Source organism: Hypanus sabinus, chromosome 24 (genome assembly GCF_030144855.1).
Source record: "Hypanus sabinus isolate sHypSab1 chromosome 24, sHypSab1.hap1, whole genome shotgun sequence".
Lineage (NCBI taxonomy): Eukaryota > Metazoa > Chordata > Chondrichthyes > Myliobatiformes > Dasyatidae > Hypanus > Hypanus sabinus.
In genome coordinates, this window is record NC_082729.1 from 26,673,998 (window position 1) to 26,818,176 (window position 144,179).

General features: G+C 42.7%; 1 protein-coding gene across 1 annotated transcript; it reads left to right on the forward strand.

The window, feature by feature from the left end:
* Positions 1–23,795: 23,795 nt before the first annotated feature.
* LOC132380720 (C3a anaphylatoxin chemotactic receptor-like) lies at positions 23,796–24,743 on the forward strand. Its single transcript, XM_059949710.1, has one exon. It carries the CDS (start codon positions 23,796–23,798, stop codon positions 24,741–24,743), a length of 948 nt encoding a protein of 315 aa, XP_059805693.1.
* The last annotated feature ends 119,436 nt before the right edge of the window (positions 24,744–144,179 follow it).

The following is a 144,179-nucleotide window of genomic DNA, read 5'->3' on the forward strand; positions in this document are numbered from 1 at the left end:
CTAAAGGGTTAGTAAAGAAAAACTAAAAGAAAAGGGCCCATTGAAATTAAACAGACTGAAGTCCACAAGTTGGAGCTCACGGTTTCACTTCCGCTGGTCGTCCATCGATTTCCCGGGCCGTTGTCAACTTTCTGCCCCACTCCGAGGCCACTACGTTCTGGTGTCTACGAACTCTCCATTCTGGCATCTTCTCTCTCCATCTTCTGCCGAACAGAAAACTCATATTACCTGGGTGGCAGGCATACAGTGTAAAAATACACTCCCCTCATTGTACAGCCCACATCTCAAAACACCCGATAACTCTAACCATAACCCAAACACTGCTTCTACAGAAAGACCATTACATTAGCTGTGAAACTTTTCCCAAGGAGTTACTCTTACCCTCCGCCCCCAGTAACTTCAGTGATGTCCTCATGACATTGAGATAATTTACCAACCATGCATGCAAAGAATAATGTTTAACCCAGGTGTGAAAGGCTGTGATATAGAAACCCTGGATGATCTCCTCAATCTCTCGTACAAGACGAAGGGCTTGCTGCTGCTGCTTCGGATCCATAGCACTGTCTTGCAGCATCTGCAGCTGAACGCATCTCACGCACATGTAATTATCCGTGGGCGCTCAAGACTCCACAACATCAGGAGTGTATAACCCGCAAAGGACTTTTAAACTACTGAAAGTGTGCCGGACAAAACAAGAAGAAAGAGAAACGTATCAAAAACTGAAACACACAAGTTACCCAGAAATGCCAGTTCCATGCTGACGACTCCTTTGAGCAAATGCCTGAAAGTCCAGTTTCACTGCTGGCCGATCCCAATAATCAGCGCTCCAGCAATGCTGACTCCGCCTGTGCAAACATTCACATGATGTGTTATCGTCCAGGAACGTGGAAACGAACATGTTAGAGAAACTCTGAAAAATACAGTAATTTCTTCTTTGAAAGTCATTCCATATAAGGCTAGTAGGCGGCAGCGATCGTTGTTCAGGGAGAGAGGAGGTTTGAACAATGCACGATGGGGAACAGTACGCGACGATGGATGGGGCACTGACGACACCAAGGTTGTTTACAATCAGTTGGGCTGTCCCTCTGCCGCAGCAGCAATACCGGGGGCACGCTTCGGACAAGTGAGCGGGTATATCTGGATTTACGATGTTGCATGCAATGGAATTGAATCCGCCCATGAGGAATGCTCCTTCCGAGGGTAGGGGATTCATAACTGCGGTCATGGAGAGGATGCAGGAGTGAATTGTACAGAAAGAAGGCACAGAACAAAGAACATCTTTGTTTCTGCTTTCTCTATACTGGGAATAACAACGGCTCTATATTACGTGGGTAAAATGATGATAAGTTATGTACTGATGCATGACGTTGTTAAGGCATGCACAACTTAATTAACCATAGTTCTGCACCGCTTAAAATGCTGGAGAGTTTCATTTGGCAAATTTTTATGTCCTAGTTGGTCGAGCATACATATAAAGATTCCTGTTTAATATAGGATAAACATAGTACTGCACAATACAGACCCTTCGGCCCAAAATGTTGTGCCGACCCTTAAACGCTGCCTCTCCCTCCACCTTAAATTCCTCCATATACCTGTCTAGTAGTCTCTTAAAATTCTCTAGTTTGTCTGCCTCCACCACTGTCTCAGGCAGTACATTCCACGCACCAACCATTGTCTGAGTAAAAACCGTCCTCTAAGTTCCTTGAACTTTCCTCTCCTTACCTTTAAGCCATGAATTGAGTAGTTCAAAGTAACAATATACCATCCATGATGAATTGCACTGTAAGGTAAATTGCCACACTGGCCTAATTATGCTTCCGTTTCTGATTGACGTTTCCTCTAAGATAAGGCCCACACACAAGTCGCTCAATGTCTGGGTGATGGGAATAGAGCATTCTGTGGTTCCCCGTGTCCCGAACTCAGCATTAAATCCGGAACAACAAATCACAATTATGGACGTGTTTGCTGCTTGTCCTTATTGTTTTTGTTGACATGATACCACAGAGAGAGACAAATTTCATCATCATGTTAGTGCGCAATATCCCTTCATACGATTATATTCACTGGCTGACGAAAGGCATGCGTACAGTATATGTAGGTGATTCTACTGCACCGCATGTGATGTGGATTATGATACTATTGCCTTGTATATGGACTGCTGTTAGCACTGCAACTTGCCACATTCCAGTGGATGGAGAGCAGAACTGGGATATCCACAGACATCTGTTTCTGAAGGTGTGATCATGTGTGAGCACACTCTGTTTTTATACTTTATAAGGCGTTGAGAACAGTATTGTAACCCTTTTTGATTCTGCATCCCTGATGCACTGGTAGCTTTGTTTTTATTGTTCGATCATCTGACCGCCTTTCCTGACAGTCTGACTGCACGCTATCTTTGCTCTTTTCACCATCCACGCTGTCCTGACCCCATTCCCTTCGGTTTGCATCCCCTCTGCAAAATTAGTTTGAATCCTCCCCAATAGCTCCAAGAAAGCAGTGTGCGAGAATGTTGTTCCCCATCAGCATTTACTGCAACCCTCCCCTTATGTACAGGTCATACTTCCTGTAGAAGAGTTCCGAATGATCCAAGAACCTGAAGCACTTCACTCCTTGCTCTAAATACTCAGCCAGGCATTTATCACCGTGGGTGGCTGTGCAGCGATTGAGGGCAAGAAAAAGAGTGGCAGATACGTTCTGGTCGGGGATTCCAGGGTAAGCGGAATAGAGAGGAGCTTCTGGAGCCGCAAACGTCACTCCTGTATGGCGTGTTGCCTGCGGCGTGCAAGGGTCATAGAGGTGTCTCGGAAAGGCTGCAAGGCATTCTGAAAAGGGAGGTTGAGCAGCCAAAGCTAGAGATAGTGAAGAAAAAGTAAGAGTAGAGTGCATAAAAGTAAAAAGCAAAAATCCCATAGGTTACTAGATTCTAAAAGGAGAATGAGTATAGAGGCTTTTTATCTAAATACCCGTAGTATTAAAAACAAGTTAGTGAACCGTGGCACAGATCAGTGCCAAGGTATGTAATTTAGTGGCCATTGCAGAAAAGTGGTTGCACTTGCAGTGGATGACTGGGAATTCAATACCTAAAGGTATTGGATAATATGGACAGATAGGCAGGGAGGCAAAGAAATTGGGGTGGTGCTCTTAATCAAGGATGAGATCAAGATTATTGTGAGAGACAATATAAGATCCACGGAACAGAATGTTGAGTCATTCTGGGTTGAGATTAAGAATAGTAAAGGGAAAAAAACCACTTGTGGGTGTTTTCTATAGACAACAGTATATACTATAGAGTATAGTATAGAATATAACAATAGACTATAGAAACTAGATAATAAAAATATTGCAATGGCAGAGGCGATTAACCAATAAGTAACTGAGGATTGGAAAAACGGAATGGCAGTTGTCATGGGGGATTTTAACTTCCACATAGATTGGGTAAATCAGCTTGCTCAAGGAAGTCTTGAGGAGGACTTCAAAGAATGCATCCTCGATTTATTCTTGTTACTGAACCTGCAAGGGAAAAAATGCTATCTTAGATCTAGTCCTGTGCAATGTGACAGGTAACATTAACAATCTTGTAGTCAAGGATCCTCCTGGAAATAGTGATTGTAGTATGATTGAATTTCGCATACAGATGGAAGATGAAGTAGTTAGATCTAAAACTAGTGAATTATGCTTGAACAAGGGAGACTACAACAGTATGAGCGAGGAGTTGGCTAGTGTGGACTGGGAGCATAGGCATTTGGTAGGACAGTTGAGGAACAGTGGAATACTTTCAAAGAGATTTTTCACAGTGCTTAACAAAAGTACATTCCAGTCAAAAGTAAGGACAGTACGTGTGGGGAGAGCCAGCCTTGGATAGCTAAGGAAATAAAAGTTAGTATCAAATTAAAAGCTCCTGTACAAAGTCGCAAAGAGTAGTGGGAGACTGGAGGATTGCGAAAACTTTAAAAAGCAGCAACGAACAACTAAACAAGAAATAAGGAAAAGGAAGATAGAGTATGAAAGTAAATGAGCACAAAATACAAAAACAGATAGCAGGCTTCCGGTGAGGCAAGAGGCAAGATGGCAGCACAGCACTGAGCGCTGACATATTCACGTTCTTATTCGCGTTCCTTGGGGCTCGTAGACGGTCTTAATACAAGTTTGAGTTGGAGCAAGATCTAACTAAAGACATGAACTCAAAAATGATTCAGATTCAACCAAGAAACTAGATACAGTGGCATGCAAAAGTTTTGGCAGCGCTGGTCAAAATGTTCGTTACAGTGAATTGTTAAATGAGTAGAAGATGAACTGATCTCCTAAAGTCATAAAGTTACAGATGAAACATCCTTTTCAACATTTTAAGCACGATTAGTGCATTTTTTTATTATGAACGATTTTAGGGTGAAAGAAACGAAAAGAGTACCATGCAAAAGTTTGGGCACCCCAAGAGATTTGAGCTCTCAGATAAGTTTTACCAAGGTCTCAGACCTTAATTAGCTTGCCAGGGCTATGGCTTGCCACAGTCATCGTTAGGAAATACCAGGTGATGCCAATTTCAAAGCTTTATAAATATCCTGACTCCTCAAACCTTGTCCCAACGATCAGCAGTCATGTGCTCCTCTAAGCAGCTGTCTAGCACTCTGAAAATTAAAATAAATGATGTCCACAAAGCTGGAAAAGTATAAAAGAAGATAATAAATCGTTTTCAGTTAGCTGTTTCCTCAGTTCGTAATGTAATTAAGAAACGGAAGTTAACAGGAATGGTGGAGGTCAAGTTGAGGGCTGGAAGACCAAGAAAACTTTCCGAGAAAACTGCTCGTAGGATTGCAGGAAAGGCAAATCAAAACCCACGTTTGACTGCAAAAGACCTTCAGGAATATTTAGCAGACTCTGGAGTGGCGATGCACTTCTCTATTGTGCAGCGATAACTGCACAAATATGACCTTCATGGAAGAGACATCAAAAGAAAATAATTCCTGTGTCCTCTCCACACGGTTCAGCATCAGATGTTTGCAAAGGAACATCTAAACAAGCCTGATGACCTTTGGAATACAAGCCCTGTGGGCTGATGAAGTTAAAATAGAACTATTTGCCCACTATGAGCAAAGGTACATTTGGAGAAAAAAGGATGCAGAATTTCATGAAAAGGACACCTCTCCAACTGTTAAACATTTGGGTGAATCGAGGATGCTTTGGGCTTGTTTTGCAGCCAGTGGCGAGGGCAACATTTCACTCGTAGAGGGAAGAATGACTTCATTTAAATACCAGCAAATTCTAGAAGCAAACATTCCACCGTCTGTAAAACAAAAAAGCTGAAGATCAAAAGAAGGTGGCTTCTACAACAGGATAATAATCCTAAACACACCTCAAATTCCACAATGGACCACCTCAAGAAGCGCAAGCTGAAGGTTTTGCCATGGCCTTCACAGTCCCCCGACCTAAACATCACCGAAAATCTGTGGATAGACCTCAAAAGATCAGCGCAAGACTGCCCAAGAATCTCACTGAACTAGCAGCCTTTTGCATGGAAGAATGGGCGAAGATACCCCAATCAAGAACTGAAAGACTCTTAGCTGGCTACAGAAGGCACTTACAAGCTGTGGCATTTGCCAAAGGGGGTGTTACTAACTACTGACCTTGCAGTGTGCCCAAACCTTTGCTTCGCGCATTTTTCCGTTATGTTGAAACTAAAAGGTGGAAGTAAATAAATAATTTTGCTTAAAATATTAAAGATATGTGTCATCTTTAACGTTATGCCTTTTGGAAATCAGTTCATCTTTATTTCACTTAGCTATTCACAATAGCAGAAATTTGACCTTGGGTGCCCAAACGTTTGCATGCCACTGTACCAGCAGACGGCACCAAGCCAGTAAACACAAAGTGCACTGGAGATGATGTGGTCAACACGGTCAACACGCTGGAGGAACTCAGCAGGTCGGGCAGCATCCGTGGAAACGATCAGTCAACTTTTCGGGCCTAGACCCTTCGGCAGGACACCAAGCTAGTGATTCATCCGAGGAAATAGCTGTGCTAATTAAGCAAACAATGGCCATGGAGATGGGATTGCTGCAAGAAACGGTCGCCCACATGCTAAAGAAGTTGCTGGAAAAGGCCCTCGACCCCATACAGAAGCATGTGGCAGAGAATAGCAACATTCTCCGGCGTTAAAGGAGCAAGCGGAGATTCATGCGAAAAAAATTAGCACGGTCTTCAACAAAATAGACAACATTCAGGTTAGCTTACGCAAGAATGAGAAAGATACTAACTCCTGTCTCGCGGAGGTGATTAAGATACAGAAGAAGTCAAACGACTTACAGGATAGATCCAGGAGAAACAACTTACCGACAGGCGGTGAGGGCGATTGATCCGAGAGGCTACCTCGAGGAGATGCTGCCTAATTGTATTCCAGTGCTCAGGAACTACCACAACACTCCACTGGGGATTAATAGAGCACATAGGATCTTTTCCAACAGCACTTCAAGACCGCGGACCATGGTTTTTATGGTTCTAGGCTACACTGACCGGCAGGCTATCCTGGAGGGCGCGAAAAAAGCCAAACCTACTCTCCCTGATGGCACCCAGCTGCAGTTCTCTGCTGACTATAGTCCTGGTACGATGCAGGAACGGCAAGAATACAAGGAGATCCACGCTAAGCTTCGACAGAAGGAGATCAACTCATTCCTGACATACACGGCGATTTTGAGAGTGAATATCAATGGCATTAAGATATAATTTAACTCAGCAGAGAAAGCGAAAGAAGCCCTGAAATCATTGGTGCTGGGAGATATGAAGGAAGACCCTGGGCAAAGTCCAAACGCCCCGCAGGAGGAGATAGAAATGCATTAAGTGCTCCGACCAGCCTGTATGTGCAATCCAACATGCACGGGCAAGTTAACTCAAAGGTGTGAAGTTTTCTGGTTATTCTTTTATTGGAAAGTCACGCGATGCACTTTTGTATTTATTTAATTAAGGGGCCAGTTTGTTTCTGCGTATTGCAGGTCAGAGTCTTAAGGCATTGGCTCAGTTACATTGTTAGTACAAGGGTAACATGGTAATATGATATAAGTCCACCTCGAATATACTTTTTTATCTTTTACTTTCTAAGGTGATATTCAACACACCCAAATGTCATGCTTCATCAAGAATGAAGCTGAAAAACAGCAGTTTGCTCTAAAAACTCAAGTTGTACATATTAATTTTGGGTTACGTCCCCAGTAGACTTGTTTACGTTCCTGCACGCGAGATGACGTCACTGACGTCATCGTTTAGTGACGGTCTATTAAAGCAACAGTCTCCCACAAGAGAACTGTTGGGGTTTTGGTTATGTGTTACACTATATTTGAGACGGGAATGGTTTTAATTATATAGGTTAATGGGTTTGACCAGGTTTCTTTTCCTTGTCACTTTCACTTGATTGCCTATGAGAACCGTTTTGCCTTTCTAATTTGTTGGTGCTGGAGTGGGGCTCTTAATATTCAGTTTTTGACAGTGCTAAGTGACACTCACAGATGTTACAAAGTAAGGGGTTGAATGGGCAGGTTATGGGAAGTGGGATTGGAAGGGGGTAAGTCAAGGCCACCAACTTGCAGCAACAGATGCAGGTGAAGATGAGCAACACAGAAAAATTAGAAAATCTTACTATGTTAAGATTTAATGTTAGAAGATTAACCTACAAGTGTTTAGGACAGAAGAAAAATGCCTAAAATTTAAAAGCGTATGGTGTAAATCATCTCCATTATGGAACAATAATCATCTTCCCTCTTGGAGGAAACCATTCATCAACAGAACTTGGGAGGATAAAGTTATTACTACTCTTCAAGCTATTAATGGGGCAAGTACTATCCTTAGCTTTCAAGAATGGATATTTCGATATAATATTGATAAACAGTCTCTTTTCTTCTACTTTAGAGTAAGATCAGCTTATAAGGCCTACGGTTGTTCCCTGAAGGTCAGAATTAAAGAACCATCCCATTTTAAGCTGGATACAGAGTGCTCCAAGACAGATAGTGTAATATATCAATGATAAATTAAACTCCCAGAAATATACACACACAACAGGAATGAAAGCCCGGGATAGGGACACAAGCGATTTGGGACAAAACTTAGACTAGGATGCGATTTGTGATAATGCTGCTGTTGCTTCGAAAACCTCGAATTATCGGTATGTACACTTGAAATTTAGTCATAGAGCATATCTAACACCGAAAATTAGATATCAAATGGGACTGGTTCCAGGCCTATATTGCTCATTTTCCCCCATGGCTCTTTTATACAAATATACAAAGCGGAAGAGGGTGGATGAAGTCAATGTAGGTCCCTTGGAAGACGATAATGGGAAATTGATATATGATGATAAGCAAATGGCTGCGGTTTTGAACGATTATTTTGTGTCGGTCTCCACGGTGAAGGACACGTCTAATATGCCAAAGAATGAATCATGACTCGCAAAATGTTGGCTTGCAGGTACAACAGGTTATTAAGATGGCAAACGAAATTTTGGCCTTCATTGCTAAAGGGATTGAATTCAAGAGCACAGAGGTCATGCTGCAGCTATACAGGGTATTGGTGAGGCCGGACCTTGAGTACTGTTTGCATTTCTGGTCTCCATACTTGAGGAAGGATATACAGTACTAGCTTTGGAGGCAGTGCAGAGGAGGTTCACCAGGTTGATTCCAGGAATGAAGGGGTTGACCTGTGAGAAGAGAGTGAGTGCGCCTGCGACTGTACTGGCTGGAAGTCAGAAGAATGAGAGGGAATGTTATAGACACATATAACATTTTGAAAGGGATAAATAGGATAGAAGTAGGAAGGTTGTTTCCATTGGTAGGTTAGACTAGAACAAGGGGACATTGCCTCAAGATTCAGGGGAGAAAATTTAGGACGGAGATGAGAAACTGTTTTTTCCCAGGGAGTGGTGAATCTGTGGAATTCTCTGCAAAGGGAAGCAGTTGAGGCGTCTTCACTAAGTATATTTAAGATATTTTAGATAGATTTTTACATAGTAGGGGAATTAAGGGGTATGGGGGAAAAGCAGGTTGAAGTTTATGGACAGATAAGTCATGATCTTATTGAATGGCGTGGCAGAGCCGATGGGCCGTGTGGCCTAATACTCTTCTATTTCTTATGTTGTTATATTCCACCCCGATTTCATGAGAATTTTGGATATGTGCATGAATCCTGGAGTTATGGAGGGAAATGGTTCAGCCGTTGTCCTCGTCAGCAGGAGGCAGTTTAAGCAATTCGGTAAGGACCAGATGAGCGGATGAGCGTGAGGTTGTGCTGGTTTTCTAGGACTCTATCATCCAGTAAACATCCAGATAAAAATTTACTGTATATGCACTCATGAAAAGCTAACTTTATAGATATAGCCATTCCCCTCATTCAATAGACAATAGACAATAGGTGCAGAAGTAGACCATTCGGCCCCTCGAGTCTGTACCGCCATTCTGAGATCAAGGCTGATCATTCACTATCAATACCCAGTCCCTGCCTTGTCCCCATATCCCTTGATTCCCCTATCCATCAGACATCTATCCAGCTCCTTCTTGAAAGCATCCAGAGAATTAGCCTCCACCGTCTTCCGAGGCAGTGCATTCCACACCTCCACAACTCTCTGGGACAAGAAGCTCTTCCTCAACTCTGTTTTAAATAACTGACCTCTTATTCACAATCCATGCCCTCTGGTACTGGACTCTTCCAACATCTGGAACATATTTCCTGCCTCAATGCTATCAAATCCTTTAATTATCTTAAACGTTTCAATCAGATCCCCTCTTAATCTCCTCAATTCCAGCGTGTACAAGCCCAATCTCTCCAATCTCTCTGCGTAAGACAGCCCTGCCATCCCAGGAATCAACCTAGTGAATCTACGCTGCACTTCCTCAATTGCCAGAATGTCCTTCCTTAAACCTGGAGACCAAAACTGTACACAATATTCCAGGTGCGGTCTCACCAGGGCCCTGTACAAATGCAAAAGAACATTCCCCTTGTAACAAAGGCCAACATTCCATTTGCCCTCTTCACTGCCTGTTGCACTTGCTCATTCACCTTCATTGACTGGTGAACTAGGACTCCTAGGTCTCTTTGCATTTCTCCCTTACCTAACTCGACACCGTTCAGACAATACTCTGCCCTCTTGTTCCTGCTTCCAAAGTGGATAACTTCACATTTATTCACATTGAATGACATCTGCCAAGTATCTGCCCATTTACTCAGCCTATCCAAGTCTCCCTGTATTCTCCTAACGTCCTCTTCTCATGTCACACTGCCACCCAGTTTAGTATCGTCAGCAAACTTGCTGATATAGTTTTCAATGCCCTCATCTAAATCATTGACATAAATCGTAAAGAGCTGTGGTCCCAATACAGAGCCCTGTGGTACCCCACTAGTCAACTCCAGCCAGTCCGAGAAACACCCATTCACTGCTATCCTTTGCTTTCTATCTGCCAACCAGTTTTCTATCCATGTTGAAACCCTGCCCCCAATGCCATGAGCTCTGATTTTACTCACCAATCTCCTATGTGGCACCTTATCGAATGCCTTCTGAAAATCTCGGTACACAACATCTACTGGCTTACCCTCGTCTAACATCCTTGTTACACCCTCGAAAAACTCCAACAGATCAGTCAAGCATGATTTGCCCTTGGTAAATCCATGTTGGCTCGGCCTAATCCTATTTCTGCCATCTAGATGTGCCGCTATTTCGTCCTTAATAATGGACTCAAGCATCCTCCCCACGACTGACGTTAGGCTAACAGGGCGATAGTTCTCCGTTTTCTCCTTCTCTCCCTTCTTGAAAAGTGGGACAACATTAGCCACTCTACAATCTTCAGGAACTGATCCTGAATCTAAGGAACATTGGAAAACGATTACCAATGCATCCGCAATTACCTGAGCCACCTCTTTTAGAACCCTCGGATGCAGACCATCTGGACCCAGGGATTTATTAGCCTTCAGTCCTACCAGTCTACTCATCACAGTTTCTTTCCTAATGTCAATCTGTCTCAATTCCTCTGATATCTTATGACCCTGGCCCATCCATACATCTGGGAGATTGCTTGTGTCCTCCCTGGTGAAGACAGATCTAAAGTATGCATTAAATTCTGTTGCCATTTCCCTGTTTCCCATAACAATTTCTCCCAATTCATTCTTCAAGGGGCCAACATTGTTCTTAACTATCTTCTTTCTCTTCACATAGCTAAAAAAGCTTTTGCTATCCCCTTTTATATTCCTGGCTAGACTGAGCTCATACCTGATTTTTTCTCTCCGTATTGCTTTCGTAGTTAAGATCTGCTGTTCCTTAAAACTTTCCCAATCATCTGTATTCCCACTCATCTTAGCCCTGTCATACTTCTTTTTCTTTAATGCTATACAATCTCTGACTTCCTTTGTCAACCACTGTGGCCCCTTCCCCCTCTTTGAATCCTTCCTTCTCATTGGAATGAACTGCATTTGCATCTTTTGTATTATGCCCAAGAATATCTGCCACTGCTGATCCACTGTCTTTCCTGCCAGGGCATCTGCCCATTTAACTTTGGCCAGCTCATCCCTCATGGCTCCGTAGTCTCCTTTATTTAATTGCAACACTGACACCTCTGATCTGCCCCTATCCCTCTCAAATTGTAGATAAAAACTTATCATGTTATGATCACTACTTCCTAATGGCTCCTTTACTTCAAGATCACTTATCAATTCCTGTTCATTACACATCACCAAGTCCAAAATAGCCTCGTTCCTGGTTGGCTCAAGCACAAGCTGTTCCAAAAATTCATCCCTTAGACACTCCACAAACTCCCTATCCTGGGGTCCAGCACCTACCTCATTCTCCCAGTCCACCTGCATGTTGAAATCTCCCATAACGACTCCATTACCTTTAGCACATGCCATTGTTAACTCCCTAATCAACTTGTACCCAATATCCACGCTACTGTTTGGGGGCCTGTACACAACACCCATTAGGGTCTTTTTACCCTTACTGTTCCTCAGCTCAATCCACACAGACTCTACTTCCCCTGTTCCCAAGTCACCTCTTGCTAAGGACTGAATCTCATTCCTCACCAACAGGGCCACCCCACCCCCTCTTCCCATATTTCTGTCTCTACGATAGCACGTATACCCTGGTACACTCAATTCCCCGGCCTGATCCCCTTGCAGCCATGTCTCCGTTATCCCAACAATATCGTAGTTCCCCATTTTCATCTGAGCTTCAAGCTCATCTGTCTTATTTCTGACACTACACGCATTCAAGTATAGAATTCTTAGCCCATTCGTACATTAGCTCATGTCGTACAGAAACCGATTAGTGAAAAATACCAGAAATATGGTAAATTAAAAGAGGAAATTCAAAGTCTATGTAAGATGAGGAGGGTATCCAGTCTGAATAAAAACATGTACAACTGGTATCAACCCAATGTCACTATATAATATTATATATTTTGACAGATAGCAATAATGCAAATTCATCCATGATGAATTGCACCGTAGATTAGATGGCCACATTGGCCTAATTATGCTCCTGCGTCTGACTGATGTTTGCTCTAAGATAAAGCCCACAAGTCGCTCGCTTTCTGGGTGATGACAAAGGAGCATTCTGTGGTTTTCAGTGACACGGAATCAATATTAAATCCGGAGTAACGAATCACAACTATGGACGTGTTTGCTGCTCGTCCTTATTGCTGTTGTCGACATGACAGCATACAGAGACAAATGTCATCGTCATGTCAGAACACATTATACATTCGCTGGCTAAAGAAAGGCATGCGTACAGAGCGTGTAGGTGTATTTGTTAACGGAATTTTGTTAGTTTTCTGGGGTTCACATAGGATCTCTATTTCGCACATTGCATATAAACCTTTAAGGCGTTCTGCTGAACTTCCAAGTCCCTTTTGCATCTCATATTTTAATCTTACTCTGTTTAGAAAATAGTCCACAGAATTATTTCTACTGGCGAAGTGGAAGACCATGCATTTTCCAACGTTGTATTTAATTTGCTGCTTCCGTGCCCATTCTCCAAAACTGTCTAAGTCCTTTTGCATTCACATTCTTTTGAGTTATATTACCAGCGTAATTTTCCCAATCTACCTGCATGTTTAAATTTTCTCTTACTATCATAACATTTTCTTTTTGGTATGGCATTTCAATTTCTTTTGTATTCTGCAGCCTACGTTGCAGTTACTGTTTGGGGAGCTGCATATCCTGCATAAAGGGTCCAATTCCATTGCTGTTTATATACTCAACCGACAAGGATTCAACATCTTCCAAACCTATATCACATCTTTCTCAGTATTTGAAGCCATTCCACAGCGGCAGAAGATTGAGGCAAGATTTAGTGGAAGTATTTAATGCAGCCGTAACATTTGAGGTGGTTGGAAGCAAACAACAGGGAACGTTTAATTGGAGTAAGGGGAATATTAGGCTATCAGTCAGGAACTTGAAAGCATGAATTGGAAACAGATGTTCTCAGGGAAATATATGGAAGAAATGTGGTAAATATTCAGGGGATAATTGCATGGTTCTAGCTAGGTGCGTTGAATGAGACACGGAAAGGGTGGTAGGGTAAAAGGACCGTAGTGTACAAATTATGTTCTGAATCTAGTCAAGAAGAATAGAAGAGCTTACGAAAGGTTCAATATAAAATAAACTAGGTAATGATAAGGCTTTAGAAGTGAAGAAGAAGAAGAAGGTGAGAAGGCTTTTGGAACGCTGGCCTTTATAAATCAAAACATTGAGTACAGAAGTTGTGATGTAATGTTAAAATTGTACAAGGCATTGGTAAGGCCAAATTTGGAATATTGTGTGCAGTTCTGGTCACCGAATTATAGGAAAGATATCAATAAATTAGAGAGCGTGCAGAGACAATTTACTAGGATGTTTCCTGGGTTTCAGCACTTAAGTTACAGAGAAAGGTTGAACAAGTTAGGTCTCTATTCATCGGAGCGTAGAAGGTTGAGGGGGGATTTGATCGCGGTATTTAAAATTTTGGGAGGGATAGATAGAGTTGACGTGAATAGGCTGTATCCATTGAGAGTAGGGGAGATTCAAACGGGAGGACATGATTTGAGAGTTAGGGGGCAGAAGTCTAAGGGAAACACGAGGGGGTATTTCGTTACTCAGAGAGTGATAGCTGTGTGGAATGAGCTTCCTGTAGAAGTAGTAGAGGCCATTTCAGTTGTGCCATTTAAGGTTAAATTGGATAGGTATATGGACAGGAAAGGAGTGGAGGGTTATGGGCTGAGTGCGATTAGGTGGAACTAGGTGAGATTAAGAGCTCGGCACGGACTAGGAGGGCCGAAATGGCCTGTTTCCGTGCTGTGATTGTTATATGGTTATATGGTTAATGATAGAGATCTAGAAGATTATAAGGCTAGCAGGAAGGAGCTTAAAAATGAAATTAGGAGAGGCGGAAGTGGCCATGATAAGGTCATGGCAGACCGGATTGAGGAAACCCCCAAAGAATTCTACAAGTATGTTAAGAGCAAGAAGATAAGACTTGATAGAATAGTCAAGTGCGACAGTGGAAATATGTATATGGAACCAGAAGAAATAAGAGAGGTACTTAATGAATACTTTGCTTCTGTATTCAATACCGAAGAGCATCTTGACCACTGTAGGGATCACTTACAGCAGACTGAAGAACTTGAGTATGTAGATAGTAAAGAAGGGGATGTGCTGGAGCTTTAGGAAAGCAGGAAGTTGGACATGTCACTGGGACGGGTCGCGATGTACCCCAGGCTAACGTGGGATGTAAGGAAGGACATTGCTGAGCCTCTGGCGATGATCTTTACATCATCAGTGGGTGAGGTTTCGGATTTTTGGAGGGATTCGGATGTGGTTGCCTTATTCAAGAAGGAGAGTAGAGATAGCCCAGAAAATTATAGAACAGTGAGTCTTACCTCAGTGGTTGTTAAGCTGATGGAGAAGGTCCTCAGAGGGTGGATTTATGAACATTTGCAGAGATATAATATGATTAAGAGATGTCAGCAAGGCTTTGTAAAAGGCATGTCGGGTCTGACGAGACTGATTGATTTTTTTATCAGCATGAGACTAAACATATTGACGAAGGAAGAACAGTAGATGTAGTGCATTTCAGCAAGGCATTTGACAAGGTACCCCATGCAAGTTTGTTTGAGAAAGTAAGGAGGCATGGGATTCAAGGGACATTGCTCTGCGGATCCATTACTTGATTAGCCACAGAAGGATAAGAGTGGTTGTAGAGGGGCCATATTCTGCATGGAGGTCGGGCACCAGTGGTGTGCCTCAGGGATCTTTTCTGGGTTCACTACTCTTCGTGATTTTTATAAATGACCTGGATGAGGAAGTGAAGGGATGAGTTAGTAAATTTGCTGCTGACACAAAGGCTGGGAGTGTTGTGGATACTGTGCAGGGCTGTCACAGGCTACAGCGCCATATTGATAGGATGCAAAACTGGGCTGAGTAGTGGCAGATGGAGTTCAACCCAAGTAAGTGTGAAGTGGTTCATCTTGGTAGGTCAAATATGGTGGCAGAATATAGCGTTAATGATTCGACTCTTGGCAGTGTGTAGAATCAGAGGAATCTTGGGGTCCAGGTCCATAGGACACTCCAAGCTGCTGTGCAGGTTGACTTTGTGGTTTGAAGGCATATGGTGCATTGGCATTCATCCATCCTGGGATTGATTTTAAGAGCCGAGAGGTAATGTTGCAGATATAGGACACTGGACAGACCACACTTTAGGTCCTGTGCTCAGTTCAGCTCACCTCACGATAGGAAGGATATGTAAACCGTAGAAAAGGTGCAGAGGAGATGTTGCGTGGATTGGGAAACATGCCTTATGAGAATCGATTGAGTGAATTCTACCTTTTCGCCTTGGAACGACAGAGGATGCGAGGCGCCTTGATAGAGGTGTAGAAGATAATGAGAGGCATTGATTGCCTTCATAGTTAGAAGCTTTTTCCCAGGACTGAAATGGCTAGCATGATAGTGCATATTTTTAAATTGCTTGGAAGCAGGTACAGAGGAGATGTAAGGGTTATGTTTTTTACGCAGAAAGTGGCGAGTTCATGGATTTGGCTGCCGGCAACGGTGGTGGAGGCGAATATGATAAGGTAATTTAAAAGAGACCTGGATAGGTAGACGGAACTTAGAAATATAGAGGGCTATGTGTAGCACCAGGTAATTTCTAAGGTAAGGACATCGGTACAGCTTTGGTTTTCACTGTTTCTGTAACAATTATGCTGAGTATAGATCGAGTAATTGCAATCAAATTCTTTTCGCAGGTCAGGTGGGACTATAAATAGAGTTGATAAGTGTGTAAGGTAAAGTGTTTCAAGGGATCTTGAGGGGAAACGTCTTCATTCAGAGGATCATGGCAGTGTGGAGCAACCTGCAAACAGAAGTTGTGCGTGCGAACTCGATTTCAATGTGTATTAGAATTTTGGATATGTGCATGAATGCTAGCGGTATGGAGGGCAATGGTCGAGGTGTTGTGCTCGGTAGCAGGACGCAGTTTAGATAGTTCAGCAGAGACTAGATGGGCAGAAGAGTCTGATGTAGTCCTAAAGGTTCCTACGACTCTATGATAGAATAATCATCCAGAAAAAAAGCATTACTGAATATGCACTCATGAACAATTAACTTCAGAGATATAGTTATTCCCCCTCACACATAACTTACAGAAACCGACAAGTTGAAAAACACCATAAATTTGGTGAAATAAAGGAAATTCCAATACTACGTAAACAAAAATGTGTACAGCTGGTACTCTCCCGATGTCACTTTGTAATACATTATGTATTTTGACAGACAGCAAATATTCACATGCTGTATTATGGCCAGGAGCGTGGAATTAAGCATATCTGTAAGTGAAACTCCGAAAAACACAGTTATCTCCATGTCGCAAAGTAATTTCTTCTTTTAAAGTCATTAAAGAGCTCGATATAAAGCTGGTATACAGATACAGATATCGTTATTCAACATACATAACATACAGAAATCAAGGAGTGAAAAACACCAGAAATATGCTGAATTAAAAGAGGAAATTCAAAGAGTTTGTAATGTACAGGATATTCATTGGCTCAACAGAAACATGTACAACTGGTATCGTATGACTTCGTTTCACTAACAGCCTCTCGCTTCATCACCTGCAGAACGATAGTCCCAAGCCCAATTTAAGTGTCCCTCCCCTCAGCTCTAACATCAAATTGGATGCCACCCGTTACTCCTCACCTCCCATGTTCAACAGTTACCGAAACAGTCTGAAAAGTGAACAGATTCTCTTACAGGACTGTTAAAGGAATTCCTATAGCATAACAGTGAAAATATATAATATTGTAGCGGTGTGTTACACGCAGCGCTGCAATAAACGACACGCAGTCGGTGAGTGGCAGTTGCAAAAGAAATTTATTCAAACTTCGCGGCCTCGCTTTAAAGCCTTCCTGATCCCGCCCTCCCCGGGCGGGAATGCTGTAGGGGGCGCGTATTCACAGTCCCGACCCCGCGTGGGCTTTTCCCCTTGCTGGTGAATCAGACTTGGCGCCCTCTTTGGAACTGGCCTCAATGCCGGCGCGCACAACTTTGTGAGCCGGTTCGAGTGCGCTGGGAAGCGGGTCGCCACAATATTTTATATAAATATGGAATTTAAAAAGTTTAAGGGTAACATGAGGGGGAATTTCTTTACTCAGAGAGGGGTAGCTGTGTGGAATGAGCTTCCAGTAGTAGAGGCAGGCTCGGTATTGTCATTTAAAGCAAAATTGAATAGGTATAATGACAGGAAAGCAATGGAGGATTATGGGCTGAGTGTGGGTCAATGGGAGTCGGTAAGAGTGAGCGTTCGGCATGGACTAGAAGGGCCGAGATGGCCTGTTTCCGTGCTGTAATTGTAATATGGTTATATGAAACAGGACATTACATCTGTTTCGTTTTTTTTTTGACATGACAGCATAGAAAGACAGACCTTGCCGTCAGTTTGCAGCACAGTATCCCTCCATACAACTAAACTTGCTGGCAGCCGCAATGTAAGTGCAGTAAATGTTGATAGATGATTTCTCTGCAGCAGATATGATGGGGATTGAGGCATTTTATTGTCTGATATACGGACTGCTGTTTGCTGCTGCGAAAACTTAATATGTTCCGGGTTATGGAAAGCTGAACTACATTTTTCACTGGTACCTGTCTCTATTGACAGTAAGATACAAGAGCAGAATTGGACCATTGACCAACGGAGACAGATCTACAATTCAGGCATGGCTGATCCTTTTCCCCCATCCTCATTCCCTGACGCCGACCTTCTTCTTGTACCCTTTGATGCCGTGGCTAATCAAAAACCTATCAATCTCTAACGTCTGTACAGCTAACGACCTGGCCTCCACTATTTCACAAATTCACTACCCTCTGTCTAAGGACTTCCTCCGCATCTGTGTGTTAAATGGACGCCCTCCATCAAGAGGCTGTGCCCTCTTGGCCTAGTCTTCCCAACCATGGGAAGAAGCCTTTCCACACCTGCTTTATGTGTTCTTTTCAACATTCAAAATGTTTCAGTGAAATTCCACTTCATCCTTCTGAATTCCAGATAATACCGACCCAGAGTTATGTGAAGTTCCATGAATTTTCTTTGTGAACCTCATCTGAACTCTCTCCAGTGCCAGCACATCAGTCCTCAGATGAAGAGCAATTGTCTGGTTATGAACTTTGGGAGATGAAATAAAAGAGATTATTTTCTAAATAGAGAGAAAAATGAAAAACAGTGGTGCAAAGGGACTTGGCAGTCCTTGTGCAGGATTCCTTAAAGTTTAAGTTGCAGGTTGAGTTGGTGGTGAGGAGTGCAGATGTGATGTGAGTATTCATTTCAAGAGGACTAGAATATAAAAATAAGGATATTTGTTGAGGCTCTAAAGCGAGGCCTCAGTTGGAATATTGTGAGCAGTTTTGTACCCCGCCCCCCATTTTCTAACAAAAGATGTGTTGACATTGGAAAGTTTCAAAAGAATTTCATGAAAATGATTCCAGGAATGAGAGGCTTGTCATATGAAAAGCATTCGATGGCTCTGGGCCTGTACTCACTGGAAATTTGAAGAATAAGTCTTGACCAAATTGAAACTCAATGAATGTTGAAAGGTCTCTTTCAAGTTGTTGTGGAGAGGAATCTTCCTATGGCGGAATGTCGAAAAACCAGAGGTCGTAGCCTCAGAATAGAGGGGTGCTATTTTTGTATGGAGATGAGGAGGAATTTCTTTAACCAGAGTTTGTTCAATCTGTGGTAATCGTTGCTGGAAGCGGCTGCAAGGGCTAGTCTTTAAGTATATTTATGGCAGAGGTTGGAAGGATTCTTAATTGGTCAGGGCATGGAGGGATGCGGGAAGAAGCCAGGAGATTAGGGCTGAGAGAGAAAATGTATCAACAATGATGAAATGGTGGAACAGACTCGATGGGTCAAATGGTCTAACTCTTCTCCTATATCTTATGGTCAGTGATAGGAGGCAGGAAGCAGAAGATGGCGGTTGAAGGTTTTCTCTCGGAATGGTCGCTGGTGACTAGTCAGCTGCCACAGGGTTGGTCACAAATTCACCAGGCGAGATCAGTAACTTTGTGGATGACACAAAATGATGCATTCTGGGAAGGCATACCAACACGGAACTGTACTGGCAGTCGTCAGGTGAAATAGGCTCATTTACAAGGAACCTGTGGATCAACGTTTTTATTTACATAGTAGGTGGTAAGTAGATGCTCAGTAGATTCTGTCAGAGGAAGTGGTTGAGGCAGATACAGCAGTGTCCTTCAAGAAGCACTTGCATAGATTTGGTTCCAAGCAATGTCAGTTTTATACCTACAGAATTGTTAGATTAGTGTGCATCATTGGGATGGTGAGGATTGGAGGAATATTGGCCAAATTCAGGAAATTGGGACAAGCTGAGTAGTCACCATGGTTTTCACGAATTGTGGGTGGAAAGGCCTGAACCTGTGCTCACTTGCTCTGTGACTCTCTGAGAGTCTATGACACGAGATGGAAGCTCTCTTTGACATTGTTTGTAAGTATGGGGTGAAGGGCGATAACATGGAAGGACAGAAAATGGGTTAGTAACAGAGAAAGACAGACAAAGAGGCATATGAGAGAGGGAGGGAGATGATTGGGAATACACAGTGAGGACAACTGAGAAGTAGAGGGACAAAAATATGGTCGGAGAGTGAAAAGAGAAAGACACATAGAAGGGAGGGAAGAGGATGAGGGAGAGGAAGAAATGTTCAAGGGAGACAGAGTGGGGGAAGACGGGAGATTGAGTGGTGTTATACAGAATGGGGGGGGGTAGACAGAGAGGGAAGGAGTGGAAATCACAGTGACTAGAGACAAAGACACATACCCCAATTTATAGCACCATATTCCACCCCAGCACTACCCCTAAGTCCTCGGTGCCTGACCTGACCTAGTCCTCAATCTCACCTCTTCTACAGTCGCCATTTTACTCCTTATATCTATTATCAATTTCTGGTAAAGTTCAGGATTTAGTTTAGGGACTTCGAGTTAGTTCCTGCAGATCCTTTCTCCAATAAGGAACTCATAAATGTTCACAGTACTCCAAATGCCCTCTAACCAATGTCCTAAAAATTCAGCATGACATCATTGCTTTCATATTCCAATCCTATTGAAATGAGAGTATCCCTCACTGTTTCCCTCCTCTGCCATTTCTAGTCAAGCCACAGACTTCGAACTAGCAGTCTGCAGACTGTTGTAATGATATGAATGGAGAATGGAGGTCTCAGCTCACCCCCACTGACTAAATGTTGCCACTCACCCAAGTATATATTTACCAGTAGACAAGACTGGAAAAATGTAAATGAATCACTTTTTTTTCCGTGAAAGGAGCATTCAGGTCCCAGGATGGTGGGACGGGAAGAGGTCGGAGAATTGTTAGCAGTTTTAGGACCTTTAACGAGGAAAATATTTCCTGCCATTGGAGGGAGTCTACAGGAGATTTATGAGAATGATCCCTGGAATGAAAGTGTTAACGTAAGAGGATCGTTTGAATTTTCCTGGTCTGAAGTTGCCGGAGTTCAGAGAATGAAGGGGGAATGAAAGAGGTGCCTGTATTTTTCGTAGATTGATCATGATCTTTAAAGAATCACGAGGTTCTGGTATGGTTCTGGAGCAATAGAAAATTACTAATGTCACTCGACTCTTCAAAAAAAGAGGCATTGAAAATAAATGATAGGCCAGTTGGTCTGACCTCAATAGTTTTGAAGGTGTTGGAGCTTATTGTCAAGGAGGAGGTTTTGTGGGTACTTGGAGGAAAAAGATAAAATAGACAAAGCTGTCCTTAAGGGGATATCCTGCCTGAAAAGTCTGTTGGAATTCATTCAGGAAATAGCAGGCAGGACAGACAAAGGATTGTCAGTGGAAATTGTGTACTTTGATTTTCAGAAGGTGTTTGACAAGGCGTCACACACAAAGCTGCTTAACAAGATAAGAGGCCGTGGTATTACAGAAAGTTACTAGCATGGATAACACAGTGGCAAAGAAGTGGCAGATAGAATAAAGTGTCAGGAAGAAAATGTTCATGCACATTGGTAGAAGAAATAAAAGGGTGGACTATGTTCTGTGTGGAGAGAAAGTTCAAAAACCTGAGATGAAAAGGGACTTGGGAGTCCTTGTGCAGGTTCCCTGAAGATTAATTGGCAGGTTGAGTCACAGGTGATGAAGGCAAATACAACATGAACATTCATTTCAAGAGGTCTATAATGTTGAGGCTTTTAAAAACACTTGTGAGACTTCACTTGGAGCATTGTGAGCAGTTTTGGGCCTCTGATCTTGTAGAAAGAAGGTGTTGACATTGGAAGTGTTCAAAGGACGTCCAGGATTGAGGGTCTTGTGATATAAAGTGTATTTGATGTCTCTGGGGTTGTACTCACTGGAATTCAGAAGAATTGAGGCTAAAATTAGTTGAATGTTGAAAGGCTTCTTTTGAGTGTGTGTGTGGAAATGATGCTTCCTGTGGTGGAGAGTCTAAGGCAAGAGGACACAGTCCCATCTTTTTGAATGGAGATGAGGAGAAATTTCTTCAGCGAGAGAGCAGTGAAACTGTGGAATTTCTTGCCACAGCCAGATGTGGTGGCGGAGTCTATCGTTATCCATAAGGCAGAGGTTGATAGATTCTTGATTAGTTAGGGCCTGGCGAATGCAGGAAATTGGGGCTGAGAGGAAAAGTGGATCAGCCATAATGAAAAAGCTGAGAAGAGTCTTTGAACAAATGGCCTAACTCTGCTCCTATATCTGATAGTTTTAGAGGATGGCGGTTGAAGGTTTTGTCTCGGAATAGCGGCTGCTGACTAGTGAGCTGCCACAGGGTAAAAACGAGCTCTTTCAAACCTAGTGGTAAATGGGTACAGTTTTACGATGATGAAGAGCGTTCAGTTCAGTTCGAGGTAGTTAGTTGAGTAACGTTGTAGTGAGTGAGAGTGGTGAGAGGTGATGCTGTCGATCTTCCCGTTTCTTCCGAAGTCCTGTTGTATTCACTGACTAGAACCATGATACGTACGACCGTTCTTCAGTGGGGGAATTAACACCCAGGCAAGAATGGACACACTAATAATTCCCCACCAGTCACACCTTTTTCACACTGTGAGTCACTGATCGATCCTTCAAAACCCCACCTTCTTGTGCGTGGAACAAAGCTCGTTCAGTGTCCTAACGGTATGTGTCGTGGTTTGTCTCCCTGTGTAACAGCGGACCTAGTTTTTATCACCTCATGTTGAACACCAGCTGTCCATCAACCAGCTCTGCTCTCCTGTTTCTTCAGGAAATTTACAAGCAGGCAAGGGACATCAGAGAAAGGTAAGCAATTTGCAGAGAAACAATAACATCAATTATTCGAGAAGTTTCTTCCTTTCTATTTCAATGCGATGGACGTCTCCTTCGCTTTCTCTCTCTCTTAATAGCAGCTCAGTTCATAGGGTCTGTTCTGGACCCCGTTTCAAACTAGGGTTACCCAGGACAGAAAGAATTCGCCCGGTTTGAAACCATTACGGTCGGAGCCCATAACAGTCCATTAGAGAAACGGAGGTGCAGAAGGAGCTCGGTAATGTCAGAGATCTAGACGATCATAAGGCGACTCGGATGGACGGTAGGAGAGCCAGAAAGGGCAATGAGAAGGCAGGCAGAATTAAGGAAAACCCAAAGGCTTTCTATAAATATGTTAAGAGCAAGTGGATAACACATGAAAAAATAGGACCGATCAAATGTGACAGTGGGAAAGTGTAAAAACACAAAATGCTGGCAGAACTCAGCAGGCCAGTCAGCATATATGGGAGGAGGTAGTGATGACGTTTCGGGCCGAAACCCTTAATCAGGAGTGAAGTAATATGGGATGGTCAAGGGGGAGATAAGATCTGGGGGGAGAGATGAAGTAGAGAGTACCCAGAGCAAACCCACACGGTCTCGGGAACTAGTATTAGTGGTTGGAGCAACCTGATCACTCGAGTCCAGTGTAATATCTTCCGGGCTGCAGAGGCCGATCCAGGACCCACAGATCCGCGGTGTTCGGGTAGACACCCTTCATAGGGAACGCCTCCGTGTGACTTTGTTTCACCTGGGAAGGCTAAAACACGAGCAGCCACCACACGGTGTTTGACAGTTCTGGGCGGTCAGGGTCCAGTGGCGAGTAATGAAAGAAGATCGTGGTCTCTGCGCTGCAGCACTTACTTCGTCTTCACTGCCATATTATGTGTCCTGCTTCAGTTCCGTGTGGCCACCTTCCTTCTTCGTTCTCTCCTTCCCTCCTCAATAACTTTTCGCTTAATTCAACGCCCCTCTAACTTCCACAATTTTTCCACAGGCAGTCCGGACAATGTCGCTCTCTGAGGGAGTGTATAATTCGACGCTCACTGGGAATCTCAGCCACAGCCATGCCACGGCCGGAAGATTCAGCATGGAGTGGAGAGCACCTTCCGCCATGTCAATGGCCATTTTCGCGCTCACCGTCCTACTGGGCGTCCCGGGCAACGGATCGGTCATCTGGGTGACCAGCTTCAAAATGAAGAGTAAGGCCCACACTATGTGCTTCCTGAACCTGGCTGCGGCTGACCTGATATTTTGCCTGTCTCTCCCAGTGTACATGTTGAATATCTCCGGGCTTCTCTCTTTGGAAGGTGACAATACCTTTTATACCCTTTCGTCATTGTTTTCAGCAATTACGCTTCTAAACGCTTTAGCCAGCGTATATCTGTTATGTCTGATCAGCATCTATCGCTGCCTGGCAGTTAAACGGCCCGTCTGGTTCCAGCAACATCTGAGCCTCACATTGGTACGTGAGACCTGCTTCGTGGCCTGGGTGATAACCACTGCCATAAGCCTGCTTGTATTCTTTCCTCAGCGTCATTTCGATGTTGTGTACATTTTGCCTGCCTTCAGCTTCGTCTCCACCTTAGTGATTATGATCATTTGTAACGCCGTCGTTGGCTGGAGGCTGCAAGGGGAGAGGTTCGCTAAGTCCAGGAAGCCCATACGCATGATCATGATCGCGGTCGCCGCCTTTGTGATCTGTTGGCTCCCCCTCATAATCTGCATCCTCCTACCAAACGACTCCAAAATTGTTCCTCTGGACTGGTACATGTTCACTGAAGCCCTGGCCTCATTCAACAGCGCCCTCAACTCTCTTATCTACGTCTTCGCCGGAAGCGTCTTCCGTCAGGTCTTCAAGCGCTCCCTGTTTGCCTCGCTCCAGCTGGCTTTCACCGAGCATGAACGACAGGGTGAGATCGAGAACCGCAATCCCACCTGCAATAGGAATGACTGACGGAATACCTCGTAGACCCTCAGCGGACCAAGATATCGTGACCACAGACACAGCCGACGGTCGGCTGCAAGTATGATCAGTGCATGAGACTTTCCTGCACGCTTATTCTCATCTCTCAGAACATAGAGTATAGAACAGTATAATACAGGGAGAGGCCATTCGGCTTAAAATGTACCGGATCAATTAAATCACTCAATTAATGGCCGATTAATCTAATCCCCTCTGCCTACACAATTGAAATATCCTTCCATTAAGCTCAATTTACTGATCTAAACATCTCTTAAAAGTCTAAACTATCTGTCTTTACCACGAACCCAGTCTGCGCAACGCCAAACATCCACCACTCTCTGTGTAAACTATTTGTACCTCGCATATCCTTTGGAATTACGCCCTCTCCTCTTAAATGCATGCGCGTTGATGTTAGACATTTCAACCTTGGTTAAAATATACTCTCTGTCTATGCATTTCATAACCTTCCAAAACTCTATCAAATCTCTGCTCTCTTGGAGCCGGCCCAATTTCCAGTCCAATATAACAATCCTTGGCCTCCTGCTCTGTCGAGATGAGGCCACACTCAGGTTGGAGTAACTACAACTTATATTCTATTTGAGTAGCCTCCAACTTGATGGCATGAGCATTGATTTCTCAAACTTAAGATAATGCCCTCCCTGCTATACCATTCCCAATCCTTTATTTTCCTTTCTCACCTTGCGTGGCCATCGCTTCCCTCTGTTGCATCTTCTACCTTATCTTTCTCTCATGGGCTCTTGTCCTTCTCGAGCCTTGTATGTCTTTCACCAATCAACTTCCCAGCTCTTTATTTCATTCCTAACCTCCCGGATTCAAGTATTACCTCCTGTTTCTCTCTCGCCTGTCCCCACCTTGTTAATCTACCCCTCATGTTTTTTTATCACCTCCCCCTCCCCCCCGTCCTGAAGAAGGATCTGAACCTCAATCGTCGACTGCACATTTTTCCAAGATGCTGCTTGGCCTCTTGTGTTCCTCCAGAAAATTTTATGCGTTTCTCGGATTTCCCGCATCTGCAGATTTGATCCTTTCCACATCTACTCTGTCTATGCCGTTCAATATTCAAAAGGCTTTAATGACATCCCATTTATCCTTCTGAATTCCAGACAGTACAGACCCGGAGCTATCAAACGTTCCTCGTATGATAACATTTTCATTACCGGAATCATCCTTCTGAATCTTCTCTGAGCCCTCTCCAATGCCAGCAATTCTTTTTCCAGATGATAGGCCCAAACTGTTCACAATACACAAGTGAGGACTCACCTGTGCCTTAAAAAGCCCGAGCATCACATCCCTGCTCCTGTATTCCAGACCTCTTGAAATGAATACTCTCATTGCAAGTGCCTTCTTCGCCATCGATTCTACATCCAAATTAACCTTTAGGTGTTCCCTTCGCACCTCTGAATTTTCCGTTTTTCTCCCCAGTTAGAACAATAGTCCTTATAGTTTTTACTGCTACCAAAGTGCATGACCATATATTATCCAACATAATATTTCATTTTCTACTGTCATGCCCATTCCCCTAATCTGTCTAAGTCCGTCTGCATCCTATCTGTCTCAATACTAACTCCCGCACCACCAATCTTCGTATCATCTTCAAACTATTCCATGATCTAACTTATTGATATACAGCATAAAAAAGCGTTCCCGGCACCAGCCCCTTTAGAATGCCTCCACTCACAATTTTTTTTTTGTATCTTAAGCTTCCTGATCGCTTCCGGTTTATTACATAAACCCAATCCAAAATAGCTGATCGCAAAGTAGGCTCAAAGACAAACAGTTCTCCAAAACAATCTCTTAGGTTTTCAACAAACTCACTCTCTTGAGATTCATTTCCAACCTGATTTTTCCAACCGACCTGCATGTGAAATCTCGCATGACTATCATAGTATTGTCCTTTTGACACGCCTTTTCTATTTCCTGTTCTAAGCTGTGGTCCACATCCCAGCGACTCTGGGGGCGCTTTTGTATACCTTCATCAGCGTCATTTTACCCTTGCAGTTGCTTAACTCAGCCGACAATGATTGCACATCTTCCGATCCTATGTCACATCTTTCTACTGAATTGATGCCATTCTTTACCAGCAGAGCCGCGCCACCCCCTACGCCTTCTGCCCTACCCCTGTAGTACAAAGTACAGCCGTGGATATTTAGCTCCCAACTGCGACCTTCCTTCAGCCAAAGCTCAGTGATGAACACAATATCGTACCTGATAATTTGTTATAATGCAACAGGATCATCTACCGTATTTCAGATGCTCCGTGCATTGAGATACAACATATTGCGGAGTGTATTTGCTACCATTTATAATTCTGCATCTCTAATACACTGACACTCACCCTGCTGACTGCAATTATGTCTAATCATCTGCCTGCCCTTCCTGACTGCACGCTATTTTTGTTTTTTTTTTCTTTGTTGCCATCGTTGTATCACGGGCTTTGAAAGTCATCATCACTCCAATATATAAGGTATATCAATGCCATTTGCCCAGGATAGAGGTTAACTTTGAGAACCTTTTAGAGGGAAAGTACTTCAACAATGTTAATTTAGATGGAGGTGGAAGAAGAGTCCAAAGTGTTTCTCACCATAGATGCTCACAAACGGCCTTATCGTTGTAATAGGCTTGCTTCAGAGTAGCATCTGCACCAGCTCTCTGGCAGAAAGCTGCAAGTACTGCAAGTCTCCCAGGCAGTTACATGCCATCATTTCTACCAGTAGAGATGATAACGAACATCTCCAAAGCCCCTGACACCGTTGAAGAGAGTAAAAAAATATGGGGCTCTGAGCACAACACATATACTGTGCATCTCTGCCCACTCTCTGTCATTTGGATTTATTGATTTAGAATTCAAGTGGATATGATGTCACCACTGACTCTACCAGTCATCATGTCTGCTGACAATGTTGGAACTCAAGTGTGGAGGAGATACAGACTCTCAATGCAGAGATTGTGACCAGAGTTATTCATCAAAATTCCAACAAAATAGCAGTCGCTTGGCCGATTGTCACTGTGAGACATAACATTCTTCAGACTAGGACCCCGCGATTAGCTCTAATTGGGAATCCACTAAAATAATATAAATAGCTTGGAATTCCCAATCCTATCAAAATAAACTGAACAAGTCTAAACAGAAAGCAAAGGATACGGCATCAAAAAGAGAGAGTCATTTGAGAAAAAAAAAACACGAAGAACTGTCACTCTTAAACATGTCTCTTTCAACAACAGTTAACAAATCCTTTTTTCTTTTTCAATCTTTTTATTAAATTTCATATATAAAAAAACAACACATAATAATGAACAGATTACAAATTCAATAAACTTGAAATTACATTAGTAATAGGATAATAATATCCTATTAAACATCAATCGACAAAAGGTACATAAAACAATCAAGTCTATATAAATATATATGAAAAAAAAACAAAAATAATCATCGAAAAAAGAAAAAAAAATTGAAATTATATATGAGAAAAAATATATATTGAAAGAAAAATACTAAACTAAACTAACATGGGCAATAATAGCATTTTATAAATATATAAAGGTGTCAAGAAAAGAACTCCGGAACTCCATACCTGAACAAGGATAAGTAGAGAAAAGGATCTGAAATAGGCCAAATTAATTCATATGAAAGTGTCGAATAAATGGTCCCCAGGTTTCTTCAAATTTAATTGAAGAATCAAAGATAGTGTTCTGATTTTTTCCAAACTCAAATAAGAAATGGTTTGGGAGAACCACTGAAATGTAGTAGGAGGATTTACTTCTTTCCAGTTTTGTAATATAGACCTTCTGGCAATTAATGTTACAAAGGCAATCATTCGTCTGATTGAAGGGGAAAGCTGATTGCCATCTTCATTTGGTATACCGAAAATTGCAGTAATAAAATGGGGTTGTAAATCGATATTCCATACTGAGGAAATGACATCAAAAATGTCCTTCCAATAGTTATGTAAAGTGGGACATGTCCAAAACATGTGAGTCAATGAAGCCACTTCTAAGTGACATCTGTCACATTGAGGATTAATATGCGAGTAAAATCGGGCAAGCTTATCTTTAGACATATAAGCTCTATGTACAATTTTAAATTGTATTAAAGCATGTTTAGCACAAATAGAAGAGGAATTAACCATTTGTAAAATTTTTTCCCATTTATCTGTTGATATATTACATCGAAGTTCTTTTTCCCATTCTTGTCTAATTCTATCCGATATTTCTGGCTGTATCTTCATAATCATGTTATAATTAAAAGCTACTTATCCCTTCTGACAAGGATTAAAAGTAAAAATCAAATCTGAAAAATCCGATGGACTTGAATTAGGAAAAGACGGAAGAATTTTATGTAAGAAATTTCTAATTTGTAAGTATCTAAAAAAATTAGATTTAGGTAATTCAAATTTGTTGGATAGTTGATCAAAAGACATCAAAATACCTTCAAAAAAAAGATCACGAAAACATTTTATACCTTTCCTTTTCCATATACTAAAAGCTTGATCTGTCAATGAAGGTTTGAAAAAAAAATTACATAAAATAGGGCTGTCCAGAGCAAAGTTTTTCAGATTAAAGAATTTACGAAATTGAAACCAAATTCGTAGTGTATGTTTAACAACAGGGTTAGATATCTGTTTATTGAATTTGGCTAAATCAATAGGAAGAAAAGAACCAAGAACGGAAAATATAGAATATCCCTTAACCTCACTACATTCCAAATTTACCCACTGTGGGCACACAGGTGAATCCAAATCTAGTTTCCAGTACATTAGGTTACGAATATTATTCGCCCAATAATAAAATCTAAAGTTAGGTAAAGCTAGACCACCATATTTTTTAGACTTTTGTAATTGCCGTTTGCTTAACCTAGGATTTTTATTTTGCCACACAAATGAGGAAATTTTTGAATCAATATTATCAAAAAAAGATTTAGGAATAAAAATTGGTAAAGCTTGGAATAAATATAAAAATTTCGGTAAAATCATCATTTTAATAGCATTAATCCGACCAACTAATGATAAAAATAAGGGAGACCATCTTGTAGTAAGTTGTTGAATTTGATGAAGCATAGGTAAAAAATTCAGTCCAAATAAATCTTTATATTTCTTGGTGATTTTTATACCTAAATAGATAAAGTTATCAGTAACAACTTTAAATGGCATCCTATCACTCAATAAGGTTTGCGCGTTTAAAGGGAATAACTCACTCTTATCTAAGTTTAGCTTATAACCAGAAAAGCTATCAAATTGAGCCAACAAGGATAAAATAGCAGGAAGAGACCTACTAGGATTAGAAATATATAACAACAAATCATCAGCATAAAGCGATAATTTGTATAACTTCTCATTACGGGTAATACCAAAAATATTAGGAGACTCACGAATAGCAATAGCTAAAGGTTCTAATGCAATATTAAATAATAAAGGACTTAAAGGACAACCTTGTCTCGTACCACGAGATAATTGAAAAAAAGAGGATCTATAATTATTTGTAAGAACAGAAGCAACAGGTTTATAATATATTAATTTAATCCATGATATAAAGTTAGGACTAAAATTAAAGTTTCTCAATGCATTAAATAAATATGTCCATTCCACTCTATCAAAGGCTTTTTCAGCATCTAATGAGATAACACATTCTGGGGTTGTAGGTGATGAAGTATAAATTATATTAATCAATTTTCTAATATTAAAAAAGGAATACCGATTCCTAATAAAACCAGTTTGATCTTCTGAAATAATCTGTGGTAATACCTTTTCTAATCTAATGGCTAAAATTTTTGTAAGAATCTTAGAGTCTACATTTAATAATGAAATAGGGCGATAAGATGCACATAAAGTAGGATCTTTATCTTTTTTAAGAATTAGAGAGATAGTAGCTTCATAAAACGATTGAGGTAGTCTCTTCTTAACAAACGCATCATTAAAGATTTCACATAGCCAAGGAGAAAGCAATAAAGAAAAAGTTTTAAAAAATTCTACAATAAAACCATCGGGACCAGGAGCTTTCCCTGAATTCATTGATGAGATAACCTCTCTTATTTCATCCATAGAAATAGGAGCATCAAGCAAGCTACAATCTTCATCTATCAGTTTAGGAATATTCAAGTTATTAAAAAAAATTATCCATCGTAAACCGGTCACCGTCAAATTCTGATTGATATAAAGATTTATAAAAATCTTGAAAAGTGTTATTGATTTCTTTATAATCAGTCGTTAAATTACCGTCTTGTTTACGAATTTTAATAATTTGTCGCTTAGTCGAAATAGCTTTTAATTCATTAGCTTACAATTTACCAGTTCGATCACTATGAATATAAAATTGAGCCCTAGTCTTAATTAATTGATTCTCAATTGAAGAAGATAATAATAAACTATGTTCCATTTGAAGCTCAACTCTCTTCTTATAAAGTTCTTTGGTAGGAGTAACGGAATAAATCTTATCAATTTCTTTAATTTTATCCACCAATAAAGCTATATCTGAATATCTTTGTTTTCTTTTACCAGCGGAATATGAAATAATTTGTCCACGAATAAAAGCCTTGAAAGAGTCCCAAAGTATTCCTTTATCAATCTCTTCATTATAGTTTGTTGAAAAAAATAAGTCAATTTGTTGTTTTATGAAGGTAATAAATTCTGGATCATGAAGCAAAGTAGCATAAAGTCTCCAAGATCTAGTATTGAAAGAAGAGTCCGGAATCTTGATAGATAACTTCAAAGGCGCATGATCCGAAATAGCAATAGAATCGTATTTACAATCAATAACATCTGTTAATAAACGATGATCAATAAGGAAATAATCAATTCTAGAATAACTATGATAAACATGTGAAAAAAATGAAAATTCTTTATCTTTAGGGTTCAAAAACCGCCATATTTCAGTAATTCCAGAATCAACCATAAAAGAATTAATAAGTAAAGCTGATCTATTCGGAAGAGTTCGAATAGGTTTAGATCTATCCATCGAAGGATTCAAACAACAATTAAAGTCTCCACCCATAATCAACATATATTCATTCAAGTTAGGAAGAGAAGTAAATAAACGTTTAAAAAAATTCAGGACAATCAAAGTTTGGAGCATAAATATTAACTAAAACAACTTTCCGATTAAAAAGTGAACCAGTTATCAACAAAAATCTACCCTGTGGATCCGAAATAATTTCATAATGTGTAAACGAAATAGAGGCGTCTATAAAAATAGACACACCCCTAATTTTAGCGGTACAATTTGAGTGAAATTGTTGACCTTTCCAGAACCTAAAAAAACGTTGATTATCCTCCCTCCTAATATGGGTCTCCTGTGCAAAAATAATATTAGCGTTCAATCTATGGAATACTTTAAATATTTTTTACGTTTAATCGGATGATTTAAACCATTAGTATTCCACGAGATAAAGTTAATAGATTTATCCATCATACCAATTTTAGTTGTGTGTATCATAAAAGGTTAAAAAGACACATAACCCACAATTTAGGAAGAAGGAAAATTGATTCAGGAACAACCGGAGATCCTGACACCTCAACAATATTAACAATTTAAAGTCAGCCCATAAACTAAAAGCAAAAAAATAAAAAGCAAAAGCGTGAAAAAAGATCCCTCCCCCCTCCCCCCACCCTTTGAAAGAAAGCCAAGCGGCAGGCGCATAAACTAATACTAAAATTACCCCCATTTCAAGATGGCAGCTCCCTAAGAAAATTTTTTTAAGAAAAAACTATATAACACCCTAATTAAAATATAGAGTTGCAAAAAAAAAATATATATATATATATATATACCTACATACATATACATACATACACATACACACACACATCAGTCAAGTCAAGAAAAAAAACCAAAATAGTAAAACCAGAAAAATCATTAATAAAAAAAATGAACATTAAAGTTTAAAAATGTAATACACCTTTAAAAAAGAAATTCCATATTCAGATACAAAGATGACGTTTCACAAGCCAAGACTTATGGGAAGAAGAAACGACATTTTGAGAAAGCCATATTACAAAATATGAATATAAATTCAGCAATCAAAAAAGTTATCAAAATAGAATTTTTTTTTTAAAAAAAAGATTTAAAAGACACTATAACATATATAAAAAAAAAGACTAAAAAAAAGAATTCAAAACCTTTGTTCCATTTCTAAATACAGGCAAGCAAATAAACGCTTATAAAAAGTAAAGACTCATGGGAAGAAGAAACGACATTTTGAAAAAATAATTCATGATTACAAAATACAAACGTGTATAAAAAAGGATATTATAAAAATTAAAACAGCATCTATAAGCAATAATAATAGTAGTAAAAAAAAACCCAGACCTATAGCCCAAAATAAAAAGTTATAACCCAACTTCCAGGGTTAAAACTTAAAATGAAATGGCATCCTCTCTCCAAAAAAAAAACCTTCAATGTAACTCATAGTTCAAGTTGCACTAGAGGATCGATATTCTTCAACAAATTTCTTCGCTTCTTCAGGAGTGTTAAAAAAGTGTAGACTGTTGTCGGGCAGCACAATTCTAAGCTTCGCTGGATACATTAAAGCTTGTTTAAATCCAATCGAATGAATCTCTGCCATCACTGGTTTAAAAGCGATCCTGGCTTTCATTACTTCATACGAATAGTCCTCAACAATTCGAAATGAGTAATTTTTGTAGGAGATCATACCTTTTTTACGAGCTAACCGAATTAGAAGCTCTTTCTCACGAGGATAATGAAGGCGAACAATCACCGCTCGTGGTTTATCAGGCACAGACGAAAACCTCGCAACTCTAAGAGCGCGGTCGATAACAGGTTCATTTTTCAAACCTTCACCACCGAAAATTTCCCACAGTAATTTAGAGAAAAATTCAGTTAAATCACCGGACTCAACTTTTTCGGGAATTCCGATGATGCGCAAATTCTGTCTGCGAGAACGATTTTCAAGATCAGTAATTTTAAACTTATACTGATCTAAAGTTTTAGCAGTCGACTCTGTCTTCTTCTCTAACACTTCAATTGTACGTGCTTTTTCACAAATTGATTGTTCAAGAGTCGTGATCTTATTTCCAAGCTGCTGAACCACTAACGCCTGCGACTGAAACTTAGTTTCAAGCGATTTAACAACTCCTTCAAGATCGGATATTTTCGAAGTAATCCTCCTTTCCAAATTTAACAGTTTACTGTCCAATTTACCTTCTAGTCTGCCTTCCAGACCCGCCAGTTTAGTATCCAGTTTAGCATCCAGTTTAGTGTCCAAAAGAGCAGAAATTGCGTCGATGGATACAGGATCCTTAGCCGATTTCTTACTTGTAGCCATTTTAGGTTTGACAAGATTAGATCAAATATTATTTTAGGAAAAAAGGGTCAATCAAAGGTAGCAACTCATATGATTAAGTTCGAAAAGATCTAATTAAAGGGTGATTATAGTTGAAAAAATAAAGAGCGCCTAAAAGGCAGATGCTTACGTCGCCATCTTGAAACTCCACCCCCAACAGTTAACAAATCCAAGTGCTCCAGTACTCTTAAAGGTCAATACTTCTGGAACCCTGCAGAGTCACGAAGTGCTGGTGACACCGACAAATCCCAATAGATGTACCGTGGAAATCATTCTGACTGGCTGCATCGCCATCTGATGTCGAGGGCCAGTACAGCGGAAAGCGTAGTGGGTCAGCAACGGCTGAAGCAGAGGCAGTCAGCCCCGAAACAGCAGCATTCGGACAGTGGTCGGCGGTCTCTCCCTACTGAAGGACCGTATTTGTGCCGATACTCTCCTCTTACACAGATTAAAAGGGGTTCCCCATCTTCTCAGATTTATGCAATTATTGGGCTGTATTTTGTGTTGGTTTCCTTCAGCTTTTTATGTTTCTTTCTTGTGGCCGATTGGCGGCGGAGGGGCCGACCTGTTAATGGTTGTGTGTGAGAGGCTCCGTTGGGGTATTCGGTTGTTATTTTGTTTGATATTTTTTTTACTGCGGGCGAGGGGGAATAATGGGCCTTCGAGTTTTGTTTATTTTCTTTTTCATGCTGGGAGGGCTGGGAGAGTCGATGTCTTTTCTTTCATCAACACTCATGGTCTTTTGGTCTTCAATGGCTCTCTGGCGTAAACAAATATTAGATTTTGATCATACATGCAGCGATAATGAGTGATAATAAGACAGACCACAATGATACGTCTAACTTATACTGAGTCAACACCCAGCACTATGTCAACAAGTCACAATTTCACGCAGGCGGCGACCCCTGCTGTTTGCCCTGGGGTTGAGCACTGGGGATTAGGGCGGGGCCACAAACATCCAAAGCGCCATCCAGCCGACGCCGATTTTTAAAGTACTTGGCTTCTTCCTCCTCAATGGCAGGTCCCAACAGAACCATTCCGCTCAATGGTATCTCCCGTTACCGCGCTCTTCCACCCCTACCGCCCCTACTCAGCGGTCACTTCCAAGCCTTGACCCAAACATGGCGACGAGACAGCTGGCCGTTGCCAATATAAACAACCGCTTTACTTTGGTGGATACAACACGACCAGGTGCTTCGGCACAACGAAGTGGTTGAGGGGTCGGGCGGAGAAAATGCCGATTCACCCGTTGGGAAAACAGAGGGCAGACACGAACACTGTGGGACCGCGGCCACTTTCCTGAAGTAGACAGACGCGGTGGTTGGAGGCTTCTGGGAAATGTAGTCTAAATGCTGCTGCTAGAGGGCATTCGCTGCGTTGCGGAGGATCTTGGGGAATATTATTAATTAATTCGGAATACTCAAACGCACATGCGCTATAGTGAATGAGCTCTTTGGGAGTGTTGTAGCTTCCTTTGAGTTCTAGTTTCACAATATTACAAGGTATCGTTGGCTTCTGCACGTTAAATTAGAAATGTCCAGTTACTTTCAGAAGACTCTTGGCAGTGTGCAGGATCAGGGGGATCTTGGGGTCAGAGTTCATACTACGTTGGGAGGAGCTGCGCAGGTTGACGCCGTGGTTAAGAAGGGATACGGTGTATTGGCCTTCATCAATTGTGGAAATGAAGTTAAAAGCCGAGAGGTAATGCTGCAGCTATATCGGACCCTGGTCGGACTTGAGTACAGTGCTCAATTGTGGTTGTTTCACTGCAGGAAGGATGTGCAAGCCATAGAAAGGGTGCAGAGGAGATTTACAAAGATGTTACCTGGATTGGGGAGCATGCCTTCTGAAAATAGTGTGAGTGAACATGGTCTTTTCTCCTTGGAGCGACAGAGGATGAGAGGTGCCCTGATAGAGTTGTATAAGATGCTGAGAGGTATTGATCTTGTGGATAGTCAGAGACTTTTTTCCCAGAGCTGAAATGGTTGCCACAATATAACCCAGATTTACGGTGCTGGGGAGAAGGTACAGAGGAGAAGTCAGGGATACGTTTTTTCACGCAGAGTGGTGAGTAAGTGCAATGGACTGCCGGCCACGGTGGTGAAGGCAGATATGATAGCATCTTTTAAGAAAATTTTGGATAGGTACATGGAGCTTAAAACAACATAGAGCTGTGGGTACGCCCAGCAATTTCTAAAGTAAGGATATGTATATGTACTTTGTGGGCCAAAGGGCATGTATTGTGCTGTTAGATTTTTATGTTTCTGTTTTTCTATGAAATCCTACAAGGCCGGTAATATATTCCCCATTCCCAACAGCCCTCCAGAAAGATGGGGGTGAACTGCGCCCATGAATCGCCACAGTCTGTTGAAAGCGGCTGCTGAGGGTTCAGGTCGGTTGACAGTGATCGATTTGATTTAAGCTGGCCGTGATCGAATGGCAGAGATGACCTGATGGGCCGCTAACCTAAATCTCATGCCTTAAGCTCTTATGAAGTTGGGATAGCGGATGGATCGGAGGTGGGGGACACAGCTGGTGGTAGTGTTCTCTGCTGCCCCTCGCGGGAAAAGCAGCGGGGTTACCGGTGTTGTCCGGGCGGGAAAGCTCAGTGGATTGTGCGAGCATACACTGCCCGCTAGTGCTGGAGAGTGGTGTCAAACGGCATGGATGGGATGCCGAATGAGTGACAGGTGAGGATTTACCTGTCAAGGTTGTTATCCCTGAGCTTTCCCAAGTCTAGAGGACTGGTCGATCACTCTCAGTCTGGGGTCTATCCTTTGAATTGTTTGGCACGGGTGTCCCTCACGAGAGCCGAAGCGTAAACCTCTGACTCCAGCCGACATAGCTCGCCGGGCCATTGAGGCACGCAAGCCCCCAAACCGAATGGCTGTCTTCTGGTGGTCCTCTTGGACGGAGGTATGGTAAAGAGCAAAGTCTTGGGGAGGGGGCAAGGTCAATGAATGTGAGGATTCGGCTAAGGTATGAAAAGGCACGAGAGAGTCGGCTCAGTGATGGGCACTGCAACAGCGACTCCTAAGATCTGGCACCGAGTGAAGTCCGCTCTACATTCTCCCACCCCATTTTCTGGTGGCCAGACACAGAATGAAGCATCCTCCGAATCGTTCCTTCACACATTCACCGAGGCAGACGCACAGTGAATCTTCCTCCAAGCTGTTCCATCACACACTGCCGGAATCAGGCACAGCGTGAATTTCATGTGCCAGGCACAAAGTGAAGATCCACTTATGCCGCCCCATTATCCACGACCAGCGTCAGGCACAGTGAATTCCACTGAGGAAGAAAGCACTGATAGTCACCATGTACTGGCTATGAAACACTTGTTCACGTACTGATTCTGAATTCTGCAACATTCATGAATTGACTAAATATAGTCTCAGATTATATTTTTTTACTGTCTGACTGTATTTGCAGATTTCTTATATGCACTTACTAACCTATATAACCTTTTGTTATGTGTTGATGTTGCTATTGCATTTTGTACCTTGACCACAGCGTAAATCTGCTCCTTTTGGCTGTATTCATGTATGCTTGATTAACAATTAAATTGCGCTATAAAATGTGGATGCAAAGTCTCATGGCCTCGTTTTTAACGTTGCGCAACGTAATTCTAAAGCGCCATCACCCTGGAGACAACATCTCAGGGATTCTGCTTCGCGGGCCCTCGGCCTAGCGATATTGGTGGAGACGGGTATGGTTTTTTAATCGAGATTGTCCTCCAAATGGAATTTGGCCTCCCTACTTTTATACAAAACAAGCATCCTCTCCAATTGTGCTAGTACTTTCTGGTAGGTATGGACGTAAACACCTGAGATTCCTCAACATATCATTGCTCCCCTACTCCACCCATTTATTGCAAAAGTACCTCGGACGTTTATTCTTTCAAAGTGGAATTCCACATACTCGACTGCATGAACCTAGACAAGCCATTTCTCTGCACATATTTGCAGTTTACTTACAAACATACATCCCGACGAACCCTGATGACACTAAGTAGCCACTTTATTAGGATACACTAGTTCACCAGTCCCTTAATAGAAATATCTATTTATTATCAATCAAATGGCTGCAAATCAGTACATAAAACAGAGTGTGAGAATGTGATTTAAAATAATTTGAATTTAAGAGATCAGACATTAAACAGACATTTTTGAACATCAGATATTAAATGTAACTTTGAAACCTTTGATGAAACATCAGGAGATTTGAAACTTTATCACATCAAATTGTCGTAGAAGTTACTTTGACCGTGGGATGATTGTTGGAGTTTTGTGTATCTTGATACTGCTGAACTGCTGGGATTTTCACCCACAACATTCTCTGAACGTTCCAGGGAATGGTGTAAGGAACAAAAATTAAAAAAAAACAGTGATCGTTAGTTTAGTGGACAAACAAGCCTTGCTGATGTGAGACGTCACAGTAGAATAGCGAATCTCGTCCAACCTCTCAGGACGGGGGTAGTCGCTGACTGTACGTCATAAATCCTATAGGTCCACTCGTTGTCTTTGTGCATCTCTCTGATATATGACTGACACCTGCAACGTCTCCACCAGCCCCCTCAACTAAAAGCAGTGGAAAACCATACACTGGACTGAAAGACTCCTTTTCGAATTTTTCCTCCAGATATTTTCGGTTCAGAAACATACTGGTGACTGCTGTGACTATATTCCCAACAATCCAACATTTCCGATTATTTTTATTGCGTAATTTCCAACGTAAATCAACCCATGAGCCCAACTCAATTTTAGTCCAAATCCGTTTAAGATGTCATAAGGAACAGAACTCCAAACACCGTTATTTGCTCAGCTTCCGCCAGTAAGACTCCGCTACACCCGGACCCTCCGTTTTCTGGGGAAAAGACAGATCTGATACCAAGAATCCAAGCTCAAATTTCAACGTTAATTTATTAACAAGGTATGTGCCACCATCTACAGCCCTAAGATTTTTTTTTCTCAAAGCACTCACAGCAAATACAAAGAAACAAAAATCAAGCAGTGGAAAGCTGCATACCAACAGACAGACCAATAACCAACAAATTGTGCGAATACGAAAAAAGGAAAACAAATTAACAATGAAGAAATACAAATAAATATTGACAAGTTGTGTACAGATTTCTTGAAAGTGACAGGTTGACTGATCTGTTCAGTGTTGGGGTTAGTGAAGTGATCTAGTCTGGTTCGGGAGCCTGGGATGGTCGACGGGTAGCACAGTTATAGATTGGCATGTATGATTGTCTAGGCCACTGGTCGCCAACCACCAAGCCGATGACCGGTACCAGGCTGCAAAGCATATGCTACCGGGCCGCGAGTAAACGATATGATTTGATGATATGAAACGATATGAGTCAGCTGCACCTTTCCTCATTCCCTATCACGCTCTGTTGAACTTGAAATAACCGACCAAATCATACCAAATAACACAGTAAACCTGAAATATCACTAACATATAGTAAAAGTAGGAATGATATGATAAATACACAGCCTATATAAAGTAGAAATAATGTATGTACAGTGTACTTTCACTTAACAGAATCGGGAAGAGTAAGGCAAAACTGGATTTGAAGAGAAAAAAATAAGCACGTGCAAACATGCGCACGTAATGTATGCACGTGCCATGCATACACAAGCAGATGCCCGCGCAGGGCACCATGATCACGGCAGACTTTTTATAAGGTAACACAGGTGCTTCGTATTTGTCTGCTACTTTTGCCCTCATTTGAGAGTGAGAAAGTTGACAACCCTAATTGAACACCCGCCCCTCCACCCACCGTCGGCCAGTCCGCAAGAATATTGTCAATATTCAACCGCTCCGCGGTGCAAAAAAGGTTGGGGAACCCTGTCTTTCACCATCAACATCTCAGCTCTTTTTAAAATATTGGTGTCTGCAAGTTTTGTTTCTTTTCTTTTTCGAGCCGGTTGGGGTAGGGGAGGGGGAGTTGATATGTTTTTTTTTCATCAACCCACATGGTCTTTCAGTATTTAATGGCTGTCTGTAGTAGACAGATATTAGAATTTAATCATACATGCAGTGATAATGCGGAGATAATAAGACAGGTAAGAATGATACGTTGAAATAATACTGTGTCAACATCCACCATTGAAATACCCCATGTCAAAAAGTCACGTTACAACTTCAGGCAGTGGGCGACTCCTGCTGTTCGCCCTAGGGTTGATCACTAGGGAAGAGAGCGGGGCCACGAACGTCTGAAGCCGCCACTCAGCCGACTCCGCTTTTTAAAGTACTTGGTTACTTCCATCTGTGTTTCCCTTCTCTCCTCAGTGGCAGGTCCCAACAGTACCACTCCGCTCATTTGTATCTCCCCCGATTGAGCCTCTGCTAACCCCACCGCTTCCACACAGTGGTCGCGCCAGCGCCTCCAACCCAAGCATGGCGACGGGAGAGGAGCCGTTGCCAATAGCGACAACCGGTTGCACTTGAATCTTTTGCTTGATACACCTTGACTGGATGCCTTTGCACCACAGACGAGCTGAGGGGTAGGGTAGAGTAAATATACAATCCGCCCGCTCGGAAATCAGACGGTAGGCACGAGCATGCTTCGACTTCCCTGAAGTGAAAATGGCGCTTTCGGTGGAGGATCCTGCTAAATGCAGTCTAAAATGTTGTTGCTGACAAGGCATGCGCTCCGTTGTGAATTCTCTTGGGAAATGTAGTAACTGTTACTGCTTCAGCCGCGCATGCTCTATTGCAGATGGGGTTAATTTCAGAAATTAACCACGTGGCCTCTTTGTATACTTCTCAAAACTAAAAGGAAATGTTTTGATCTTCACTGCTTTCTGAGTAAAATATTATCTCATGATGTCAACAACTCAACTTCCTGATATTGAGCTTCTTGGAACTTCAAACCGCGAGTGTCTCAACCGAGGTGGACTAACTCATCTCGTCGGCTCATTCAGAATAAATAACCTACTTTCGCAAAAATCAGCCTCCAATTTCCGCACAAAAGAAAACAACTGTTCAATATACCTCGAACATTCGAGGAATTCCACCGTCCGTCACTGTGCAAGACCGGTTCAAGATTAGTTCCTTGCGCTCGAGAGAATTTAACGTTTGAGTGCAAGTATCCAAAACTGCTGAGGACTGGGACGGAGCAGGAGATTCTAGGGAAAGCTGAGATGAATTTCCACGGGATTTACAATAATTTTGAAATGTGACTGCTGATCTTACTACTTTCGGGAGGTTTATCAGGAGATCCCGTAGTTAGCCAGTGAAGGCAGGGCAGTGGGATTGTCAACGTGCAGTTCAGTGAGGAGAACATCGGAGATTACAGAGGCTGGGCTTGATTTCTATGCGGTCGAAGACGTTGACCGATGACCTGACAAAAGTAATTCAGATCACAGACACAGAGATAGTGCAGACAGTCAGAATAGTTTTCCCATGGTGGGAACAAACATTGAGAGAAAGGCTTATATTTATCTTCAGGAATATAATAGATAGTTTATATTAAATTTTAATTCGATTTAGAGAGACAGCCCAATAACAAGCCCTTCCGCCCCTCCCAATTACACTCAATTGATCACTTAACGTATTTGAGCCTCAAGCCTTCGCCGGATGAAAGTCTTGTCAGATGAGGAAACTTTGATGGTCCTTGGCTTCTCTCTGAAATGCAGACGAATGAAGGGAGATTTCATTGAACCCTGTTGTATGTTGGAAACCCTCCATAGGGTCGATCCGGAGTAATACTGTTTCCTATGTTGGGGCAGACGACACAGTCGCAGAAAGAAAGGCAATCCTTTTAGACGGGAGATACTGGGGGATTTCAAGCCCGGGAGTGGAAAAAAATTGGAATTCAGTGACACGGGCAGCTCTGTTTTTTACCTACTTTTAAGGCGGTAGAATCTTGATTGGCCATGGCACGCTGGGATATGGAGATTGGGCAGAAAATAAATATGGCGGAGCAGAGTCGATGGGTCAAATAGCCTAATTCTGCTGCTATATCTTACGGACTTATTTTGGTGAAAATCGGAAAATGGTAGACATGGCATGTTCGGCCAAGGGCCTTTTTCTGCAGGGTATCTGCATAAATACTGGTAGTGATAATAGTAGTAGTGCTAGTAAAGGTAGTAATGATGGAAGTGGTAGTAGCTTCTAAGTTGATGGGAGCCAGAGATGGAGTAGACAGACAGTATCTTTTTCCCCAGTGTTGAGATGGCCACTACCAGAGGGCCTGCATTTAAGGTGAGAGGAGCTAAGATCAAAGGGGATCTGAAGAGTAAGATATTTTCTTCAGAGTGCGGTGGGTGGCTGGAATGGGCTGCAAGACGTGGTCGTGGAGGCAGACATATTTGGCACTGGTAAGAGACATGAATGTGAGGGAAATGGACATTGTGTTACGTTGGCCATGCGATGACTAACTTAATTGGATCAGTAAAATATGGTGGACTATTTCTGTGCTGGATTCTTCTGTGTTGATGTAGGACGCTGTAAAACGTTCTGGGCACACTTCTGTAGCGAGGGAGGCTTCGACCTTTTCACAGTACTGTACTTAATAACGTAAGCCAGAGAGCTCCTTTCTGAACCTGGCGAGCGGAAGCAAAAGATGATGGGAATGGCGAGGGCCAAGCGCCACGGGAGGGATGTGCGAAAAGTACCAGAGAAGGAGCGCGAGGGTCGGTGTTGGGGGTTGGGGTGGCGGTTTCTGGCTCGGGTACAGACGCGCGTAGCCCTAAGATACGAGTCAATTAATTTGATTCGAAAAAATTGGTTTATTGATCATTACAGAATTACTCTCTGATGTTTCCCGTTTCCTCCCCTCTCCCTTCCCCTTTTCCAAGCCATGATTCCATTCTCCAAGCTCTTTTCCCAGTCTCTGTCCACAACAAGAACACATATCAGAATCAGGTTTATCACCTCTCAGATATGACATGAAATATATTTCTGTTTTGGTGGAAGTGCTCTACGTCAAATTTCTAAAGTACTGTGCAGTAAAAGGCCCTTCCGGCCCAACGAGCTGTACAGCCCAGCAACCCACCTGTTTAACCCTAGCCTAACCACAGGTAAGTTTACTAAGGTCAATTGACCGAAGAACCAGTACGTTTTTGGAATGTGAGAGTTCAGCGAAGTACCCGGAGGATTCTTGCACGGTCACGGGAGGTAATATTAGTGGTAGGAATAGTTTGCTCATTCGAGTCCAGTCTGATGTTCTCCTGTGTGGCTGTCTTTCGGTGGGTCCTCGGCTGGTTGTACAGATTGATCCAGGATCCACATAACTGCGATCTGAGGGTGGATTCCTCAAATTCTACACTTTATAGCAATTTATAATCTGGTGACGGTGGTCGTTGATTCCTTGCTGATCTCTGTGCTTGGGGGAGGGGAGGGATGGTTTTGAAGTTCGAACGTTTTCCTGTCATTTATTCTTTGGGGATTTTTCTCTCTCTTTTTGGATGCCTGCAATGTGTAAGGATTTCAGGTTGTGCACTGTATACATTCTCTGACGTTACTGAGAAGCATAGAACCATTGACCCCTCCGAATGCATTTATCTCTATTTCTCCCTCTACACATAATCTCCAAAAGGGCAATATCTCACTCTTGTCTGCATCAGCTATTTCTAGGTCCAAATCATAGCTGTATCTGTACCAATATACACAGAATGGCCAATTCATCAGCTCTACGAGGGGAACCCTGTGTGGTCTTCTGCTGCTGGTCTTTTGCCACTGAAAGAATTGACGTGTCGTGCATTCAGAAATGTTCTTCTGTGCATCGCTGTTCTAACGTGCGGTTATGTGGTGTACTGCCTGCTTCCTGTCAGCTTGCACAAGGCTGGACATTTTCCTGTGAACTCTCTCGTAAACAAGACATTTTCAACCACAGAACAGAACGTTTTTTTTTTCACTCATTTCTCTGTAAACTCCAGAGACTGTTGTCAGTGAAAACCTCATTCAATCCGCAGTTTCTGAAGTACTCAAACCGCCCTGTCTGGCCTGAACCATTATTCCACGGTCAAAGTCGCTCAGATCACATTTCTTCCCCATTCTGATGTTTGGCCTGAACAATAACTGAACCTCTTGACCATGACTCCATGTTTTTATGCATTGCGTTGTTGCCAATTAATTGGTTAATAAGATAATTGCATAAACGGGTAGGGATACATCTGTACTGAATAAAGTAGCCATTGAGTACAGAACACTATCTCATACATACATGTTTTAAAAATCCTGCTAAGTGGAGATGATTTGAAAGATAATGATTTGTTGAATTTCTAATTATCACGATAATGCTATGAAGAGCAGCAAACAGTAAAAAGAAAGAAAATCAAATCAGTATTTGAGATTACCACCCTTTCCTTTTCAAGCTGTATCGATTCTCAGACTTGTCAACACTAAAATGATACATCAAAGTTATATAAATCCGATTTGACTCATTAAACCATCCCGGACAAAATAGTTGGTCTGGTAGATTATATGAATGGCTTTCCGTCCAAACTGGAGTGGAGCCAATGATCAACTCCAGTAATCCCAAGTGCGAAGAAAATTCGGCTGCAGGATCTGTTATGATTTTCATTTTACCATCAATCCAATACCGACAGTTGATCAATAAACTTTGATCAGGATAGAAGTTATCTTTGGAAACCATTCTGGAGGAAAATACTTCAGCAAACTGTTCTTAGCTGAGGCCTACATAGCGATGGACACGGAAGAAGAGTCCAATGGTTTTCTCGCCAAAACAACCTACAAAGGCCCTGATCGCTTAATAGGCTTGTTTGTAGAGTTGCATTTCCACCTGCAGTCTGTCAGAAAGCCATGGACCAGGTGCTGGACTCTGCCGCGGAACTTAGATTACATCATTGTTAGCGGTAAGGGTGACAAGGAACATCTCCAAAGTCTCATGACAGCTTTAAAATAGATGAAAATATTGGGGGCTCTGAGCACGATACCAATCTGAATTCTTTCAATCAAGCAGCCTTCAAAGGTGGCTGCTGTTGTTTGCAGAATCAGTCCGCACCATCATGGGCAGAAATGCGGACGCCACCAAGAATATCTTCAGAAGGACTGCAAGCATCATTGAAAACCCTTACCACCCGTGGTCAAGCCCTTTTCTCGTTACAACCACGGGAGAGGCGGTACAGGTGCCTAAAGATCCACACTTAGTGATTCAGAAAAAACTTCTTCCTCTCCGTCATCTGAGCAGCCAACGAACATGACCTCACTAGTTCTTTTTATTTTACGCACTAGTTACGTATTTTGTAATTTGTATTATTTGCAGAGTAATGCTACAACAAATCAACAAATTTCACGACAGCTAGATTGCGGTGATAATAAGCCAGAGAAATCGATACGCTCGAATTTTATAGTGCCAACACCCACCATTCTAATTTCCCATGTCAAGAAGTCACGTGACAACTTCACGCAGAGGCGAACTCTGCCGTCCGTTCTAGGGGGAGCACAGGGCAAGGACGTGGGTCCACGAACATCTGAAGACAGGACCCACCCGACCTCGCTCCATAAAGGAATTTCTTCTTCCGCCAGTCTGTACCTTCGCTCCTCCGTGGCAAGTCCAAAGAGCACCCTACTGACCAACGGCATCTGCCGGCTCCTTCCCTCAAAGTTCGCGCCCACCCTTCCAACCCAAATATGACGGCGGGAGAAGAGGCGGCGGCCGACGGCGACAACCGGCTGCATTTCTATCCATTGGTTGATCCACCTCGACCGCCTACCTCGGGGCGGGGGAGAACATAAAAAAGCTGCGCGCAGGGTAGGACAAAGGTGGATCCATACGCCGGGAAAACAGACGGCAGACAAAAACACGACGGGGGCAGTTGCTTCGTACTTCGTGTAGTACGCATGCGCCCTGTCGTGGAGCCGCCTGAGGAATGTAGTCAAATAGTCTGTATCCTTAAATAATTTTAAATTGGTTATTTTTTTATTGAACTTCTTGTCCGTTTGTTCTGCTATGAATAGCAGCATGCTCGGGTAACAGGAAAGAGTGTTGTCCAGAGACACTGACGTTACGCCAATGGCATTTAGGCAGCATTGAAGGTCCTACGTCTCTGGCAGTGTTCATCATCGTCTCAGTAGCTGTTTCTCGGTTTTCTCTACTGTTAGAAATGCAGGGTGGGGAATCAGAAATACCATCGCGCTCAGCGGTAGAAGGACCCTTCATTGCTGTTTCCATAACAGTTTTCTTGTACTAGTCAGGGTTAGCCCTTTGCTGAACTCCCGAGTCTGGAGGTCCTGTGGATCACTGTTAGTCTGAGATCTATCTCGAGATTTCTTTGGCATGGGTGACCCTATCAGGACTCAAAGCGTTGATGCCTAACTCCAGCCAACATAGTTCTTTGGGCCATTGAAGCACACACGCCTCCAAACCCCACGACGAGTTTCTGATCCTTTTGAAGGGATGAGATTAAAAGATAAAACGGAGGGTGGTGGGGTAAATTCATCTCCACTGGGCGAAGTGAAATCAAGAGTCAGCCGATGTGTTTGAAAGCTCGAGAGAGAGAGAGACGGAAACTCCGCCGGTGACGGCGAGCAACAGCGACTCAGAAAACACGAGAAAGACGGGGTAGGCAGCTCACGAATCCTGATGCTTTGGACCTCCCATCTCCCACACACCCGCACGTTACAGTCAGCTCTGGTAGTACTTTCCTACTATCCTACACAGTGTGGAGGGTGAGCATAGAGCCCCGTACTCCCCCTGAATGACAGCGTGCCGGGTAACAGGAAAGCGTGGCGGACAGGAACACTGGCCTGGCAGAAAGTTCCGAACGAGAGGGTAATGCAGGAATGGAGAAGTCAGAGATCGGTACTCGACTCCACTCTCCACAGCAACCTCACCCAAAGAACACAAGAACTAAAGGCGGCCGATATACAAAGCAGACGGGGAACAGAGCCCCACAGGGCAGGTGGGAAGACACCAGCCTTTTCCGGTGAGGGAGAGAGCAGGACCTCAGATCTGATACTTCCACCAGCAACCAGCTTCCTGAAACAAGCTACAGTGCAGAATCTCGATGCAACCGTCTCACAAACTCTAACAGTGATGAAGTTAGAGCAGCGATGGCTGACATTTCTGGAATGTATTAGAAGGCAAATAATCTATGTAGCACAATACGGATGTATTCTAAAGACAAGGTGACGAAACCATGGCTAAAAAGGGAAGTCAGGGCTAACATCAAAACCAAAGCGAGGGCTTATCATAGAGCAAATTAGAGGAATGTTAAAGGATTTCGAAGCTGTTCCATCGAACAGAAAGCAGCTCAAAAAGTCATTAATGTAAAGATCAGGAGAAAATTAAGCTAGTCAACAGTATTAAAGAGGAAACAAAAGTTTCCTCAGATTTATAAAGTGTAAACCAGAGGCAAGAATAGATATTGGGCCACTGGGAAATGATGCTGGAAAGGTTGTAATGGGGGACAAAGAAATGTCGGACGAACTGAGTTTGCATCAGTCCTTACGGTGGAAGACACTGTCGGTATGGTGGAAGTTCAGGATGTCAGAGCTCATGACGTCTGTGAGATCACCATTACTAAAGAGAAGATTCTTCGGAAGCTGTCACGTCTAAGGTGGCTAAGTCATCTGGACCCGTGGTGTACACTCTAGGATTCTGAAAGAGATGTCTGAAGAGATATTGGAGGCACTATTTGACAAAATAGCAAGAAGGATAGACAAAGAGGAATCGGTTGATGTTGTGTACTTATATTTGCAGAAGGCTTTTCTGAAGGTGCCACAGCTGAGGCTGCTTAATAAGCTACAACCCCATGGATTTACAAGAATGATTCCAGCATGGATAACGCAGTGGCTGATTAGCAGGAGACAGAGAGCGGGAGCTTTCTCTGGCTGGTTGCCGGTGACACGTTCTTTTCCTCAGTGGTCTCTGATGGATCCGATTTTCCTCACAAGATATGACCATAAATTGAACGACGCAATTGATGGCTATCTTGCTAAGTTTGCAAATGGTACAGATGGATTGGAATTTAGTTTTGATGAAGTACAGTGGCAACAAAACATCAGACAGATAAGGAGTATGGGCAAAGAATTAACAAATGGAATACAGCTTCGGGAAATATATGGTCATGCACTTTGGTAGAAGAGCTGAAAGTATTGACTGTTTTCAGAATGGTGAGAAAACGTTTAAACCACGAGGTTTAAGAGGACGTCTGGTTCTTTGTGCCAGATACCCTGAAGGTTAATTTGCAGGTAGATTTTGTGGTGAGGAAAGCAGGCGTGATGTCAGAACTCATTTCAGAAGGATACAGAATATAAAAACAAATATATGATGTTCAGAATCTATGACTCAATGCTAGGGTCTCACTTGCACAATTTTGATCAGCTATTGGCTCACTTTCTCAGTCGAATAAGCTGATACTGGTCAGGGTTCACAGGAGATACACGAAAACCTTTCCAGGGTTGAATGACTTGATGTAAAGCGCTTGATAGCTCTGGACCTGTTTTCACTAGAATGAGCGAGGGCTAATTGAAACCTATCGAACAGTGAAAGACCGTTATCGGGATATTGTGGAGAGGAGGTTCTCTTTAGTGGAAGATTCTAATACCAGCGAACACAGCATCAGAAGAGGAGAGGCCTTCTAGAACGGAGTTGAGCAAGAATGTATTTAGCCAGAATGCAGCGAATCTGTGGAATACGTTGACACGGGCAGCTGTGGAGGCAAGGTCTCTTGGTTTATTTCGGGAAGAGGTTAATAAATTATTGAGTAGTCGGAGCATGAATGGATAGGGTTCCTGGTGAATTTAGGACAATGGGACTGAGAGAAAATTTGGATCAGTCATGATGAAATGGCGGAGCAGACTTAATTGGCTAAATGGCCTAACTCGGCTCCTAAATGAACTAGAAAGGAAAGGGAAGGAGGTGGGAAGGGAGGCGGAGTAAAGGGAAGGAAGAGAAGCCGACCGTTTCCCAGATCTGATGGATGGTGGGTTATGCAGTCACATTAAACTGTTAGGGCCAGGCATACCCTACTGTCCTATTACACATTTTCCAGGCTGAGAACTGACTCGACAACCTCCCTATTACACATTCACAGGATCAGTCACACAATGAAGCTGTTCCAACACCGTCACATAACAAACTCCCAGGGTCCGATGCAGATTGAGGTTCCCCTACGCCATCCCATCACACTCTGCTTGGGTCAGACACAGTGAAGTCCCAGTGGGGGTGGAGGAGGTATTCAAAAGCAACAAGGGGCACAGGGGCTGTGAACAAGATCACGGAGTACAGGCGGCACCGAGTGATGTGGGAGTTGTTAGGGGGGGGCAACCTGCATGGCGAGCAGTCAGTCACACACTATCACTTCATTCGTGAGGAATTCGGCGCTGAATGTCGCTTTGTTCTGGTTACTGATTGTCTTGTTCATATACTGATTCAGATTACGGCAACATTCATGGACTCAGGACCCTGGCCTATTTGTTTTGTCTGACGGTACTTACTGATATGTTATATGTACATGCTATCATATTTCCCTTGTTGTGTGTGTGCGTATCATATTGTATTTTGTACGTTGATCCCGGAGTAACGCTGTTCCGTTTCGCTAAATTCATGGGTATTCATGCATGGATGTGCGTCAATAACACTTGAACTATGAGATGTGGATGCGGAGGCACATGGCGCAGTACTGAAACTTCGGGGAACGTAATTCCAAAGCATGTTCACGCTGGAAAGAACATCTCAGGGATTCTCCTCGCGGGCCGTCGGCTGTGCGGCATTGCTGGTGATAGAAATGGGACAAGGGATACACCACTTGAGCTTTTTCAACGGTATTGCCACTCACGGGACGTTTTTGTTTCTCACAGCATAGTATGTAAACTCTAGAGTCTGTTGTGTGTGTATCCACCAGGAAATCAGCAGTTTCTGTGAAACACAAACCACCCCAAATTGCACCAACAATCATTCCACATTCAAAGTAAAGAAGCACATTCTGATCATTTCAAATTTCAAACATTCTGATGTTTCCTGTTTCAAATTCAAAGTAATTAAAGTCACATTCTCACATTCCGTAAGCTTTTCTGCATTCAGACGCTGCCACATGTTGGGATATTGGATATTTCTATTAACGGACTGGTGTATAGTTGTACCTAATACAGAGACCACAGAGGTGGTTGTCGTGCCGTTTGTCGGGATGCAAATCAATTGCAAATATGGGCAGGAAAATGGCATACTGGATCTCAGGTATTTAAGTTCATATCTACCTGAAAGTGGCAACACAAGAGGAGAAGATGCTTGTTGTGCATACAGGTAGGGAGGCCAAATTCCATATTACTTTAGTGGATAATATTGGTTCACTTGCTTTTGGAGTACAGACACCCAGTGGACATTTTAACACTTTTAGAGAGCAAAGATGAGAACGGTGGAAGAAATGGGATCTAAGTGACTTTTATGGGGGAATGAGTTTTGGTGCCAGACGGGGTGGTTTGAGTAACTCAGAGACCGCTGATCTCCTGGAATATCACGCACAACAGAGTCGACACTTCCCAGGGGATGGTGCGACAATCAAAAACAGAAGTCCAGTGAACGGCAGTTCGGTAAACCAAAACGCATTTTTGATGAGATACGTCAGGGGAGATCTCGCTAATCTCGTTCAAGCTGTTCAGGATGGTGACAGTATCTCAAATAAAACAACTGTTGCAAAACGGTGTGTAGAGAAGCATGTCTGAATGCAAAGCACGTTGAACCTTGAAGTGGATGGGTTGCAATGACGAAAGACGACGAACATAGACTTCATAGCAACTTTACTTGATCCAAGAGATACCTAATTAAACAGCCGCTGAGTGCTTGTCAATAATACTGATGGTCCACTCAATCACTTTGTACATATGTCAGATATTTGACCCCATACCCTTGCCCAACAGACACACGCACCGAGTGGAAAACAAGACACTGAAATGGATGAGCTCCTTTAACCAGTTTCCTGCCAATGTTTTCAATTCATTTATATCCTGGTGAATCCCGTGAAAATATTGACAATATTCGCAACAATTCAGTGATACCAAATCTTTATTTATTTTGTAAATGTCAAGTCAAATTTACCCATGAGTCAAACTCAATTTTAGTCCAAATCCGTTTAAGCTGTCACAAGCAATAAGGCTCTGGACGCCAGTGTTTGCGCAGCTTTCCCCTGAGGGAGAACCCTACACACGGACAGTCCGAAGTCTGTGGGAAAATCAGATCTGTGTAAAAACTACCATGTTCAAATTTCAAATTAAATTCATTATCAAAGTACACATCACCGAAACAACCCTGAGATCGTTTTTTTTTTATTTTTTCAGAACACTCGAGTAAATACAAAGAAACAACATACAATCGAATGCAAACTTTTTACCAACACAGACGGACAAACAACCAATGTGTAAAAGACAACAACTTGTGCAAATACAAAAAAGGAAAGTAAAATAACAACAAAGAAATAAACATAAATATTGACAACTTGTGTATCGAGTTCTAGAAAGTGTGACTGTAGGTCGTGAGATCTGTTCAGTGTTATGGTGAGAGAAGTTATCTTCTCTGGTTCAGCAGCATTGGATGGTCGACTGGTCATAACTGCCCCTAAACCTAGTGGAGCGCTACCGAAGGCTCTGATACCTCCTGCCCAAAGGCTGCATAGAGAAGAGAGCATGACCAGGATGGCAAAGATCCTTGATGAGCTCGTGTCGGGAGCAGGCAGGGATTCAGATTTAGAGATCAGCGGGATCTCCTCTGGAGAAGGTGTGGCCTGTACAAAAGGGGCGGCTTACACCTGAATATCCATGTGGACCGGTTCGCTGAAGCTGTTCGGGAATGTTTTTGTCAGGGCAGTGGGAAAAAGAGAGATAGTGCTGAATATGATGCAGTTAGTTTACAAACAAAGCTAATGTATATTGGGGCTCCTGGCAAGGAAAGGCTAATGACAGAAAATAATTTAGTCAACACGATGAGTCGCAAAGTAAAAGGCGGACAAAATCGAAAAAGTTGAATAGAGGACTGAAAGTATTATATGTTAATTCACACAGCAGAGGGAATCAGGTAAATGAACTTGTCTTGTACACAGCTACACATTGGCATGTATGATGGTGTGGACATTACTGAACCGTGGCTGAATGAAGATAGTAACTGGGAGCTTAATGTCCAAGGATACACAATGTGTCGAAAGGTCAGGCAGGAAAGCAGAGGTGGGGGGGGGCATTACTCTGTTGGTAAAAAAACAAATGAAATGAAATCATTGCGGAAAGAACTATGGAACTGCAAGTACACGAAGCCCATGAAGAAGTAACTGTGGAATTGATTGGAAAGCTTAAGGTAAAAGACCCCAAAGTGGAAGTAACCTTAATATAAAAGAACTTACTCGGAGAAGAAGATGCTAAACGCAGATATTTCAGTATTACAGCAGAGATAAAGGAATTATTGTCATGAGAGAGGAGTTGGCGTGAATGATTGGAAAAGAAGACTGGAAGGGACGATGGCAGAGCAGCAGTAGCTGGAATTTCTGAAAGCAAGTCTGAAGGCACAGCATATATAGATCGCAAACAGGAAGAAGTATTATAAAGGCAAGTTTGCCAAGAAGAGGATTTAGAGCCAATATAAACCATGGACTATATATTACAACAAAAAATGCTAGATTTTAGGGGGTTAGCGAGCGTTTATAAACTAATTGGGAAAACTGAAAGTCATTAAAAACCTCAAAATTGAATAGGAAGGTAAGCTAGCCAATACTATTACAGATGATACTAAATGTTTCATTAGAGACATTTTGTGTTAAAGAGAAGCGAGGGAAATAATATTGGACCGCTGTAAAAATGTGCTGTAGAGATACTAATGGGGGATATGGAAACGGCAGAGCAAATGAACAAGTATTTTGTACTGGTGTTCATTGTGGAAGACACCAGCATTAGGTGTGTGTATTCACTATTCCTAGGGAGAAGTTTTTTGTGGAACTTCAAGGCTTTGAACGTAGAAACGTCACATGGACCAGGTGGGGTTAAATTCAGAAGTTAACCACGTGGCCTGCTTATCTACTTTACTGCTCAAAAATAAAAGGAAATTGTTGTTTCTTCACAGCTCTCTGAGAAAAGTCTTATCCCCTGATGCCAACAGTTCAACTTCCTCATATTGAACTTCTTGGAACCAAATGTCCTGGTGAAACCTTTCACCATGCTCGTCACGGACGGCACCAAGATTTGAAGGGAAGAAGTCTTAACGGGAATGCAGTAATCTTCATATCACAAAGGGATTTAGTGACTTGTTGCATGGCATGGTTTTATATGCTTGAAGCGTGCTTTCAACGAGCTGCTTGCAGTTTGGTGCTCTGTGAATGCCGAGAAAAATTTCAACAACTTCCTTGAATGCCTTTCATGTGCTTTTCTCAGGTCCGCACTAGAATTTCATCAAATTACCTGTTATTGATGACCTGTTTGATTTGTGGATCAACAAAAATGCTTTCCTTAATCTTGCGGTCAGTTATTCTAGGAACCATCTGTCTCAAATATCAAAATCCTTCAGAGAATGTTTTTGTGTCTGGTGAGAGCGAATTCCATCCTTACAGGGCCGAATCCAATAAAATTACTAAAAGCCTGTCCTGCCATGTAGCAGCCGCGCTGCCTAAGCATGGCCAAGCATGCCTCTGCAAGATAGGAAACTTTACTGCTTATATTGTTGGCAACATTTTAATTGACTGGAATTACGAATTGAAATAATAAACAGAAGTTATTTTTTTAAATGGTGCGTGATATGGAAATTTCATGGTGACTTTCATGATCAGTAGCCTAAAATTCACAAGATACACCTAAACATACTCAGGAAGCAAAATCTTTGTTGTCCAGTGTAACATTGCAAGAATAAAAAGAAAAGGGTCGGAAGTGGTCAAAATAGAAAAGGGAGTACTGGGTGTCTGCATGAAGACTGATTCGTTTCTGGGCTGGACACATTGTTTTGGAAATATTGGTAGATACGAAATAAACATTCAAAGGGCTCTTAAATGGGCACAGGATTTAATAGGAAATGGAAGGTTATGATATTGTGCAGAGAACAGGGATTATATTGTTTGATTGTTTGGCCATTTAATTACTAATGCCCTCCGTTGGGCCGAACATTGCTGGCTAAAAGTCCTTGCTGTACTCCTCTGTGGTCTATTTTGCAGAGACAGTCTGTTTTTCGCTGGTGTAGTTGTCTAATACATTGGGGCGTAGATTAGATGTGAAGAATTGTGAAAAGCACTGAGGGTATCATCGGGGTCTCCGTACAACCCCTCCCTCTAACTACTACAGGCATTTACCGGCAGCATTTTAAACAAAGAGTCCGAAGAATTGCAGTTCTTGTCTCATTATCTGATGAAGGACATGCAAACTTTGGAGACAGATCAGAGGAGGTTCACCAGTTGATTCCAGATATGAGGGGTTTAGACTATGAGGAGAGGTTGAGTCGCCTGGGATTGTACTGAATTCAGAAGGTTGAGAGCAGACTTATGGAAACATATAACATTATGAAAGGTATGGATAAGATAGACGCAGGGAAGTTGTTTACAAAGGTAGGTGAGACTAGAACTAGGGTTCATATTGTTAAGATTTGGTGGAGTAAACATTTGACCGCGATGAGGAGGTACTACTTTCCCAAAGAGTTGTGAATCTGTTGGGCGTGGTTAGAGTATTTACTTATAATAGGATTATATAGACCACAGAGTCAGACTATCTTCCCTGGGTGGAAAAGTTAAATTGTAGAGAGTTTGGAATTGAAATGAGAAGGGGATAATTTAAAAGAAACTTACAGTGCAATTGATTTCACACAGGGAGTGACGGACGCTCGGAACGCGCTGTCAGGACAGACAGTGCAAGCACCTTACAAAAGCGACGATTAGGTGATGTTTAGATAGATACAAGAATTATGCAATACCCCCATACGTATGCATATAGATAGGCTAATTTTAAAAATATCGGGTTAATTATGCAGAAATTGCCAGATGTTGAGGGAAGTTTTGGACGGATTCTTCATGATGCAGGCAGTTGGAGGCAACATGGCAGATAAAGATTAATCCGGAAGCTGTGACCTGCTCCAGATTGGGTGTGGGGTGAGCTCAAACACAATTATAAAGTATTTGGCGAACAGACTCGATACTGAGAAGCTTAGGTTCTTTGTCAAGACCTCTATACTTGTCTGACCTTGACAATGCACGTAGAGGTGTTGGTAAAGCAGGAGACCGCATTATTCATGTACCCTGTCGTGTTTTTAATGACGAGGTCAAGAAATCATGAATCAGCTGCATGTGTAATTGAACACGGATATCTGCAACTTCCGGTCTCATTGTCCCACTCTCTCCTTTCTTTCTTTTCAATTCCCCTTCCGCCCCGCTCTTTCATTAACCCTTCTATTCACACGCCCATCACCTTTCCCTTTCTCCTATGGTATACTCTCCTGTCAAATTCATTCTTCTCCAGCCCTTCACCTTTTTACCCATGAATTCCTGAATTTTTACTTCAGTTCCCTCCCACCCATCTGACATCACGTGTTACATTCTCGCTTGCACGCCTTCCCCTCCTTTCAACTTCTTATTCTGACATGTCGCACCTTCCTTTCCAGTCCGATGAAGGATCCCCGCCTGAAGCGTAGACTGTTAATTCATTTCCTAGATATGGCCTAACATGCTTACTTCCTCCTGCAATTTCTATGGCTTTCTCTGGATCTGCAGAATCTCTTGTGTATATGAATCAATCAATGGTTCAGGCACACTTGGACCACTGTTTATCTGTCCGTCCAAACAACACTGAGACGGAATATTGACCAAGAGGTGATCTGACCACGAGGACGCACATGAGCAGTTTAAATTAGCATCAGTGTTGACATCCAAATCATGCGCCGAAGCGCCTGTGGCTGAGATGAACTGAGCCAAGTCCACCCGTTTCTGACTACATATTCGTAAACGTGAGTTCAGGGCGACTGTGGCCCGATATGCTTGAACGCATAAATGGTATTCCAGCATTATAAATGATCATAGAGGGTATCCGAAATATGAGACGATCCATGGGAGGGTAGAACAAAAATTCCAAGACAGTACTTATATTCAGAATATTATTGTAACCAAAGACAATTGGGGGAAGATCAATCCTTGGATCTGAAGTGGTATTACAGGACTAAGCGTCAGAGTCAGAATGATGCGGTAAGCAAACGGACCACTCACCCAATCGCTGACTGTTACGTTTGTCTGTGCTCATCCTCCTTGTAAAAATTAAATGCAAATGCCTTTACCCCTCCACGTTCAGGTACCCATCTGAAGCTTCTTCACCTGATCGCCCAGGTTGCGTAGTGGTTAGCGCGAAGCTATTACAGCTCGGGGTGTCGGAGGTAAAAGTTCTCTTCTGGCACATTTTTTTAGGAATTTGTGCGTTCTCCGGGTGGGTTTCTTTCGGGTACTCCGGTTTCCAGTCTCGGGTCAAAATACTTTCTTGGTAGTAGGTGAATAGGTGATCGCCAATTGTCTCGTGATTAGTGTTGCTAGGTGGGTTGCTTACTGGGCTGGAAGGGCCCATTCTGCTGTCTAAATCTAAATAACGTAATCTGAAACAAACATCTACTGACTTAAATGACACCAACGCGTCTGGCAGCAGATCTCGGATAACTTCCATACTGTGTGTGAAAGAGTCAGCTCATATCCTCGCTCTCATATTAATGCTCTGCTCGATAGTTTTAGACAACCCTATCATGATAAGCAAATATTGCTGATCCACTGCATCTATGCTTCTTGTTATATACCCCTATATGTTATATACCCCTATCTTGCCGCTTTTCAGCCTCCTTCTCTACAGTGTGCGATACACAATCTGCACCGAAATACTAAGCTCTACAATAAATATTTTATAGTTTCAAGTAATGAGAAAACATTGCGGATTTCTGATTTCAGAGTGGGGCTGATATCATGAGCAGGTTACAATTCGACTAAGAGAACACATTAGATGCCTCGGTAAATTTTCCTAGCCACAGTGGAGGTACAAAATGATGGCAGTTGTCAGAAAGATTTGCCAGGTTTTTTAGACTAACCTCAGTGATAGAAAGAATGTGAAGCCCAGAAATAACCTTCACTCAGAAGAGAAGGGCTTGTGCACTGAAGATCAGAATGGAATTCGTAGGACTATACTGTGACTGAGTTACCTCATTCATAATCTTTAAGAAATCGTCATCCACAACTTCCTTGCGTGTTGCACGCTTGGGCGATCGTGACGCTCCACATCGAACGATCCCACGCAGCGTCAATGATATCTGGCACAATTAGATCTCTTAGTTCTTTCACAGAGTCCATAAATTTTCTTCTTTGCCTTCCTCTTCCGTGTTTTCCAGGCATACGGACTAGTAATGTAAGGCATTCTATTTCTCCCTTTTTGATGACATGGACCAGGAATTTATGTTTCCTCTGCTTTAATGTTCTCATGAAAGTTCTTTTTTGAATGGACACGTTGGAGTACTGACTGATTAGTTACCCTATGTCTATATTATATTTTCTTTTTTTTGTAATTTATCTTTTATTGAAGTTCATCATCAAACAATATTCTTCTATGAAGACACATTTTGGTTGCTTCTAAGTTTCTTTGGAGTTTTGGTGTTACAGTCCGTGTTTCGGAAGTATACAAAAAGATTGAGCAGATGTAAAATGTTAGTAGCATAAGCTTTGTTGTCATCGAAATGTGTCGGTTAGTAAAAAATGGTTTCATCTTCTGGGAGTTGGTTTTTGCAGTGGCAATTCTACTTTTTATTTCTACTTTACTTCTAGCATTTTGTGATATAAAGCTGGTCTTTTGGTCTTTTCTTCAATCTCTTGGTTTCCTTTTGTGCAATTGGCAGTTGGGTGTATCCTGCTGTTTTGATATTACCATACTTTTTTACTGTTAACGGTTAGACCAAAATCTGCTCTTGTTTGAACTGTTTTGTCTTTGAGGATTTGTAGGTCTTCTGCAGCAGTTGCTGTTATGGTGATATCGTCCGCATATCCTATATTGTTGATGTTAACACCTCCAATTTTTATTCCATCCAGGTCTTCTATTTCCGTGAGGATCATTTCACTATAGATATTAAATAATTGCAATGAAACAACGCATCCCTGTCTAAATTCTCTTTGAATTTTCGACCAACTACTTAAATTATCATCAATTTTTACCGCCACCGTTTGGTTCCAAAATAAATTTTGAAGCAACTGTTGGACCCTTTTGTCAATGTTTAGCTTAGCGAGAATTTGAAATAATCTTTCATGTTGCACTTTGTCGAATGCTTTAGTGAAATCAATAAAACATAAAAGACAGCATTTTGATATTCAATTGCACTTAAAAAATGGATTTTAATTATAAAAAACTCGCTGTTCGAATTGTCAAGGGATATTACGCTATCGATCGATGTCTACCAACTTAGTTTCGTGTTGTTGGTTACATAAATGTCAGGTTGGGGATATTGGCCGAAGAGCGTTTCACTTACTGGGAGGATTCATTATTTTGATGAACCGATGTCAGACGGCCTCGTTTCGGCAGAGAGGGAGAATGATGGAGTGCGAGCGGGGTAGTGGTTGGAAAGAAGGAGAGACGTAGCTAGATTGAGAGAGAGAGATAGATAGACAGACAGACAGACAGAGAGCACTCTGAACCGTATTGCATAAATTATACTTTTCCTGCGTTGATCATTAGCTCTTCAAACGGAACTATGCTGAGTATTTTATTAACACACTTATTTAACCCTAGCCAGAACAATATACAATGATCAATTAGCCTGAAATTGGACTATGGGGGGAAACCGGAGCACGCAGAGGAAACACACTCGCTCACGGGAAGGAACACAAACCCCTTACTAACGGCGACGGGACTGAACTCAGAATTCCGGTACGCCCCGGGCTGTCATAATGTTGTGATAACCATTCCAGCTAACACATTTCAACATGATTCAAACCAATGGAACTGCAGATCGGAATATCATGTCATTACAGTCACGTGGGCCTGAAGAGGTGGAACGTGACGCTTATAAACTGCCAACAAAATCGTCCGATGTGTGAAAGTTTCGGTCTTTTTTTAATGTAGGATATAAAAGCGGGAATTTGAGGGACAGAGTTTCATTTTAATAGCATTTTAAAATTTAAAGGTACCGAACGGCAACAGGGGTTTCCACCACAAGGAGACCATGTCGCCCAATTATACTCAGGTGACCAATTAGACTACTTCCGAGTACACCTCTGGATTGCGGGAGTAAACGGGAGGATAAAAACGAAGCCCACTCGATCACGGATAAAACATAAAAAATCTCATGCAAACGGTGTTCTGGGCACTGCCGAGTGTTTTGCTGTACGCTACGCATTTAGTTCAAGCCGGTGGGAGGCGCAGATTTGTCAGCTCTTCTCCCCGTTCACTGTGCCTCAAAAAGCTGGCGAATGAAGATTTCACCACCGCCCGCATCTGCTCACTGAACTTCCTCCGTGTCAGGGCGTAAAGAGCCGTGTTTGTGCAGCAGCTCAGGAGCTGCAACATGTAGCCCAGCTGCCCAATGATCAAGGGTGGAAACGCAGCCACAAACACGGAATACACCAGAATTTATAAAGCAAAAACACACAATAGCTTTCAACAAGTGTACACACGAAATACCGTCGACAAAACAATGAAATTCACCGACATGACCAGCAGTAAAATGAGCGACTTCCTACGGTTCTCCATCTCCGGATATTGGTACTATCCCCACTGCTGCCACTCTCAATATGTTGACCATCCGTCACCTGTTAGTGGCGAGCAGAGGCCAGAGATGTAGACATGTGAATTGTGTAATATACATCATATGCCTGCACAAAGGGTTATCTTAAAATGCTGGGATAATAATTCAGAAATTTGTAGTGTGCGCATGTTGAGGAAGTTTCTTGAAGTATTCTGCACGATGTAAGCAAATTGGTGATTTGGGAAGCCACATGCCAGATGTAGGTTAATATGGAATCAGTGGCCTGCTGCACAGTGTGTGTGGCGTGAGGTTAAATACAATCATAAAATAGTTCCAGTATGTACTGGGTACGGAGAGACGATGTACAGTAGGAACTTTGGCTCGAGCTCGATGTCTTTCTGAACGTAACAATGCACGTAGAGATGTTGGTAAAGAAGGCGTGCGCATCATTCCGTTAATTGATCGTGTTATTACTGATAAGATCAGGAAGTCATGCAACAGCTGCGAGAATAATTGAACGTCGATATCTCCAACTTCCGGTTCATTCTCCCCCTCTACCTCTTTTTTAATTCTCCACTCTTCCCCGACTTAGTTCCTCACTGTCGCCGACTACTGCCCCTTCCCTTTCTCACGTGATCCATTCACTTTTCAGATCTGATACCTTCTGCTATTAGTCTTCCACTTATCACCTCCTAACACTGCTTCGCACCCCCTGTCCTATTGACCTCACTTTGACTGCCACGTTCGAGCTCATACACTTTCCCCTCTGCCCACCTTCTTACTCTGGCTTCTTTTCCTTTCCATTCCAGTTTTGATGAAGTGTTCCGGAAATCTCGACTGCTTCTACATTTCTTTAGACCCCGCCTGAGCTAATGGGTCCCTCCAGGATTTTGTATCCGTTGCTGCGGATGGGTAGCATCTGCAGAATCTCTAGACTGCATAAATATTTGTTTTGGCTATGGTTCATTTACCCGTCTAAAAATCATTCAGATGGAGTATTGATCAAGCAGGCACAGAACACGCAGAAGCACATGAGCAGTTGAAATTAGCTTTTTTGATGACATCAATATAATGGGCCGAACGGCCTATTCCTGTGCAGCACTGATCTGCTTTCATCATTTTTAATCACGTATTTAGGAAAATGATTTCAGTGCTAATTGTTTGATTCGATAACCTGGACCATACAGCCTCGTTTGCCATAGTCCTTGAGACACAGACACAATGGTAGAACACGCAGACCACTACTGATGATACGCATTGCGACATGGAAGCTTCACTTTTACAACGGAGCGGGAAATTGACGGAGTGAGATCCATTTTAACAATATTTTATTTTTTTCTTATTTAGATACAGCGGGGTAGCAGGAATTTGCAGAAGAACGTTCTCATCTTGGAATGTGAATGCATTTGGAAGAAACCCACGCCGTCACCGATAGGATGTACCCAATTCACTGAGACGGCTGCGGGAACTGAAACCGCTATCAACCGCGGTCAACCTGTTGGGCAGCGCCACTTTCTTACTCTTCATTCCGAATAGTTTCTCTCACAATGCGAGTGAATGGAAATTTCACTACCTACCGTATCTGCTCCCGGAACTTCCTCTGGGTCAAGGCGTAAAGACCCATGTTTGTGCAGCAGCTCAGTAGCTGCAGCATGTAGCTCAGCTACCGGATTGCAAGACGTGGAGACACCAAAATAAAAAAAAACATCAATCGCATCGACACTGTGTGCACAAAAAAAGCATCCGCAACACGACGCAATACGCCGACACGACTAACAGTAAAATGATCGACTTCCTACGGTTCACCATTTCCGGGTCTTTGGAACCATTTCAACTATTGCGACTCCGGAGTCTCTTCCGGGCTCTGCTCACCACTAACACGTGTCTGATGGTCAAAGCATTGAGTAACAGAATGACCACAAACGGGATCACAGGCGTCAGGACGTAGCTACTGATCTCGACTACTGTCCAGGCCACTGAGAACAGGACATCATACCTGACTGCGCAAAACCAAGGGGTGTTAACAAGCTGATACATTGCTGAGACCGAAAAGCACCAGAACATGTTTTTGAAACAGCTCAGCTCGGGCACAGTCCCGAGAACCACAGCTGCCGTTCTCTCGATGCAGTATTTATATTTCAAATTCTGGCTGTGAATAGTCAGAAAACGGTCAAAGGTGAACATGACGGCGAACCAGACGGAACAGTCGTAGCTGTGTAAAGTAGGACGGTGTGGACATTACACCCGCGGATGTTCACCTGGAAATTAAACGCTTCCCGAAAAACAATCGGAATCTGCCTTCGTACCAGGTCCAAGATAACAAACAGGAGATCGGCTGCAGTCATGGCCATCAGGTAACGAGTGACTCCTTTATAAAGACCGCACTTTCCCCGGGACAGGACCACAATCGTCAGCGCGTTCACTATTGTGATTGAAAGAAACACAAACATGTCAGTGGGTAAGGAGCACAGTCAGCAAAGTCACAGACCGGAAATATGGGAACATATTTTTGAACCCAGACTTGTAGACTGCAGTTTTACAACATTCACGGTGTCTGCTGGGGTCGAGGATTATAGCACAGTGAAGTCGACAAAGAACTGGAAAATAACATCATCACATCAACAAACAAAGAACTGAGAAGAAGTCTTCCCGGATTGCGGTGACGATGGATTTGGATTAGGGCTCGGAATTGGCCATTGAATTGGAATTGCTTTACAATTACCAAAGTGGTATAACAAGCTGCAGGGGAACACGCGTCCCCACACTGTGCACACAGATCAATTCATTACCTAGTGCTTTGAGTCTGAGCCGCAGGTTCAGCTGCAGCTCTCAGGCTCCTTCTGCCCGTCTCTTAAATTTAAACAATATTCCTCAAAAGGTAATCGGGAAATCGTCTATTTTAAATAACACTCCAGCATGGTGAGCTCAATATCTGAAACTTTAAGAGATACAGACTCAGTTGAAACTTTTAACCGCTAGTTCAGAACCTGTTTATTTAACTCTGCTTTTAAGTAAAATCGTTTTTTTTTTGTTCTTTTCATGTAATTTCAGTTTGTATCTTGAAAACACATTGAATCTTCACCGTCTATATGAACAGTGCTTTCAAATATTAGTATTGTTGAAAGAAAAACACAGAGACACATGTTATTGACCCAATCCGGTTAATATATCAGAGGTTCATTACCCGAAGTTTAGTCAGTAACTGTGTTAGCCAGAATATATAATTAAATCCCCATCAATCAGTCCTCTTTAACGGACGCCATGACTACTACTTTCCATTCTTTCATTCGACGAGTTGGTGAAATTCAACGTACCGGGAAATGCAACCAAAGCGAGAACGGGATAGTAGATGGGCTGAATTGTCTGGAGTAAATAGTACATCCGTCTGTCTGCTGTCATCCAACGGTCATTCGAAAACATATGAGGAGCCAGGCTGAAGACTCCCTTCCCCGTCGCTGAAACTTTCCATGGTCGTATTTCTCGTTCCTGAGACATTTTCCGTCACTGTCCCCAAATTCCAGTCGGTGACAGGCGCCTCGCACGCTGCAGATCCCACTGTTCATATAAAATCACACTTTAATGTTCGCAACCTCCCAATTATTGTCTTGCTCTGTGGAGCCGCTGCGCTCCGTGTGTGACGGAGGGGTTGCTCTCGAAAACACTGTGAACCTTCATCGAAAGGAGCAATTTTAAATGGAGCTGCGAATAAGACTGGGGTGGAGGGAGACACATGCCAGAATAAGAAGTTGCGGTAGGCGATAAGGAGCTCAGCCTAGTCAGTGATACTTGTGGCCAAGTGAGCGGTTAACTGGGTGGGTGGGGAAACTGGAGCCGTTGAAAGGAGGTTCACGAAAATGATTCAACGTTTGAACAGCTTGTCATATGAAGAACGTTTGACAGCACTGGGCCGGTATTCACGAGAATTCAGAAGATTAATTGGTGACGTCAGTAGATCCAGTGAAAGACCTTGATTGAGTGGGTGGGGAGAGGATGTTTCCTCTGGTGGGACAGTCTAAGATTAAAGAGCACAGCCTCAGAGTGGAGGAATCTTCTTTAAGGACGGAGATGAGGAGTAATTTCTTTAGCCAGTGTATGGTGCATAGTGGAATTCTTTGCCACAGGTAGCTGTGGAGGTCAGGTTATTTATGTATATTTAAGGTAGAGGTTGATAGATTCCTGATTGGTCGGGAAGGAAGGCAAAACGGGGTGAAGGCAGGTGAGTGTGAGCTCGAGGAATATTGGATGAACCGGGAAGAAATGGCGAAGCAGACGCGATACGACAAATAAACTGATTCGGTTCTATATTGACGGTCTTTCAATTGAATGCAGGCAGCATGCAGAATAAGGTAGATGAAATTGTAGCACAGTTGACGGGATGGTCATCACTGAATCGTGGATGAGAGAAAGTTATAGCTGGGGACGTAAGGTCCAAGGATACACATTGTATGAAAAGGACAGACAGGCGGACAGACGGGATAGCATGGCTTTGTTGATAAATACAATAAAATTACTGGATATCTGTTACAATTGATAAGAAGCAGTTTAAAATTTGAGTGTAGAGGTAAAAACCAGCAAAGGTAAGAAGCCCCTGATGGGAGTTAGATAGGGACCCCCAAACAGTAGTGACGAGTGATTATAATATGCAGGTAGATTGGGAAAATCAGATTGGTGCTGTATTGAAAGAGAGGGAATATGTTAAATGCCCACATTATGGTGTTTTAGAACAGCTCGTAGATAAGACCAATGGGGAATCTCGTATACTGCATTGGCTGCTGTGTTCGGAAGGGGTATTCATTAGAGGACTGAAGGTAAATGAAGACTTAGGGGTTAGTCATCGTAATGTATAGAAGTTGATTTAAAATTTGTGAAGAACCTAAAATTAGATGTATCAGAACTACAGTGGAGTAAAGAGAATTACATAGGACTAGGAGAGGTTCTGGCCAAAATTGAATGAAAAGGAACATTGCTTGGGATTACGGCAGAACAGCAATGGCTTGAATTTCTGGGAGTAACGCGGAAGGTGAAGGATACATGCATCCCAAAGAGGATTAATTATTCTAAGAGTTTCTTTAGTTACCTATACAAAGTATAAAAACAACGCTGGAGCGGTAGTAATGGGAGACAAGTAAATGGTATACGAATTGAATGTTGCATCAGTCTTTGTAGAAGACACAAGTGATTTGACTGAAGGTCGAAAGTGTCAGCGGACATGTCAGTGAATTGAGTATATTCTTCAGGATGGAAAGAGGCATATCAAGGAAAGTTATACACCAGTTGGTCTCACATCAGTAGTTAGGAAGATATTCGAGTGATTTTGGGGTAGTTGATGGACATGGTAAAAGACGCTGTAGTCAGCACGGATTTTTCCAGGGAAAATCTTGCCTGTAAAATTTGTTGGAGTTCTTTGGAGATGTGACAATCAGGCTGGACAAAGGAGATTCCGTGGATATTTTGTGTTTGGATATTCAGGATGCCTTTGACAAGGTGTCACACAGAAGGCTACTTAACGAGCTAAGAGCCGATGGCTTTACAGGAAAGATTCTGCAGGGATAAAGCTATGGCTGATTGACAAGAGACAAAGTGTGGGAATGAATGGAAGCCTTTGGAGGTTGGCAGTCGGTGACTAACGGTGATCCACAGGAGTCTGCGTTGGGACCATTTCATTTCACCGTATATCTCAATGATTTGTGTGGCAGATTTGATGGCTTCAGGAAGATGTGAAAATATGTGGAGGCGCGGTTAGTTTGGAGCAAGTAGAGAGGCTACCAAAAGGATTAGAGAGATTAGAAGTGGGAGATGGAATACAATGTCGCGAAATGTACGGCCTTACATTTCGGGAGAAGTAAAACAAGGACGATTTTCGACATGGAGAAACATTTCAAAAATCCGAAGTACAGCAGGACTTGGTAAGCCTCGTCTACGATTCCCGAAAGATTAACTTCCAGGTTGAGTTGCTGGTGAGGAAGAACAATCATTTCGATAGAACCAGCTAAATAAAACAAAGGTGCTTTGCTGAGGCTTTGTAAATGATTTGAGAGACTTCCTTTGGATTATTTTAAGTAGAGATAGTTCGCTTACCTGAGAAAGGATTTGGTGACATTGGAGAGGGTTTAGTTGAGTCACGAAACTGTTTCCGAAACTGGAAGGCTTATCATCTGAGGGGTATTTCATGGTTCTGGGCCTCTACTCACAGGAACTCAGAAGAAAGAGAGGATGACCTGGTTTACACTTACAAAATGCTCAAAGGCCTTGATAGAGTGGATGGATGGAGGATGCTTTCTATGGCGGCGTACTCTAAGAAAAGATGGCACAGACGAATAGAGGGATATCGAAAGCATATGAAGACATGATAGTGGCAGAGAGATGAAGAGTGGGTGGGGGTGGTGATACTAATCAGGGGAAATGTTACAGCAACGCTCAAGCAGGACTGATTAGAGGCCTTGTCTACACAAGGCCATATAGATGGAGCTGAGATACAAGAAAGTTATGATTGTAGTATAGACAGCAAGAATTGGAGGAGCAAATCTGCACAGAGAGGAATAGCAGAAAACTGAAGGAATCATAAAGTTGTGATTGCTGGAGATTTTAATTTTCCACATATTGATTGGGACTCGCATGCTGTTAAATGTCTAGACGGGTTAGAGTTTGTAAAATGACTTCAGGAAAGTTTTCTAAATCAATATATAGAACTGCCAGCTAGAGCAGATGCAATATTAGATCTCCTATTAGGAAACGAGTGAGGACAGGCGTCGGAAGTGTTTGTAGGGTTCCAGTGATCATAACGCCATTAGTTTCAACTTGGTCATGGATAAGGATAGATCAGGTCCTCAGGGTTGAGCTAATAAGCTAGCAAATGGCCACATTTGAATAAATGAGAAAGGATCTAAAAGGCGTGGATTGGGACTGGTTGTTCTCGGTCCAGGATGTGATTGGTAAGTGGGAGGCCTTCAAAAGAGAACATTTGAGAGTGCATAGTTTGTATATTCCTGACAGGATTGAAGGCAAAGCGAATAAGAATACGGAACCTTGGTTTTCGAGGTATATTGAAAACCTGATAAAGAAGATGTATACAAGGTATTGGCATCAAAGAGCAAATAAGGAGCTTGTGGAGTTTTACAAAATGTAAGGGAATACTTAAAAAATAATGAGGGCTAAAAGAAGACATGAGGTTGCATTGGCAATCAAGGTGAAGGTTCATCCTTAGACCTTCTACAGGTACATTAAGAGCAAAAGGATAGTAAGTGATAAATTTGGTCCTCTTGAAGATCAGAGTGCTTGGCTTTTCTGCAAGCAAGAGAAATGGCAGATATCTGAAATGAGTTTTTTTTTGCATTTGTATGTACTAAATAAACTGGCAAGGAGTCAATGGAAATAAGGCACATAAGTTTTGAGGTCATGGAACCTATGCAGATTAAAGACGAGGAGCTGCTTGTTGTCTTGAGGCAAATCAGAGTAGATAACTCCCCAGAACCTAACAGAGTATTCACTTATCTTTGAAGGAGAATGGTTTTAAAATTGCAGGGTCCCGGGCAGGTATATTTAAAATGCCAGTATCCTCGCGGGAGGTGTAGAGCATTGGAGGATAGCTCGTGTTGTTCTGTTGTTTAAAAAAGGCTCTAAAAGTAATCCGGGGAATTATAGGACGGTACGTTTGACGTCATTAGTAGGTAAATTTTTGGAAGGAGTACTACGAGATAGGATCTACAAGTATGTGGATAGACAGGGACTTATTAGGGAGAGTCAACATGGCTTCGTGAGAGGTCGGTCATGTTTAACCAATCTATTACAGTTTTTCCAGGAGGTGACCATGAAAGTGGATGAAGGGAAGGCAGTGGATGTCGCCTACATGGATTTCATTAACGCCGTACACAAGGTCCCGCATGGGAGATTATGAAGAAGATTCAGTCGCTCGTTATACGTTAAGAGTTAATAAATAGGATTAGACATTGGCTTAATGGGAGAAGCCAAAGAGTAGTAGTGGAGGATTGCTTCTTTGAGTGGCCTCTGTCTAGTGGTGTGCCACAGGAATCAATTTTGGGCCCATTGTTATTTGACATCTAAATCAATGATATCGATAATAATGTGGTAAACTGGATCAGCAAATATGCTGATGATGCCAGGATTGGAGGTCTACTGGACAGTGAGGCATGTTTTCAAAGATTGGAGAGGGATATGGACCAGCTGGAAAATGGGCTGACAAATGGCAGGTAGAATTTAAATGCAGAAAAGTGTGACGTGTTGAACTTTGGAAGGACAAACCAAGGTAGAACATACAGCGTAAATGGCAGGACGCTGAGGAGTGCAGTAGAACAGAAGGATCTGGGAACACAGATACATAAATACATAAAAGTGGCGTCACTGGTAGATAGGGTCGTAAAGAGAGCTTCTGGCAGACTGGCAAGTTCCCGCATGTTGGAAAGTGATGATGTAATTGTGTAAGAATTTAGTGAGGCCAGAATTGGTGTATTGTGAACCGTTTTGGTCGCCTAGTTACAGGAAGGATATTAATATGATTAAAATGGTGCAGATAAGGTTTACAAGGATGTTGACTTGAGATACTGAATTACAGATAATAGTCGAATAGGATAGTAATTTATTCCTTGGAGCGTAGACGAATGAGGGGAGATTTGATTGAGCTGAATAGTGTTATGACGGGTATAGGCAGAGTGATTGCAAGCAAACATTTTCCACTGAGGCGATGGGAGAAAACCATAACAGAGGACATGGGATTAGGGTGAATAGGAGAACATTAAAGGGAACATTAGGGGGCGCTTCTTCAAACAGAGAGTCGTGGGAGTGTGGAATGAGCTTCCAGTTGAAGTGATGAACGCAGGATCACTTTAAACTTTTAAGAAAATCTTGGACATGTACATGGATTAGAGAGTACGGAAGGATTTGGTCTAGGAAGTACAGGTCAGTGGGACTAGGAAGAAGAATGGTTCAGCAAAGCCAAGAAGGGCCTAACGGCCTGTTTCTGTGTTGTAATGTTCTATTGTTCTGCGGTTCTATAAATTTCTTTAGCCAGAGTGTGATGAATCTGTGGAATTCGTTGCTACGATCCGTTGTGGAAGTCAAGTCATTGGGTATATCTGAGGCTGAGGTTGATGGGTTATAGGTTAGTCAGTGCATAACGAGACACGTTCGTATGTGGGATGACAAAATAAAAATTTCTCGATGGCCTTAATAGCCGACTTCTTGCCTTATGTTGTTATGGTCTTTTCACATTATTTGGGTATTCTATTGACGCACCAATTACAACGGACATACTGATGAAGTGATCGGCACGCAGATTTTCGAATGTTGCAAAAATAATGAGGTTGGCCTTCGTGGGTGACTTCACCTCCGTAGTGTAAAGGTCCAAATGGGGCGCAATTTGCTACCTCCGTTTAGAAATGATTTCTGATGGAAAATAGAGGCCAGCCGGCTTTATCTGGTGCCTGGCAATAAAGCAAGGGTCACATCTTTGTGTGGGAGAGTATTTCTGGGAAGTGACCACAATTCCCTAACTTTTGCCAAGGCTTTGGAGTGGGATCGAAGAAGACGCATGTGGATGTACTTAATAGAGGAAGGAGGAATTTGCGATTATGAATTGGAAACAGATGGACTCAGGAATGCGCACAACGGAAATGTGAAGGTTATTTCAGGAATACTTGCAGCGGGTTCTGGTGTGTTTTGTACCAAAGAGGCTGGAATATGTTGGTATGGTGAAGCAACCTTTGGTCACAGGAAATGTGGAACATGTTGTCAAAAGCAAGAAAGCTGCCTTTTGAAGCTTTAGAAATCAAGCATCAGACAGGGCTCGCGGATCTAACAAGAGAGGACGAAAGGAAATTAAGAATATATTTAGGAAAGCTGGAAGGGAGTGCAAGAATTCCATCGTGAGTAAGGAAACTCCAAATCATTTTACACATATGTAAAGAACAGGAGGATAACTGGAGATGGGGTCGGCGTGATCAATGCGAGCAGAGGAAACGTGCGTAGAGTCGGAGGAGACAGTGATATCATTGATGCATAGTCTGTTTCCGAATTCACCAGTGTGAGGAAATTCTAAACAGGTCTATATGCTGGAATATTTTTTTTTCCGAAGATCGTTGTGTCCTCGCTGGATGCAGAATTGAAATATTAGTAAAATCCTACAAGAATGGAAGGTGACAAATGTTATTATATTTTTTCTAAAAATGGAGTATGGATAACGCTGGGAATTGTGTCTAGCTGCTTTTTCTTCAATGTGGCAAACATCGGAGAAGGTTCTCAGAGACACGATTAAATAAGATTTTTGAAGCATAGTCTGATTAGGAGTAGTCAATATTGTTTTATTATACGAGCCTTACTAATTCTTTAAGGAGGTGACAAAGTACTTTGATGAAGGTAGAGGAGTGGATGTGAAATATATTACCTTTAGCAAGGAGCTTGATAAGGTTCTTAATGGTAGATTCATTCAGAAAATCAGGAGGCACGGAATCCAGTAATGTTTGGATGTGTCAATATCCATAGAAAACAGTCGGTGGATATTGATGAAACTTATTTTCTTATAGACCGGTGGAGCTGTGGACAATGCAAAAGATTATCCTATGTTACAAAGGGAATTTGACTGGATGGAGATTTGGCGCAGAAAAGTCCCTGACGGAGTTCAACTCCTGGATTCAAATTCGACCGTCATATTCTTTGGTTGGATTTGAACGCAGAAATCAGGGTTAAAGGCTGAATGGTACTGTGAAGGATAAGGAAACTTGAGAGGGTGCAGTGGGGATTTACTAAGAGGCTAAATGGATTAATGAGCATATTGTATGGTGATAGATTAAGTGAGTTAGTGCTTTTATCCGTGAAGCTAAGGAAGTTGAGCGGTTGCTTGACAGTGGTTCCAACATGATAAAATGCACTAAACGAGACAGTAAGCGGATTGCTTTTTAAACCAAATCGACAACTCAAGGTGATTAGATGAAATTAAAGAGTGGATATCAGAGGCATTTTTGTACATAGCCTTGTTGGGAATTTGAACGTCGTGTTGGAAGAGGAAATCTTTATAGGTGGATGCACTAGGGACGTTGACGATACTGTTGGATATTTATTTACTTACCTATTCAGTTATTTATGCCTGTCATTTATTTTCTTTCTATCTATCTATCTATCTATCTATCTATCTATCTATCTATCTATCTATCTATCTATCTATCTATCTATCTATCTATCTATCTATCTATCTATCTATCTATCTATCTAACCATCTATCTATCTATCTATCTATCTATCTATCTATCTATCTATCTATCTACCTACCTAAAGGTACAGTGAGGACCAGGCCCTTCCAGCCCAATGAGCAGCATCATATCGGAACACACTGATGTAACCCCAGCCTAATCATGGGACAATTTACAATATCCAATCTGCTTACAAACCGATATGTGTTTTGACTTTAGGAAGAAACTGTGGTACCTGCAAAAAAACACTCATTTACGGGAGCAACTTCCGAACTCCTTGTACACATCGTCGGAATTGAACTCGGCAGTCGGACGCCCCGTGATAACCGCGATAACCGCTTTGCGACCGTAGAGCCCCTCGCTCCCCTTAACAAGGTTCCATGTGAAGATGATTTTGTTTTGGCGGTTCGTTTGTCTTAGTCTGGTTTCACTTAAAGTTGAACGTTCCCTAGTCTTGTGCATCGTTACACTTACTTTTGTTTCAAATTACTCTTCTTAGATTAGATATTAAGACCTTCGATATCAGACTGGTAATCTGTGCGTGGAGCCGAAACAGATGAAGGAGACCTTAGATGGAAATTCTCTGGCTAAAAGATTCCTTCTTATCTGTATTCTAAAGGGTTAACTATTCTGAGATTGTGTCCTTTGGTCTAGAACTTCCCTACATCTTTTCCATATTCGTTCTATGTGGCTTTTCAACATTTGATATGTTTCAATTAGGTCACTCTATATTATCTGAATTACAGTGAGTGGAGGCCCAAACCCCTTCAATCCCAGAATCATTTTAGTAAGGTAACTTTGTAACGTCTCCAATGTCAGCATATCCTTTCTTTGTAAGCGCCCCAAAACGGCTCACAATACTCCGCGTGCGGATTTCCCAGAAATTTATGCCTCACCATTAAATACTTGCGCTTATATTCGATCCCTCACGGAATAAATGCAAACACATATTTGCCTTCTTCGCTACAGACTCACCTTGCAAACTAATCTTTTGGAAACATGCATACGGACACACTATTACCCGTGCACCTCAATTTTTTGATTTTACTCTCCAATAAGAAAATAATGCACGCTTTTATTTCTTCTACCAACGTGTATGTCCACACACTTCCCAAGAAAATATTTCATCTAACACACACAAAATGGACTCTCATCATCTCATACACCTCTATCAGGCCACCTCTCATCCCCCGTCTCTCGAAGGAGAAAAGGCCTAGTTCACTCAAACTATTCTCATCAGGCATGTTCCACAATCCAGGCAACATCCTAGTAAATCTCCTCTGCACCTTTTCCATAATTTCCACATACTTCCTGCAGTGACCTGACTAGAACTGAGCACAGTACTGTACTCCAAGTGGGGTCTGACCAGGTTCCTGTAGCTACAACATTTCCTCTCGGCTATTAGCATTACCTTTCGAGAGTATGAGTTACTGAGCATGCTCGGACTTGGGAGTCAGCAGGAAGAACAGGTGGACTCGACATATTCGACATCTGGTTCAGTGCTACAACTGTGCCCGAAACGAAACTACAGAGTACTCTCTGTGTGATCTGACGTTTGGGCATGAGCTGAAGCTGCCCATCTAACTTTGTTTTGGGCCTGGCGCGGAAGACCTACCAATGAAGAATTATCTGAAGTATGTGTCTGAGATGAGAAGAGAGATAGAATAGACTAATGAATTAGCTGAGTTCGCGGAGGCAAAGCAGAATCAAGGATATAAGAGGAGATACGATCAAAAGGTTAGTTCTCCCAACTCATGTCTGGATACCGGCTCTTCATAAGGAAATTAGCGCTACTTGGGAAGCATAAGTTGGCCGACCTCTGGGAAGCTACGCGCTGGGTGGTGGACAGTCAGGTGCCAAACGTACCAGATTTCGGGGTTAAACCAGAGACTGGGAATGGGCGTGTCAAGATTATCCATCGGAATCACCTTCTGCCTCTGGGACAAGAGGTGCTGGTTGACCCAGAGCCCGACCTGGACCCTACACCTAGTAAGAGGACACCGCGGCGTGGCGGAGTGACTGAAGGACCAACAGCAAGAGAGATTAGTCAGTCACCGCACCTGAATGCGATACTGACTCGGAGAATGGAAAAATGAGGTGTAGTATCAGCAGCCTTTTGCTAACTCACCGCTGACTGAGGAAGAGAGTTTCTTAACCCTTCTCACGCTGAGTCAAGGTGAAATCAGGGGGGTGGTGGGTGGCTGGAGAGAAACCTGTGGACAGACTGGGTTTCAGCGGGACACTGCGAGGGATGAAGCGAGGTTCAGCCACGGGACAGAGTCACATGACGCAACGTTCCATGGTTTGTATCTTCCTGTTCTCATCCACAGAAAGGATCTCATTTGGGCCTTTCACTTTGAGGAGACTGTAGAATTCCGAATCATACGTTTTGAATCCATCAGTCCTTCAGATACCTGGCTGATCGCATTGCCAATCCCACTGGAGAATGTAAAGCTGGTAAACATATTAATTCTGGTAATACTATTAAAGATTCGGGATTGTTTAATGTCATTTCTAGTCAGAAGTGTAAAGGAGAATGATTTTCTTTATTTCAGATCTAAAGTAGCAAAATCAAAACATAATAGCATAATTGACTCAGTTATGGAACATCATCAAGTGTACGACGTTCAGTTGAATAAAAACAAACTTGTCGTACACACCGATTGTAAAGAAGAAAGATCGTTGCAATACTGCATTAGGGGTTTTCTGTAATACAATGACAGAGTGCAGAATACAATTCTGCAGTTATACCGAATCTGCATCACAGGCAAAATATAAATTGCAAAGTCAAAGTGAGGCAGTTTTTGAGATCAGGAATCCATCATATCGTCATAGCGAAAGGCGTAATATTTTTATAACGGCGTCATTAAAACTGTCATTGAGCCTGGTGGCACGGACTGTCAAACGTTAACATCCCCTGCCAGGTTATGAAGAAAGAATGTCCTTGGTCGCTGGATGTACAGCCTGGATATTATTACCCTGATAAACGGTTTACTTTGCATGTTTCCACGGCGATTCGGATACAAAGGGTTAACCTTAGACATTAGTTGAGTGAGAGAAATATACGTTAACCCGTGGGATCATGACTGTGTCACTGGAGGGTTTGCAGCTCCATTTAAAATCGCTCCTTTCAATGACATGTCGCAACGTCAGGGGGAGCAGCCCCTCCGTCACAGCAAAGCGCGGCATCTCGGCAGCTGAAGACAATATTAGTGGAGCAGCGATCAATGAAGTAGGATTTTACATTAACGGTTGGATCTGCAGCGAATAAAGCGCCAGTCACAGACTGGAATCTGAGAATATTGAGAGTGAATGGATCAGGATCGAGAAACAGCAGCATGCAATGATCCAACGACCGGGAAGGGTGTTTTCAAAGTGGCTCAGAATAGTTTTTCCGATTATCCTTGGATCACAGTTGAGATTCGGATGCGGTATTTACTCCGGACAATTCAGCACATCTACTATCCTGTTCTTGCTTTAGTTGCAGTTTCAGGTCCGATTCAGTCCAACCACTCGAGGAACGAGCTAACGAGAAGCAGTAGTCATGAGGTCTGATGAGTAGCGGTTGCTTTTCCAGTGTTTCAGAATGGGATAAATTGCAAATGTTAAAATAAAATCAGAAGTAAAATTGCAAATAGACGTGAAAATAAAAGACAAAATTGTGTCTCTTGAAACGCAACAACCGAGTCTGCATGCAGTATAGTTTTAGGTATTGAATTGCAGTGTTTAGGGGCATCGGTTTAAAAAAAGAGGTAACTGTGAATTATATTTTGAATGAGATCGTTTAAAGTTAAGAGACCGACAGAAGAAGACCTGGCATCTGAAACAGGAATTATCCGACTAAAAGAAAACTGTAGTCAATAAGCAATAATCCAGCTTAGCGATTCAGTTGCTGAACTGAAATGCACGATTTATTGGCTGCAAAGAGTTATGTACACAGTTCAGCACGTCACCGAAACCGGCCACCACCCGCTTCCCACGATTGAGTCTGTCCACACCGTTCACTGATTACATAAATCTGTCAGCAAAGACACCACCTACCTGGACAATCTCTCCTCTCTCCTCTTCCACCAGGCGGCAGTTAGAAACGTCCGAGAATACTAACTCCAGGCACAAGGTCAGCTTCTACTCTGCTGTTTTAAGGATATTGATGTGTTGCCAAGTTCGTTAACCGAAGTATTAAACCCACAGTCCATCACTTAAATTCGGTCTGTTACGGTGTAAATGCACTTCATTTTCTCTGCACCTGTTACAACTTATGTTACATCTGTGATTGTGCCATCTTGTACTATCCTAATGCACTGAGTAGCGAATTGATCTGTATGCACACTATGGAAGGCGCACTTTTCATTGTACCTTGGTATGCCATTGGGGCAATACTAAACCAATTCCAAATCCATAGCCGATTTCAAAATGAATTCAAAATCTATCTGTACCAAACATGAGACCACGTCTTGTCACTTGAGTGAAGTTTGACGTGATGCCGCTATTTTCCAGTTAGTTGTCAAATTTTTTAGATTAGGGAATGAATGCATTCAGTCCTCGTTTATTGTCATTTAGAAATGCATGCATGCATTAAGAAATGATCAATGTTCCTCCAGAGTGGTATCACAAAATTAAAATAAGGACAAACCAAGACTCACACTGACAAAACCACATAATTACAGCATATAGTTACAGCAGTGCAAAGCAATACCGTAATTCGACAAACGCAGACCATGGACGCGAGTTAAAAAAAATTCTCAAGTCCCGATCGAGTCCAATAGTCTCGATATCAGGCAGCAAAAGGGAGAAACTCTCCCTGCCATAAACTTCCAGGCACTGACAGTTAATGCCTCGGAAGCACCCTACGACAGCAGACTCTGAGTCCGTCCGAAAACTTGGAGCCTCCGATCAGCCCCTCCGATCGAGCCTCCCGAGCGCCATCCTCTGCCGAGCGCTTTCGACCTCGTCCCTGCCACCGACACAAGCGAAGCCGAGGTCTCGGAGGCCTTCTCCTCCGGAGATTCCGGACCACACAGTAGCAGCGGCAGCGAAGCGGGCATTTCAGAAGTTTCTCCGTATGTTCCTCCACGCTCAAATCAGGATTTAGCACAGATCCCTACTTAACACGTAACAGATATCCATTCTCCAGAGAGGCATCGCGCGCTGCGTCGCGCCACCATCTTCTCCGTCCGCTTCTACTTCACAGGGTATATTCCTCTGCCAAGGCAGACATCACCAATGCAGGGAGCTATATTATTCCAGTCACTATCCAAATCGACGTTTTCACATTTCCCTGTCTTTGATTCTGCTAACTTTGTTCTAGGCGAACTGACATGCCTGCGTTCCTTTCAATCCCAATAGTGCTGACGATTGTGGTCCTGTCCCGGGAAAAGTGCGGTCTTTCTAAAGGCGTCACTCGTTACCTGGTTGCCATGGCAATGACGGAAGTCGTGATCGTTGTCGTCGACCTGGTACTGAGGGAGATTCCTATTGTTTATTGGGAAGCGTTTACTTTCCTGTTGAACATCCCCCTGTGTAATGTCCACGCCGTCCTACTTTACGCGGCCAACGACTGTTCCGTCTGGTTCACCGTCATGTTCACCTTGGACCGATTGTGGCTATTCGCAGCCAGAATCTGAAAGCTAAATACTGCACTGAGAGAACGGCGGCTGTGGTTCTGGGGACAGTGGCCGCGCTGAGCTGTTTCAGGAACATCTCCTGGTATTTTTTGCTCCCAGAAAAATACCAGCTTAATAACGTCCCTTGGTTTTCCGAAGCAAAATATGCTGTCATGTTCTCAGAGGCCTGGAGCGTAGTTCAGCTCGGTAGCTACCTGCTGACGACTGTGACCCCGTTTATGGTCATTCTGCTGCTCAATGCTTTGACCGTCAGACACGTGTTAGTGGCGAGCAGAGCCCGGAAGAGACTCCGGAGTCACAATAGTGGGAACAGTACCAAAGACCCGGAAATGGAGAACCGTAGGAAGTCGTTCATTTTACTGTTGGTCGTGTTGGCGAATCTCACCGTGTTCTGTATATTTTTTGTTGTGTACTCCGTGTGGATGCGATTGTCTTTTTTTCTTGGTAAAATACTACTGTTGTATTTCATGTTTCCATCTTTGACAATGTGCGAGCTGGGCTATATGCTGCAGCTACTGAGCTGTTGCACAAACACGGCTACAAACGCCTTGACTCAGAGGAACTTCCGGGAGCAGATGTGGGAGGCGGTGAAATCTCCATTCATCCGCATTGTGAGACAAACTAATCGGAAAAATGAGCTAAGAAATCGGTGCCGCCCACCAGGTTGAAAAATTGTCGTAGCGGTTCGCACGTCGCTTCACAGTGCCTGGACGAGTTTTCAGTTCCCGCAGCCGTTTCTAAGAATATTGGACGCTGTATCGGTAACGGCGTGTGTTTCTTCCAGATGTTCCGGTTGCATTTACATTACATAGACGTGAAGGTTCTGGAAGAAACCCCTGCTACCCGCTGTACCGCTAAATAAGGAAATAAAATATTGCTAAAACGAAATCCCCTCCCCCAGTTTCCCGCTCCATCATAACAGATGTTATAAAGAACATCTATGTCGCGCAACATATTATTATCATTTGCGTGCCGCGTTCTTCCATTGTGTCTGACTCTCAAGAACTATGGCAATCGAGGCTGTCGGGTTCAGTTTATCGAATCACAGAATCCGCACTGTACTCAAGTTTATAAATACGCTCAGATCACTGCAGCACAGGAATAGGTTGCTCTGCCCATGATTGAGAAGACAACCAAAACACAAATTTAAAGTGCTCATGTGCGTCTCTGTTCAATCTCTGCTTGATCTGTCTAAGTGCTGCTTCGTCCGACAAACGAACTGTGGTCCAAACGTGGTGAAACCAATTATTTATGCAGTCAAGTGATTCTGCAGATGCGGATGCTACGGAATGGATGGAGAATGAAACCAGAGTGAGAAGGTGGGCGGTGGAGAAAGCGTACAAGCTAGAACGTGGCAGGTTAGTGCAGTAAATAGGAGAGGGGTGTGAATTAATACGTTAGGAGGTGATAAGTGGAAGACAAATAAGAGAAGAAGGAAACAGATCCGATAAGTGAATGGATCGCAAGATAATGGAAAGGGGCAGTAGGTGGAGTTAATGCACTGTTCAAGAGAGAGAGGAAGTAAGACGGGAGGAGAGTGGGGATTAAATGAAGAGGGTACAGTAGAGTGGGAAAATCAACTGGAAGTTGGAGATATCGACGTTCAATAATTCACTCAGCTGTTGCATGACTTCCTGAACTGATCACTAAAAACATAACCACTTAATGGAACGATGCATGCGTCTTCTTTATTAATATCTCTCCGTGCAATATTACAAACTTCTAAGTATCCGGTGCATTCAATAAATATTTGATGAGTGCATTTAACCTCACCCCACACACAATGTGCAGCAGGTCACTGATACCGCATTATCCTCCATCTGCCATGTTACTTCCCAGTCCCCAATTAGCATACACCGTGCGGAAGCCTTCGAGAAACTTCCTCAGCATGCTTAACACCGCCATTTACTGATTTATTCGAAAAAAAACAACTCGCATGCCGGCATATAGTGGATATTACACAATTCGTATCTCTATCCCGCCGACGCGTACCGGGCAACCATCACTGTCTGTGTGAGAGCAATTACACTGTAAGAATACGTTCGAAATATCCTCCTTCTCTCTTTAATTCTATACTGTGCGATGTTTAGGATGCCACACAGGGTAAGTAGTCTGGCTTTGTTTTCTATACAATCCTGTCATAGGTAACTACACCTGTCACCCCAACCTCCGCTTCCGTTTTGTGTCAGTCCATTTATTGTCAGGCGTTTCTTTTCTGTCACCATCTATGAATGTTTGACAACGTATTTCAGTAAAAGTCAACGCAGCGGATGATATATTTAATTTTTTCGCCTCGTTTAAGCTTTCTCCTTCTCAAACGTTTAATTTTAGTTTCATGTTTCCAGTTTATCTCTTGATGAAGCACTTGGAACTGCATTGTCTGTGTTAAAATTCTCTGTGTTAATATCATGACTATTTAAAAAAAACGAAAATCAACAACATTTAAAAGCATACGGTTCTGGTCACAGTTTCCCCATCCGAAGCTCAGTCAGTGAGGACCATTAATTGTGCGTTAGCCGGAAATCCCCACCAATTAGACCTCTTTACCGGACTCCGTGACCACTGCTACTCGTTCTCTCGTTGCTCGAGACGCTGGAGAGCAACGTACCTGGAATTGCAACCAGTGAGCACGGGAGAGTAGATGGTCTGAATTTTCCGGACTAAAAGCATGACCCGTCTGTCTGCTGTGATCCAAGGAGCATCCGACACAATATAATGAGCCACGCAGAAGACGCCCATTCGGGGGAACATTCCACTCTCCTGTTACCTGATGCTCACCCATTCCCTTCCACTGTTCCCAGATTCCAATCGGTGACTGGCGCGTCACAGCAGATCCAACTGTTCGGGTAAAATCTTACTTTATTGTTCACAGCTCCCCTGTTATTGTCTTCCGCTGGGGAGTTCCGGTGCGCGATGACTGAGGGGCTGTTCCCGATCACACTGTGAGATTTCATCGGAAGGAGCAATTTTAAATGGAGCTGCGAATCTCCCAGTGCCACGACTAGGCTCCGTGCGGAAAGACATTAATTACACCCACTGAACAAACATCTACTGTTAACTCCTTTGAGTCCGGACAGCTGGAACAACAGCTGAAATGAACAAGTAAGCGGGATGAGGATGGCCAGGATGAAGATTTGCCCAGTCCGGCCGAATTACTCTTCATAATCTTGCAGGTGACACAAAAGCCTGAACGGAAGTACCACTAGTCTCACTGAGAGCTTCTGTCACGCCATTATACGAATATTAATCCTTTTCACAGGCCGATCACGGACTTCTGACCTCCCAATCCTGTCAGATACCTTATGAATACGCCATCACTTTATAGACAGAGAATCAATCTACGTACATAAGTTTATTTTGTATTTATATTTATTGCGTTTTCTGTTCTGCACCAGACCTGGAGTAGCAATTCTTTCGTTCTCCTTTACGCTTTTGTAATTGAAATCAAACAAGATAAAACAATTTTGAGCCTTGAATAATAAGCTCATTTAAAAACCAACAGAACTGAACTAAAAGCCATTTAAAAGGTAAAGAAGGTAAAAGGTATACGAAAGTAAGCCAAGAATATTAAAGAGGATGTCAAACGTCTGTTTAGATACATAAAGTATAAAAGAGAGGCAAGAGTGGATATCGGACTGTTGGAAAACGATGCTGGACAGGTAGTTATGGTGGACAACGAAATGGCGGACGAACTGAATAAGTATTTTGCATAAGTGAAAGATACTAGAGACGTACCATGTGTTAGGGGGCATGTAGAGTGTGAAGGTACCATAAATAAAGAGAAGGATGTCAGGAAACTGAAAGGTCTAAAGGTAGATAGATCACCTGGAACAGATGGTGTACAGCCCAGATTCTGAAAGAGGTGGCTGAAGAGATTGTGAAGGCATTAGTAACGTTCTTTCAAGCATCACTAGATTCTGGAATAGTTCCGGAAGATTGCAAAATTGAAAATGCAACCCTATACTTCAAGAAGAAAGAGAGGCCGAAGAAAGGGAATTATACACCAGTTAGTCTGACCTCAGTTGCTGGGAAGATTTTGGCGTCAATTGTTAATGATGTGGTCTCAGGGTACTTGGAGGTACCTGATAAATGAGGCCATAGTCAGTACGGTTCCCTAAAGGAAAATTTTGATTGACAAATCCTTTGAAATTCTTTGAAAAAATAATCAGCAAGCTAGACAAAAGAGCCTCGGTTGTTGTGTACTTGGATTTTAAGAAGACCTTTGATAAGGTGCCATAATGAGGTCGTTTAACAATAAAGAAGTGCATGGCATTACAGGAAAGATTGTTGATTGGGAGGTGCCAAAAAGTGGTTATAAATGGCGCCTATTCTGATTGGCTGCCTGTGACTCGAGACGTTCCATAGTGGTCCGTGTTGGGACTGATTCTTTTTAAATTATATGTCAATGATTTGGATGATGGAATTGATGGCTTTTTTGAAAAAATTGCAGACGTTATGAAGGTAGGTTCGGGGTAGGGGGCTGTGACGAACTAGTTTTGAGGAAGTAGAGAGCCTACAGCAGGACTTAGACAGATTAGGAGTATGGAAATAGAAATAACAGATGGAATACAGTGTTGTGAAGTGTATGGTCAGGCTTTTTGGTAGAAGAAATGAAAGGGTTGATTATTTTCTAAATGGAGAGCAAATACAAAAAAAGGTTCAAAGGTAATGAGGAATCCTTTAGCCGGATTCCCTGAAGGTTGATTTGCAGGGCGAGACTGTGATTACGAAGGCAAACTGAATGCTAGCATTTATTTCAGGAGGACTACAATATAAAAGCAAGGATCAAATTTTGGAATTGTATAAAACTCCAGTGCAGCCACAATACTTGGTCCGTAGGTAAATTCCCTTGTAATTGGTGTTATTTAGGTGGGTCGCTGGGCTGGACGGAAAGGGCCTGTTCCGCGCTCTATATCCAAATAATATAAAATAAAGCAAGCGTTTACCGTTTTAAGCGCGAACACCACGTCTGGAGCTTATTTCAGATCCCTTAAGCACTGTGTGTGAAACAGTACCCTCAAATCCTCGCTCACATCTTAATGCTATGCTCGCCAGTTTTAGGCAACCATAACATGATCAATCCTCACTAACTATGCATCGTATCTATTATGATTATGTTCAAAGTTTAATGTTCAAATGTCCAATTTAATGACAGAGAAATGTATACAAAATACATACTGAAATGCTTTCTCTTCGCAAACATCCACGAAAAACAGAGAAGTGCCCCAAAGAATGAACGACAGTTAAACGTGAGAATCCCAAAATCCCTCCCGCACCTAAGAGGCAGCAAGCAACGATCACTACACCCCCACCAGCAAAAAATAAAAGCGCATCGGTACCGTCACCGAGCCCAATCGTGTGCGAAACAATAGCAAAGACACAGACCAAATTTACCTCAAAGGCTTTGCATTTCATGCGACATCCGACAAACCACAGGTTCTCTCTCTCCTTAGCAAGGCAGAGGTCGGTGTCCTCCATTTTCACAGTGAGCGGGAGGCATAACAACAACCCGTTGGATTACGATGTGCAAAGTACGGTTAATTGATTTTTTCGGTCTCTGTGTCAGAAGATCGCAAAGACCTCGGTCTTTCAGGCCCACAGCAAAAGATTTTCCGGCATCCCGGACGACACACGAATCTCCTGCCTTGCTGTCGACCCTCGATACGCCCGTCTCCAGAGCCCCGAGATCTTAGGCTTCCGAACACGATCGAGATTCTCACACCAAACCCTTGGCATGTCGAATGACGGCCAGTCGTGAACCGGCGAGAACGGTTCCATTCCCGGAGAGAACAGAATCCTGCATGTTGCTCCAGGTCAGGGTCCTCAAAAGAACCCTGAAAGGGGAAACAGATATAAAAATGTGAAAATAGAACTGTTTCCGAAGCTGCACACAAAGGAGTCGCCGTTAGGAGCCATTAACCCCCCCAATCCCCTAATAATTTATAGACTTTTACCATGACACCTCTCAGCCTCCTTCTGCACGGAAAATACTGTTTGCAATACACCATCTGTACCGAAATGTTAAACTCATCAAAAATACATTGCAGTTGTAATGAGTGATGAGGCAAACATTGCAGATGAATGCTGAAGAACGGGGTTGGATATTGTGGACAGGTTAAAAGTCAAAAAAGGGATTGTATTAAATGTCTTTATAAATACAACCCGCCAGGCAAGGTCCACCAGTTATCACTTCCCGTCAGCTGCGTTTGAATGCTTATCGCTCTTTGGTCTTTGGTTATTTATTTTTCTGTAGAGGCCGGCAAAAACCCGGAATCTCAAAGGTATATATGGTAATACACAGACTTTGTTATTAGATTTACTTTCATTTTTTAACTTGGGACAGCAGTGAACAAACACACAAGACTTGATGAGGCATATGGCACTTTGAGAAACAAGGAGCGAGATTGCTACTACCCCTCTAGAACTAAATGTTTTTCTTTTAGTCTCCCGTGCCTATTGGGAAAGTATCTGATAATGGAGTTCAGTAAATGCGGGGGATAGCAGGAGGATTAGCCTGGCAAATTACAGGAGATTTAATCTGATTTGAAGACCAGGAATACTCCACGCGCAAAAGGAAAATGTGTAGAACTGCTGGAAGGAGATTGCAACTGAGTTGACTCATATTTAATCTGAATGAAATGGTACGTTTCAATGAAAGAATAAACTCACCGTGTGAACCATTGGGTATGTTAGTCTATCGACCCATGGCTGCTTACTGGATTTCATGTTATTGTTTATATAAATGTCAGAGATGGCTGATGGGCAGAAGTGCATTTGACTCGGTGGGAGGTGTCTTTGATTCTATGACCCTATGCCCGACAGCCTGGTTTTCCTAGGTTCTGGAGAGATAAACAGAATGATGCAGATAGTGACCACACACACACACACACACACACACACACACACACACACACACACACACGCACACACACACACACAGGCGAACACACACACAGACACGCACAGCGACGCACACACACACGCACACAGACACACAAAAACACACACACAGACACACAAACACGTACACAGAGACGCACACACTCAGGCAAACCGACAGACGCACGTACAGACATGCACGCATACACACGGACACACAGATGCCAGATGCGGACTCACATGCGCACGCACACGTACACGCACACATCCACACAGCCGCAGAAGCACACAGACCCACACACAAACACACACACACACACACACACACACACACACACACACACACACACACACACACACACACACACACACACACACACACACACAGATCAGAGAGCACTGAAGCGCGGGAATGCTGGCGTTTGCTATGGATGGAGATGTTGGTGGGAAGAGAGAGAGAGAGAGAGAGAGAGAGAGAGAGAGAGAGAGGCAGAGAGTGAGAGTATACCACAATTCTTTACTGACACAAGTTAAGCTACTGTTGGAATGTGGGACGAAACTGGACCAGCCGGAGGAAACGCCCACGCTGACGGGGAAGAAATTGCAAAATCCTTACAGACTGCGTTGGTGTTGAATATCTCGAATTGTAGCACCACGCTTCCCTGACACCCAGTACAGTTCCCTTTCTATCTGAAACGTTTGTGCATGATGCAAACCAACGCATGGGTGAAGTTAATGTTTTTATAGTGACATGTTAGTGACGGGGCTCAACGCAGTAAACGCAATGTTTCACAACATAGAACTATCAGACTTTTTTTAACGGAGGATACACAAGCGGGAATTTGAGGGGAATATCATTTTTACAGTAATTTTCATATAGTTACGGTAACAGGGTATTCCTCACAATGAGCATGTGCCGACCAATTACACGCATCTGATCAACCAACCTATTAACCCATACGCATTTGGAATGTGGGAGGAAACCTGAGAACCCAAAGGAAACGCACGCCGTCTCGGTAGAGCGTACAAACTCACAGACGGCGGCGGGATCTGAACTCGCGTCGTTGGCGCTGCGAAGAGCTGCGCTAACCAATATGCCGGTAGGTTTAGGTAGGTGGGAAGCGCGGGTTTGTAAGCTCCTCTCTCCGCTGAGTGCGTCTCACAATGCCAGTAAACGGAGATGTTTACATCTGCTCACTGAACTTCCTCTGGGTCACGGCGTAAAGAGCCGTGATTGTGCCGCAGCTCAGGAGCTGCAGCATGTATTCCAGCTCCCTTGTGGTTAATATGGGAATAAAGCGAAAACCGACAAACGCGCTCGCACAGTGTGTACCATAAAAAGAGTCCACAACACGGTGAAATTACCCGACACAACCAACAGTAAAATGAGCGACTTCGACGGCTCTGCAACTCCGGGTCTTTGGAATTATCCCTGCCGCTGTGACCCCGGAGTCTCTTACGGGCTCTGCTCACCACTAACACGTCTCTGATGGTCAAAGCATTGTGCAGCAGAATGACCACAAACGGAATCACAGGCGTGAGGTCTTAGCTGCTGAACTCAACTACAGTCCAAGCCACTGAGGTCAACACACCGTATCTTTCATAGCAAAACCAAGGGAGGTTATTAAGCTGGTACTTTCCTGAGAGCAAAAAAATACCAGAAATGTTCTTTAAAAAGCTCCAATGCCGGACATTCCTTCTGCATCATCTCGCAGGAGACACAAAAACTGAATGCACGTACCATCAGGCTCAGGATCGGCTTCAATCACGCCGTTATCAAAATGTTCAACCCTTCACCCTGACCATGAGATGGATTCATGATATCGCAAACGGCCTCGCTCTGACTTTGCAATTTGTTGTTCGCCTGCGCCGCATTTGCTCTGTAACTGCAGCGCTTTATTCTGCACTCTGTCACTGTATTACCTGGAAACTCAATGCACTGAGGCAATGATCTTTTTTCCGAGTTTTTTTTTATATTTATTTGCGTTTTTGCGTTGCATTGAATGTGGAGTAACAACTATTCCGTTCCCCTTTACACTTGCGTGTGGAAATGATATCAAACATCTCGAATTTTGAATAATCAACCCATTTAAAAGGCAAGCTTCTGTGTCGCGGAGCATATTATTAGCAGTTGCGTTCTACCATTGTGCCTGTATCTCAAGAACCTTTGCAAACAAGGCTGTCTGGCCTGGGTTAATCGAGTCAAAGAATCCGCTCTGAACTCAATTTTATAAATACGCTCTTGAAAATGATGAACGCAGATCACTGCAGCACAGGAATAGGCCGTTCGGCCCATGATGGGATGCCAACCAAACCAATTATTTAAACTGCTCATGTGAGTCTCTGTGTTCAATCTCTGCTTGATCAATATTCTGTGTAAGTGCTGCTTAGTCCGACAGCTGAACGGCGGTCCAAACGTGGTGAAACCAATTATGTATGTGCAGTCAAGTGATTCTGCAGATGCAGATGCTACGGAATGGAAGGGGGCAGAAACCGGTTTAAGAAGGTGGGCGGACAGTAAAGTGTACAAGCTAGAACGTGGCAGGTGGGTGAAGTAAATAGCAGAGGGGCGTGCAGTGATAAGTTGGGAGGTGATAAGTGGAAGGCAAATAGCAGAAGAAGGAATCAGATCGGAAAAGTGAATGGATCGTAAGATAAAGGAAAGGGGCAGTAGGTGGTCGTAATGTGCCGTTAAGAAGCGAGAGCAGGTAAGAGGGGAGGATAGTGGGTAATTAAAGCAGATGGGAGAGTACAGAGGGAAAATGAACTGGAAGTTGGAGATATCGACGTTCAATGACTCACCCAGCTGTTGCATGACTTCCTGAACTGATCACTACAAACACAACCAACAAAAAGACTGATGCGTACGCCGTTTTTACAGCTTCTCTACGTGCAAAGTTACATTCAGAAAGACATGGAGCTCCAGCCAAAGTTCCTGTTGTGCATCAAAGCTTCTAGATATATCGTGCATTCAATAAATATTTGATGAGTGAATTTAAACTCACGCCACACACAGTGATCAGCAGGCCACTGATTCCTGATTAACCTCCATCTGCCATGTTGTTTCCCAAATCCCCAATTGGTACACATCCTGCAGAATCCCTCGAGAAACTTTCCCTCGGGAAACTTCCCCTGGAGGAACTTCCTCAACTTGCACGACACCGCCTTTTTCAGAATTATTCGAATAAACCAACTCGAATGTCGGCAATATAGTGGATATTACACAAATCATATGTCTATCCCGGCAACGCGTTCATTGCATCCATCTCTCTCTCTCTCTCTCTCTCTCTCTCTCTCTCTCTCTCTCTCTCTCTCTCTCTCTCTCTCTCTCTCTCTCTCTCTCTCTCTCTCTGTGAGAGCATTTGCCCTGTAAGCATACCTTTAAAATATCTTCCTTCTCTCTTTATTTCCAACCTCTCTGGTGTTCAGGATTATCACACAAGATAAATAGCCTGGCTTTGTTTTCTATACAATCCTCTCAGAGGTTAATACACCTGTCACCCCAACTTCCGTTTGCGTTTTGGGGTGACAACGTATTCCAGTCACCGTCTACGCAGTGGATGATATATTTAAATTTTACGCGTCTTTTAACCTTTCTCCATCTCAGGTTCACGCTTATTGTTATCTGAGGATGCATATATACGATCAAACGAAGCATTCTTCCTGGGGCGCACGGAGCACGCACAAAACATGCATGACACAGAGCGCATGAAACAAGCAGTCAATATGAAGATAGGTGGAGGCGGGTACATTGAGGAAGTAGAGAGGCTACAAAAGAACTTAGATTGATTAGGAGAATAGGCAAATAAATAGCTAATGGAATACAGTAAACTGACTTAGAAATTAAATTTTGAAATTTAATCTTATGTTAAAAACCATTAATTTTCGAGGAATGTTAGCTTCCCAAATAAGGGCAGCTAAAGCCAAAAGACAAATTTTGAAGATTCGTAAAGAGAATGGGGATTCAATAAATAATCAAGAAGATATTGACAATAATTTTCAGGATTTTTATTCTGATCTTTATCCCCATAAGTATAAAACTGACTTTTCAATTTAAGCAAATATGCTTCAATAGGATAATTTAATAATAATTTAGATTGTGGTTGTAATTCCAGTTTTCATTTAAACAAACTTGCATTTGGAGATGTTGCATTGATGTTATCTAGATCTTTATTTTGTTGAGATTTTTTTTTCTAATTCCATTCTTGTCTGTTGTTTCAGGTTACAAAATAATCTGACCACGTAAATAAGCTTGCAATGTATCACAAATCACGAACTTTGAAATGTTTCCTGTATTATTAAAAGAAAAACCTCTTTTATCTGAGTTTCAATAAACCCAACAAATTCTGAGCTTTGTAACAAATGTTCTGGGAAGCGCCAAAGTGGTCTCATAGAAGCAACTTCTTTCAATTCATATATTCAGTTTAAAGGAGCGTGATCAGAGATAACAATAACGTCATATTCAAATTCCTGAACATTAAATAGAAGTCCAGGGTCGACTATGAAATAGTCGATCCTCGAATATTTATTATCAACATTTAAAAGGAAGGAATATTCTCTATCACAAGGATGCATATGTCTCCAATTTTCAATTAGGCCATAATCCGTTAAAATGAAATAATAAGTGATGCAGAACGATTAGGGAGTTGATGTTTGGATGAAGACATATCCGTTATAGGATTTAAACTACCATTATAATCATCCCCATTAATAACATATATTCAGTTAGATCAGGCAATAGAACAAAAACAGCTTTATAAATGAGAGATCATCCACATTTGGTCCATGTATATTAACCCAAACCATTTTCCTGTTGTAAATCGTTCCTTTATGAATCAAAAATCTGCCACTAATATCAGCTACAGTATCCTCCTGGTTAAAAGAAATATTGGAATAAATAAGAATAAAACACCTCTAATTTTACTTTGAGAACTTGCATGGAACTGATAATCCTTCCAAAGTTTAAAAAAAATCGATTATTATCACATAACCTGACATGCGTCTCTTGTGCAAAGATTATATCAGGTTGAAATCGGTTAATAGCTTTAAATGTTTTCTTGCGCTTAATAGGATGATTACAAACACGGACATTCCAAATTAAAACATTTAACTGTTTAAATATCATCATGAGACTTTACATCTTAAACAAGTAGTTAGTCGCATGTCAGGCTAAGGTAGTTGAAAATGGTGGAGATAAGAAGCAATAATAATTATTTGCGTCCGCCCCGGAATTCCATAATGCGGATAAAACATAAGAAAAGAAAGAAACGGAAAAAAAGCCCAATAATAAGTCGATATCAATCGAAGCAAGCCCCAGAGAATGCATGAAATGCAATTATAATCTCCACCTGTCTGTATAAATGATAAAAAAAAATTAAAAAGTTAACTCTATCTCCCCCTGCCGGATATAGAACTCATTGCAGCCGGTACACAGTTCAACTGATCGAAAGAGAACATAATTTGATTTGACCTTTCATTTTGAAAATAGAGTTCATAACATTAAATAAGGAGAAAAAGCACGTCCAGAAAAAAAATCTTAAAATATTTGCTCAGAAGAGAAACAATCGTCATTTTAAAAATATCAAGTACATCTTTAAAGAGTAAAGAATCCCAGATAATTACTTAAAAGTTCCGATTAAATTCATACAAAGCCTAAAAGCAATTAGTTCGTTTAAATGCTGCAAACAGAAAAAAATCTAGATAGTTCAGAGTTAACTACAGACTTTCGGCAGTTACCTCGCTGTGACGTTTGAGGTTAAAGCTACCCAAACCAGTCTTTTTCAGAGCTAAAAGAGCATCTTAAGGAAATGAAATGAAATTTTAAGGTAATGAAATTACTAAGCTATCAAATCTTCCGATTTCATCACCCCTTACATCGTGAGACAGTCAAACAGCTGTAAATATTCAAACTTCAGGCTTCAGATTCGTCAGGGAGAGAATTAAAAAGACGCAAGCTTAAGCTGGGTCATCAAAAGTACGAACCCCAGAATTTTTGACCGAAAGCCTTAATTTAGCTGTGTATTGAAGAGATGGGTACAGCTGTTTTTCAGAAGCCGTAAGCATAAGAGCGGCGAATTCCAAACGTTTTTGAACAATTTCACGTGGAAAATCTTCGAAGAAACGAATTTCAGAGCTTTGAAATTGAAACAACCATTGTTTTCTAGCAAGTTTAATAATACGGTTGTTTTCTCTGAAACAAAGTAAACGCACAACCACATGTCAGGTTTTACCTTCACCCAAAGTTTTTAAATAGCCGACTCTATGAGGCATTACGATTTCCGGGGTTTATAGGCAAGCATCCGGAAATAACGATTTTAGCAAAGTAATCCAGCGTGTCGGCGGATTCGGATTTCTCTTTTAATCCAACAATTCGAATACAATTCCGACGGGAGCGAACTCCAAATCCACAATACGTTGTTGAGCCTTTTCCAAACGAGAGGTTAGACAACTCTCGCTCTATGGAACACTACTGTATAAAGTTGAAATTTCGGAATTTAAGTCGGAAAAGGCGGACAGAATGAAAATGTGTCTTACATTTCGTTGATGCCAGGTGCTCACCAGCTGGCATATCTGGTTTATTGTTGATAACAAGTGCGCACAGGCTTGCATGGCTGCTCTATTGTTAATGCCAAGTGCACACAGGCTGGTGTGGTTGTGTGTTACGTTGATGTCAGGTGCGCAATGGTTGGTGTGTTGTTGAGGCCAGCAGCGCACCGACCGGCGTGGCTGGTATATTGTATATTGTGGCTTGTGTAACTGGTGCGCACTGACCGGCGTGGCTTGGTATATAGTATATTGTGGCTTGTGTAACTGGTGCGCACCGGCCGGCGTGGCTTGGTATTGTTGATGCCAGGTGCGGACCGTATATATTTCACGGCCAATCTTCAAACGTCCCAACATCTCTTACCTAAATGATTGAGAAGAGAACTTGGAAAAAGCCCTTTGGACTGCACCAACCTTTTAAATTTAACCCTCATACTCAAAGTCACAAAAGTCACTTAATAGGTTTTACATGTTTTAAATCTGCCACTGCCACGGCTACAGGAACGCGTCCACGCTCCGACGTTTCTGAATGTTATTCTGCGCAGTCGTGTTAGCTAAAAGGCCCATGCCAAAAGTTACCTGGGCCTACGCTTACGTTACTTACATGTCAATCAAATTACCTTATTCCCTTCGAAGGCGAAAAGACCTGTCCTCATAACTCATGCTCTCGAATCTCTTGTGAAATCTCTTCTGCACTGTTCCCATTGATGAGGAATCGATGAATGTTTCATTCGGGCTGCAACTTGACCTCACGGCTTTTGTACTCGATACTCCGACTGATAACCACACTGCTTCTGCACCACCCTATTACAGTGGGTGGCCACTATGAGGAATTTAAATATGTGGACCTCCAAGTTTGCTCTCTTGCTCCACATTGCTCAACGTTCCAGAACTGTCAGGATTTTCCATTGGGTCCTTCGTTCCACTTCAGCCGTCAGTGTGTCCAGTTTGACTCATTCTAACCCGTTTATTCAGCCTGTTGGTATTACGTTACTTTGCCCAAGCACACACTACCGCATAGAAGATTGTACTACGGACATCAGATGTCTTTTACAACTCTGAAGGCGCACAAACGGTCATGTAGTCCATTATTCAGGATACAATGGAAGTGCGAACCTGCATGAACGCAACTTCCTCCCCCCAGGAGTGGTTGCCGAATGGTATTCAAGATAGTTGAGAAATCAGAGGAGCATGACTATTCAGCCCTGTTTATCCAAAAGGGGGTAAACTCTGTTCAGCAGGTAGATCACAGCATGGTCGCCTCCAGTGTGCTCCTGGTAGGCAACCCACAGCGGATGGAAGGATGATCTGACCAGGGGCTGGAGCTGAGACAGGACCAGCCTCACTGCAGTCTTCTGGCTGTGTGAAGTCAGAACCAGTCCTGCAGCTCTACCTGAGTCCCTGAACTAACCTCACTGCCCCGCATGCTTTTCACGGCCCTGTGTATTGACGTGAACTAAAGCTACTGACCTATTCTTGCCATAATCCTGTGTCACAGGGAAAGATTTCGAGTGATGGAGATTTGGAAAAGAAAGAAAAGCTGGAGAGAAACATACACGGGGAAGAATAATCTCAGTCAAACAATATGAAGATCATAGGTGTAGAAAACTAGCGAAGCCTGTGTTGCCGGATCGGGAGCAGAATTCCAGCAGTTCACATAACCCCATCACTCCATCACAATCTTTAGATCTCTTCCCTGTTCTGTGAAATCCTCTACCCCGAATCCTTCACGAGTTTGGCTCCGCACCAGCACTGAGAAACAAAGATAATTTGCAGTCGGCATTCAATTTATTTTCTACCGTCCTCTTTAGTGCATATTGTTAATGGTTATCTTACTTAGATTTCTATTTCATTCTCAGAGATAAAGTCATTATAAGAGTCATTATAAAGCCATTACCGTTGAAAAATAAGTATTCTGCTCTAGCAAAGTCTTAACAAATATAGTTAATATATTTAATGGATATTTTATCCCTTTCCTCAGCTCCGCTCGGATTCTCTTTTAGTTAAGATTCAAACACGTGTTGGTGCAGGAACTGAGAATTTGCAGTATAAATCCAATTGTTTATGCGATGCAATTTGGGTCAGAATAAGATTTTAAAAAACGCCCGTTACTCCTCTGTAAATGTTGAACACAACCGTCGTCATCCACAGCAAGATGAATCTGCACTTTATACTGAAGAGCAAAACGACAGTTTTTTTTTCGATTTTGCATCTGCGGGTCTTTGTCATTTTCTCCATCCTTACGGCCGCGGAGGCCCCTGTGGACACGACTGGCCCCTAAAATCCGCCTGACCGTCATAACATTGAGCAGCAAAATCAGAAAGAACGGGAGGAAATGGTTTAAAATGCGATCAACCAAGTGAAATGCTTTCCATGCTGGTGAAGGTAGAAGCTATTTGTAATATTACAGCCGAAATCTTAACAATTAATAAACCTACTAAGCCTATGAACAAAGTTCCTAGGGACTGTGACAAGGAAATTCAGCACGCTGACCATCGTCATCACCACTGCCGCGATATTTCGATTTCAGCTTTTCAAAACAAATGGCTACCAATCGATTGAATGTGAAAACGACCGTCAGTCAGACAGAGATTTCCGTGGCCGCTGCAAGCAGGACGATGGTGATTCTGCAAACGTGAGTGATGTTCAACAATGAAAGCGGGAAGAAAATCCAAGCAGTTAACTTCAATAATGGATCGGTGAGAACGACCAGCAGATCGGACGCCGTCATGGCCGCCAAATAACTAGTGACGCACTTGGAGAGTGTACTTTCCCCGGCAGAGGATTACAATTGCCAACAAGTTAACTGTAAAAGAGAAAATGAGAGAATAATCAGGGCTTGCTGATCAGGAAGAGGGAAGGAGGAACGGCATTTCGAGTCCCTGGCAAAAAGAAATCACCTTCAGTTGACAGAAAGTTAACTTTCTCTGACTCTAAAGTCAATATAAAGCTTTATGCTCCTCTTGCAAAGGAGTGAAAGGCTTTAGCCGGATCACCATTACGCTAGATTTTCAATCTCACTCCTGTGTGCTGATTCATCGCCAGCTTTGATTTGGCCAACGACAGTGGCGTCGTTAGTAAACTGAAATATGGCATTGGAGCTACCCTCATTTTTATCGTCACAACGATAAAACGAGTAGAGGAGGGAGCTAAGCAGACACCTGTGATACGCCTGTGCTGATAAAGTCTGCGGAGGAAATATTGTCAATCGGAAATGACTGAGATGTGCAAAGGTTCCTCCATGTTTTGACGGTAAAAGCGAACAGTGAAGGCATTGAGCGAAGCCTTGCTGTCACTTTTGCCCCTTGTTTTCACTTTGTAAGAGGTAACACCATTCAACTCCTGGCAAAGTTATCAGTCATGACTCCGTTATGATGTGCCCACAGAGGAGTGGACAGAGCTGCGGAGGAATCTGAAGATCCCCAGGAAGAGACGAAAACAAGAGAATAAACGTCGGAACTGCAGCCGAGGAGGAACAAGTGGACGACACAGCGAGGCAATTCATTCTCTCCAACACAATGACCCGACCCGGGCCCTGAATGGGAGTTCTCTTTAAATGATCGTGGATTCCGGGAAATATGTGCCTGCCACAGTAAGATTACGCCAAAGACACATGAGTTTAACAACACTACTTAATATAGGGTTCCGTCATGTAACTGGGAAAAAAGCCAATTGTGTTAACGCTTCGCTGATGCGGATGCAAAAGTATCATGTTCACCATTTTACAAACTAGTTCTCTTAGTCTGAAGGTCGGCATGTTCCATTAACTTCAAATTACTGTTTCTAATTTGAATTGAGATGTGAAGGTTGGTTCTAATTTGAATTAATATTTGCTGTACTCAGGCAATTCCAGTAAAATCCCTGATACTGCCCACTGGTCATTCTTGCTTCCGCCCACTCCCTTTCCAGTACTGCTGAAAAGTCTCGGTCCGAAACGTCGACTGTTTACTGCGGCTCCATAAATTCCACCTGTCTTACCAAGTTCCCTCAAAATTCCATGTGGACTGCAAACTAAGAGGCGCTTCTGTCGCCTCCAAGCTTCCAGCAATTTTGAATTAACCCGTTCTAAGGTAATTAACAGAACCACTAAACAAAGATTAATTCAAAATTCAAGATTGCTTGGTGTCATTTCTAGTACAGAACTGTAAAGGAGAACGGCATAATCGTTACTCTGGATAAAATGCAGGAAAATAAACACAATGAGATTAAAAACCATATCTTTAAATGAAATCAAAATAAATATATTATCTACATAACTTGACTATATGTCAAAAAGTCTGTGTTAGTGACGTTAGGCACAGAAGTGTTTGTGCACGCGGTGACTGGGAGGAAATTATAAAGTGGTGATGTACGACGGTGTGGAGGGTTGTGTTTAAGGGTGGAGGTGTCATTCAGCCTTACTGCTTGGCGTGCCAAACCGTTTTTGGTTCTGGTGCTCCCGGCGGGAATGCTCAGTAGGTTCTCCCTGACAGAAGTGCGACCAACAGTCTATGTGTTCCTCTTCTTCCTAAGCCCATCAGTCCTATTGTGGTGTCGGCCGCCAGCAACAGGTAGCCAGTGTTCGCTGTCCTGGGCCAATATAAGGTAAATCGGCCCTGTGGCTTCCGCTTTCTACACACAACTTCATATGTCTGCCAGGCGAAAATCTCTCCTTTCCCACGGGTGGGATCTTTCGACCTTCTTATTGCCCTTATTTTTTATTTCTATAGGATGGAGTTGTTATCCCCTTGGCCAACCTTCTACATTTCCCAGCCGACCTTGGAACCGTCCATGACGGAGTTAGTACTACAATGTTACCTGCTACCAGATTTTCAAATGAGTATCCTGTCCTTTTTTATCTGATTCCTAAAATTAATATATCACCGATCTATTAACATTCGGAGAGTAGCAGGGGTGCCTATTTTCCGCATTTCTGTGAAGACCTCTGGAAGAAAGAAAAGTCAGTGGCTCATCTCTCCATCTGCCAAATTATTTGATCAGTTGCACTGTGGATCATGCTGTACGAATTAACTGAGGCATCACACCAGCTGGCGTTTTGCGCGACATTATTGCAGTTAGGGGCTTCAGAAATCGAAGTTCAGTGCAGTCGTTCTCTGTGAGCAGTTTGCCGTGTCGACGTCCTTTCCGTGAATTCTCAGAATCTAAAGGCCGGATATTAAATTGTAAATTGACCCGCGATTAGACTGGTGTTTAATGGGCTGTTCTCTGAGCGACGCAGGTCATTGAGAAGAAGAGGGCATGTCCTGGATGATGAGGGCTCTTAATTATTGATGACGTCTCTTTCACCTTTCGTTGGTGTCCTCGATGCTGGAGAGGCCAGTGCCGATGACAGAGTTAGCTAAGTTTACAGTCATCTGCAAATCGCTGTGTTCTTTAAAATGGGTTGCAAGGACAAGTTACGAATCCTACAAGCCAATTAGTCTGACATTCGGATGAAAACCGGTCTGATTAGAAGGAGTCAGTATTGCTTTCTGCTTGTGATTTAACTGTCATTTAGGGTTATTTTGTTCTCTAGCGGTATCCAAAAGTGTAGATAATAATCGGACGGTGGATATTTTCTTCTTCGGCGTCAGCACAGCTTTTGGGAAGCTTTTGTAGGCTTACAAAAAATCTGGATGAACTCAGCAGGTCGGGCAGCATCCGTTGAAAGAAGCAGTCAACGTTTCGCGTCGAGCCGTTTCGTCAGGACTAAAGAAGGAGGGGACAGCAGCCCTATAAAAAAGGTGGGGGATGGTGGTAAACCAATCAGAGGAAAGATCAAGGTGTGGGGGAGGGGAAGCAGGGAGGGGATAGGCAGGAGAGGTGAAGAAGGAATCTAAGGGGAATGGACTATGAGTAGTAGAAGAATGCAGATTCATGAGACGTGATAGGCAGCTAGAAGAGGAGACGGGGTGAAGGTGGGATGGGGGGAGGGAGAGGGAGGGAATTACCGGAAGTTGGAGAATTCGATGTTCATACATGGGCTGGAGGATACCCAGACGGTATATGAGATGTTGTTCCTCCAACCGAAATTTGGCCTCATCATGGCAGTAAATGAAGCCATGAATGGGAATCCAAATGGGAATGTGAAGGAGAGTTGAAGTGAGTGGCAACCGGGAGATCCTGTCTGTTGTGGAGGTGCTCGACGAAGCGGTCTCCTAATCTGAGTCGGGTCTCGCCGATGCAGAGGAGGCCGCACCGGGAGCACCCATTGCAATAGGTTACACCAACATTCTCACAAATGAAGTGATCTTGTAGCTGCCTATCACGTATCATGACTCTGCCTTCTTCTACTACCCACAGTGCTTTCCCCTTAGATTTCTTCTTCACCTCTCATGCCTGTCCCCTCCCTGCTTCCCCTCCACCACTCCTTGATGTTTCCTCTGATTGTTTTTTCACCCTCCATCACCTTCTTTATAGGTCCGCTGTCCCCTCCTTCTTTAGTCCTGACGAAGGGTCTCGACCCGAAACGTTGACTGCTTCTTTCAACGGATGCTGCCCGACCTGCTGAGTTCATCCAGTTTGTTTGTACGTCTTGATTTGACAACAGTGTCTGCAGTTTACTTTGTGTTTACTACTGGAATACTGTTTGGGAAGGTTAGTTTCAAAGGAAGCCCAGAAAGGTGGAACCCGGGCTGAATTCAAAATTGTCACGGAGATGGAAAGTAAAGGGTCGATTTTGAAGGTTATTTCGCTGAATGTGGGAGGTGACTAGTCTATCCCGAGGGATCGGTGTGGAGCCCTTGTTATTCGTCGTTAATATGATTGATTTCGATACGAATGATTCTTCAGAAAGTGCGCGGAATTACACGAAATGAGGAGTTGTTTATCTTTTTTTTTCTATTTATAACGAACTTTACTAGATCAAACAGAGATCTTGATCATTCAGGGAAGTAGGCCGAAAAGTGACAAGCCGTTATAAATATTAGCTTTCTTTTACTATCCTATATACCTGTGAGGCAACTTTCTGAGATCTGTGGACATGTATCCCCAGATCCCTCTGCTCCTACTGTTACGTATTCAGGCAACAATAAATATATGAGTTCGGCAAGGGTTTATAGAACAAATGACACGTTTATTAAACATTGAAAACAAACCCCCAAAAGTAAACAAGCACTAAAGTAACCGGAAATCAGCTGCTGTGCGGCAGCTTAAACAGTTCTTAAAGCGATGCAGCTCAAACAGATCTTAAATGTAGTATTGCCATAAGCTCAGAAATGCTTACAGTCCATTTAAAAGGAGAGACTTTATAAGACGATTTAAATTCTCTTTCACGTTGTTTTGCTTCGAGCCCCGACGCCGAACTTTTCCAACGAAGAATTTACGAAACGAAACGAAACGGCTTAAAGGCACTGGCCTTTCCTATATCACACTGGCCTCAATCTTCTGCTATCCCGCAGAGATTAACACGAGAACAGTCAACGAATTCCTTTCGAATAGGATTAAATAAGGTCGAACACGTTTCACCGTCGAAATAGATTCTCCTCGATCTTTAACTCCAGAACTCTGCTCTTCACTCTCCACTGATTCCTCAGCTACCAGTATTGTAAAGAAACTGCTGGCAATAACCTTTTAAACTTTATGCATTAGATAAAAACTTCATCCTTCAACTAAACTGCGTCATCACATTAAATCACGCAGTGGCATGAAGACAACATGGCAAATCCAGCCACGAACTGCCCCTCCTCACAGGGTGGGGTCTTCATTTTATAACCTGTAAAAAAAACCTGTCACATGATCTCTACTGGCGGGAAAATGACGTCACTCCACCATCACAAGACCATTACCTCAAGTCCAGTATAGCTTCAACCCCAGTCACGTGACAAGGGTACCACTGTCATGTGTCACGAGTACGTAACACCTCCCTCCAAAAAAACATTTTTGGTCTGACAAGAACAAAAATTTCAAAAATTATTTACAAGAAAATAAATGTATAAATTTTATAACATACACAATACACAATACCATCATATAACATCTTACAATACAGTAGGAGTGTTACAATTGAAATAAAAAACCACTCCATTAAAAAAAATTGCTCTGTACATTCAACATCGAGATAGACAATCAGCAACCACATTATCTTTACCTTTAATATGAGTTATCACAATATTGTACTCTTGTAGCATCAAACTCCAATTTAATAACCTTCTGGTTTCGTTTTTCATCATACTCAGAAAACCTAATGGATTATGATCAGTGTAAACAATAAGTGGTTTCTGAGTTGTACCAACATAGATCTCAAAATATTCTACAGCTAAAAGAAGAGATAACAATTGTCGAATAGTTTATTTGATGCTTATTAAATTTCTTAGAAAAGTAAGCTATTGGATGATCAACCTCATCACCCTCAGTCCTTTGTATTGATAGTGCTCCTGCAGCCTCATCACAAGCATCTACAGCTAATGAAAAAGTTTTTTCTAAGTTAGGTGCCTTAAGCAGAGGTTGTTGACATATCATTGTTTCCAATTTTTCAAATGCTTCTTGACAAGGCACTGTCCACACAAACTTCACATTCTTATGCAAAAGGTTAGTTAATGGAAGGGCAACATTAGCAAAATTCTTACAAAGTTTTCGATAATAGCCTACCATTCCCAAGAATCTTCTGAGAGTTTTTTTCCCCGTTGGAGTGGGAATCTCTAAAATTGACCGAACGTTTGCCTGAACAGGAGCTACCTTACCTTGACCCACAACATAACCAAGGTAAGTCACAGTGGCATGTCCAAATTCACTCTGAGCTAAATTAATAGTTAAGTTAGCTTTTGAAATCTCTCCACCGCAATAATGTGTGCTTCCCAAGTATCATTTTCTGTCACTAAATCATCAATATAAGCATCAGTATCTTTCAATCCCTGAATCATAGAGTTAATCATCCTCTGGAAAGTACCTGGGGCATTGTTCATCCCAATTGGAAGAACATTATATTCATATAACCCAGATCGAGTTACAAATGCAGAAATCTCTCTCCCTCTGTCTGTTAATGGAACACACCAATACCCTTTCAATAAATCAATCTTTGCAAGGAACTTTGCTTTTCCAACTGTATCTATCCCAATAGTCCGTACAAAATCTAATACTACCATCTGTTTTTGGCACCATAACACAAGGTGAACTCCAATTCGAGTTCGAATGCCTAATGATATTATTCTCTAACATATATTCAATTTCTTTCTCAGCAAGTTCACATTTTTCTATGTTCATCCTATATGGGTGTTGTTTAATAGGTTTGGTATCTCCAAGATCTACATCAGGTGAAGCTATAGTAGTCCTTCTCGGAACATCTGGAAACAAATCTTTATATTTAAAAATTAATTCCTTCATCTGCTGTTTCTGCTCTAGCTGTCAATGTGCCAGTTTCTCATCAAAATTTTCCAGAATGGTTGAATTTGGTTATCTAACAGAAACAATTTTGGATTTAGAATGAAATTCATCTACCATCATCTACCATGTTCCTCGTTAAATCAAACTCATTCTCATTAACCAGAACAGTCACAGTATCAGATTGTTTCCCAAAATATTGTTTTATCATATTTATACGGCAAAGTTGTGTTGACCTTCTACGATGTGGAGTTTTAACACGTAATCCACATCATTGATTTTAGACACAATTTCATAAGGACCATGAAATCTACCTTGTAGAGGATTCGTTTGCACTGGGAAAAGAACCAACACCTTATCTCCAGGCTTAAACATCCTCATCCTAGCTTCTTTGCGTTACCAAGTTTTCATTTTCTCCTGAGCCAATTTTAAATTTTCCTTGGCTAAGCTACAAACTTTATGTAACCTGTCCTTAAACTTCAAAACTTAGTCCAACAAATTAGTGTGTATTTCCTTACTAATCCACTGTTCCTTTTAATAAAGCCCAAGATCTTCGAACTCTATGCCCAAATACAAGTTCAAATGGACTGAAACCTAAAGACTCTTGTACCAATTCCCTTACTGCAAATAAAAGTAAGAATATACTCTCATCCCAATCACTTTCATTTTACACACAATATGTCCTAATCATATTCTTGAGGGTAGAATGAAACCTCTCCAAAGCACCTTCACTGTCTGGATGGTCTGCAGAGGAAGTGATTTTCTTAGCTCCCAATTTATAAACTATCTGTTAAAACAATTCAGACATAAAATTACTGCCTTGGTCAGTTTGTATTTCCTTAGGTAATCCAAAATAAGTAAAGAATTTTATAAGGGCCTTTGTCACAGATTTAGCTGTCCTATTCCTAAGTGGTACTGTCTCTAGAAACCTAGACGAAGTACACATGATAGTCAACAAATACTGATAACCAGTTTTTGTCTTTGGTAATAGACCAACAATCAACCACAACTTTAGAAAACGGTTCACCAAATGGTGGAGTAGGTTGTAATGGAGCCACTGGTGTAACTTGATTTGGTTTACCCACAATTTGACAAGTACGCAACGTTTTACAAAACATCGCCACATCTTTTCTTAGACCAGGCCAGTAAAAATGTCTTAAAATCTTGTCCACAGTTTTCCTTACCCCTTGATGTCCACCTAAAGGCACTCTGTGAGCTAAAGTCAAAATCTTATTTCGATAAACTTTAGGGACAACTACCTGGTAAAAAAAATATTCCATTCCTCACTTGCAGGAATTGTAGGTGATCTCCACTTCCTCATCAACACTCCTTTTTCCAAGTAATATCCTACCGACACCTTCTCAATTTCACTATCTTGTAGAGCTTGTTCACTTAATTTTATAATCTCAGTGTCCCTATTCTGCTCTGCTATCATCTCCTTCCGAGACAGAGATGAATCTTCATAGTCAGACTTACTCCAAGAATCTTGTTCAAACAACGAAGGAAAGAAAGTCTCTGACACAAAACTATCAAAACCTCAAAACTCAAATCCTGAGTTGAACAGTCATGATTAACAGCCTCATTCTGCGCATCAATCTTTTTAGCCATAGCTCTAGTCACAACACAGGAAAATTCTGTGTTAGAATTCATCTCTGGTTCCTCTGACTCCATTGTCAAATGCACTTCAGGAAAAACTTGTCCACCTGCCAAGTCATTACCTAACAATCAAGAAATATCCTTCACAGGTAAGCTATGTTGTAATCCTACTTTAACATACCCTGTAACTAACGGTGACTTTAAATTTACTTTATGCAGATGTACAGGCATAAAATCACTCCCAACACATCTTATATAATTTACCTCACCAGCATCAGACTCTTCATTAAACTTCAATACACTGTCTAACATCAGTGATTGAGAAGCTCCAGTATCCCTAAGAATTTTTATTGGCACCAGAGTAGATCCTTCTTTCAAGGATACAAACCCTTCAGTTACAAAATGATCATATCCCTTCTAACTTGGTCAGACTCTAACAAAACCTAATTTGTGTTTATCGAACCCTGTAATTTTACAGGTGCTTCAGTGTGTTGCACACAAGCATCTGGAACTGTTTTCTTCTCTTTCTTTTTCAATCTGGAACAGTAAGCTATTACATGGCCAGGCTTCCTACAATAGTTACAAATAAGACCAAACTGTCTTTCCTTCCCAGGTTTTCCTTCCTCCTTACCTTTCTCATTAACTTCTGATTTTATTTCTGATTTACCATGAGTCTCCATGTTATTTTTCCTCTTAAAAATTCTGCCCTGAGGAAATTTATTCTTATGGATTAAAACATACTCATCAGCTAATCTAGCAGAGTCCTGCAATTTATCCGTATTCCTGTCATTTAAGTTAGGTCCTTACTTCAACAGGGATGCTTCTTTTAAATTCTGCTCTTCTTGCCGAAAGTCCGCAAACCGGCTCGGTTCCCACGCATTCAAGGTAGAAGAACATGTCCACCCATTGGTTAGTTCCCCGCTATCTGTAGTTATTACCCAAATATCGCAGCTAAAGAAACCCATTACCTCAGAGATAGCATTACAGAGAAGCCATTTTATTATAAAACTTCAGAGAAGTCATTCTATCAGCCTGAGTAGTTCATAATAGAGAATCCCTTCTATATCTATCTCTCCTCTTCTCTCCACGCACAGCCTCCACTCAATCACCATCCCTAGTTAACTCCATAGTTCACGCGCCTTAACCTTTACGTGTGTGTGTGTGTGTGTGTGTGTGTGTGTGTGTGTGTGTGTGTGTGTGTGTGTGTGTGTGTGTGTGTGTGTGTGTGTGTGGGTGTGTGCGTGCGTGCGTGCGTGTGTGTGTGTGTGTGTGTGAGTGTGTGTGTGTGTGTGAGTGTGTGTGTGAGTGTGTGTGTGTGTGTGTGGGGGTGTGTGCGTGCGTGCGTGTGTGTGTGCGTGCGTGCGTGTGTGTGTGTGTGTGTGTGTGTGTGTGCGCGCGCGCGTGTGTGTGTGTGTGCGTGTGTGTGTGAGTGTGTGTGTGTGTGAGTGTGTGTGAGTGTGTGTGTGTGTGTGTGTGTGTGCGCGTGTGTGTGTGCGCGTGTGTGTGTGCGTGTGTGTGTGTGTGTGTGTGTGTGTACATGCCGTTCTGCCTGCCTCTCAAGAGCAATGGTAAACGAGGCCGTCTGACATCGGCTCATCGAATCACTGGATCCTCCCACGCAGTGAAACGCTCCTCGGCCAATCACCCAACATTGACATTTATATAACCAGTAACTAAGTTAGTAGACACCGGTCGGAAGCGTAATATACGTTGACGATTCGTGCTGCAAGTTTTCTTTATTAAAATCAATTACTTCTTTAACATTATTGAATAGGTAACTCAGTCACAATACCGTTCCACCAATTCCATACTGATTTGTTGTGCTCAAGTACTTCCATTCTGAGAATAGATTATTCTTGGTCTTCACATTTTTTCCACTCTCTCAAGTTAGTTTTAAACTCCTGGCTAAATCTCTGTCATTGTGTACCTCAGTTATGGCTAGGAAAGTTTACTGAGGCATTTAATATACTCTCTTACTTGAGTTGCAACCTGCTCCTGATGTCAGCCCTACGCTAAAATCAGAAATCTGCAATGTTTGCTCATTTCTTCATAAAACTACAAAATCTTTATTGAATAGATTAGTAATTCGGTGCAGGTTGTGTATTGCAAACTGTAGAGAAGGAGGCTGACAAGTGCCATGATAGAGGTATAAAACATTATAAGAAGCATAGATGCGGTGGACAGTCCATAGTTGCTTATCATGTTAGCCTTGTCTAAACCTACCGAGCAAAGCCGTAATATAAGAGCGACGATATAGAATCATAGAACCATAGAACACTACAGCACTTTACAGGCCCTTCAGCCCTCCATGTTGTGCCGACCCATATAATCCTTAAAAATGTACAAAACCCACACTGCCCCATAACCCTCTAATTTTCTTCCATCCATGGGCCTATCCAAGAGGCCCTTAAATACCCCTAATGTGTTAGCCTCCACCACCATCCCTGGCAAGTAATTCCAGGCACTCACAACCCTTTGTGCAAAAAAAAAACCCTGATGTCTCCCCTAAACTTCCCTCCCTTAATTTTGTACATGTGCCCTCTGGTGTTTGCTATCGGTGCACTGGAAAACAGGTACTGACTATCCACCCTATCGATGCCTCTCATAATCGTATAGACCTCTACAAAGTCCCCTCTCATTGTTCTACGCTCCAAAGAGGAAAGTCCAAGCTCTGCTAACCTTGCCTCGTATGACTTGTTCTGCAAAGCAGGCAACATCCGGGTAAATCTCCTCTGCACCCTCTCCGTGGCTTCCGCACCCTTCCTATAATGAGGTTACCAGAATTGAACACAATACTCTAAGTGTGGTCTCACTGGAGATTTGTAGGTTTGCAACATGACCTCTCTACTCTTGAACTCAATCCCTCTGTTAATGAAGCCGAGCATCCCATAGGCCTTCTTAACTACCCTATCAACATGTGCAGCAACCTTGAGGGATGTATGGATTTGAACCCCAAGGTCCCTTTGTTCATCCACACTCTGAAGTAACTGACTATTAATCCTGTTCTCAGTCTTCTGGTCTGTCCTTCCAAAAGGCATCACCTCACAGTTGTCCTGATTGAACTCCACCTGCCATTTTTCTGTCTCTGCCATTTCCAACTCTGCAGCCTGTCTATATCCTCTTGTAACTTTCGACAAACTGTAGCTCCATCCACAACTCCTCCAATCTTCGTGTCATCCGCAAACTTACTCAACCATCCTTCCGCCTCTACACCCAAGTCATTTATAAAACTCACACATAGCAGGGGTCCCAGGACAGATCCCTGCGGCACCTCACTAGTCACTGACCTCCAGACAGAATACGTTCCTTCCATAAATACCCTCTGCTTTCTTCCTTTAAGCCAATTTTTTTATCCAAACAGCCAAGGTTCCACTTATCCCATGCCTCATGACTTTCTGGATGAGTCTGTCATGAGGGACCTTGTCAAATGCTTTGCTAAATTCCATGTAGACCACATCCACTGCCCTATCCTTATCAATTTCTTTTGTTACCGCTTCAAAAACTCAATCAGGCTCGTGAGGCACGATCTTCCCTTCATAAAGCCATGTTGACTATCCCTGAGTAGACTGTATATCTCCAAATGCTCGTAGATCCTATCCTTAAGAATCCTTTCCCGTAGGTCTGTAACCTGACCAGGTTCATTACCCAGAACTAGATCCAGTATAACCTTTCCTCTCGTCGGCCGGTCCACATACTGTGTCAGGATTCCTTCTTGAACACACCTGAAAAATTCAGCCCATTTTTCCTCTTGCACTCAGGAGATGCCAGTCAATATGAGGGAAGTAGAAATTACCCATAACTACCATCCTGTATTTTGTGCACCATTCTAGAATCTGCATACTTACCTGCTCCTCGGTGTCCCAAGATCTATTTGGGGACCGATAGACTACTCCCAGCACAGTGATTGATCCCTTCCTATTTCTGACTTCCACCCAGATCGATTCACTGGACATTCCCTCTGCAACGTCCTTTCTTTCTATAGCCATGGCACTATCCCTGAATAGCAATTCCACCACCCCCCTTTTCTACCTCCCATCCTGTTCCTTTTGAAAACCTGAACACCGTGACCTGCATCATTCAATCCTGCTCTTCCTCCAACCAAGTTTCAGTCACGGCCACAACATCGTAGTTCCACGTACTAATCCGAAGTCTAAGTTCATCCTCCAAGTTCCTAATACTCCTAACATTGAAACAGACAAATTTCAACCCCTTTGACTGGCTATAATTATGTTTCATCCCCTGCCTGTCCTTCCCCATCAACTCAGAACTCTTTAGCATCATGCCCTTGTCCTTCTACATTAATCCCTGCACTCAAATTCTGATCCCCACCCTTTGCCAAACTAGTTTAAAACCTCCCCAACAGCTCTATCAAAACTACCCGCCAGGATATTGGTCCCCCTGCGATTCAAATGCAACCTGTCCTTTTTGTACAGGTCACACCGGTCCCAAAAGAGGTCGCAATGATCCAGAAATCTGAATTACTGCCCCCTGCTCCATTCCCTCATCCACGCATTTGTCCTGCATCTCATTCTATTCCTATTCTCACTGTCGCGTAGCACAGTCAGTAATCCGGAGATTGCAACCTTTGAGGCCCTGCTTTACAACTTCCTTCCTAACTCCCTGTAGTCTTCTTTCAGGATGAGGATATGAGGATACTGTTTCACATACATTATGTAAGGTATCCCAAATCTGCTGCGAGACGTGGTGGTGTCATTCAGGTCAGTAGACGTTTGTTTTAGATTACATTGTTTAGATTCAGAATGCAGGATGGGACATCCCAGCCTAGCAAGCTACTTACCTATTTAATGAGACATGAGACAATTGAGAATGAACAAGTCAACTACTAGCTTTTGAACCGATTCTGGAAACCGGAGCGCCCGAAGGAAACCCACGCGGAGAACGCACGAATTCCTAAAAAATAACTGCCACAACTGATCTTTTACCTCCGACGCTCCGAGCTGTCATTCCGTCTTGCTAACTACTACACCAAAGTGACGCCCAGTTGAAGAAAAATGTGATGGGTACCTGAACGTGGAGTAAAGGGATTTGCATTTAATGTTTACAAGCAGTATGAGCACAGACAAACATAACAGTCAGCGATCGGGTAAGTGGTCCGTTTCCTTATTGGATCACTATGACTCTGACGGTAAGACCTATTAACACCCTTTCCCGTCCATTAATAGATCTCCACTGTAAACCCAATTTTCCTTGGTTACCAAAATATTCTGAATACGTGTACTGTCTTGGAATTTTCGTTCTTTCCTCCCATGGATCCGTCTCATAATCCTGAAAACCTCGTGATCGTTCCTATTCCGGGAAGACCATTTATGCGTTCAACTATACAGGGCCGCAGTCGCCCTGAACTCATGTTTACAAAAGGTAGTCAGGTCAGCACATTAATAGGTGCCTCGGCGCATGATTTCAATATCAACACTGATGCTAATTTAAACTACTCATGCATGTCACCGTGGTCCGACCACTGCTTGGTCAATATTCTGTCTCAGTGATGTTTAGGCGGAGAGTTGAACAGTCCAAGTGGGCCTGAATCAAAGATTGATGCACACAACAGATTGTGCAGATGCTGAAAATCCGGAGCAAGGTACATAAATTGCTGGAGGACCTAAGCAGGTTAGGCCGCATCTGTGGGAATAAATAAACAGTCGACGTATCAGGACGGGATCCTTCATCAGGACTGGAAAGGAAGGAGGGAGAAGTCAGAATAAGAAGCTGAGATGAGGGGAAGGTGCGCAAGAATGAATGTGACACGTGCTATCAGAGGGGTGGGGGACGGAGCTGAGTAAATGTTTAGGAGGTGATTGGTAAAAGAGTGAAAGGGCTGGAGAAGAATGAATTTGATAGCAGAGGTGAGTGGACCATGGAAGAAATGAAAAGAGGAGGGACACTACACAGTGGAGATGGGCTGGTGGAGGGCAAAAAAGGGGTAAGAGGGGGGCAGAATGGTGGATTGAAGAAGCGAAGAGTGGAGACGGGGACAATATACCAGATGATGCGGATATCGAAGTCAATTACTTATGCAGCGGGTGCATGACTTCTTGACCTCTTCATTAAAATCACGACCGATTACGAGAATAATATGTCCCCTTCTTTACCTACATCTCTACGTGTACCGTCACGTTCAGAAAGATATGGAGGTCTAGCCAAAGAATTCACTGTACACCCAGCACACAAAATGATGGAGAAACTCAGAAGGCCAGGCAGCATCTTTGGAAACGTGTACAGTCGACGCATCGGGGCACCAGCGTTTTGTGTGTGTTGCTTGGAATTCGAGCATCTACAGAATTTTTACTTTTTTGTGATTTGAACCTATTACACATCAAAGCTTCCAAGTATCCAGTCTATTCACTAAATAATTGAGAATTGTGTTTGAGCTCACCCCAAACCCAGTCTGGAGGAGGTCACAGTTTCCGGATTAATCTCAATCTGTCATGTCGCCGCCCAAATCTACAACTGCCTACATCATGCAGTATCCTTCTAGAACCTTCCTCAACATCCACAACTCCAACAATTTTTGCATAAATATCCCGATAATTAAAAATTACCCTCTCTACATGCATACTTATGTTGGTTATTACGTAATTCATGTATTTATCTAACCATCACCTAATCGTAGTTTTTGCACTGTCTATCCCAGCATCCATCACTCCCTGTGTGAAAGCTATTGACTGTCAGGCTCTTTTAAATTGTCTCCGTTCTCAGTTCCGTTCCATACTCTCTACAGTTTAGCATTTCCACCCAGGGAAAACAGTCTGATTTTGTATTCTATAAAATCTCATCAAAAGTAAATACTCCGGCCACGCCCAACAGATTTACCACTCTTTGAGAAATGCAATACCTCCTCACCACCGTCATAAATTTACTGCCCCAATCTTGACAATATGCTCCCTGCTTTTAGACTCAGCTACTAGCGGAAACAACTTTCCTGCCACTATCTGAAATCTCCTCTAATCCTTCAGAACTCAGTACAATCCCAGGCGACTATACCTCTCCTCGTAGTCTAACCCCCTCATCTCTGGAATCAACTGGTGAACCTCCTCTGTTCCGTCTCCAAAGTCTGTATGTCCTTCCTCAAGTAAGGAGACAAGAACTACAATTCTTCGGGCTCTTCTCCTAAAATGCTGCTGGTAAGTGTCACAAGTAGTTTGCGTGTGGGTGAGGGAGGGGTTTCACGGAGACCCCGGTGTTACCGTCAGTGGTTTTCAAATCCCTTCACATTTATTCTACGCCCCGGTGTATTAAACAACTCTCCCGGAGATAAATAGACTAACTCTTCAAAATAGACGGCAGAGGAATTCAGCAAAACAACAGGCCTTTCAGCCGACGACGTTCTGCTCAACTGATGACATTAGTAATTAAGTGGCCAACAATATTAACCCTTGCTCTCTGCATAATATAATAGCCTTATATTTTCTGTACAATTCTGTGCCCATAAGAACCCTTTGAATGTTTATTTCGTTGTATCAACATCTCCAGTACAATTTGTCCAGCTCAGATAAGAGTTAGTCTTCATGCAGGCACCCACTGCTCTCTTTTTATTTTGACTGTCTCCGACACCTTTCTTGTTGTTCTTCCTGTGTTACACTAGACAACAAAGATTGTGCTTCCTGAATACCATTACTTGTACACGTACCTTATGAATTTTGGACTACTGATCATGAAGCTCACTATAAATTTCCCTATCACGCACCATTTTAATAAACTTACGCTCATTATTCAATTCATAATTTAAGTCAATTAAAATGTTGCCTACAATGTAAGCTGTAAAGTTTCCTATTTTGTCCAGGCATGCTTGACAATGCTTCGGCGACGCGGCTGCTGCATGGCAGGACAAGTTTTAGAAATAATTGTTGGCTTTAGGACTCTAAGGATGGAATTCCCTATCACCAAGCACAAACATTCCTAGGAAGGATTTTGATACTTGAGGCAGGTTCTTCTCAAATCAACGGATGCCAAGATTAAGGACAGCATTCGTGTTGCTCCACAAATCAGTCAGGTCATCGATAACAGGCAATCTGAAGAATTTCTAGTGGGACTGGAGAAAATCACGTGGAAGTCTTTCAAGGAAGTTGTTGAATGATTTTCTCGGCATCTACAGAGCACCAAACTACAAGCAGCTAGTTAAAAGCATGGTTCAAACATATAAAATCATGAAATGCCAACATGTCACTAAAGATTCAATTTCGGCATTCCCATTTAAACTCCTTCCCTGCAAATCTTGGTGCTGTTAGAGACGAACATGGTGACGAACAGGACATTGCGGTCATGGAGAAAAGATACCAGGGCAACTGGAATCCAACAATGCTGGCGAATTACTGATGGACACTTAAGCGAAAAGCCTCAGACACTGAGTACAAATGAAAATCATTAACAAAATGTGTTCAACTTAATTGAGCTATTGCAAAGCATCAGCACCATTATGCAATTAAACAAATTATATCAATAAAAGTTAATTTGTTGTTTCTCCAAATTCCTACGTAATACAAGTAGTCTGAAATTATATTTGTGTTCATCTTCAAGCAGTCTATCATAAACAAAAAAATGCTGAGGAAGCAATACTTTAAAAAAAATGTTTTCCAGTGTTATCAGAGAGTAACTGAATCTTCTGATTTAGAACCCTTTATCCATCACAGCAAGCAGTCATTCATTTGGAGATTCATTCGGTGCAATCTTGAAAAGTCAAAAGCACATCGCGTTTTATACCCTGAAGATCACAGACAGCGGAAGGCGTTTCAATGCAATAGTTTCAATGCGATTGTTGCCTTTGATACTTTCTGTTGACAAATGTTTCCTTTGCATTACGTATCTGCAGTGCGTAACATCTCCAAATGTTCAAATACAGGCTCTGGGACAAACTAATTGACACAAGTATTCTAAAAGTGCTGAAGTGACACAAGTGCGGTGCACGGGTGGACCCAAATGCAGGACACAAACACGGTTTATGGCTTTAGAAAGAATGGAGTTTATTAATAGTTGTTAGGAGACAAAGATTGTTCAGAGGATAATCAATGAGTCAGCAAAGCAGAAACGAGAATATGGGCTGAACAAGAACTAAAGCCCTGGACTAAGATACGGTCTAGAATCTCGGGACTCGGGATCCGGTCTTGAAACTTAGGAACAGGCAGGCTTGGTCTTGAAACTCAGGAAAAAGCAGCCTTTGTCTTGAAACTTAGTAACATGGAGCCTTTGTCTTGAAACTCAGGAACACGGAGCCTTGGTCTTGGAACTCAGGAACACGCAGCCTTGGACTTGAAACTCAGTAACATGGAACTCAGGAACACGCAGCCTTGGACATGAAACTCAGTAACATGGAGCCTTGGTCTTGGAACACAGTAACACGGAGCCTTGGTCTTGGAACTCAGGAACACGGAGCCTTGGTCTTGGAACACAGGAACACGGAGCCTTGGTCTTGAAACTCAGGAACACGCAGCCTTGGACTTGGAATACAGGAACACGGAGCATTGGTCTTGGAACACAGGAACACGCAGCCTTGGACTTGAAACTCAGTAACATGGAGCCTTTGACTTGAAACTCAGGAACACGGAGTGTTGGACCTCGGAACATCAGGGCCTGGACTTGGAATTTGGTCCATCAGAAACTTGGACTTAAAATATGGAAGCCTGGACCTTCTTAGAAACTGGACACGGAACACTGAGCTGGGACAGCTCCTTGGGCTCAGGACATGAAACCGGGACTCTTCTCTGAGATACGGGATGCAGAAATCTGACAGATAGTATTTCTCAACTCAGAGCAGCGGCGCAACGGCTGGACGTACACAGTGGAGACGAGAACACGAAGAGATAGTTCCCCACTCAAGGTCGTGTCAAAATGGCCGGACCTACTCAGCGGAGTCTCGCACCCGTTCACTCCGTCCGCCAATCTAACAATCCTCTCCATTTGCGCTTTCTCTCCTCATTTCTTTCCGGCCAAAGACCGTGAAAATCTCTCTTCTAGACTCACAAGAAAAAACATCATCTCAACTCCTGTTATCCCTAGTCATAACCCAAATATTGATGCCACAGAGAATTCATTACATTAAGAGTGAAACCTTACAACATCGTCAACTGTAGCTTAAATCGTTTTTCTTTGCAGCTTGCCATATTGGGCTATTCAAGAATTTGAGATATTATTTTCAAATGTTTGGAATCGGCTGTTGCACGTCATGGCTAATTGTATTTTCCAAATGCAGCACGCCATTTTCCCCTTTACTGCTGACTTCCTAATGGACAAGCAGCTCGCACAGTGTAATTTTTCATTTCAAGCGAGTGGTTCTGTGGGAAAAGGAGAATGATAGCTCAGCTTCACAGTTTTGAAGCCCCTCTCTCATGTTATCCCTTTCCCCGCTCATCGGCTCCCTCTGGTGCTCCTCCCCCTCTTGTTCTTTCTTCCATGGCTTTCTGTCGCTTACACCAATAAGCCTCCTTGCACTTTGCTTCATCCCTCCCCGTCCTAATCGTCCGGCATTTCCCTCTTCCCTCCCCGCTCCTGTCAAATCTACTCCTCGGCTTTTTTTCCTCCAGTCCTGCTGAAGGATTTCAGCCCGAACCATCGATTACACTTTTTTTCCCTATGGATGCTGCCTGTCCTGCGGAATTCCTCCAGCATTTTGTGTGTGTTACCTGGATTTGCAGCATGTGCAGATCTTCTGCTGTTTGCAATTCATTTCTACATGCCTGTGGTGTCTTTTATGTATTTGTTTTTTAAAAGAAGATTTTGATAAGTAAAATTGTCCCTGTGTGTGTAAAACTGCTGAATGGTTCTGTAATGCCTGAGTTTGTTTTTGGCTTTCCTTAGCATTTTCTACATTTATCGTCCCGAATTTGTTGATCTACTATGATGTGTGTTTGGTCATTTTTGTGACCAGCGCATGATGTTTTATTGACACAAGGACACTGTTTCTGAAAAGAGGTCACCAACTCCGAGCCAGGCGCCGGCCGCTTCCTTGTCGACTTCCAGCCTGCTCAGATCCTGTGGATGTTTTCCATGGAGGTTCCAGATAGTCCATTAACAATTCCTTCCACTTCCTTCTTTTTTCTAAAATTTCTTTGTTTGTCTTGGCTATGCGTTCCTTGACGTTTAATTCTTAAGGGTGTACTTCTTGTCAGAATTGTATATGCACGCATAGATTGCTGGATCCTGTTTTCGTTGACGAAATTATGCCGTTAGCGATTTTAACTGACACTTGAAAAGTTGTTTGTTCGTTATTTCTCTCCCTCCTCTGTCCTCGTTGATATTAATCAAAGTGCATCCGAGTGGACATAGAGATTTCTAAAACTTCTTATTTCAATTCAAATTTTGGAGTTCAGTTTTGAACATGTGGTAATTGCTTTATTTCTGTTTTAATATCGAGCTCTGTTTTGCAGATCTTCTGAAGATTTGGAGTAAATCCTATCGAAGATGTTCTCTGTATCGCACTAAGGTCTATTTTCTTTACTTGTTCATATCCAAAATAATTAATGTTTCATATTCATCTATCGATTATATTATATCCTGCCTCTTTGCTTTATACTATGCTATTTGCACCGAACCGGTTTTTGTGTCTAATATTCAGCACTTAACTAGTCCCAAGTTTGTGTTTATATCATAAACTAGTTCTACCGTTTGAGATTATTGCTCCAGATTAACCAATGAAGGAACGAATGTCGTCCATATCTGAAACGTGTCAAAGTGGAAATCGTATACAAAGAAGAGGAAATTTCAGATGCTGGAAGTACAAGTAACGTGCACAGAAAGCTGGAAGAACTCAGCAAGCCAGGCAGGATCTATGGAAAAAAAGTACTTCGACATTTGGCTGGACTGAACATAGAAAAATGAGTCAGAGTTAAAGACTGGGGGAGGGTGAAGTAAAGAGTTGGGCAGTTCATTGGTGAAAGAAATTACAGGGCTGGAGAAGCTGGAATCTAATAGGAAAGAACAGAAGACCGTGGAAGAAAGATGAAGGGAGGGGCATCAGATCGAGACGATGGTAAGAGAGGATACTGAGTCATTTTCCGAGTAACATACCAGGATTGCATCAGCCTTGGAGGGCAGCTCCTTGATGCCATCTGTCCATCCCAATGGATAGTGGTAAATTGATAAATCGGTTATTATTCAAAATGTTTAATGTCATTTCCAGCTCACAAGTGTGAAGGAGAACGAAATAACTGTTACAGCACAAAACACAATAAGATAAAAAGCATAATAATAAATACGTAAGATAGCTTATATGCATAACTAGATGGCATTCCAGAAAGTGAAGCTATGCTTTGCATGCAGATAATCGTCAGGAAACTATCGTGTATTGGTGGGAGTGTGGAAGATTGGAGGTGTTGACCAGCCTCACTGTGAATTTTTGTGGGAGTAACTGCTTTCAAATCTGTTGGTCCTGGCGTGGCCGCCACGTAGTCTCCTCCCTGATGGAACATTACCAGTGCAGGGGACATTGCCACAAGTCCCAACGTTCTGTTGAAAAGAAAAATAGCAAACTTACATTACATACCGTTCACAGGGGAAAGAAAAATCATCCCAGCAGTGCTTTGAGGATCTAGATCAGGCAATGACCGAGGACACACAAAGAGCTGCAGTTACTGAGCAGGTACAGCGCAGTAAATGACAAATTGCAAAGTCAGAGCTCGACAGATGGTTAGGTGAAAGGTCCATCTTATCGTCCTGGTGAAAGGTTTAATATTTTTAAAGGTGTGGTTGTGAGTTGGTGGTACCTGCTTTCAGGTCTTCGTGTCTTCTTCAAGGATGGGTGTATATACAACCTAGACATTATCACCCTGTTAACTTGAGTAGCCCCAGCTGTCCGGATTCAAAGGGGTTAACCATAGTTATTTGTTGTGCGCTTAATGTCAGCCCGCACTGAGCCTGTTATGTCACTGGGGGATTTGCAGCCATTAAAGATTGCTACTTTTGATGAAGTCTCTCAGTGTCAGCGGGAGCAGCCCTTCCGGATCAGACAGAGCGCAGCATCTGCACGGCGTAAGACAATAATTGGGGAGCTGTGAAGAATAACCGGTCAGATCTGCAGCATTCGAAACGTCAGTCATCGACTAGAATCTGGGAACACTGAAAGGGAATGTGCCAGGATCGCAAAGGAGGAGTGTGGAATGTTACAGCAACCGGGAAGGGAGTGTTCAGTTCGGCTCACTATATTTCGTCTGATGACCCTTGGATCACAGCAGACAGACGGATGACATATTTACTCCTGACAATCCAACCCATTTACTATCCCCCTTCTCGCTCTGGTTGCCGTTCCAGGTACGTTCCTCTCCAGCGACTCGAGCTTCGAGCAGCTGAAAAGCGGTGGGCACGGAGTCCGGTAAAGAGGTCTGATGGATGGGGATTTCAGTGCGTGTTCCAGTTAACAAAGTCGATCGTCCTCAGCAACTGAGGACGATGTAATACACAGACTAGATCCGTATGCGAAAATCACCGTTTTGAATGGCGTGTGTCAATCCAATAATAATCATGCTGTCATCCCACCTCTCCCGGGAGTGCCAGGACTCCAGCACAATGATAGCGGCTCTCTGACGCCCGCAAATTATATACAACATCCCGGAAATCGATTTTTAGAGAGAAAGAAAGAAATGAGAGAGAGAGAGTGAGAGAGAGAGAGAGAGAGAGAGAGAGAGAGAGAGAGAGAGAGAGAGAGAGAGAGAGAGAGAGAGAGAGAGAGAGAGAGAGAGAGACGCAGCGAGGAAGCATCCTGATTGGTCTCCCTTTGTTCCAAGTAGACCAATCAGTTTTCTCTGTGGGCGAGTTTTACAGTCCACCTCTCTCTCTTTCATTGTCCATCAGTCAGCTTAGTGTCCTGCAGCACCCTGGCACAGTGTTCCAAAAAAAGAAAATTTAAAACGCGTTTCACTCCAGATTGCACTAAAGTGTACCCCTGCGTAATTGCGGTCAAAAATAATGACAGTGTTGCTCGCTGCACTGTTTGCAATAGTGTCTTTTCTAATGCCCAAGGTGGGTTAAATGAATGGAAAAGATATGTTGAAGTGAGTCTAACAGGTTTCATTCATTCATTAGCATAGCGAACGTTACTTAAACTAGCTGGCTAGCTGCTAAGGAGCTACATTATTGATGTCATACGTGATAATGCCAAGCGCCCTATAAACATGATTGAAGTTGTTATAGAATAGAAGAACGACTCCATTATAATATAATCTTATATAAAATAATTGTGAATCTTCTGAATCTGATGTCTTGCAAAATTAACAAATTCATTGACACAGACTGTTTTGATGTTGAGACTTCCGGCAAACTGCTCAAATCTGTCAGGCAAACCACGTCACAGTGCACGGAAAGTTTGCGAAAGAAATAGAAAAGCTATTTGCATTACCATTTAGCTTCTAGCATCGAGACGGCCAACAAAATACTCAACAAGGTGTGTGTGTGTATATATATACAAATATATTATATATATATATATATGTGTGTGTGTGTGTGTGTGTGTGTGTGTGTGTGTGTGTGTGAGTGTGTGTGTGTGTGCGCGCGTGCGTGTGTGTGAATAGTTTCAATATTTGATCAAATAAATTGTTGTGTTCTGTCATAATCAAATGTCCTGTGTACATGCACCCTTGGAGGTCAGCCAGGGGAAGGGGAATATGTGATTGCGGGGGCGGGGGTGGTGGTGCTATCTCACTGAAATGAGCTTTTGCAGCGGGGAATGTCTGATAATGAATTATTTATTGGGCATATAATCTAGTTAAAAGTACTTTACAATGTGATGTTGTACAAACACGAAAGTCAAATAAAAAATATACGCAGAAATTTTAAAAAAAAAGAAAATAAAGGACAAAGAAATGCTAGTTGAAGGCAAGTTAAATTTTGAGTTGGCGTTTTGATTTGGCGTTTAAAAACTGTCAACGGAGTTTGCATTCCTTACAGCTTCAGGTATTGTATTCAACAGTTTAGGTGGGGTTTTTCAAGGTAGCGAAATTGACAATTATCTTTTGAAAGAGATTTATTAAATTTAACACACTGACAAAAGAACAACTGAAAGTTCGCGCAGGTCGTAGAGTACTGAAGGTGGAATTGTACTCAATAAGCAGCTGTCAGCACGTTCATTATCGGAATTGAAAGAAACACAAACATATCAGTGAGCAAGGAAGTAAGTCCGGTTCCCGAAGTGGGAAATATAGAATTCTATTACTGTTAAACACTCCAATTTAGAGACACGATTACTTAATCTAAATTCCATTGTTCCAGATGGTAACGAGATGTGAGCACAGTTCAGTTCATCACCGAAACCAGTCACCACCCGTTTCGCCCCAATACAGTTTGTTCACACCGTTCGCTGACTCTGTTATACATTCAACAAAGACCTTCTCCGCACAAGCCCATCTTTGCTCTACCCCCTTCCATCAGGCAGCAGGTAGAAAGACTGAGAATACGACCTCCTTGCTGCAGGACAGTTTCTACTCTGCCGTTTTCGCTGAACATTGGCATACAAATGTGGCAACAATAAACCAATTCCAATTCAATGAACAATGCCGAGCACAATTTAAAACTATCTTTACCGAAAACCGGGATCACTTCGTTCAGCTGCGTGTTGGTTGCGTGGTGGTGTTGTTTTCCAGGTACAGGTTGACTACACTGTGCTATAATCCACCCAACCACCACCCACCCTATCCTCGCCCCACAATAGACATTGGCGGAACATTGACGATGCTGGAAACTAATCTTTTCATGTCTGGGTCAAATAACAGCTTTCTATATTGCCGTCTCTATGAATCTGACTTATCCTTGTCCACTGATACGTTTGCGTTTCTTTCAATCCCGACAGTGAACGTGCTGACAGTTGTGGTCCTGTCCCGGGGAAAGTGCGGTCTCTCTAAAGGTATCTCTCGCTACCTGATGGCCATGGCGACGGCGGACCTCCTGGTTGTTATCTTCGATCTGGTACTGAGGCAGATTCCGATTGTTTATTGGGAAGCTTTTTATTTCCTGATGAACATCCCCGTGTGTAATGTCCACGCCGCCCTACTTTACGCAGCCTACGACTGTTCCGTCTGGTTCACCGTCATGTTCACCTTTGACCGATTTGTGGCTATTCGCTGCCCGACTCTGAAAGCCAAATACTGCACCGAGAGAATGGCGGCTGTGGTTCTCGGGACTGTGGCCACGCTGAGCGTTTTAAAGAACATTTTCTGGTATTTTTTGCTCTCAGGAAAATACCAGCTTAATAACCTCCCTTGGTTTTGCTATGAAAGGTACGGTGTGGTGACCTCAGTGGCTTGGACGGTAGTCGAGTTCAGCAGCTACGTCCTGACGCCTGTGATCCCGTTTGTGGTTATTCTGCTACTCAATGCTTTGACCATCAGACACGTGTTAGTGGCGAGCAGAGCCCGGAAGAGACTCCGGGGTCACAGCAGTGGGGATAGTTCCAAAGACCCGGAGATGCAGAGCCGTCGGAAGTCGCTCATTTTACTGTTGGTCGTATCGGGTAATTTCATCGTGTTGTGGACTCTTTTTATGGTACACACTGTCCGAGCGCGTTTGTCGGTTTTCGCTTTAGCATATCTGGCGTATTCCATGTTTGCGGTTGTATTCCCATATTCAACCATACAGGAGCTGGGCTACATGCTGCAGCTCCTGAGCTGCTGCACAAACACAGCTCTTTATGTTATAACCCAGAGGAAGTTCAGGGAGCAGATGAAGGATGTGCTGACATCTCCGTTTACTGGCATTGTGAGACGCACTCAGCGGAGAGAGGAGCTTACAAACCCGCGCTTCCCACCTACCTAAACCTACTGAAATATTGGTTAACGCAGCTCCTCGCAGCGCCAACGACGCGAGTTCAGACCACGTCGCTGTCAGTGAGTTTGTACGCTCTACCGAGACGGCGTGGGTTTCCTTTGGGTTCTCAGGTTCCCTCCCACATTCGAAATGCGTATGGGTTAATAGGTTAGTTGATCAGATGGGTGTAATTGGTCGGCACATGCTCAGTGTGACGGAATACCCTGTTACCGTGCAGTAACTATATAGAAATTACTGTAAAAATATACCCCTCAGATTCTCGCTTGTGTATCCTCAGGTAAAAAAAATGTCTGATAGCCCTCTGCTGCGAAATACTGCGTTTGCTGCGTTCAACCCCGTCACTACCAAGTCACTCTAATAACATTAACTTCACACGTGCATTAGTTTGCATCATACACAAACGTTTCAGATAGAAAGGGAACTGTATTGGGTGTCACGGAAGCGTGGAGTTACAATTCGAGGTATTCAAAACCGACGCGGTCTGTAAGGATTTTCACGTTCTTCCCCGTCAGCGTGGGCGTTTCCTCCGGCTGGTCCAGTTTCGTCCCACTTTCCAACATTAGCTTAACTGGTGTCAGTAAAGAATTGTGGTAACCTCTCCCCCCCCCTTCTCTCTCTCTCTCTCTCTCTCTCTCTCTCTCTCTCTCTCTCTCTCTCTCTCTCTCTCTCTCTCTCTCTCTCTCTCTCTCTCTCTCTCTCTCTCTCTCTCTCTTCCTCTCTCTCTCTCGCTCTCTCTCTCTTTCTCTCTCTTTCTTCCCCCCAACATATCCATCCATACCAAACACGTTCATTCTCGCCCTTCTGCTCTCTGATCTGTCTATGTGTGTTTGTGAGTGTGTGCGTGTGTGTGTGTGTGTGTTTGTGTGTGTGTCTGTGTGTGTGTGTGTGTGTGTGTGTGTGTGTGTGTGTGTGTGTGTGTGTGTGTGTGTGTGTTTGTGTGTGTGCGAGAGTGTGTGTATGTTTGCCTGTGACTCCGCATGTGTGTCTCTGTACTTGTGTATTTGTGTGGATGTGTGCGTGTCCGTGTGTGTGTCTGTCTGTCTGTACGTGCTTCTGTCTGTTTCCCTGAGTGTGCGCATCTCTGTCTGCGTGTCTGTGTGTGTGTTTGTGTGCTTGTGTCTCTGCACATACTTTCGTGTGTGTGTGCGTGTGCATGTGCGTGTCCGCGTGTGTGTGCCTGTGTTCGTGTCTGTGAGTCTCTGTGTGCGTGTGTGTGTGTGTGTGTGTGTGTGTGTGTGTGTGTGTGTGTGTGTGTGTGTGTGTGTGTGTGTGTGTAGTCACCATCTGCATCATTCTGTTTATCTCTCCAGAACCTTGGAAAGCCAGGCTCTCGGGCACAGGGTCATTGAATCAAAGACTCCTCCCACCGAGTCAAATGCACTTCTGCCCATCAGCCAGCTCTGTCATTTATGTAAACAATAACACGAAATTCAGTAAGCAGCCATGGGTCGATAGACTAACATACCCCAATGATTCCAACTGTGATGTTATTCTTTCATTGAAAACTACCATTTCTTTCAGATTATTTATGAGGCAACTCAGTTGCAATCTCCTTCCAGCAGTTCTACACATTTTCACTCAGCAAGCCCTTCCCTTTTGCGTGTGGATTATTCCTGGTCTTCAGATCACATTAAATCTCCTGTAATTTGCCTGGTATCCTCCGCATTTACTGAACTCGAGTGTCAGATACTACCCCGACAGACTCGGAAGACTAAAAGAAAAACATTTAGTTTTAGAGTGGTAGTAGCAATCTCGCTCCTTGCTTCTCAAAGTGCGATATGCCTCATCAAATCTTGTGTGTTTATTCACTGCCGTCCCAAGTTAAAAATTGAGAGTAAATCTAATAACAAAGTCTGTGTATTACCATATATATCTTTGAGATTCCGGGTTTTTGCCGGCCTCTACAGAAAAAAAAACAAATCACCAAAGACCAAAGAGCGATAAGCTTTCAACTTGCAAAATGGAACATATCGCGCCAATTAATACAAAATAGATCATTAACACAGAGAACATTCACTGTAGAGTCCCCAAAAGAGTGTCAACAGGCCGTGGGGTCATTTCAGCGCCGAGGCGAGTGAACCCGGTCCAGGAACCCAGTGCCTGTAGGACAACTGTTGCTGACGCTGGTGGTCTGGTATCCATGACTCCCGGCTCCTCCCGCCCGATGGTAACAGCGAGAATAGAGGGAAACGGATCAAACGCACCAGACGAAATGTGATATCTGGTGGAACTTGCCTGGAGGGTTGTATTTATAAAGACATTTAATACAATCCCTTTGTTGACTTTGAACCTGTCCACAATATCCAACCCCGCTCTTCAGCATTCATCTGCAATGTTTGCCTCATTACTCATTACAACTGCAATGTATTTTTAATGAGTTTAACATTTCGGTAGAGATGGTGTATTGCAGACAGTATTCCCCGTGCAGAAGGAGGCTGAAAGGTGTCATGATAAAAGTCTATAACTCAGAAGGAGCTCAGGAGGGTTCATGGTTCCTAACGCCAACTACTTTTCTTCTATTTTCGGAAACAGCTCTATTTCCACCTTTTTAATTTTGTTTCCTTTTCAGGGTTCTTTTGAGCACCCTGACCTGGAGTTACATGCAGGATTCTGTTCTTTCCGGGAATGGAACCGTACTCGCCGGTCCACGACTGGCCGTTATTCGACATGCCAAGGATTTTTGCGTGAGAATTTCGATCGTGTTCGGAAGCCTAAGATCTCGGGGCTCTGGCGACGGGCGTATCGAGGGTCGGTATCACGGCAGGAGATTACGTGTGTCATCCGGGATTTCGCTGTGGGCCTGAAGGACCGAGGTATTTGCGATCTTCCGACACAGAGACCGAAAGAAAACAATTAAACGGACTTTTATCATCGTAGTCCAGTGGGTTGTTGTTATGTCTCCCGCTCACTGTGAAAATGGGGGCCACCTCCCTCTGCCTTGCTAGGGAGAGAGAGAACCTGTGGTTTTTCGAATGTCGCATGAAATGCAAAGCCTGTGAGGTAACTTTGGTCTGTGTCTTTGCTATTGCTTCGTACACGATTGGGCTCAGTGACGGTACCGATGCGCTTATATTTTTGCTGGTGGTGGGTGTGTAGTGATCGTTGCTTGCTGCCGCTTAGGTCGGGAGGGATTTTGTGATTCTCACGTTTAACTGTCGTTCATTCTTTGGGGCACTTCTCTGTTTTTCATGGATGTTTGCGAAGTGAAAGCATTTCAGGAAGTATGTTGTATACATTTCTCTGACTTTAAATTGGACATTTGAACTTTAAACTTTGAATATAATCATAATAGATACGATGGATAGTTAGTGTGGATTGATCATGTTAGGGTTCCCTAAAACTGGCGAGCAATGCATTAAGATGTGAGCGAGGATTTGAGGATACTGTTTCACACACAGTGCCTAGCGGATCTGAAATAAGCTCCAGACGTGGTGGTCGCGCTTCGAACGGTAAAAGCTTATTATTATTTGGATATAGAGCGCGGAACAGGCCCTTTCGGTCCAGCCCAGCGACCCACCTAATCAACACCAATTACAAGGGAATTTACCTACGGACCAGGTAGTGAGGCTGCACTGGAGTTTGATACAATTTCAAAATTTGATCCTTGCTTTTATATTGTAGTCCTCCTGAAATGAATGCTAGCATTCAATTTGCCTTCGTAATCACAGTCTCGCCCTGCAAATTAACCTTCAAGGAATCCGGCAAAAGGATTTCTGACTAACTTTGAAACTTTTTTTGTATTTTCCCTCCATTTAGAAAATAGTCAACAATTTCATTTCTTCTACCAAAATGCCTGACCATTCACTTCACAAGACTGTATTCCATCTGCTATTTCTATGTCCATACTCCTAATCTGTCTAAGTCCTGCTGTAGGCTCCCTCCATCCTCAAAACTGCTTTCCCACAGCCGCCTTCCCCAAACTTACCTTCATATCGTCTGCAAAATTTTCAACAAAGCCATCAATTCCATCATCCAAATTATTGACATATAATTTAAAAAGAATCAGTCCAAACACCGACCGCTATGGAACACCACGAGTCACCGACAGCCAATCAGAAAAGTCGCCCTTTATTCCCACTTTTTGGTACCTGCCAATCAACTACTGCTTTATCAATTGCGCAATCTTCCCTGTAATGCCATGCATTTGTTGATTGTTAAGCAACCTCAGAATGGCACATTATAAAAGGTCTTCTGAAAATCTATTGAAATTCTTTGAAAAAGTAATCGGCAAGATAGCCAAAGAAGCCTCAGTTGCTGTGCACTTGGATTTTCAAGTATACTTGAAAATTTATACTTTTATATAAAATTTATATGAAAAAGTATACTTGTGAACTATACTGACTATGGCCTCATTCATCAGGTACCTCCAAGTACCCTGAGACCTCATCCTTAACAATTGACGCCGAAATCTTCCCAGAAACCATCAGACTCGTGTTAGTGGCGAGCAGAGCCCGGAGGAGAATCCGGGGTCACAGCAATGGGGATAGTTCCAAAGACCCGGAGATGCAGAGCCGTAAGAAGTCGCTCATTTTACTGTTGGTCGTGTCGGGAGCGGCCTGCAAGTCTGATAAAAGACTCAGATGGGATCCTTTCTAAAGATGGGGGGAAGGTGATGGAAACCCTGCAGCTTTGCTGGAGGTAATCTGACATAATTGCTTCGGCGATGGAGGACTGGATAATTCTGTGGCGGATGATTAGCGATTTTGAAATTATTCGTGCGAAATTGCTTTATGTTTGACAAGGTTTTGGACCAATTCTGTATTAAAGTCCAATACATATGAAATTCTGTCTAAACGTCCATCCACTCGACTGAAACAGTGGCACCAGACACTTACTGTTGGAGGTTCTCGGCAGGTCAGGCAGCATCTATGGAAGTAAATAAACTGTCGCTGTTTCTGGTCGAAACCATTCATCAGGTTTGACGTGGAAGGAGGCACTTGCCAGAGTAAAATGGAGACGATTGGGAATACAGACTGTTACGTGATACTCTTTGCCAAGTGAGCGGGTAAATGGGTGGGTTCGGAAAGAGGAATGACGTTAAGACGTTGCAGCTAATAGATGTAAAAAAACAAGAGCTACAGAAGAAGGAATCTGTTAAGAGAGGGGAATAGACCATGGGAGAAATTGAAAGAGGTGATCACAAGGGGCATGTGATGAAGAAAGAGTAGTAGCAGAAGGGATAATTGAAGAAAAGGGAAGGGGAGCGGGGAAAGCCAGCAGAACACACGGAACCATGATATTTTGTTTTTTATGCACCTACCATATCAAAAAGGTGTCCACGATTAATCCAGTCTGTCCATCTGATGTATCTGGTTCTGGTCACATTGCAGGAAAAAAATAAGACCAGCCTAACACTATTTATTCACAACCTGCAACCCAAACAAATTGCCAGAGTTTCTCTTCCGCAGCCGATTCGCATCGTCCTGTACTACGGTGACGAGAATTACACACAGAACTCTGAAGACGAGCAATGTTACGTACGTTGGTGTAGAGTGGTGTTGAAAAATGTAAACGCTTTGACTGAATAGTGGTGAAGTCCTGTTGGGAAGAATAGTTTCATTATGATGTTATAATTTGTGGGTTCAATAACTCACCATGGATCCTTTTCACTTTCCAGTTTTACCCTTTATACTCACAGGTACGCCATGTCCTTCGCCTGTGGATATCTCCCTCTGAACAGTCTCTCACTGGCCGTCTCTTCTTTTCATTCGGCTGCTGCTCGTTCTCGCCGAATTGTCCGGATATTATCCTGCTCTAGTTTATGGACATAACACCCGGATCCATCCACGGCTTTTCCACCACTGTCTCCAAATGAACAGTCCATTTACAGGATTAGTGGACGACCCAACAGTTTTGTAGCAACAGGATAGTCTTTAAGCCGGATTCAATTTTCTTACGATGGGATAGAGGACAAGAGAGAATGTCTGGAGTTCAAGGATATGTTATTATGCCGGCGCTTCACGTGCGGAGTGGTGTGCAGACATAGTTTATGAGGTGGCAAACAGTTTCTCTGATTGGCTGGGCTGTGGTTACACCTGTACCCACTCCTACCGTTCCCCAACAACCCCACGCATGTTTTCGTTTAGTAAGAAGTAAAGGGCTAACAACTTGGCAAGGGTTGGCATAAATGGAAGAAGCACCAGTAAATTAACCGGGTGCGTCTGGTACGTCAGCATGCCAACACCCCTTGTTTCCGATGCGTGGTTCAGACGAGACATCAGTACACTGCAGGGCTGTGTTGCGCTGTGGGTGTACATACGGAAAAACAGCATATATGGAGAAGGTGTCGGAGGTTGTGTGCCCGCACCAGACTATTAAGAGGGATGTATAAACAGCCCAAAGGACAGGACGCCCAGCTTACATGGAGCTTAGAAATCTAGAGGGTTGTTCGTCAATCTAGGCAATGTCTCAGGTAAGGTCAAGTTCGGCACAGCTTGTTGGGCCAAAAGGCCTGTAAGTTTCCTGTGTTCCGCTCCAGTATTGAAGAGTGGAGGGCATTTCCAATTTTATATTCTTCCGGAATCATACGAGTGATACTTGAAAGATCTTTACTAATGCCTCCATGATCTCTTCAGACGACTATTTCTATCTATAACTTTCTATCTAGTTTTGGTCCCTTCAGACTCTTCATACCTCCGACACCTGGGACGTCCACCATATTGCGAGTATCTTCCACAGTGAACACAGATGCAAAATTCCTATTCAGATCATCCCTCATTCCCTCGTCCACCATTACTACCTCTTCAGCAAAGTTTTTCAACGGTCCAATATGCACTCTCGCCTTCTACACTTTAGCTATCTGAAGTAAGTTGTGACATCCTCTTTAATATTATTGGTGAGCTCACTTTCATATTTCGCTCCTATCCTTTGTTTCTTTTGGGGATATATACATAATGTGCCTTTGGAATTGCTTCCAGGCATTCCAGTCATTGGTGCTCTGCCGACGTCCCTGTCAGTGTTCTTTTCATATCAATTCTGGCCTAGAACATAGAACATAGAATAATACAGCACATTACAGGCCATTCGTCCCACAATGTTGTCCCGTCCATCAAACCCTGCCTGCCATATAACCCACCCCCCACCTTAAATTCTTCCATATACTTGTCTAGTAGTCTGTTACACTTCACTAGTGTGTCTGCCTCCACCACTGACTCAAGCAGTGCATTCCACGCACCAACCACTCTCTGAGTAAAAAACTTTCCGCTCATATCCCGCTTGAACTTCCCTCCCTTTAACTTAAAGTCATGTCCTCTTGTACTGAGCAGTGGTGCCCTGGGGAAGAGGCGCTGGCAGTCCACTCTGTCTATTCCTCTTAATATCTTGTACACCTCTATCATCTCTCATCCTCCTTCTCTGCAAAGAGTAAAGCCCTAGCTCACTTAATCTCTGATCATAAGCGATACGCTCTAAACCAGGCAGCATCCTGGTAAATCTCCTCTATACCCTTTCCAATGCTTCAACATCCTTCCGATAGTGAGGCGACCAGAACTGGACGCAGTAGTCCAAGTGTGGCCTAACTAGAGTTTTATAGAGCTGCATCATTACGTCGCGTCTCTTAAACTCTGTCCCTCGACTTATGAAAGCTAACACCCCATAAGCTTTATTAACTACCCTATCTACCTGTGAGGCAACTTTCAGGGATCCATGGACATGTACCCCCAGATTCCTCTGCTTCTCCACACTACCAAGTATCCTGACATTTACTTTGTACTCTGCCTTGTTGTTTGTCCTTCCAAAGTGTACAACCTCACACTTCTCCGGGTTGAACTCCACCTGCCACTGCTCAGCCCACTTCTGCATCCTATCAATGTCTCTCTGCAATCTTTGACAATCCTCTACACTATCTACAACACCACCAATCTTTGTGTCGTCTGTAAACTTGCCAACCCACCCTTCTACCCCACATCCAAGTCGTTAATAAAAATCACGAAAAGTAGAGGTCGCAGAACAGATCCTTGTGGGACACCACTAGTCATAACCCTCCAATCTGAATGTACTCCCTCCACCACAACCCTCTGCCTCCTGCAGGCAAGCCAATTCTGAATCCACCTGGACAAACTTCCCTGGATCTCATGCCTTCTGACTTTCTGAATAAGCCTACCATGTGGAACCTTGTCAAATGCCTTACTAAAATCCATGTAGATCACATCCACTGCACTACTCTCATCTATATGCCTGGTCACCTCCTGAAAGGACTCTATCAGGCTTGTTAGGCACGATCTGCCCTTCAAAAAGCCATGCTGACTGTCCCTGATCAGACCATGATTCTCTAAATGCCCATAGATCTTATCTCTAATAATCTTTTCCAACAGCTTTCCCACCACAGACGTAAGGCTCAGTGGTCTATAATTACCTGGACTATCCCTACTAACATTTTTGAACAAGGGGACAACATTCGCATCCCTCCAATCCTCCGGAACCATTCCTGTGTACAACGAGGACATAAAGATTCTAGCCAGAGGCTCAGCAATCTTTTCTCTCGCCTCGCCTCCTGGAGCAGCCTGCGGTATATTCCGTCAGGCCCCAGGGACTTATCCCTCCTAATACATTTTAACAACTCCAAAACCTCCCCTCCCTTAATATCAACATGCTCCAGAACATCAACCTCAATTATATTGTCCTCATCATCATCAAGTTCTCTCTCATTGGTGAATACTGGAGAAGTGTTCATTGAGGACCTCGCTCACTTCTACAGCCTCCAGACACATCTTCCCACTTTTATCTCGAATCGATCCTACCTTTACTCCTGTCATCCTTTTGTTCTTCACATAATTGAAGAATGCCTTGGGGTTTTCCTTTACTCTATTCGTCAAGGCCTTCTCATGACTACTTCTTGCTCTTCTCAGCCCCTTCTTAAGCTCCTTTCTTGCTACCCTAAATTTCTCAATAGACCCATCTGATCCTTGCTTCCTAAACCTCATGTATCATGCGTTGTAATCCCCGTTACTCCAACGAAGTAATGATGCATCTTCCTTTAGTTTCTTCTTCAAAAGGTTCTGGGTGAAATCTAAAATCTAAAGAAGCCTGATGCATTTCGGAAACAAGTCCTGTGAATTTCTGAAGTTAAAATAGAACGTTTTGGCCGCAATGAGCAAAGGTATATTTGGAGAAAAAAAGCATGCAGAATTTCATGAAAAGAAAACCTCTCCAACTGTTATACACGGGGTGGATCGATCATGCTTTGGGCTTGTGTTGCAGCCAGTTGCACCAGGAACATTTCACTGGTAGAGGGAAGAATGAATTCAATTAAATACCAGCAAATGCTGGAAGCAAATATCACACCGTCTGTAAAAAAGCTGACGATGAAAAGAAGGTGGTTTCTACAACAGGATAATGATCCTAAACACAACTGAAAAATAACAATGGACTACCTCAAGAGGCGCAAGGTGAAGGTTGTGCATGGCCCTCACAGTTCCCCGACCTAAAGTTCACCGAGAATCTGTGGATCGACCTCAAAAGAACAGTGCATGCAAGACGACCCAAGAATCCCACGGAACTAGAAGCCTTTTGCAAGGAAGAATGGGCGAAGATCACCCAAAGAAGAATTGAAAGACACTTAGCTGCCGGCGAAAAGCGATTACATGCTGTGATACTTGCCAAAAAATGTTTCTAAGTACAGGGTGACCAAACATTTGTTTTGGGCGCTTTTCCTGTTTTGTTGCTTTGAAATTGAAAGAACGATGGAAATTAAAATGAAATCTTGCTTAAAATATTAAAGAAATGCGTCATCTTTAACTTTATGCCCCTTGGAAATCAGGATATCTTTTACTCGCTTGCTTATTCACAGTAACAGAAATTTTGAGCGGGGTGCCCAATCTTTTGCATGCCACTATATATAGAAAAGTGGCCGGACAAGAGTCACGAACATCAAGGATCTGCAACATCTGCAGACTGTTAGTCCCACTCAAGTGATGGAGAAGGCGACATATCCCCACTGCAGGACCACAGATTAAAAAATTGTGACTTTCCCTAAGTAGAATGTCTGATAAATATCTCCAGACACTAAACAACTCCTCCACACCCCCGATCAGCACTAATTTATCACCTTATTCACCATCAGCCCAGTAGCTAGCGTCACGTTATGGACATGGGGTCAATCTTGTGAGTTGTATTTATTTTGTTTTTAAAGAGGTATTTTTTTTATATTTTATGTAGCATCGGACACAGAGTGATAATGCTGTTGTTCCCCTTTACATCTCTGCACTAGAAATACCGTTTAGAAATCGTAATTGTTGAATAACAGTGTTTTAAGTTTTTGTTAATTTTCATATTGTCGAACAAAACAGTTAATTTCAAAATGCGGTTCGCTCAGAGGTCACAGCAGCTGATTTCCCTTCCAGCCCACACAGAATGTTGAAGGAACTCAGCAGGCCAGGCAGAATTTATGGAGGAAGAATAATCAGTTGATCTTCAGGGCAGGGACTCTGTATCAGGACGGCGAAGGAAGGGTGCAGAAGACCGAATATTGAATGAGTAGTTGGTGTTTATACAGGGGTTATTCTGAGTAATGCGAATATAGCAGATTTTAATTCAACTGAGAACCAAACTTCAGTTCATATTGTAAATAGCAAGCAATAAATTCAAGTTATAAGCACTGGCGACCCAAATATGGAGATATAATGTTTGCAAAATAGTCACCATGAACATTAAGAGAATGGGTTTGTTGGCTTGCATCAGCCCAGGTAACTATGGGCTTAGGTAATTTGTCCCATTGTAAACAAGTTCAAGGAAGCTGGCAGATCAGTCTTATATATGCACAGGACATCAAATAAGGTCACGGAAAAAGACAATCAATGGCGGAATCTGTAGTACTCAGAGAGTCAACTCACATAAACACTGATTTTGGGGGCCTGGCTTTCAGTTTACAGAAGCTTTTAGAAGATTTGTGACAATTACTTTGTCTCAGTAACGGTGTCTGAAGATTCAGAGGAGTCTCCCTCTGCAGATATGTACTTCAAATGAAGCACAGTGAGAAAAAATTATTGAAGTAAACAACGTCATTGGGACGATTGTAATTGCATTGAGTCACCTTCTGATATATCTGATCTCAACGACTAAAATAGGAAGTACTTTTGAGACTCTACCGACTGGAACAAAAAGGGCTGGCTGCTTCCTGAGATAAATATTATCAGCTTCAGTGTGTCTCTGGCGACTCGGGAATGGAAAGGAAGAGGGTAGACCCAGCATTGCGACTGAGTAGTGTGAGCCTGGACGAACAGTAGTTGGCACTTAAGTTGGATTGTCTGTAGTCCCTATGGCTGTGGGTCTGTTAAATGCCCTGCCATCAACAGCATCCAGTCACCAGGACAAGAGCTGTTTACAGTTTACCGATATAGAATTATATTTATAAACTTAAATATGACACTATTTTGTTTCATTCGGTGTGTGTCATGTATGCTTTGTGTGTGCTCTGTGGTCCCGTGGAGCGATGTTTCGTTTTATCGTATATATGTAACCCCAGCTGATAGTCAACGTGAAGCTGAGAAGGAGAAAGGTTAAACGAAGCGAAAAAATTAAATATATCATCCGCTGCGTAGACGTTTACAGAAATAGGTTGTCAAACATCCATAGATGGTGACAGAAAAGAAACAATATATGGACTGGCACAAAACGCAAGCGGAGTTTGGGGTGACAGGTGTAGTTACCTATGACAGGATTGTATAGAAAACAAACCCAGACTACTTACCCTGTGTGGCATCCTCAACATCATACAGGATAGAATTACAGAGAGAAGGGGGATATTTCAAACGTATTCTTACAGTGTAATTGTTCTCACACAGACAGTGATGGTTGCCAGGAAAGCGCTGGCGGGATAGACATATGAATAGCGTAATGTCCACTATATGCCGGCATGCGAACTGGTCTTTTCGAATAATTCAGTAAATGGCGGTGTTGTGCTTGCTGAGGAAGTTTCTCGAAGGTTTCCGCACGATGTATGCTAATTGGTGATTTGGGAAGCAACATAGCAGATGGAGGATAATCCGGAATCAGTGGCCAGCTGCGCATTGTTTGAGGTGAGGTTAAATGCACTCATCAAATATTTATTGAATGCATTGGATTCTTAGAAGCCTTGATGTACAGTGTGATCTTTGGGTAGAGCCCAATGTCTTTCTGTAAAACTACTTAGAGATCTTGCTAAAGAACGCGCAGGCATCGTTCCATTAATTGGTTGTGTTTTTAGTGATCAGTTCAGGAAGTCATGCAACAGCTGAGTGAATTATTGAACCTCGATATCTCCAACTTCTAGTTGATTTTCCCACTCTACTTTCCCCTCTTCTTTTATTCCCCACTGTCTTCCCGTCTTGCTTCCTCTCTATCCTGAACAGTGCATTACCTCCGCCTACTGCCCCTTTCTATTATCTTGCCATTCATTTACTTATCCGATCTGATTCTTTCTTCTGCTATTTGTCTTCCACTAATCACCTCCAAACGTATTAATTTCTACGTTATCGCTTGTACACATTCCCCTCGGCCCACCTTCTTACTCTGGTTTCATTCTCCATCCATTCCGTAGCATCCGCATCTGAAGATACACTTGACAGTATAAATAACTGGTTTCACCACGTTTGGACCACAGTGCATTTGTCGGACTAAGCAGCACTTAGACAGATCAGGCAGAGATTGAACACAGAGATGCACATCAGCACGTTAAATTAGTGTTTTTATTGGCTTCTCAATAATGGGCAGAACAGCCTATTCCTGTGCTGCAGTGATCTCTGCGTATCTATAAAATTGAGAACAGTGCAGATTCTGTGATTCGATATCCTGGACCCGACCGCCTCGATTGCCATTGTTCTTGAGAGACAGACACAATGGAAGAACGCGGCACGCAACTGCTAATAATAAGTTGCGCGACATAGACGTTCTTTATAACATCTTTTATAATGGAGCAGGAAACTGTGGGAGGGAGTTTCATTTTAACAATATTTTATTTTCCTTATTTATCGGTACAGCAGTATAGCAGGGGTTTCTTCCAGAACCTTCACGTCTATGGAATATATATGCAAACGGAGCAACTGGAAGAAACACACACCGTCACCGATACAGCGTCCAATATTCTTACAGACAGCTACGGGAACTGAAAACTCGTCCAGGCACTGTGAAGCGACGTGCGAATCGCTACGCCAATTTTTCAACTTGGTGGGCGGCTCCGCTTTCTTAGCTCTTATTTCCGATTAGTTGGTCTCACAATGCGGATGAATGGAGAGTTCACCACCTTCCGCATCCACAGAAAAATGAGCGATTTCCTAGGGTTTTCCATTTCCACGTCTTTGGCACTATGCCTACTGTTGCCACTCCGGAGTCTCTTCCGGGCTCTGCTCGCCACTAACATATGTCTGACGGTCAAAGCATTGAGTATCAGAATGACCACAAACGGGATCACAGTCGTCAGGAGGTAGCTACTGAGCTCAACTACGCTCCAGGCCTCTGAGGACATGACAGCATATTTTGCTTCGAAAAACCAAGGGACGTTATTAAGCTGGTATTTTCCTGAGAGCAAAGAAAAAATACCAGAAAATGTTGTTGAATCAGTTCAGCGCGGACACAATCCGCAGAACCACAGCCGCCATTCTCTCGGTGCAGTATTTAGCTTTCAGATTCTGGCAGCGAATAGCCACAAATCGATCAAAGGTGAACATGACGGTGAACCAGACTGGACAGTCGTAGGCTGCCTAAAGTAGGGCGGCATGGACATTACACAAGTGGATCTCCGTCAGGAAAACAAAAGCATCCAAATAAACAATAGGAATCTGCCTCAGTACCAGGTCGACGACAACGACAACGACAACGCGATCCGTCGTTGCCATGGCAATCAGGTAATGAGCGATGCCTTTAGAAAGACCGCACTTTCCCCGGGACAAGACCACAATCGTCAGCACGGTTGGGATTGAAAGGAACACAGGCATGTCAGTCGGCCCAGAACAGAGTCAGCAGAATTAAAGACAGAGAAATGTGAAAACGTCGACTTGGATAGTGACTGGAATAATATAGCTCCCTGCATTGGTGATGTCTGCCTTGGCATAGGAATATACCCTGTGAAGTAAAAGCTGAAGGAGAAGATGGTGGCGCGTCGCAGCGCGCGCGGCCTCTCTGAAGAATGGATATCCGTTCCGTGTTAAGTAGGGATCTGTGCAAAATCCTGATTTGATGGAGGCAGACGTGAGAGCGTGGAGGAACATCTGGAGAAACTTCTGAAATGCCTGCTTCGCTGCCGCTGCTACTGTGCGATTCAGTATCTCCGGAGGAGAAGGCCTACAAGACCTCGGCTTCGCTTGTGTCGGCGGCCGGGACGATGTCGAAAGCGCTCGTAGAGAATGGCGCTCGGGAGGCTGATCAGAGGGGCTGATCGGAGGCTCCAAGTTTTCGGACGGACTCAGAGTCTGCTGTCGTCGGGCGCTGCCGAGGCATTAATTGTCAGTGCCTGGAAGTTTATGGCAGGGAGAGTCTCTCCCTTTTGCTGCCTGATATCGAGACTATTGGACTCGCTATATGCTGTAATTATGTGGTTTTGTCAGTGTGAGTCTTGGTCTGTCCTTTTATTTTGTGATATCACTCTGGAGGAACATTGATCATTTCTTAATGCATGTATGCATTTCTAAATGACAGTAAACGAGGACTGATTGTCCTTATAATCTAATCTAAACAAAAAGTCGACAACTAACTGGAAAACAGCGGATCACGTCAAACATCACACAAGTGAGAAGACGTGGTCTCAAGTTTGGTATAGATGGATTTTTAATTCAGTTTGAAATCGGTTATTGATTTGGAATTGGTTTAGTATTGCTCATAGGCATACCAAGGTACAATGAAAAGTGCGTCTTCCATAGTGTGCATACAGATCAATTCGTTACTCCGTGCATTAGGATAGTACAAGATGGCACAATGACAGATGTAACATGGGTTGTAACAGTTGCAGAGAAAATGCACTGCATTTACACAGTAAGGGACAGAAATTAAGTGATAGACTGTGGGTTTAATAACGAACTTGGCAACACATCAATATGCTTAAAACAGCAGAGTAGTAGCTGACCTTGTGCCTGGAGTCAGTATTCTCGGACGTTTCTACCTGCCATGTGGCGGAAGAGGAGAGAGGAGAGATTGCCCAGGTAGGTGGTGTCTTTGTTGACTGCTTTACGTAATCAGTGAGCGGTGTGGACAGACTCAATAGTAAGAAGCGGGTGGTGGCCGGTTTCGGTGACGTGCTGAACTGTGTACATAAATCTTTGCAGCCAGTAAATCGTGCATTTCAGTTCAGCAACTGAATCGCTAAGCTGGATTATTGCTTATTGACTACAGTTTTCTTTTAGTAGGATAATTCCTGTTCCAGATGCCAGGTCTTCTGCTATCGGTCTCTTAACTTTAAACAATCTCATTCAAAATATAATTGACAGTTACCTCTTTTTTTAAAACGACGCCCCTAAACAGTGCAATTCAATACCTAAAACTATACGGGATGTAGACTCGGTTGTTGCGTTTCAAGAGACACAACTTTGTCTTTTATTTTCATGTTTATTTGTATTTTTACTTCTGATTTTATGTTAACACTTGCAATTTATCCCTTTCTGAAACATTGGAAAAGCAACCGCTATTCATCCGACCTCATGACTACTGCTTCTCATTTGCTCGTTCCTCGAGTGGTTGGACTGAAACGTACCTGAAACTGCAACTAAAGCAAGAACAGGATAGTAGATGTGCTGAATTGTCAGGAGTAAATACCGGATTCGAATCTCGACTGTGATCCAAGGATAATCCGAAAACATATTCTGAGCCACGTTGAAAACTCCCTTCCCAGTCGTTGGATCATTGCATGCTGCTGTTTCTCGATCCTGATCCATTCACTCTCAATGTTCCCAGATTCCAGTCAGTGACTGGCGCTTTATTCGCTGCAGATCCAACCGTTAATGTAAAATCCTACTTCATTGATCGCAGCTCCACTAATATTGTCTTCAGCTGCCGAGCTGCCGCTGTTTGCTGTGACGGAGGGGCTGCTCCCCCTGACGCTGTGAGATTTCATTGAAAGGAGCGATTTTAAATGGAGCTGCAAACCCTCCAGTGACACAGTCATGCTCCCACGGGTTAACGTATATTTATCTCACTCAACAGACGTCTACGGTTAACCCTTTGTATCCGGATCGTTGTGGAAACATGTAAAGTAAACCGTTTATCAGGGTAATAATATCCAGGCTGTACATCCACCGATCAAGGTCATTCTTTCTTCATAACCTCGCAGGGGATGTTAACGTTTGACAGTCCGTGCCACCGGGCTCAATGACCGTTTTAATGACGCCGTTAAAAAATATCACACCTTTCGCTATGACGATATGATGGACTCCTGACCTCAAAAACTGCCTCGCTCTGACTTTGCAATTTATGGTTTGCCTGTGCTGCAGGTTCACTATAACTGCAGAATTGTATTCTGCACTCTGTCATTGTATTACAGAAAACCCCTAATGCAGTATTGCAACGATCTTTCTTCTGTACAATCGGTGTGTACTACACTTGACGATGTTCCACCTGCCCCCAATGTACCTTCAGGGAGGAGGCTATGTAGCATCCACACCAGGACCACCAGCCTCCAAAACAGTTAGTTTCCTCAAGCTGTAAGGCTAACCAACATCTTCACACAGAAACCAATCACTTCACACACCCCAACACTACTTCATAATTTCCTATCAGTTGCCTCATCTACAGTGCCAAGCGCCACTTATGGGCATCAACCTTTATTCAGATAAGCAAACTTGTGTATATATATGTACTGATTATTTCATTGAGTCAATTATGCTATTGTGTTTTGATTTTGCTTCTTTGGATCAGGTGTAAAGAAAAATCCGGAGAGGCTGCTGCGTATCGATATCGCGCTGCTGGCTGAGCACGTTCCGCAGAAAGGAACTGCAAACCCATCAGAAAAATTACATTCGCCCTTACATTTCTGTACTGGAAATGACATAAAACAATCCCGAATCTTTAATAGTATTACCAGGATTAATGTTTACCAGCTTACCATTCTCCAGTGGGATTGGCAATGGAATCAGCTTCATCCCTCACAGGGTCCCGTTGAAACCCAGTCTGTCCATAGGTTTCTCTCCAGCCACCCACCACTCCCCCGATTTCACCTTGACTCACCGTGAGAAGGGTTAAGAATCTCTCTTCCTCAGTCAGTGGGGAGTTAGCAAAAGGCAGCTTACACCACACCCCATTTTTCCATCCTCCACGTCAGTATCGCATTCAGTGGCGGTGACTGTTTAATCTCTCTTGCTGTTGGTCCTTCAGTCGCCCCGCATCGCCGTGGTGTCCTCTTACTAGGTGTAGGGTCCAGGTCGGGCTCTGGGTCAACCAGCACCTCTTGTCCCAGAGGCAGAAGGTGATTCCGATGGATAATCTTGACACGCCCATTCCCAGTCTCTAGTTTAACCCCGAAAATCTGGACGTTTGGCACCTGACTCTCCACCACTTAGCACGTAGTTGTCCAGAGGTCAGCCAACCTATGCTTCCCAAGTATCGCTAATTTTCTTATGTAGAGCCGGTATCCAGACATGAGTTTGGAGAACCAAACTTTTGATCGTACCTCCTCTTATATCCTTGATTCTGCTTTGCCTCCGCGAACTCAGCTAATTCATTAGTCTATTTTATCTCTCTTCTCATATCAGACACATACTTCAGATAAGTCTTCGTTGGAAGGTCTTCCACGCCAGTCCCAAAACAAAGTTCGATGGGCAACCTCACCTCATGCCCAAACGTCAGATCACACAGGGAGTACTCTGTAGTTTCGTTTCGGGCACAGTTGTAGCACTGAACCAGATGTCGAATATGTCGAGTCCACCTGTTCTTCCTGCTGACTCCCAAGTCCGAGCATGCTCAGTAACTCATCCTCTCGAAAGGTTATGCTAACAGCCGAGAGGACTTGTTACAGCTATAGGACCCTGGTCAGACCCCACTTGGAGTACAGTACTGTGCTCAGTTCTAGTCACATCACGACAGGAAGTATGTGGAAATTATGGAAAGGGGGCAGAGGAGATTTACAAGGATGTTGCCTGGATTGAGGAGAATGTCTGAGAATAGTTTGAGTGAACTCGGACTTTTCTCCTTCGAGAGACGGAGGATGAGAGGTGGCCTGATAGAGGTGTATGAGATGATGAGAGTCCATTTTGTGTGTGTTAGATGGAATATTTTCTTAGGAAGTGTGTGGGGAGTCTGTAGCCAAGATGTGTTGACATTTTTTCCGTGAGGGATCGAATATAAGAGCAAGTATTTAATGGTGAGGCATAGATTTCTGGGAAGGCCGCACTCGGAGTATTGTGAGCCGTTTTGGGGCGCTTACAAAGAAAGGATATGCTGACATTGGAGACGGTACAAAGTTAGCTTACTAAAATGATTCTGGGTTTGAAAGGGTTATCATATGAGAAGCATTTGAAGGGGTTTGGGCCTCCACTCACTGTAATTCAGATAATATAGAGTGACCTAATTGAAACATATCTAATGTTGAAAAGCCACATAGAACGAATATGGAAAAGATGTTTCCTATGGTAGGGAAGTTCTAGACCAAAGGACACAATCTCAGAATAGTTAACCCTTTAGAATACAGATGAGAAGGAATCTTTTAGCCAGAGAATTTCCATCTAAGATCTCCTTCATCTGTTTCGGCTCCACGCACAGATTACCAGTCTGATATCGAAGGTCTTAATATCTAATCTAAGAAGAGTAATTTGAAACAAAAGTAAGTGTAACGATGCACAAGACTAGGGAACGTTCAACTTTAAGAGAAGCCAGACTAAGAGAAACGAACAGCCAAAGCAAAATCATCTTCACATGGAACCTTGTCAAGGGGAGCGAGGGGCTCTACGGTAGCAAAGCGGTTATCGCGGTTATCACGGGGCGTCCGACTGCCGAGTTCAATTCCGACGATGTGTACAAGGAGTTCGGAAGTTACTCCCGTAAATGAGTGGTATTTGCAGGTACCACAGTTTCTTCCTATAGTCCAAACACATATCGGTTTGTTAGCAGATTGGATATTGTAAATTGTCCCATGATTAGGCTGGGGTTACATCAGTGCGTTGTGGTATGATGCTGCTCATTGGGCTGGAAGGGCCTGGTCCTCACTGTACCTTTAGGTAGATAGATAGATAGATAGATAGATAGATAGATAGATAGATAGATAGATAGATAGATAGATAGATAGATAGATAGATAGATAGATAGATAGATAGATAGATAGATAGATAGATAGATAGATAGAAAATAGATGACATGCATAAATAAATGACTAGATAAATAAATAAATATCCAACAGTATCGTCAATGTCTCTGGCGCATCGGCCTATAAAGGTTTAAAGGTTTCCTCTTCTAACCCGGCGTTCAATGCCCCAAAAAGGCTATGTACAAAAATGTGGCCGATATCCCCTCTTTAATTTCATCGAATCACCTTGAGTTATCGACTTGGTTTAAAAAGCAATCCGCTCACTCTCTTGTTTAGTGCATTTTATCATCTTGGAACCATTATCAAGTTACCGCTCATCTTCCTTAGCTTCACGGATAAAAGCAGTAACTCACTTAATCTATCACCATAGGATATGCTCACTAATCCATTTAGCATCTTAGTAAATCCCCACTGCACCCTCTCAAGTTTCCGTATTCGTACGTTCGGTATGTGACATGTCATTGCCGTGGATTTTTGGGACCACGATGGTTCTTGGAAAAGTTTTCTACGGAAATAGTTTGCCATTGCCTTCTTATGTACAGTGTCTTTACAGGAGGCGTGTCTCCAGCCAATGAAGCTACCACTGAGAACTTCATCAAGCTCCTTGCTAAAGGGAACATATTCCACATCCATTCCTCTACCTTCATCAAAGTACTTTGTTACCTCCTTAAAGAACTAGTCAGGCTCGTATAACAAAACCATATTGACTACTCCTAATCAGACTATGCTTCAAAATGTTACTTAATCGTGTCTCTGAGAACCTTCTCCGATGTTTGCCACATTGAAGAAAAAAGCAGCTAGACATAATTCAAGCGTTATCCATACTCCATTTTTGGAAAAATAAAATAACATTTGTCACCTTCCATTCTTGTAGGATTTTACTAATATTTCAATTCGGCATCCAGCGAGGACACAACGATCTTCGGAAAAAAATACTCCAGCATGTAGGACTGTTTAGAATTTCCTCACACTGTTGAATTCGGAAACAGACTATGCATCAATGATATCACTGTCTCCTCCGACTCTACGCACGTTTCCTCTGCTCGCATTGATCACGCCGACCCCATCTCCAGTTATCCACCTGTTCTTTACATATGAGTAAAATGATTTGGAGTTTCCATACTCACGAGGGAATTCTTGGACTCCCTTCCAGCTTTCCTAAATATATTCTTAATTTCCTTTCGTCCTCTCTTGTTAGATCCTAGAGACGTGTCTGATGTTTGATTTCTAAACGTTAAACAGGCAGCTTTTTTTCCTTTTGACAACATGTTCCACATTTTCTGTGAACAAAGGTTGCTTCACCATACCAACATATTCCATCCTCTTTGGTACAAAACACACCTGTTCCCGAAACAACCTTCACATTTCCATTGTGCGCTTTCCTGAGTACACCTGTTTCCAATTCATAATCGCAAATTCCTGCTTACCAGCATCATAATTCGTCCTTCCCCAATTAAGTACTTCCACATGCCGTCTTCTCCTATCCCACTCCAAAGCCTTGGCAAAAGTTAGGGAATTGTGGTCACTTCCAAGAAATACTCTCCCACTCAGATGCAGGCACAAGATGTAGCCGGCTGGCCTCTATTTTCCGTCAGAAATCATTCCTAGAAGGAGCTAGCAAATTGCGCCCTATTTGGACTTTTACACTACGGAGGTGAAGTCACCCATGCAGGCAACCACATTATTTTTCTGCCTGCCGATCAGTTCATTGGTATGTCCGTTGTAATTGGTGCGTCAATAGAATACTCCAATAATGTGAAAAGACAATAACAGCATAAGGCATAGGAGCAGAAGTCGGCCATTAAGGCAATCGACAACTTGCTATTTTGTCATCCCGCATCCGATCGTGTCCCGTTATGCACTGACTAACCTATAACCCATCAGCCTCTGTCTCAGTTATACCCAAAGACTTGGCCTCCACAACGGATCTTAGCAACGAATTCCACAGATTCACCACTCTCTGGCTAAATAAATTTATAGAACCGCAGAACAATAGAACATTACAACACAGAAACAGGCCGTTTGGCCCTTCTGAGTTTTGCTGAACCATTCTTCTTCCTAGTCCCACTGACCTGTACCTAGACCATATCCGTCCGTCCCCTCTAATCCATGTACCGGTCCAAGATTTTCTTAAATGTTTCAAGTGATCCTGCGTTCATAACTTCAACTGAAAGCTCATTCCACACTCCCACGACACTCTGTGTGAAGAAGCGCCCCCTAATGTTCCCTTATTACAAACATGTTCTCTGTTTTTGTTTTCTCCCATAGCCTCAGTGGAAAATACTTGCTCACAATCACTCTATCTATACTAATCATAATTCTATTCAGCTCTATTAAATCTCCCCTCATTCTTCTACGCTCCAAGGAATAAATTTCTTAGCTATTCAACCATTCTCTGTAACTCGTTTTCTCAAGTCAACATCCTTGTAAACCTTCTCTGCAACATTTCAATAATATTAATATCCTTCCTGTAGCTAGGCGACCAAAACTGCACACAATACGCCAATTTGGGCCTCACTGAAGTCTTATACAATCATACCAACATGCGGGACCTTGCCAGTCTGCCAAAAGCTCTCTTTACGACCTTATCTACCAGTGGCGCCACTTTTAGGGAATTATGTACCTGTATTCCCAAATCCCTCTGTTCTACTGCACTCCTCAGCGTCCTGCTGTATTTTCTACCTTGGTTGTCCTTCCAAAGTGCAATACCTCACACTTTTCTGCATTTAAATTCTACCTGCCTTGGGTCAGCCCATTTTCCAGCTAGTCCAAATCCCTCTGCAAGCTTTGAAAACATACCTCACTGTCCAGTACACCTCCAACTTTTGTATCATCAGCATATTTGCTGATCAGTTTACCACATTATTATCCAAATTATTGATATAGATGACAAATAACAATGGACCCAACACTGATCCCTGTGGCACAGCACTAGTCAGAGGTCACTCAAAGAAGCAATCCTCCACTACCACTTTCTGGCTTCTCCCATTAAGCCAATGTCTAATCCTATTTACTAAAACTTCACGTATACCGAGCGACTGAATCTTCTTCACTAATTTCCCATGCGGGACCTTGTGTAAGGCGTTAATGAAATCCATGTAGACGACGTCCACTGTCTTCCCTTCATCCACTTTCTTGGTAACCTCCTCGAAAAAATGTAATAGATTGGTTAAACATGACCTACCACGCACGAAGCCATGTTGACTCTCCCTAATAAGTCACTGTCTATCCAGATACTTGTAGATCCTATCTCGTAGTACTCCTTCCAATAACTTACCTACTACTGACGTCAAATTTACCGCCCTATAATTTCCCGAATTACTTTTAGCGGCTTTTTTAAACAAAGGAACAACATGAGCTATTCTCCAATAAGCTATTCACCTCACTCGTGGATACTGGCATTTTAAATATACCTGCCAGTGCAGTCTCCTTCAAAGACAAGTGAATACTCTGTCAGGTCCTGGGGAGTTATCTAATCTGATTTGCCTCAAGACAACAAGCAGCTTCTACTCTTTAATCTGCATAGGTTCCATGATCTCACAACCTATGTGCCTTGTTTCCTTGCCAGTTTATTTAGTAAATACTGATGTAAAAAACTCATTTCAGATCTCCTCCATTTCTTTTGGTTGCATATATAGCCGACCATGCTGATCTTCAAGATGACCAAATTTATCACTTATTATCCTTATGCTCTTAATATACCTGCAGAAGCTCTTATGATTACCTTCACCTTGACTGCCAATGCAAACTCATGTCTTCTTTTAGCCCTCATGATTTCTTTCTTACGTATTTTCTTGCACTTTTTTAAACTCCTCAAGCGCTTTATTTGTTCTTCTTCTTTATCAGATTTTCAATATTCCTCGAAAACCACGGTTCCATCTTCTTATTCACTTTGCCTTTAATCCTGTCAGGAACATACAAACTATGCACTATCAAATGTTCTCTTTTGAAGGCCTCCCACTTACCAATCACATCCTGGACAGAGAACAACCAGTCCCAATCCACGCTTTTTAGATCCTTTCTCTTTTCTTCAAATTTGGCCATTTTCTTGTTTTTTACCTCAACCCGAGGACCAGAGCTGCCTTTATCCATGACCAAGTTGAAACTAATGGCGTTATGATCACTGGAACCCTACACACATTTCCGACACATGTCCTAACTCGTTTCCCAATAGGAGATCTAATATTGCATCCTGTCTAGTTGGCAGTTCTATATACTGATTTAGAAAACTTCCCTGAATACATTTTACAAACTCTAACCCGTCTAGACCTTTAACAGCATGGGAGTCCCAATCAATATGTGGAAAATTATAATCTCCTGCAATCACAACTTTATGTTTCCTTCAGTTGTCTGCTACCCATCTCTCTGCAGATTTGCCCCTTCAATTCTTGCTGCCTATACTACAACCTCATTAATGTGGTCATACCATTCTTGTATCTCAGTTCCAACTATATGGCCTTGTGTAGACAAGACCTCTAATCTGTCCTGCCTGAGCGTTGCTGTAACATTTTCTTTGACTAGTAATGCCACCCCCCACCCACTCTACATCAATCTGCCACTATCATGTCTTTATATCCTTTCTATATCCTTGTATTCGTCTGCGCCATATTGTCTTAGAGTACGCCGCCATAGAAAGCATCCTCTATCCATCCACTCTATCAAGGCCTTTGGGCATTTTGTATGTGTAAACCAGGTCTCTTTCTTCTGAATTCCAGTGAGTAGAGGCCCAGAGCCATGCAATACTCCTCAGATGATAAGCCTCCCAGTTCCGGAAACAGTTTTGTGACTCATCTAAACCCTCTCCAATGTCAGCAAATCCTTTCTCAGGTGGGCGAACGATCTCTACTCAAAATAATCCAAAGGAAGACTTTCAAATCTTTACAAAGACTCAGCAAAGCACCTTTGTTTTAATTAGCTGGTTCTCTCGAAGTGATAGTTCTTCCTCACCAGCTACTCAACCTGGAAGTTAATCTTTCGGGAATCGTGGACGAGGCTTACCAAGTCCTGCTGCACTTCGGATTTTTGAAATGTTTCTCCATGTCGAAACTCGTCCTAATTTTACTTCTCCCGAAGTGCAAGGCCGTACATTTCGCGACATTGTATTCCATCTCCCACTTCTAATCGGTTTAATCCTTTTTGTAGCCTCTCTACTTGCTCCAAGCTAACCGCGCCTCCACATATCTTCACATCTTCCTGAAGTTATCAAATCTGCCACACAAATCATTGAGATATACGGTGAAATGAAATGGTCCCAACTCAGACTCCTGTGGACCACCGTTACTCACCGACTGCCAAACGCAAAAGGACTCCATTCATTCCCACACTTTGTGTCTTGTCAATCAGTCATAGCATTATCCATGCCAGAATCTTTCCTGTAAAGCCATCGGCTCGTTAAGTAGCCTTCTGTGTGACACCTTGTCAAAGGCATCCTGAATATCCAAACACAAAACATCCATGGATACTCCTTTGTCCAGCCTGATTGTCACATCTCCAAAGAATTCCAACAAATTTTACAGGCAAGATTTTCCCTGGAGAAACCCATGCTGACTACAGCGTATTTTACCATGCCCATCAACTACTTCAAAATCGCTCCAATATCTTCCTAACTACTGATGTGAGACCAACAGGCGTATAACTTTCTTTAATATGCCTCTCTCCTTCCTGAAGAATGTAGTGATATTTGCAATTTTCCATTGTCTCAAACTCTGCTAGAATCAATAGATTCTTTAAAGTTCTTTATTAATGTCTCGCAATGTCTTCAACCACCCGTTTCAGAGCCCTGGCGTGTACACCAACTGGTCCAGGTAACTTATCTATCTTCAGATATTCCGCCTTGTAATCGTCAATTCACTGACATGTCCGCTGACACTTTCGACCTTCGGTCATACCACTTGTGTCTTCTACAAAGACTAATGCAACATTCAATTCGAATACCATTTCCTTGTCCCCCATTACTACCGCTCCAGCGTTGTTTTTAAACTTTGTATAGGGATCTGAAGAAATCTTTAGAATAATTAATCCTCTTTGGGATGTATGTATCCTGCGCCTTCCGCGTTACTGCCAGAAATTCAAGCCATTGCTGCTCTGCCGTAGTCCCAGGCATTGTTCCTTTCCATTCAATTTTGGCCAGTCCCTCTCCTAGTCCACTGTAATTCTCTTTCCTCCACTGTAGTTCTGTTTCATCTAATTTTAGATTCTTCACAAATTTTAAATCAAGTTCTATCATATTACGATGACTAACCCCTAAGTCTTCACTTACCTTCAGTCCTCTAATGAATGTCCCTTCCCAACACAACAGCCAATGCAGAATACCAGATCCCCCATTGGTCTTATCTACGATCTGTTCTAAAACACCACATTGTGGGCATTTAACAAATTCCCTCTCTTTCGATACGACACCAATCTGATTGTCCCAATCTATCTGCATATTATAATCACTCGTCTCTACTGTTTGGGGGTACCTATCTAACTCCCAACAGGGGTTTCTTACCTTTGCTGGTTTTTTACCTCTGCACTCAAAGTTTCAACTGCTTCCGATCCATTGTAAAAGATTTCCAGTAATTTGATTGTTTTTATCAACGAAGCCATGCTATCCTCTCTGTCCGCCTGCCTGTCCTTTTCATACAATGCATATCCTTGGACCTTACTTCCCCAGTTATAGTTTTCTCTCATCCACGATTCAGTGATGACCATTCCGTCATAAATGCCAAACTGTAACTGTGCTACAATTTCATCTACCTTATTCTGCATGCTGCCTGCATTCAATTATAAGACCGACAGACTATACAATATAGAACCGAATTAGTTTATTTGGTGTATCGCATCTGCTTCACCATTTCTTCCGGGTTGGTCCAATTTTCCTCACACTCACACTCTCCTGCCTTCACCCCGTTTTGCCTTCCTTCCCGACCGATCAGGAATCTATCAACCTCTAACTTAAATATACATAAATAACCTGACCTCCACAGCTACCTGTGCCAAAGAATTCCACTATCCACCATTCACTGGCTAAAGAAATTACTCCTCATCTCCGTCCTAAAAGAACATTCCTCCACTCTGAGGCTGTGTCCTTTAATCTTAGACTCTCCCAGCAGAGGAAACATCCTCTCCCCATCCACTCAATCAAGGTCTTTCACTATTCGATTGGTTCTAATGAGGTCACCAATTAATCTTCTGAATTCTCGTGAATACCGGCCCAGAGCCCTCAAACGTTCTTCCTATGACAACCTATTCAAACCTTGAATCATTTTCGTGATCCTCCTTTCAACCGGCTTCAGTTTCCCCACCAACCATCTAACCGCTCACTTGGTCACAAGTATCACTGACCAGTCTGAGCTCCTTATCGCTTCCCCCACCTTCTTATACTGGCATGTGCCTCCCTCCACCCCAGTCTTATTCGC

What these genes read in the sequence shown, in the direction of transcription:
- LOC132380720 (XM_059949710.1), top strand. Translation starts at nt 23,796, where the DNA reads ATGTCGCTCTCTGAGGGAGTGTATAATTCGACGCTCACTGGGAATCTC.